The sequence below is a fragment of the Enhydra lutris genome, unplaced genomic scaffold (genome assembly GCF_002288905.1).
Source record: "Enhydra lutris kenyoni isolate GAN:26980312 unplaced genomic scaffold, ASM228890v2 scaffoldscaffold10, whole genome shotgun sequence".
Lineage (NCBI taxonomy): Eukaryota > Metazoa > Chordata > Mammalia > Carnivora > Mustelidae > Enhydra > Enhydra lutris.
Window position 1 is genome coordinate 2751789 of NW_019154094.1, and position 121625 is coordinate 2873413.

At 52.1% G+C, this 121625-nt stretch overlaps 6 protein-coding genes and 1 pseudogene across 11 annotated transcripts in view; 3 read left to right on the forward strand and 4 right to left on the reverse strand.

Moving 5' to 3' along the window:
* LOC111143937 (KIAA1683 ortholog) overlaps window positions 1-10304 on the reverse strand; it is a 20013-nt gene extending 9709 nt beyond the window's left edge. The window contains 3 exon segments of the mRNA XM_022497966.1: window positions 3201-6791; window positions 6793-6887; window positions 10283-10304. Coding sequence (XP_022353674.1) covers window positions 3201-6791; window positions 6793-6887; window positions 10283-10304 — 3708 coding nt within the window.
* A 4318-nt stretch (window positions 10305-14622) lies between these two features.
* On the reverse strand, window positions 14623-16471 carry LOC111143797 (JunD proto-oncogene, AP-1 transcription factor subunit). The gene has a single exon (XM_022497679.1). It carries the CDS (start codon window positions 16376-16378, stop codon window positions 15335-15337), a length of 1044 nt encoding a protein of 347 aa, XP_022353387.1. The 5' UTR covers window positions 16379-16471; the 3' UTR covers window positions 14623-15334.
* Window positions 16472-32226: 15755 nt separating this feature from the next.
* On the reverse strand, window positions 32227-44782 carry LOC111143806 (LSM4 homolog, U6 small nuclear RNA and mRNA degradation associated). Of its 2 annotated transcripts, XM_022497702.1 has the most exons (5): window positions 44656-44782; window positions 40126-40167; window positions 37895-37993; window positions 34721-34904; window positions 32227-32885 (listed from the first exon to the last, which is right to left on the reverse strand). In XM_022497702.1, exons 1-5 carry the CDS (start codon window positions 44656-44658, stop codon window positions 32794-32796), a joined length of 420 nt encoding a protein of 139 aa, XP_022353410.1. In that variant the 5' UTR covers window positions 44659-44782; the 3' UTR covers window positions 32227-32793. The 2 variants fall into 2 exon arrangements, with proteins under 2 accessions (XP_022353410.1, XP_022353411.1); XM_022497703.1 differs by lacking the exon at window positions 40126-40167 and having other exon boundaries at window positions 32233-32885.
* An 11547-nt stretch (window positions 44783-56329) lies between these two features.
* On the forward strand, window positions 56330-83378 carry LOC111143802 (pyroglutamyl-peptidase I). Of its 4 annotated transcripts, none has more exons than XM_022497690.1 (5): window positions 56330-56393; window positions 58620-58672; window positions 74437-74553; window positions 78417-78649; window positions 82515-83378. In XM_022497690.1, exons 1-5 carry the CDS (start codon window positions 56360-56362, stop codon window positions 82705-82707), a joined length of 630 nt encoding a protein of 209 aa, XP_022353398.1. In that variant the 5' UTR covers window positions 56330-56359; the 3' UTR covers window positions 82708-83378. The 4 variants fall into 4 exon arrangements, with proteins under 4 accessions (XP_022353398.1, XP_022353399.1, XP_022353400.1 ...); XM_022497691.1 differs by having other exon boundaries at window positions 81904-82582; XM_022497692.1 differs by lacking the exons at window positions 56330-56393; window positions 58620-58672 and adding an exon at window positions 60907-61314.
* A 29835-nt stretch (window positions 83379-113213) lies between these two features.
* On the forward strand, window positions 113214-115592 carry LOC111143807 (growth differentiation factor 15). The gene is made up of 2 exons (XM_022497704.1): window positions 113214-113469; window positions 114943-115592. Exons 1-2 carry the CDS (start codon window positions 113226-113228, stop codon window positions 115590-115592), a joined length of 894 nt encoding a protein of 297 aa, XP_022353412.1. The 5' UTR covers window positions 113214-113225.
* Window positions 115593-116629: 1037 nt separating this feature from the next.
* Window positions 116630-116921, forward strand: LOC111143938 (annotated as a pseudogene).
* Window positions 116922-119437: 2516 nt separating this feature from the next.
* The window catches only part of LOC111143799 (leucine rich repeat containing 25), a 6269-nt gene continuing 4081 nt past the window's right edge, over window positions 119438-121625 (reverse strand). For both annotated transcript variants that reach the window (XM_022497682.1, XM_022497683.1), the window contains one exon: window positions 119438-120111. In XM_022497682.1, the coding sequence (XP_022353390.1) occupies window positions 119973-120111 (139 nt within the window). In that variant the 3' untranslated portion in view covers window positions 119438-119972. The remainder of the gene's footprint in view (window positions 120112-121625) is intronic.

Consider the following 121625-nt stretch of genomic DNA (forward strand, 5'->3'; position numbering starts at 1 on the left):
CTGAGGGACACTCCACCAGTCACAGATGCCTGGGCTAGGCTGGGAACCACCCCACCGGTCATAGATATCTGGGCTTGGCTGGGGGCCACCGCACTGGTCACAGATCCCCGGGCTAAGTTAGGGGCCACCCCACCAGTCATAGATGCCTGGGCTAGGCTGGAGGACACCCCACCGGTCATAGATGCCTGGGCTAAGCTGGGGGACACCCCACCGGTCATAGATGCCTGGGCTAGGCTGGGGACCACCCCACCTGTCACAGATGGCCAGGCTAGGCTAGGGGCTACTCCACTGGTCACAGATGGCCGGGCTAAGCTGGGGGCCACCCCACCGGTCATAGATGCTTGGGCTAGGCTGGATGCCACCCCACTGGGCACAGATAACCGTGCTAGGCTGGGGACCACCCCACTGGTCATAGATGCCTGAGCTAGGCTGGGGGCCACCACACTGGTCACAGTTGGCTGGGCTGGGCTAGGGGCCACCCCACTGGTAATAGATGCCTGGGCTAGGCTGGGGGCTACCCCAGCAGTCAGAGATGGCTGGGCTAGGCTAGGGGCCACCCCACTGGTCATGGATGCCTGGGCTAGGCTGGGGGCCACCCCACTGGTCACAGATAGCCGGGCTAGGCTAGGGGCCACCCCACCGGTCACAGATGCCTGGGCCAGGTTGGAGGCCACCCCACTGGTCACAGATAGCCGGGCTAGGCTAGGGGCCACCGCACCAGTCATAGATGCCTGGGGTAGGCTGGGGGCCACCCCACTGGTCCCTGATGGCCGGGCTAGGCTAGGGACCACCCCACTGGTCATAGAGAGCCGGCTTCGGCTGGGAGCCACCCCATCTGTCACAGATGGCCGGGCTAGGCTGGGGGCCACCCCACTGGTCATTGATGCCTGGGCCAGGCTGGGGGCCACCCCACCTGTCACAGATGGTCGGGATAGGCTGGAGACAACTGCACCGGTCACAGATGTCCGTGTTAGGCTGGGGGCCACCCCACTGGTCACCGATGCTCGTGCTAGGCTGGGGGCCACACCAGTCAGAGATGCCTGGGCTAGGCTGGAGGCCACCCCACTGATCACAGATGGCCGGGCTAGGCTAAGGGCCACCCCACCAGTCATAGATGACTTGTCTAGGCTGGGGGCCACCCCACCAGTCATAGATCCCCATGCTAGGCTGGGAGCCACCCCACTGGTCACAGATGCCTGGGCTAGACTGGGAGCTACCCTACCAGTCACAGGTGGCTGGGTTAGGCTGGGGGCTAACGCACCGGTCATAGATGTCTGGGCTAGGTTGGGGGCTAACCCATGGGTCCCTGATGGTTGGGCTAGGCTGGGAGCTACCTCACCGGTCACAGATGGCTGGACTAGGTTTGTGGCTACCCCACCGGTTATATATGGCTGGGCGAGGCTGGGGTTCATCTGACTAGTCCAAGATTTCCTGTCCAGGCCAAGATTCACCATACTACACACAGATGGCTCAGTTAGGCTAGGGATGACCTTACTAGCCATCGATAATTCAGATGGGCTGGTGGTGACCTTACTGACCACAGATGGCTGGCCTGGGTTTGGGGCCACCTTACTGACTACCAATGGCTGGGATAGGCTTGAGGTCAGCCTGGAGGCCGCAGATGGCTGCTGATACATGGTGGGGACCACATTATCCAAGGACAAACTTCTGGTCAGTCCCGTCCTGTAGGATTTCTGGGGCAATGTTTCCGTCAGACCCATGGAGCTTTGGCCTGAGGACGCATCCCTCTCCTCCTGATCATCTGAGCCCCAGTGGACACTCAAGGTCATGCGGCCAGACACTGAACTATGGTGCAGAATGGGTATCAGCTCTGAGCCTGCAGAGGGCTGGGGGTAGAGGTTTGGAGACGTATGTCCCCGGCCTCCCCTCTTGGTTTTTTCCCTGTCTCTAGGCCCCTGGGGACTCCCCACAGCCTCGCCAGAGAGGAGGGTGTCGAAGCTGGCCTCCCAGGACTCCTCCTCCACCAGGTCCACGGCCGTCAGACTGGCCGCAGACATAGTGGAGGGGCTGGGTGAGCTGCCGCTAGGCAACGAGCTCTGGGAATTACTCACAGTTGGGCCATAGTCTGTGGAGCCCTGGGAGAGGCTTCCAGCGATGTCATTGTCTGGGCTCTGGGCCAAACTGGCCGCTTCATTGAGTATGTGGCCAGTCCCTTGCTCCGGAGCGCAGCGCACCCTGGCACTGGCACCCAGGGTTCGAGTCCTCTCCTGCCTGGGGATGCCTGTGCGGGAAAGGGTTCGTGCCGACCTGCTCCCTGGGGAGGCTGGGAACATGCCGGCCTCCACCTGAGTCTTGAGTGCCCAGCGATGACCAGGAGCCATGGAGTTAGGCAAGAGACCCAGGGTTGTGTCACCGGTCTTGGGGGTCTGGGGTTGGCCTAGGAATACTTTGCTCCCACTGGCACCCCTCAGTGCACCCGGGGTGGCCTTGTTGATCCTCTCCCTAGTGTCTACGGAGGCCCGTTTATGATTTGGGGACTGAGTTTTCTGCATGGTCTCCTCTTGGAGCATGGATGACTGTCGTCGAGCTTTGGTAGAAGCTCGGTACATGCTGGAGGGCACCTTGTTGACCCCGGGGTACTGACACCAACAAACAGAGCCCCCATAGGCAGCGGCGCACTGATGGGAGTGTGTGGCGCTCCCCCTACCCGCCGCCCCAACACGCGCACCCGAGGCCGCCCGGCCCTCCCCTGACGACGCCCACGGACGTGGGGCCACCCTGCTGACCGCATGTGGACTATGGGAGCTCGGGGCTGTGCCACCAGCCACCACCGACTGCTGGCTGGTACTTGGGCCCACACCATTGGCAATAAGTGGCTGCCACAAACTGGGGGGCGGCTGCAGGTGGGGTGGCTTGGGTAAGCTGGGGCCCGTGTCACTCTCCACAGGGTTGAGATCTGATGCTAATTCACTGGCCCCTGGGGGCAGGCGCACGTTTTCCTCACTGACCGCAGGGTTCAGGTGTAGGTCTGAGCCGCCGCCCCTGCCGGGGTCCAGGGCAGCGATCAGGGGATGCTGATGAATGGCAGAGATCACTCTACTGGCCAAGGAGGCACCCACAGAGACCACCGGTGAGCAGGGTGACCCCCCGAGCATGGCCCCATCCCCCATCTCTTCCAAGAAGCCGGCAGGCCAGCCTGTGAAGAAGCCCTCCCAGACCCCATCCTGGGGAACCCTGACCTTGCTGGGCTGTGGTCTCACGGGGCCTACGGCGGACCCCCATGCGGCCGCTGGGATCCCCCTGCAGTCCACCTCCACGGGGGCCGGAATCACAGACATCCTGCTTCCTGCTGTTTTCGAGGCAGCCTTGGGGAGGACGACGCCAGTCCTCAGGGCTGCCTGAGACAAAGACTGGCTGAGGACAGCACCCAGCTCCCCCTGACAGAGGGCCTGGCTCAGAGCGGCCCATTCCTCCTCCGTCAGGGCCTTGCTGAGCACATCCGCCAGCTTACCCTGCTTGGCCTTGGTGAGTTCTGCCCGCAGCTCACCAGGGGAAAGGGTGCGGGACAACGCAAGGCCCAGCTCGCCCCAGGAGAGCACTTTCATTAGCGCCGTTCCCAGCTTGCCCTGGGGCAGGGCCTTGGCCATCGTGGAGCCCAGGGCTTTCTTGGACAGGGCCTGGTTCAGGGCTGCCCTCACTTGCCCCTGGGAGAGGGCTTTGGTCAATAGGGCACGGAGGTCCTCCTGGGATCCCAGCTCAGCGGCCAGCTCGGCGCACAGGGAGGCGAGCTGGGAGGCAGCCAGCTCTTCTGGACAGGGTGTGGCTGGGCCGGGCATCGGTGACTGGGCCCGGGTGGCTCCACTGTCACCCCAGGATTCAATGTTACAGGGGGGGTGTCCAGCAGAGGCCACCAGAGGCACCAGCGTGCTCTGGGTCTCGCAGGGCCCCTGGCTTGGGCCCTGGGTGCCTTTGCCCTGCACAAAGCTGTGGGGCTGGATCTGGGTCAGTCTGTCCTCTGGCTTGGCTTGGGGCAGATTGCCAAGGGCACCAGTATGCTTGCATGGCTGAGTGGAGACCTTGAACCCGGCCAGGAGTGGCTGCGATTGGGTCTTGCCGCTGAGCTCGGCCGAGTGCTGGGCTGCATAGAGGCACTTGGCTGTTTCTGTGACCAGCTGGGCCTGGGACTGCGCCTTGGTCAGCTTGGTGGGCAGATGTGCTTTGGACTGGACCTTTATCACTCTGCTGGCCAGATGCGCCCGGGACTGCGCCTTGGTCAGACACGTGCCCAGATGTGCAAAGGATGAGGTCTTGGTTAGCTTGGCGGGTGGATGGGCCTGGGACAGGGTCTTTGACAGACACGTGCCCGGGTGCGCCTGAGCCTGAGTTGGAGTCAGCTTGGTGGGCGGATGGGCCTGGGACAGGGTCTTGGACAGACACGTGCCCGGGTGCACCTGGGGCAGAGCTGCTGTCAGTTCGGCCAGCAGCTGCCCCTGGGACGAGGCTGTGGTCGCACAGGTGGCCAGCTGCTCCTGGGGCAGCCCTTTGGCCAGACAGGTCTCCAGATGTGTCTGGGGTGGGACCTTGGTTGGACACGGGGCCAGCTGTGCCCGGGGCAGGACCACGGCCATTTCCATGGGCACGTACACCTGGGACTGAACCTTCACAACGTCTGTCCTCGGGCATGTCTGTAACGAGGACTTGTTCCTATCCTCGGTCATTTTCACCCAGGGGGATGCCCGGGACATTTCGATGGCCACACTGGAACTGGACACTGTTTCTATTTTCACCTGCTTCTGGGAAAAGGCCTTCATTCTTTCAGCTTCCAAAGGAGGCCTGGCTAGAGCCTTGGGGGCCCCAGCCCCCAGATGTGGTGCATTAAAGTATTTGACCTTTCCCTCAGCCAGGTAGGAGTGAGGAGAGACCCGGACCATCCCGGCGGTCTGCTTGGCGTTCACCATAGCCTTGGCCTTCGGTCCGCTCAGACACGTGCGGGATGAGGCGTTGGGAATCCCAGCTGCCATAGTTGCCGGAGGTGAAGACTTCAGATTTCCAGCTGCTGAAGGTGGCAGGCACAGGGTCTTGAGGATGGCGGCCATGGAGCGAAATTGGGCTGGGGTTTTGGTGACCATGGCTGCTAGACGCGTCTGGGGAGGGGTCTTGGTCATGGAGGTCCCTGGGAGCATCTGAGATGGAGTCTTGGCCATGGCAGCGGCTGGACATGTCTGCAGTGGGGTCTTGGTCATCGGAGCTGCCGGGTGCATCTGGGCCGGAGTCTTGGCCATGGTGGGCACTGGGCACGTCTGGGGTGGAGCCTTGCCCATGGTGGCCACGGGCCGTGTCTGGGTTGGGGGCTTGATCATAGAGGCCAAAAAGCATATCTGTGGTGAGATCTTGGCCATCATGGCTGCTGGTCGTGTCTGGGGTGAAACGTTGGTCATTGAGGCTGTGGGTCGCATCTGGGTGGGGGTCTTGGACATCGGGGCTACTGGGCATGGCTGGGTTGGGGTCTTGTTCGCCATGCCCCCCAGGCCAGACTGAAGTGGGGTCTTGGTCATGGTGGCTGGCTGGGATGTCTGGGGTGAAGCCTTGACAATCGCAGCCACTGGGCATGTCTGGGGTGGGCTCTTGGCCATTGGGGCCACCGGGTAAGTCTGGGGTGGGGTCTTGGTTATCGTTACTGTGGGCGCAGAGCACGGCGGCGGCAGGGTCTTGCTCATCATGGCCGCCAGGCACGACTGGAGTGGGCTTTTGGGCATCGCAACAGCAGGATACGGCTGGGGTGGGGTCTTGGTCATAGCAGCCACGGGGTTCATCTGGGTTGGGGTCTTGGCCATCCGGGCTGCTGGGTATACCTGGGGTGGGGTCTTGGCTATTGTCACCATGGGCGCCACGCATGGCTGGGGTGGGGTCTTGGTCATCGTGGTCGCCGGATACATCTGGGGCGAGGTCTTGTTTATCACAAGGGCTGGGCCTGTCTGGGGTGGGGCTTTGAGGACCTCTGTCTCCACATGGCCCTGGGTCTGGGTCTTGAGGGACCCGTGAACTGCCTGGGCATACCTCCCACATGGGGGCGGCCCCGGGGCTCCTGCCTTGTTGGCTCTGGTGGTTACTTGCTTGGTCTTCACCATGTCCCCTTCTACATGGACAAAGCAAGCATTTCTGATGGTTCTCGTCATCAGGCACGGGTGGCACTTTGCGTCTAGATTCACCGGACATGGCAGTCTGATGGCAATGGTCTGGTGGGGCAGGAAGGTGACGCTGGGTCCCCCAGTGGAGTCAGGCGCCTGCTTGCCAGGCTGGGGACCACCCTGGGCCTGGAGCAGGGCCAGCTGGTGGGTGCAGGTGTCCAGGCTGTCGGAGGAAGGGAACTGGGTCTCCTTGCTCACCATGATGGGCTGGGCCACAGGAGGCTTGACCTCTCCTGGAGGCTGGAACCGCACCTGCTGGGGGACGTGGTAAGGGATGTCACCCTCATCCACACTCACTTTCTTTTCCACGGGCTTGCCAGAACGGAGGAGCCGCCTGGTGTTGAAGCGTCGCCAGGCCTCCTGGATGGCCTTTGCTGCCTTCATCTGGGAGATCAGCTTCTGCCGGAGCTGGTAGCCCCTCCAGTTGGCTTGGATGAGGGTGGCCGCCCGGGACAGCATCATGTCCATCTCGTCCACCAGCACATTCTTAAAGGCCTGGCTCTCAACCACAGCCCGCAGACGTGGGATGTGACGAGGTACCGTCACATCCTTGTCATGCTGTTGCAGAAGGGTCTCCCTGGACGCAACTGGCTCATGCTGAGGCTGCGGACTCAGTGTCCCTGCTTTGTCTTGGAGACTGGAGATGGACTGGGGCTGGTAGAGGCTCTGCCCATCGGGTGACGACGGTAGCTGTGCTGCTTCCTGCATTGTCTTGGTTCCTGGGCGAGTCAGCTCTGTCTGCAGGGGTAGCATAGAGGGGGACAAAAAGGGGGACCGTACAAATGAGAGGGCTCCTGGCTGGAGCAAGTGCTCTGGGGACCTACAGCTCCTCGTTCCTGATGCCTCGAAATCTTCCTCCTCACCTTTACAGGACCCGCCCTCTCCCAGCCACTTGTCCAGGTGGCCTTCGGCACCTATGTCTCCCTCATGATCCTGTGGCCACTTCGACGCTGGCAACAGTGCGCCTTCTCAGCTGAATGGCCAACCACCTTCTTTTTGAATTTCCTTTGTATCTGGAGTGTACCATGAATATAGCACTGATCGCACTATTTGGGAAATTTCCTATTTGTGTGTGTGTGTGTGCGCGCGCGCGTGTGCATGTGTGCCTCTCCCCATTTACTGTGATCTCCTAGAGGGCAGGAACCAGGTCTGAGTCATTTCCTTGTCCCCATCTCAGTCATAGGGCCTGGTTCCGGGCTGGGAACAGGTGCGTGCTGGGTGGGCAGCTAACTTCATAAATGTGTGGCCGAGCTGGGTGGATAGATGGATGAATGACTGGATAGTGAATGAATAAATCTGGATAAAGGAATGCTAGATGGGTTGGAAAGATGGGTCAAGGACTGTGTGGAAGACTAAGTAGGGAGATGGGGTTGATGAATGAATTGATGAGCAGATCATTGAATAAGGAAATGGACACACAGACAGATGGATGGATGGATGGATCAATGAATGAATGAGTGGATGGATGAAGGGGAGGGAGGGGGATGGAGGGAGGAATGGATGGATGGACAAGTGAGTAGAGGACGGACGAGACCTGAGTCGATAAAGGAGTGTGTGAATGGAGAGAGCTGAAGGAATTGGTGTAGAGATCAATGAATGATTGACGTATGCTGGATGATCCATGCATGGATGGTGGAGGACTGACAGACAACAGGTACATCACTGGCAGATGGATGGGTAGATGAATGAGGGAGTGACTCTGGTTTCTAGAAGCACCTTGGTACAGAGGGAACTGGGATACTGCCAAACAGCCCTGATATGTCACCTGGAGCATAACATGCTTGTTGGGCAGAAGACCCACCCCCACCCCCACCCTCTTTCTGGCTGAAACAGCCGATTCCTTTCCCAGACATCTTCATACCTTAGAGGGCCATAGAGTTGGAGGAGGAGCAGGAGGAGAAGGTACAATCTCAGAGGCCAGCTTGCAAGAGGAAGCAGCCTTCATTCAGCTCTTCATCCCATGCAACATGCAGCAAAACTGCCCTTGGCTGGCTCTGTCCTCAAGACCAATGGGAGAAGAGATGTTAAGAGAGAAACAAAAACAAGGACAAAAAACCCCTAACATCTCAAAACAAAAACTAAAAACTTTTAAGTCCACAAAGGTGAATGTACAAAGAAGTTTACACTTGTGTTCTTTTGTACGTAAAAGCAAAACAACTAGAAATTACCGAAAAGGTGATTGCTAGGGGACCAGTTATAAGTGCTTAAAGGAGGATGTTCAAAGATGTTCATCACTGTACTGTTTATGAAGAGTAAAAACTGAAAACAACTAAAATGCACAGTGGCTTAAATTAAACAGAACATTCATACAGTGGTGTGCTATCCAGCCATTAGAAATGGTGTCCAGATCCACAAAAATGGTTAAAATTGAAAAGTGGACACATCATGGTCACCTGGGGAAATTGTCACTATCTTAGCGGCAACTTGTTTATTCCACCCTGATATTTACATTCAAGAGGTACAAGTGTTGGTACTCACCCCAAACCAGAAACCATCCAAATGCCCACTGACGGAAGATCTAAATTCAACCACATCAGTGACTGACGTGCTAATAGACTAAACACTTCAAGACAAAGATGATCAAAATAGATTTGTTTTCAAAGACCCATGTGCTGCCTCCTTTCACGATAAGTGTTCTAGCTTCACCTACGTGATGGCCTGAATGTCCTGCCCTGCCTCGTCTTCACTCCAAACCCCAAATGGGCTTGGCTCATTCAGAACAAGAATCAGTGTGAACTGAATCATAACAACAAATGGGCCAGAGGCTGGTTCTCCTGGAGGTAGGCAATCATTGTCCCCATTTCACAGAGGAAGAACCTGAGGCCCAGAGAAGCCACATATCATATTTCTTACTTTTTTTAAAGATTTTTTTTAAAGATTTTATTTATTTATTTGACAGAGAGAAATCACAAGCAAGCAGAGAGGCAGGCACAGAGAGAGAGGAGGAAGCAGGCTCCCTACTGAGCAGAGATCCCGATGTGGGGCTCGATCCCAGGACCCTGAGATCATGACCTGAGCTGAAGGCAGAGGCTTTAACCCACTGAGCCACTCAGGAGCCCCCTTTTTTAAGATTTTATTTATTTATTTGACAGAGGTCACAAGTAGGCAGAGCAGAAGGCAGAGAGAGAGGGGAAAAGTAGGCTCCTCACTGAGCAGAGAGGCTAATGCAGGACTTGATCCCAGGAGCCTGGGATCATGACCCTGAAGGCAGAGGCTTTAACCCACTGAGCCACCCAGATGCCCCTATTTCTTTAAGTTATTTCTGATTTGTCTCCCCCATTGAACTACGGTAGGACATGGGTAGGGATGTCCGTGTCTTTTGTTTGCTGTTGAATCTCCAGTGCCTAGAACAGTACACACAATAGACGTTCAATAGATGTTTATTGGTAGGTGCAATAAATGGATGAGTGGACAGATGGATGGATGGATGGATAGGTGGATGAGTGGACAGATGGATGGATGGATGGTTGGATGAGTACCATCCAAGCTTCAGATCTTAGAGAGAACAGCTTCAGGATCTGAAGTGGCCTATCCCAGACTCTGCGGTTTCACCAACCACATGATTCAGCCCTTTCAACGAACTCAACCAGAATGAGCGAACAGACAGCAGAGTGAGAGGAATGTGATTACAGGGGACAGGAAAAAGGAATAGGGGCCCCCAGACATGTAAGCCAAGTGGCTGGCTTGGCAATTTTGAGTAAAGCCCTCTGAGTCTCATTTCCTTGTCACAAAAGCTAAGACCACTTTCCCAGCCTCCCAAGGAAACATCCTAGGCTCCCCAGGCTGGGATCCCAGATGGACAAACACACCATCAGGTTTTGGGGAGCCCCAAATGCCCCTGCTCTGAGGGGTTGAGAAGCTGACCCACTCCTTGAAGTGTCCTGGAGGGCCCAAGGGGGCTCTGAGGATGCTGGGGGCCAGAGAAGAACAACCCAGTCTCCGTGTACCCCCCACCAAACCCTCCACCAGCCCCACTCACCTGCCCCTGAAGCTGAACCCACCAGCCCGAATGGTCAGCCTTGGGGCCCTGGTGCCACAATGGCTTTGTGACTCACAGCCAAGTTCCAGCCAATCCCTATCAGCTCCTGGGGGAAGGGGGTTCTAGAAGGCTGACCCAACGTGGGGGGCAGGACCTAGATCAGCGCTGACCGTCATGGCGGTTGCTTCCTACTACCTGCCTGTCCTGAACGGAAAATTAGGGCTCTGAGCAGAGAGGGGGCCCCAAATTCTTCCCCTACATGTGTCTCAAGGTATTTGTTGAACATCTCAATTTTTGTTTTTGTCTTTTTTTAAAGATTTTTCTTTTAAGTAATCTCTACGCTCAACGTGGGGCTTGAACTTACAGCTGCACGATGCAGAGTCATGTGCTCTGCTGACCAAACCTGCCGGGTGCCTCTGAACACCTAACTTGGTAATGGGACCTGATCTGGGCCTGGGGACACACACAACTCAAATAATTTGGGGGTGTGAAATGGCTAGGCAGGAATCAAAGAAGGGGTAGACGGGCTGAGTTCCATAGGAGGAGAAGGAGAGTCATAGGAGAGCTGGGGGAGGGACATCCTGGGTGGAGGACACAGCACCGGCAAAGGGCCCAAGGTGAGAGGAAGTTGGGCACGATCAGGGAATGTGGAGGCTGGTGTGGTTGGAGGCAAGGGACAAGAAGGCCAGGAGGCAGAGTACTGAATAGGTGGGACCTCAGAGAGGTCCCAAGAGCTTGGGTTTTGTGGCTCCTGGGTGGCTCTGTCATTAAGCGCCTGCCTTGGGCTCAGGTCATGATCCCAGCCAGGGTCCTGGGATCGAGCCCAGCATCGGGCCCCCTGCACGGTGAGCCTGCTTCTCCCTCTCCCTCTGCCTGCCACTCCCCCTGCTGTGTTTTCTAAATAAAAATCTAAAAAAAAAAAAAAAGTGTGGGTTTTATCAAGAAGGCACCGGGGGAGCCACAACAGGATCCAGAGCAAAAGACACATAGTTTGTACTCTGATTCGCGTCCTAAAAGTCCAGGCAGGTATCTGTGTCTGGCCCTGAGGATGGGGGCTCCTTAGAGTGGGACTGGGCCCAAAGTCCCTTGGGATCCCCATATGGGCCTGGCAATAGTAGGTATCAACTCTGAGCCACAGTCCTTAAGGGGAAAGTGAGGCCACCATTCCCATCCACCTCCTGGGGCTGGGCTGATGCCTGATGTGAATCACTGCTGACCAGGATGGAGCTGACACACTTCTTGGCCTCAGTTCAGCAGGGTCCTGCCAAAGCCATACCACCTGGCCCAAAGCCTCAGCCTCGCTTCCCTGGGGAGCCACTGGGAGGCACCAGAGCAAGAGGCCAGCAAGCAGAGACACCCAGCCTCACTGGGCAGAGATCCCCTCATCTTCTCCACGCTGTGGCTGTAGCTCTGGGCAAAATCAGAGACATGACAGTTGGACAGGACTTATGTCCTTGGTTTCAGCAACGACCAGGACAGCTTCCATTCATGCCCTTGAGCTAAACACAAATCCAGAGTGGGTCAGGGCAATAATGATGGAACCACAGGGTATTCTGGGTATGCAGTAAGACCCAGCCCAGGGGTTACTGGGGACCAGGAGGGCAAAAGCACCTGAGTTTGAGGGAAGATCAGCTGGGTAGTTGAGAGAAGTGGTGTTATCAGGGTTGTAGCCATGCAAAGGCCCTGAGGCCAAAGGGGAAGGAAGTAGAGTTCGAGTAGGGAGGTGCCTGGAGCGACAATGATCTTTCCAGGGCCAGATGCACCCAAGGACTTTTTTCCATAAAGGTTTCAAGTAGGGAGTCAGATCTGTGGTTTCCAAAAAGCCCCATGTCACATGCTAGTGAAAACATAGGGCCTCCACTTAGACCCAAGTCTCCTGGTCTTTTTTTTTTTTTTTCCTGAAGATTGATTTATTTGAGAGGAAGCACATGTGAGAGTTAGCACAAGTGGGAGGGACAGGGGGAGAGGGAGAGAGACTCCCAAGCAAACTCTGAGTACAGAGCCCAGGGTGGGGTTCCATCTCCCAGCCCTGAGATCATGACCTGAGCCGAAACCCAGCTGGCTGCCTAACCAACTGAGCCACCCAGGCGCCCTGGTAAATATCTTTTCTATACTTATGAGTGGTGGCTGGGGACCAGCAGATAGCTTCAGGATAGGGACTGGTCCCCAGAAAGACAGAGGGATTAGAGGGTTAAAGGTTTCAGCCACACCTCCCAGACCTCCTGAGTGAGAAGAGGGACTGGAGATTGAACCAATCACCAAAGGCCAGTGAGTTAACCAATCACACCTATGGAATGAAACCAGCTAGGGTCGGAGAGCTTCTCAGTTGATGAAAACAAGGACAGACTGGGAGCGTGGCCCACCCAGACAGGGCATGGAAGTCCAATGCCCCTTCCACTTACCTTGCCCTCCCTCTGTGTCTCCTCTACCTAAACTGTACCTGAGTTGTAGCCTTTATAAGCCAGTAATACGGGCGCCTGGGTGGCTCAGTTGGTCAAGCATCTGCCTTCAGCTCAGATCCTCATCAGGCTCTCTGCTCAGCGGGCAGACTGCTTCTCCCTCTCTCTCTGCCCCTTCCCACCACTCACGCTCTCTTTCCCTGTCTCAAATAATTAATTAAATCTTCAAAGTAAATAAATAAACCAATAATAGTAAATAAAACACTTTCCTAGTTTCTGTGAGCGGTTCTAAATTATCAAGACTGGCATGGGGGTTGAGGAAATCCTTGGTTTAGGGCTTACTGTCCCAAAACCCAGGTGGCAACCGGAGACTTCCAAATGGCATTGAAGTGGGGGTGGTGTTGTGGGACTAAGAACCCCCCGCCTGTAGGGTCTGTGCTAACTCCAGGTAGTGTCAGAACTGAATTATAGGACACCTGGGTGATGTCTAGAATTCAGAACCGGTGAGTGTGGGGAAATCGTCCCCCCCACAACACAGTTGGCATCAGGATTATGAATAAAACGGTTTGGGGGGGCTGATGCAGATCTTCCGACCTCCTGGGCCGGAAGTGCACGGATTGGGAGTGCACGGAGAGCCCTTCAGTATCATTATTACTCATTCACCAAACTGATGTGGGAGATGTTGTTACCTGGACATGAACCTACCCATTTCATAGCATAGGAGGTAGAAGGGGGAGAGGGGAGAGAGCTGGGTTGAGGTTACACGGTGGCAATTTGGCACCCAAGCTGAGACTCAGACTTCTGAAGAGTGAAGCTGTGGTCCCAAAGCCTGGTTCATGGTCTCCTGTGTCAAGACACCCTCAACTCGGCTTCGGCCTGGCACTGCTGGGAACCTCCCAAAACGTCAGTGTGAAGGCGGTGCAAGGTGAGGTCATGCTGTCAAAAACCAAACCCCAAAGCAGCTCTCGAAGCCTTGGAAAGTAGGCAGCCAGGGTGATCAGGAGGAAGAGGAAACAGGTAGGTGGTGAGGCCCCACCCTTTCAATGGCAAGAGGGACGGTGGGCATGTGCTGTTCCTTCTTTGCACCTCTGTTCCCCCATCTGTAAAACAGGCACAATTCACCTGCCTTCCTTAACAGGGCTGGGTATACAGCTGGTGCTCAACACATGCGCACCAGCTCGACTTGCCCTGTGTCCTTGACCACCGATGCTTAGGTCCCTCCTGGCACCAAGTAAGACAGAGACCCAAGGCCTGGGGTCTTTTGCCCACAAAACTGCAAGGGTCAGGTTAGGCAGGGGATGAAGGCAGCCCAGAGGTCAAGGCTCTGGAGGTGAACAGCCTAAGGTCCAAATATTCCTGCAAACTCCTAAAAATTTCAGGCTCACTCAACCTCTCTGAACAGGAGTTTCCTCAAAATGGGAGACTAGGATGTTGGGAAGGGAGAGGTCTTCAGGGAGTACTTGGGAAATCCTGATTCTGAGTGAATGCCCAGGGAAGGTCCCACGGTAGCTACACCACCCCTACTGGAGGAAGACTGCTCCAGTCGGACCCCACCTGGGCCCCGTTCCTCTGGTCCTGAGACTCCGCAGCCCCCATCCGCCAGACAATAATAGAAGCTTACACTGAGCACCAACTGTAGGCCAAGCGCGGCTCTGGAACAAACTGTTAATCCTCCAACTTTTCGGGGCAAGCTTACAACTGTTCTGCCCATTTGAGACAGGGTAAGTGATGACCAGAGGTTCAAGTTTCTGCCTTTTCCTACCCGTCTGGGGCTGGGCTGTGCTCTTTCCATCTTGTAGTCTATCTGTCCTAAAGGGGAACACCCGTGGGCTCGCTAGTTCCAAACGCAGGTTGGAGATCCTAGTATCCCTCACCTAACCTGGACATCGGTGGGCCCCAAGCCCGGGAGCGCCTAGATGGCGCTCGTTGAGCGCCAGATGTTCGGGGCCCCTCCCGTACTCCGGCTCTCCTCCTCCCAGCACAGGCAGAGGGAGGAGGGGCAAGGAGGCAAGGGAGGGGGGAGGGGAGCGTGTGAGCCAGGCCCTGCCCAGCCCATCAGGCCCCGGCGGGGGAAGAAGGAGGCAGAGAGCCGAGCTGGCGTAACGAGACTTTACTGAAAACAGAAAACCGGGCGAACCAAGGATTACAAACAGGAATGTGGACTCGTAGCAAAACAAAACAACAGAACAAAAAGGGCGGGAGGAGGGATGTCGGAAGGACGGAAGGGGGGGTGAGCAAGAGCAAGGAAAGGGAAGGGAGGTTTTTTTTTCTTCTTCCCATTTCTTTAAAAAACCAACACAAGAAAAAACACACACACACAACCAACGTTTGTTCCCAAGTAGAAACATAAATAGGGCAGAATCGAACACTCTGTTATTCTCTCTTCCAAAGGCAAAAAAAAAAAAAAAAAAAAGTAAAAGGAAAGGCAGGGTTTGAGGCTGCGCCCCCTCGGAGCCCCCTTCTGCGGTGGTGTGTACAAAGGGGCTGCTGGGGCGCGCGGGTTTGTGCAACACTGGGTGGCCGCGCTCGGGGAACAGAGGCAGCGCGAGGGCGGGGGGGTGGGGGTCATGCGCTTGCCCCCAGGAGCAGGGGGTCCAGCTTGTCGAGTCCGAGGCGCCCTCTTCCAGTCCTGGGCACCCTCGGAGGCTCCTCAGGGACCGCGCCCTCTCGAAATCCTGGCACCCTCGGGGTGTGGGGGGGGTGTCCCGGGGGCCGCGCCCTCTCCGAGTCCGGGGCGCCCACGTCCACCCCCCCACTCGAGCCCGCCTCCCCGGGAGGGGGGCCGCGCATGCGCCCCGCGCGCGGGCTCAGTACGCGGACACCTGGTGCTGGGGCAGCAGCTGGCAGCCGCTGTTGACGTGGCTGAGGACCTTCTGCTTGAGCTGCGCCACCTGCTCCCGCAGCAAACTCGCTGTGGACGCCAGCTCCGTGTTCTGGCTCTTGAGCGTCTTCACTTTCTCCTCGAGGCGCGAGATGCGCTCCAGCTTGCGTTTGCGGCACTTAGAGGCAGCGATGCGGTTGCGCAGCCGCTTGCGCTCCGCCTTAATGCGCTCCTGCGTGTCCATGTCGATGGGCGACAACGGCGGGCTCTCGCCGAAGCTTGGCACGTCGGGCACCGTCTGCGGCTCATCCTTGAGCGCGGTCAGGCGGGGCGGCCCCAGTGCGCCGGGGGGCGGCGGTGGAGGGAAGGGTACAGGCTCGGCGGTGAAGGCGACCGTCGCAGCACCCCCCGAACCCCCGGTGCCGCTCGCGTAGCTGCTCAGGTTCGCGTAGACGGGCGCCTCGGGCGTGGCTGCCGCCGGGGCCAGTTCGCCAGGAGGCGCGGTGCCCGCAGCCGTGCTCGAGGGTCCCCCGGCGGCCGCAGCTGCGGAGGCCGCGCCCGTGCCCAGCTGGTTCTGCTTGTGCAAGTCCTCCAGGGCCTTGACGAAGCCCTCGGCAAACTCCTGCTCCTCGCTGGCCGCCACCTTGGGGTAGAGGAACTGAGTGCTCGTCGGCGTGGTGGTGACCAGCCCGTTGGACTGGATGATGAGGCGCTCGAGCTCGGGCGAGGCGAGCTTGAGCAGCCCCAGGTCGGGCGACGCGAGCAGGCCGTCGGGGGGCGCCGTGCCTGGGGCGCCGTCGGTGCGCAGGGGGGCCGGGGGCGGCGCGGCCGTGGGCTTGAGCGCCGCCGCCACCTGCTCGCTCAGGCTCAGCGTCAACGCGTCTTTCTTCATCATGCTGCCAGTCGCCGCCGTCGGGGGCGCCCCGGGGAACAGGCGACCCGGGGACGCGAAGCTACCACCGCCGCCACTGCTACTGACGCCGCCGCCCAGGCCGCTCAGCGCCTCATCGCCGTAGAAGGGTGTTTCCATCCTCCGCCTCCCCCGCCGCGCCGGCCCGGGGTGGGGGGGGAGGGGGGAGTGGCAGCGGCCGCCCGGGGGGCCTGCGCCCCCCCGTCCGCTCGGCCCTGCGCCCGCCCCGGCCGAGGCCGCTGCGCCCGGCCCTCCACTGGCGGCGGCTCCTGCGCCGCGCACTTCGCGCGCCCTCTTATAGCCTCGGCCCAGCGCGATGAGCTCACTGCCCCCGCTCGCCATTGGGCGTAGGTGACGTCGCTCATTTGCATGGTGGGGCGGGGCTACACCGCGACCGCCCTCCCCTGGCTGCCGTTGCCCCGGTGACGCGCGGTAAACCGCACAACAGCGCGCTGCCTTGTGGGTTGACGTCATGGGGGCGGGTCCGCCAACCGGACCCGGTTACCCCGCCCCGGGAGCGCAGTGTACGACCAATGCCCCCAGTGCTGCCTCCCGCCAAGGCACGTCCCGGGTGGCGTGATGAGCCCGGCCACCAGCCGCCTGCCCGTCCCCAAGCCCCGCCCCGTATCCGCGCGTGGGGCCCCGGCTGGGCGGGGGCGGGGGCGGTGCCGGCCTCCGGGGACCGGCGGGGGATGGGCCTGGATGGATAAATAACTCCAAGGCACCTCCCGCTTCACTACGCCTACAAGTGCCTTCCTTAAGAGTTCCTCCAACCTGGCTCTGTACGGGCTGGCGGCAGAAGGCCTTAGGGGCTGATCTCGGTGGCTCCCTGGGCGTTTTGGCCAGATCTGCCTCTGTCTCACCCTCACCTTTAAATCTGCGGTGATGTGTTTGCCCCAGAAAGACGAGGGAGGGAAAAGGAGAGCTGCCAGAAGTTGCTGGAAACGCTTTGAGCCTGATACTTCTCACTGAGGAGTCTAAAAGTACGGAGTCCGACTTCCTGACTTTACAGACAGGAAACCGAGGTTCAGCAAGGTGCGACCCCGCCAGATCTCTTATTCACCTGGCCTCCTGCTCCTGGGCGGCCGCCTGTATTTTTTACTCTGCATCTGACAGGGCCTGCTGTGGGTCTTGAGGTGAGGGTGGTTGACTACTGCCCCCCCCCCCCCAGTTTCCTCTTAGCGTCCCTCCCCTTCCCTGTTGTTAAGGCCAGAATCCCAGCTGGTAATTGTTAACTATTTAATACTGTTTGGTTATTGTCAGCGCTCAGTGGGCCTCCCTAAAGGCTGGCTGGAGGTGGAATATGAGGGAGGAGGGAGGTAACAACCTATCCAACACTCCCTAGGAATTCTTGGGACACCTGGGTCTGGCTGACAGCTCCCTCACACAGCTCCTCCCTGCCTCCCACCACACTCAGGTTAGAGACAATTTCTCAGGCAGATGGTGGAGGCTAAGGACCCTTCTTCCACAGACCTCCCTCTAACCTTTCACCTTCTCTGAGCCTTGGCCTCTCAACCCATTGATGCCTCAGGCCCTTTGCATATGCTATACCCTCTGTGTGATGCTCCCTTCCCCAGGGCAAACTTATATCCCTCCCACTCACCTTATTTCCATTAGAGCCTTGGAAGCGTTCAGAATGACAGGGTGACCAAAAGTTCCCGGAGGGCAAGGACCTTGTCTATCCTGAACCTGCTGGGTCTCCCAACATCTGGTAGAGCACCTGGCTCAGTGTTAAAGGAGAACGCTGCCTGGTCTGGTTGCTGTAGTCTCTGTGTCCTCCAGACCTGACCTCTCAGGTCCCAGCCTGAGCAAAGGGACCCCTGATGAGAGGGGATCCAGCCTCCAGCCTGTTGCTAACTCTGCTCTGAGACCCCCCCTCTCTAGGCCTATGCAATGGGGCTAGATTGGAGGAAATGGGGCCATGCTTCTCCCCAAGGCAGGACGTGAGTGGGTGGCCTAGGGAGCCTCCACCCTGACCTTGGGCCTTAACCTTGACAAGTGGGTGAATGGTCTGGTAAACTATGGGCAGAACCTGCCTGAGCTGAAAGACTGACCAGCAAACAAGCCTTGGGAAATGGAGGCACCAGGAGTCCAAGGTCTCTCTGACTCAAGTTTTCCACCTCATGAAAATGGGAGTGAATAATCTCACCCACCTCATGGAGTCTTGTGATTTTTTTTTTTTTTTCATTAAGTAAACTCTACCCCCATCCTGGGGCTGGACCTCTGGAACCTGAGATTTGAGAGTCTGCATGCTCTACGGATGAACCCAGTCAGGTGCCTTGAGTATTGTGATTTGCATTGGATTTGAAAAAATAGTAAGAACTCCATGTTTTCTATAAGTATTTTCCATTATTATTATTTTTTTAAAGACTTTATTTGACAGACAGAGATCACAAGTAGGCAGAGAGGCAGGTAGAGAGAGAGGGGAAACAGGCTGCCTGCTGAGCAGAGAGCCTGATTCGGGACTTGATCCTAGGACCCTGGGATCATAACCTGAGCCAAAGGCAGAGGCTTAACCCACTGAGCCACCCAGGTGCCATTATTATTATTATTATTATTATTATTATTATTATTATTATTATTTAGCCAACCTTAATTGTGTATGGTTGTTTGGTCTGGAGTTCCATTAGCTGGAGTGCCCTTCCTTACCCTCCAGGCAAATTCCTACTCATGCTTCAAAACCCAATGTCTCCTCCTCCAAGAAGCCTTCCCTAACCTGATGCCCAAAGAATCCCCTAAGTGACCCCCCACCATCTGGTTAAGCCTGCCCACCATCTTTGTGGGGCTCTGTCTACCCCAGATGGGGGAGGGGAAGGTTCTTGAGGCTAGTTAGAGAAGACCTGCCTTGGCCCCTAGGTATGGGGAGTGACCCTGGACAGACTCTGCCAGCGCTACTTTTCAAGGCCTGGCTTCTTCAGTCTCTACTGCTATGTACTTGCTGTTCCCTCTGACCCAATAATTTTCCCTACCTTCTCCTTCCTCCTAGCCAGGAAGCACTCTGGGACACCTTAGACCTGCTCTTCCATTTGGGCCAACCCTGTCCCTACCTAGTCAGGCAGGTTGAGGGGAGCCTAGCTAAATCCACCAACCAATCATACACAGTGAATTAGGGATAACTCCCATTCTCTCATTCATTCATTCTTTCCATATACACTATCTGAGCTCCTACTGTGAGCCAAGTGATGGGGACACACGGGAATGACACAAAGACCCTCACCTTCCCAGCACAGGCTCTGAAGGAGGAACCTTCAAACACAATTTCAAGGAGAATGGTGCCCCCTCTGTGGATTTTGGGGTATGTTTTAGAGTTGGGTAATTGGGGTGGGGTGCACCAGAGGTGATGCTGAATGAAGAAGGAGCTGGAGATAATTTGAAGGCCAAGCATCCCAGACAGTGGGAACCACCAATGCAAAAGCCCTGGGGCAGCTGGCCACTTTGATGGAGACAGCCTGTGGGGCTGGATTGTGGGAGCCTCCTGAAGCCACACAGAGAGAAGGAAAGCGGGCTTCCATGGGAGCCTTGGGTAGATATGTCCAGTGCAGTGGCAGTGGCCCTGGAAGATGGGATTGAGGGAGAAATCGGTCACAGGGCTCAGCCTAGACCCTGATTTTTCCACCCTTACTCTCCCAGCGGCTCCACGACATTATCTCACTTTCCAGAGCAGTCCGGGGAGGGTGCGGGACCTGCCCCCAGGGGGTCGCACAGTACCGGCCCAAGGAAAACTCAGCCCGGTCCCCAGCCCCTATCCTAAGTAGGGAAGGAAAGCTGAAACTACCCCACGCCCCAGGCGAGGTTTGAATCTCCTTCGCTCCTCTCTGGGGCCTGCCTCCCTCCCTCTCTCTCTCTCTCTCTCTCTCTCTGGGGCCTGCCCGCCCCCCTCTCTCTCTCTGTCTTTCGATCGAGCGTTGAGGTTATGCTTATTTAAAGCAAACTGCAACTCGGTTTAATGTTTAGTCTTTATTTGAAGACCCAGGGACCTCAAATCTACTTGATAAAACGCAAAGCGCCGAAGAAAGAGAAAAAAAAAAAAGAGTTAAGCAGGAAGCAGAAAGGGGTGAGGCGGAGGAACCTCTCAAGGGGGAGGTTTGCGGGGGATCGCTCGGGACCCCGCGGGTCTGGGTAGGGCTCATGGGGAACGTTCTCTGGCGCTTAGGACCCATGGGCTGGTGGGGGTGGGGCTTGCGGGGACCATCCGCGGGTGGCGGGACCCCGCGAGGGGGCCGGGGAAGGGGTGCCGTCTTGGGGTCGGGGGCGCGTCTGGCCTCCGCGCATTCCTAAGGATCGGGTTACCGGCCAAAGCGGTGGCCCCTCCCCTCCGCTCCTGCCCCGCTTCCGCCCTCGCCGGGAGCAGGAACCACAGTCACCTCCCCCGTCCTGTGCAGGTGCTTGGCCGGCCGCGGGGAGGGGACCCACACCCAGTCCTCCGGGCCGGCGTTGGCGCTTTCCAGTCTCACGAGACCATTTTACGACGAGAAAACTGACGCTTCGTCAGGTCCTTTCAGCCCGGATGGAACCAGACTGACAGCCTGCTTTACGACCGGTGACCCTGTTGACTGCACCGGGAGGCTGCAGTGTTCCCAGCCTCCCGCAGGCCCGGATGAGCGGCCCAGCCCAGCCCCGTGTTCGTTGATCGACGGGCCACAGTGAGCCCGGAAGGGCGCCCGGGCAAAGGAGAAAACAACTTTTCACACCACCACCTTCTTCCCCCACCCCCAGGATGGGCAAGATTCCTGCGCTCATCCAGCGAACATTTAATGTGCATCTGCTGTATACCCAGGCCCGCGTTAGGCTCTTTCCCAGACAGAGGGGGGAAACCTGAAGTTTGGGGATCGGAGGGTGGTGAGCTCGACTTTGCTAAACCAGCTTGAGAAGCTGATTTGCTTTGGTTTTGTTTATCTTTCAGCCAACCTCCAGCACCATCATTGAGCTGTTCACCACCCTCTACGGAGCACCTACTGTGTGCCCTATCCTGTGTGCTGGGCCAGGGTTTTCCACCATCCCTCATCAACCCCTGAGCTGATACTCCAGTAGGAGACAGGAAATACCCACCATAAATGAAGAAGTATGCTTTATGCTGATGTCACTATTTCTCCTTTAGGTCGACCCCCTTTTCTGTTTTTACTTCAGCACATATATTTCAAAAGGGAAACTTCCATGTCACCACCAAGAATGGAAAACCAGTTTCTCTTGCCATAAATAGAAAGAAACTGAAAAACGATGAAATGAAAGCAAAACCCAGGAATTCCTTCCTCAGGGATGCTCTGGGATGTCCAAATATCCAGAAAGCATTGAAGGCAGGGAAGCCCCAAGCCAAGCCAAGAAGGGGCCATAGGGATCTACTTGGTGTTTTTGTCCCTAAGGGCCTCAGCACACAGCAGGTGCTCAGTAATGTGCCAAGCCTTGGCAGTGAGCACCTACAACACATGGGGTTTGCCTGCATCCCATAGCATGCTTCCGGGGCCTTTAAGTTTACTGACCCATTTTCTGGGACAAATGATGGTGGTGGCGCCAGGTAGCAGCTCCTTGGGCAGGGGAACCCCCACAGGGCCTCTCTGGGGAGACTTCGGGGTTGGTTCAGTTAAGTAGAAGCTCCTGCTTCCTCCTCAAGACCTTGGGGATGTCCCCACCCACGGTCCTGTGTCCCCTGACAGCCTTCTGCAATGAGCTGTGGGCCCTTGACGTCCTGCCCAGGCTGCCCAGGGATTGGGGAGGAGAAAATGTGTGAATCAGTAAGTATGAATTAAATAAGTAAAGGAATTAATGCGTGAATGGTGTTAATGGATGATTGGGTGAAGTAATGAATGGATGAGCTAATTAATGGATGAGAGGATGCATCCATGCCCCCAAGATGGGAAACCCACTCCCCACATTTTTTTCTTAATAGCCCCACGCCAGCACTGCTAAGAGGGACATCTGTCCACGGTTTTCAGAGGGACACACAGGCTCTGAGCAAGCATGGCTCCATGCCCATTTTCAGAGGGCAGACTGGAATACAGGTGGCCTCGCTCGCTCACCGTGAGCTGCAGGACAGAGGGCCGAGTAGAGGAGCCGGGGCCCCAGTGGGGGAGTAGATTGAACCGGGGCGAAGCAGGCAGCAGACGAGGGCAGGGAAGCGGTGGAGGCGGGGCCTCCGGAGCGGGGAGGAGCGGGCATACTCCCAGTTGATTAGGAAGGGGCTCCAAGTTAAGAGCAAGTTTGGGGGGCCTCCCGGCACGCGAGACACAGAAACACCAGCCTTGTGTCTCCTGGGCGTGGGGAGGCAAAGACACTCCCTCCGCCCCACAACACTCGCAAACTGAGGCCGCCACCGTGAACTCCTTCGCCCGCCAGCTTCCCCCCTTCCTTCGCCACCGCCTCTCCCCGGGAGGAAGTGGTGAGGGTGCGGGGGAGGGCCCCCCATTCTCACTTCCCCTGGGGCAGGGCGGGGCCTGCAGGGTCCCCTCCCCCGCCGCAAGGATGGGGGTGCCGACAGGAGTGGGGGCTGGGAGCCCCAAGAGCTGGGGCTCGGCAGGGCGGTGCGGACCCTCGTTGGGTGAGCTCTCTAAGTTCTCTGGGTTTCGATGGTTCTCATCTGAAAAGTGGGGGGAAGAAACTCGACCCTGAAACAATGGGTTGCTGGGTGAGAGGACTCCGCCCCAGGCCCAAGGAGACCAAACCCGATAAGGACACTCCCAGGCCCGGAGGGGTCAGCGCCCGGCCGGAGGGAGAGACTTCGCTGTAAACATGGACTTGGACCGGGGCGGGAGGCGCATTCCACGCGGAGGGAACGGCGCAGGCCAAAGCCTGGAGGCTGGTCGAGACCTCCCGCCTCACCAGGCGGCTGGGCCTGCCCAGGACCTGCCCCTCGTCTTTCCCCCCAGCCTGGCCCCTCCTCCGGCGGGGGTGGGGAAAGGATCTGGAGGGCCTCGGCGCCGCCAGCCGCAGCCGCGAAGTTAACCCCGCGCTGCGGCCAGACCCGGTGGCGAGGGAGGCGGGTGGCGTCAGCGCCGACGTCAAGGCGAGGCGGGGCCACGTAGATTCGGGCATCCGACTGGTGCCCCAAGCAGCACTGGAAGTCGTGGGTGTGGTGGTGGGCAGAGTCCGCCCTCCAGCTGTCCTGACGCTGCGCAGAGGGTAAACTGAGGCACGGAGAGGCGAGTGGCCTAGCCGAGACCGAAGCTGGGCCCCAGGGCTCCAGGTCCCCGGCCCTCAGCCTCAGGCCGCTTCTGTCCCACACCGTCGCCCTCTCCCTTTCTTTCGCTTGCGTTGGCCTACGTCGCCGTGATAGCCCCAGGGTCAGACGAACGGGTGTCTCGTGTTTTGTTTTGTTTTGTTTTCCCGGCACATAGACAAATCCCTGCAAAACCTACCAGTTAAGCGCTGGGCGTCCCAGAGCTGTGCCCTGGCAAGTCACTCCATCTTTGTGGGCCTCAGTTTCCTCAAACGGACCAATGAAGGAAAGCTGACATTTCACTGCCGGCTCACTGCTCGGCCTTCGGGAAGCGGTGGGGAGTGGGTGGAGGGGATTCCTATGCCGAGGGGCGGGGGAGACAGACTAGAGGAGAGAGGTACGAGTCGGGGGACACTAGTGAGACGGGATTCGAATCCACAGCTGGCTCCGGATCTTCCTTTTGTCCTCCCTACCTCCGCCCTCTCTCGTCCCTCTCCCTCCGTGTCTAACCCCTCCACTTTCCCCGATTCCCTAGTCCCCCTTCTCTCTCCCATCCCCCCACCCCACTGGCCCAGCTCTGCGCCCCTGCAGGGCCGCTAATTAAATGCAGAGCTGGGGGAGGGGGCGGCTCGCAGTTAACCCCTTCCCGTCGGGCCCTGGAGGGCTTCCCGGAGCTGAGGAAGGGAAGCGCCAACGCCGCTCAACTCCTCTCCGCCCCTGACTCGGGGCCCTGGGCCAACCCATTTGATGGACGGGTAATTCGTGGCCCAGGAGCCAGCTGTAGGTCACCCCAAGTCCCCATTCCGTGCCTATCTATAGCTCTGGGTCAGGTGGAGTCAGGTGGAGAGGCCCCAGACACAGCCCTTACCCCTGCCTGGCTCCCCCTTCCCTCCACACACCGACCACTGCCTTGGTGGGGCTGGGCCAACTGAACATCTGAGAGGCACCCAAAATTCTTGGGTGGGAACCACTGGAAAAATAGGTATTCTAGCGTCAAGCCCTGGCAGGAGCTATGAAGGAATCTGGGGGGAGGGGGGATGAGCAGAGGGCGATCGACACCCGCAGATAAAGTGGGCACCAGGAAGGGTAGATTCCTGAGAGCCAGAATAGCACGAGCTAAGGCCCCAAGCTAGGAACAAACGGTGTGCTGCGGGAGAATCAAGGAGGAGGCCCGGAGTGGGGTGAGGTGAAGGGGCATGGGGGGAAGGTAAGAGCAGGAGGAGCCCAGGGGCACCCAGGCCAACAGCAGCTGGGGTGGGGGCGGGAGTTGGACTCCTTGCCAGCCCAGGAGGACCCTGTGACCCTGTCACAGGTGACTCCCTGCCTCAGTTTCCCCACCAGTGCCCATGTTCCAGAGGGCACAGCAGAGTCTCAGGAGCCTCGGGGCTGCCCAGAGTCACAGGGACCTGTCTTCTGCCCTCTGTGGGTGCCTCGCTGGCCTGCCCTCTCCCTCTGTGGCTCCCCATTACCCCCTAGCTCTGCCTGTCCTATTGTCCAGACTCCCTTGACATTGGCCTGTGATGTTCCTTCACCAGCAGTACCCACTTCCTGAGACATTCGGCGGCGGGGGGGGACCCCTTCCAGACAGCACCCAGAGCTCCTCCCTCAGGTAGCTCTCCAATCCCACTGGGCCCCTCACTCAGCCCCGGGATCCTCTGCAAGGAGGGGGCTGGCTTAAGAGACAGGGCTGGGGGAATGGGGGAAGGAGGGCAGCACGGTCCTTGAGCCTGGGGGGAAATCACAGTCCCCTCTGCCCCTCTGCACCTGCCTCCTTGGAGGAAGCCTGACGGTGGCTGCGGTGACGGGGGATGTGCCGGGAGGAGCATCCGGCAGGGCCTGCGTTGTCATGGCAACACTGACTCAGAGGCAGAGGCAGGTAGCAGCATCTAGCCCCCGCCAGCCCGCCCCTGTGCTCCTGGCACCCCACCCAACACCCACCCTGCAGCCTCCACTCTGGGGGACCTCTTCTGAAACTGGAGAGGGGTGGGTGAGACCGCAGGGCGGCTGGATGAATTCCTTCACCCACCCCCACCCACCTAATCACCTGTTGGAAGGGGGGAGATGCTCTTTTATCACACTTACCTGGGTGCTGGGTGCCATGTCTCCCACCCACCTTCAGGACACCCATCTTCCCATTCATCTGTTTATAGGTTCATCCATCCATCCATCCATCCACCCACCCACTAATCTGTCCATTCCTCCCTTTACCCATTCATCCATTATTCATGGAGTACCCACTGTGCGCCCACCTTGCTCTCAGCACAGGACAGTTGTCCCTTGCTCCAGCAGTCAGGGTATCCATGAAGGATCTGGACTGTAGGGATACAGAGGAGGACAAGGCCTCTGAGTCCCCTTGAGTCCCAACCTTGAGAACTTGAGGTCCCTTCTCTCCCTCCTGCTCCCAGTATCTATTTCAGTGTCTGTCTCCATCTCTGAGTACAGCCCAGACCCTTCCCCACTCTACCCCCGGCCCCAAAGCCACTGTGTAGCCTCCTTCCTCTCTTCCCCTCATTTGTCTCTTCCAGGCACATGAGCCTCTGTGTTTTTCCACTAACACATCAGCTCATTTCCACCTCAGGGCCTTTGCACATGTTGCTCTCCCTATCTGGAAAACCCTTAAGGTTTTCACCTCCATTTATCTTGTTTATTTCTTGGGCGCCTGGGTGGTTCAGTGGGTTAAAGCCTCTGCCTTCGGCTCAGGTCATGAGCCCAGGGTCCTGGGATCGAGCACCGCATCGGGCTCTCTGCGAAACAGGGAGCCTGCTTCCCCCCTCTCTCTCTGCCTGCCTCTCTGCCTACTTGTGATCTCTGTCTGTCAAATAAATAAATAAAATCTTTAAAAAAAATTTTTTTTATCTTGTTTATTTCTTGGTTTCCTTATTATCTGTCTCTAGCCCCATCTCCAGAGTGTAAAGACCTGAGATGGCCTGCAGTTCCTTTAGTGTCCTGTCTTAGCCTATCTCTGCCTTCATTTCGCCCACTGTGAAATGGGCAGATGGGAATGGTGTTCACAATAAGGCTTTTACAGAGGGGGTTGGGGGGAGGAATTAAGCCCTCAGAAATGTACCTGACACAGAGTAAGTGCTCAACAAACACATTCTTAGAAATAGTCCAGGGGCGCCCAGCTGGCTCAGTCATTAAGCCTCTGACTTTGACTCAGGTCATGATCCCAGGGTCCTGGGATCGAGCCTGCATCCTGGCTCCCTGCTCAGCAGGAAGCCTGCTTCTCCCTCTCCCTCTGCCCCAGTTGTGTTCCGTCTCTCGCTGTGTATCTCTCTGTCAAATAAATAAATAAAATCTCTTTAAAAAGAAAGAAAGAGAAGGAGGGAGGGAGAGAGGAAGGGTAGGAGGGAGGGTGGGAGGGAAGGAAGGAGTCCAAATGTCCACGAGTTGATGAAGGATAAAATGTGGTCTGGCTGTACAGTGGAATAGTACTCAGCCATAATAGTACAGAGCCATACAAAACTCTGACACAGTCTACTACGGGGATGAACCTTGAAAATATCACGCCAAGCGAAAGAAGCCAGACCCAAGAGGCCACCTGTTGTAGGATCCCATGAATGTGAAATGTCCAGAGCAGGCAAACTCACAGAGACAGAAAGCCAATTCATGGTTGCTCAGCATCTCAGGGAGAGGGTGGAGGGTGACTGGTCATGGGGAACAGGGTTTCTTTCTGGGGCGCTGAAAATGTTCTGGAACTAAACAGAAATGCTGGTTTCACAACACTGTAAGGTATCAAACGTCACTGGAGTATTCGCTTTAAAATGGTGAATTTTGGGGCACCTGGATGGTTCAGTGGTTAAGCATCTGCCTTCGGCTCCGGTCATGATCCGTCCTAGGATCGAGCCCCGTGTTGGGCTCCCTGTTCAGTGGGAAGCCTGCTTCCCTCTCTCTCACTCCGCCTGCTTGTGTTACCTCTCTTGTTGTCTCTCTCTCTGTGTCAAATAAATAAATAAAATCTTTTTAAAATAAAAATAAATAAAATGGTGAATTTTGTGTCAGTGGATCTTACGACAATAATAATTTTATAAAAAGCACGTTGCAGGGGTGCCTGGTTGGCTCAGTGGTTAAGCCTCTGCCTTCAGCTCAGGTCATGATCTGGGGGTCTGGGATCAAGCCCCGCATCAGGCTCTCTGCTCAGCAGGGAGCCTGCTTCCCCCATCTCTCTGCCTGCCTCTCTGCCTGCTTGTGATCCCTCTCTCGCTATCAAATAAATAAATAAAATCGTAAAAAAAAAAAAAAAAAGAAAGTACGGTGGGTACAACCTGAGGATAATCTGAATAAAATGTGCTCTTTAGTCAAAAACGATCAGCTTACTGCATCTTCAAGATGCCAGCATGCACCTGCCCCTGGGCATTTGCACCTGCTGCTCCATCCAGCTGAAGGCTTCAGGTAACTGAAAAGCTGGATCAGACCCTGGGTAGGCTGAGCAGCAGTCTGATTCCATTTGCTCCCCCCCACCCCACCCCCTCCAATTGCAGGAAAGGTCAAGGTGTTTGGTGCTTAGAGATGATGTTGAGGACATTTGAGTGCCTTGGAGGGTCAGTCTGCACTCCCTCAGGGAGGGAAAAAGCCCTACAAGCTAGTGGGGTTTGGCAGCAAGTGGGCAGGAGAGGCAATGGATTCTGTCCAGCTGGGGGCCCTGTTCTGTTTCCAGCCGCCTCATGAACACAAACAGCAAGAGGCATTTTTTAAAAAAATTTTAAGGAAAATTGCTGAGTAATGAAGATCTCCCTGGACAGCATCACTGTGCCCCAGGAACTGAGTCTTCTGGGGTTTTTTGGAAAAGAGCCTTTCCAGAAGGTTCTGGGGGAAACCGTGTCTAAGTCTCTCCATGGTGACAGGGAGGGTGGTGAGGGAGGGAGGAGGGAGGCCACCTCACCATTCATCCACACGCACTTGGGCATTTGGGGACAGCCCCAAGCCCTGCTTGCCAGGGACACTCAACATGCTAGAGGGACACAGGGTGGAAGGCCCTAGGGGTGCTTACAGGGACAGTTTTCAAAGGAACAGAGAAGGGAATGAGGGAGGGGAAGACGCAGGAGGACACGCCGAGTATTTTTAGGCGCTGAATGCAGCCCTAAAATATTTCCACGGCCACTCCCGAGGGTGAGCAGGGTGACTATTTCGGTGCCTGGTTCCAGTGGAGGCGGGGCGGGCAAGGGTGAGTCACTGCTGGGTGGCTGGACCCAGACTGGCAGGGGGCTCTTAGGGCAGCACCAGGGGCCTGCAAGGGGACCGCTCACCAGCTGGAGCTAGGCATCCAGGGCTGGCCTCTGGGGCATGGAGGACAGTGGCCCAGCCACTGACCACAGGGCAGGCCAAGCCTGTGGCACCGTCGCCCGGAGCCTCCCAGACAATGAGCAAGTGGCTCAGGCTGAGCTCAAGAGTGATAGAGATGGAGAGATTCCCGGGAGAGTTTTTGGCCCCTCTACAGGTGATCATCGAAGAATGAAGCAGTGCTCTTAGGGGTGCGCAAGTATGTATGAAGCACTTGCTGTATACCCAGCCTCCCCTACCCCAAGTAATCCTCCCAACAACCCCTGTGAAGTGGAGGCTGCTACTGCCCCCTCTGACCAGCAAGAAAACTGAGGCACAATGGGGTAAAACTTGCCAGGCACTTTGTGTGTCTCGAACCTTGTCCCTCAACAGGGGAATAAACTTTCAAACCAACAGAGGAAGGAGCTCTGAGGAGACCTCTGAAGCTGTGTGACCCTGGGCAGGTGGCTCACCCACTCTGTGCCCGAGTGTAGGAGCTGCCAGGCACACATGAGGCTGTTGTTCGGATCATGTTGGGTCTGATGACTCCTGACCTCATCTCTGCCCGACCTGAGCAGGCCACAGAAGCTCGGGGGCTTTTCACTTGCTCTCTTCCCACGGACCATGACTTCTTGACCTTGGGAGCTGGTCTGAACATGCCCTGCTCGGCGAGGCCTCCCCTTCCACTCTGGAAAGCTCCCATCCGTAGCATCCTGGGCTTCTTGCCCAGGCCCTCAAGGCACCCCTGCCTCTTCTTTCACCACCTCTTTGACCTCTACCCTGGGCTGAGCCCCCAGCCCCACCTCCTCCTGATCTTGCAGCTTCCACCCTTGTCTTAATCTGTTCCAGAACCTTCTGTGCTTCCCATCTTGCTCAGGGCCTGCACCTGCCTCATTTCCTTTGTTCCTGTCACCACTCTGTGTAGGGCCTTGGCACTTGCACAGGCTGTTCCCTTCATCTGAAATGCTCTACTCCTAGATGGCTGCCTCCCTTGCTTTCCTCAAGCCCTTTCCTCAAATGTCAGTCACCCTCTGGCCTGCCCTGACCCCCCCCTTTCTGCCACTCTTGCTTTCTTTTTCTCCACATTGATGCACTGGGCTTGTTTGTTGCTAGCTCACCTGGTGGAAGGTAAGAGCCACTGGGCTGGGGCTCTTTGCCTAATTGATGCTGAGTCTCCAGCCCCTGGAATGGGGTTGTGGCCCCGGGTCCTCCGCCTCGAGGCCAGCCCTCTGCTCCACTGAGGTGGGCGGCTTCTCCCATAGGGGTGGTCTGAGTGGACATCAAGCCATCTCCTATACCCCTCCCTGGCCAAGTGGCCCTTTGTCTTCCGAGGGACCGCAGAGGACACCAGGTCATGCACTGAGCCACTGAAGATACACATGTTGCTGATACCGGGAGAGGCTGGGCCCTGGGGTCCAGATGGATGGGTGGGGAGGACACCTGCCATCATGCCCACATGGACGAGGTGGGTACAGGGCTTCCTGGCAGAGCTGCTCCGGGAGCAGCAGGTGAGGCCCAGCAGAGGAGGAATCCGAGGACATGTTCACAGGAAGGGATGACACAGGATGGCAAACCAGAGGCCCTCCCACTGCCGCCAAGTGGGGCTGCTGCTCCTGCCTGCCAGCTACATCCGGGTCTCCAAAAAGGGCTCTTGGTCCCAGGTCAGGCAAGAGTGGGCCGGGGCTGTCCTGGCTGCCCCACAGAGCTTGGGCCCCAGGCTAAGTCACACCTCTCTGCTCAGAGGGGAACTGGAGCAAACTCCGGTGGTAGGAGGTCTCTGGTTGCTGGTTCCAGGGAACCACCTACGTTTAAGCAGTCGTGCACCCCCGAGTCATGCACCAGTCAGCTGATGAGGGCTCAGACCCCAGTCCACAACCATCAGAAGGGTGGAAAGATCGAGGCCCAGTGTCTAGGAACTAGACAGGTGATTTTGGTTTCTTTTCCTCTTGAGGGGGCTGGGGCTCCTTTCTCGAAACTAACCAGGAAGAAGACTGAAAAACGGGGCTGTCCTGACAGCCCACTCAGAGGGACAGAACCTTCCAGAAGCCCACCGCACCTGGGAGCCAGGGGCCAGCGAGGCGGCTCACGTCACCGGCAGGCGAGGAGGGGGCTGGGCCGCCAGCCCGGGCTGCCTGGCTGAAAGGTCAGGGCCGGCTGGCGTGTCTGGCGACACACGCGGGAAGCCGCGATTACGCACGCAGCCTCACGCAGGCTCCGGGGGCCGGAGCTGAGCCCTAGCGCAGATTGGTGGCTAGGGAGGGAGGGAGGGCGGGCGCCGCGGGGGCCCAAGGCCCTGACTGAGAAAGGCAGGAGGACGCGGGCGATCTCCCAGCAGAGCGGAGCCGGGAGGAAAACCCGAACCACCCGAAGCAGGAAGGGGCAGGGCCTCCCCAGGGCTGGCCGTTCGCCGCCGCCAGGCTGGACACCTGACCCCGGCTTTTATCAGAGCCTCGTCAGACCAGGGCCCCAGAGGCTTCTACGGGCCGTCGAGTCCAGGGCCTTGGGGGAGGGGCGCTGAGGACCCGGTTAGCTCCCTCCCCGCCGCCGCCGCCGGCCCCTCCCTTCTAGCTCCTGCCCGTCCTGTCGCCCCCAGGCCCTCAACCCATACCCGCCCGCACCCCGCATCTCTGAGAGGGGGTTTCTCCAGGCCTGGGGCTTCTCAGACGCTCCCAGGTCCCACTCAAACCCCATGCCCTGTCTCCAGCCTGTGCCAGGGAGCTGCTCTGACGCTAGGCAAGCCTTCTGGCTGCAGCAGGTCCCCTGAGAGGTGCCCAGGGGCAGAGCGCATTCTTGAGGCAGGCTGAGTCTTAAATGTGGGTATCTGTGAGGCGGCCCGGCTGGCGCTTAGCAGCTCCAACAATGGAGTTCTCGGGCAACACCTTTTATTCTGATCACCCCTCAGAACAGGTCTCGACACAGTGACAACTAGAATCCGCTCCCACGGGAACCAGCTGGCACCCCATCTCGCCTCCCCGCACCCGGCCATCCTGCAGTGCCCCTCACTTATAATAAAAGAGGAAAATCAGCCTCTGAACAATGTCACAGAAACATTTTGCAAAAGTGCTGGCTCAACATCCCACGCAAATCATCCTGGTGTGGACAGGCGGTACCCCAACTCGGAGAGGAGGCGGCAAGAGCCTTCCCAGCACATTCCTTGAGGCAGATGCTTGTCACAGCTTCTCCGTGAACTCTGGTGTGAATGGTGCTTACAAAGCAGGGATGGCGGGCAGGACATTGGTCACAAGGAGGGGCTGCATGGGTATTGCACTGGCTCCTGCCTGGGCCTTCTCTCCCCTGCCCCCCATCAACTCTCTCTACAAAGGGGCAGGGATTACGGGCAAACCTGGCGCAGGAAGGCCACTCCCACTGCCCAGACAAAAGCCTCATAGTTCTTAAAAGGACATCAAGGGACACGGAACCAGTGTCCTGTTGAAATACTTCCCCTTGGCGAGACAGACAGCAACCCTCGAAAGGAAACTTCCCTTACTGGGCTGTGATTTCCTGAGGATACCACACTTTAGATGTGCCCAGTGACTCAAAAGGAATTAGGAATTTGCAGTTTGTAGTTGTATGTGTTTTTATTTTTGTAACACAAACAGGGAGAGAGGAGACAAAGGGGCAGGGTCCAGCAATGTCCCCAGAACAGCTTCTGTGGCATACGGTTCGTATGTGTTTGTTTTCAAAAGGCAATCCTGAGGTCCGTGTTTCAGGGAACTCCCAAGGCTGTCAATCTCAGTGCAAAGAGCTTAAAATAAAAACCTCCGGTCTGCTCACCACACGAGGATCCAACTCAAAATGCAAAACAAGCCTGCTTGGAAAGTGCCCGCCCTTAAAACAAGAGCGAGGGCTTTAAAGACACATTAAACACGGAATCTTCCAGGAATCAAGTCAGCTGCGGCTTCAGAAAAACCAAACACACCAAACATATCCAACTGCAGAACTGCTGGCTTAAAAAAAAAGGTGGGGGATACTCTACGTAAAAAGGATCACAGAATGACAGGCGGAGAGGGGGGCTCTTCCCCAACACCTGCTTCTTTTTGTTCTGAACACACTTGTGAACCAGAGAGTGGAAACACAGCCTTGGCGAGCAGTGTGGCAGCTCAGTCTCTGGAGAATGGAGGGTGGCTCACTGTTTGCCCGCCTGTCTGCCCGGCTTCTTTTCCGGCTGACCTCTGCCTGTGCCTGGGATCCCACCGCGGCCCCGGCCACCAAACACACCTGTGAGACAGAGGAGGGGGCTGCAACAGAGCTGGGTTTGGAAGCTCAGCTAAAAACGTGGGGGTGGTGCTCCAGAAAGTTCTCAGTGTCGACAAGGGACAAGACCAGCTCCGAAGGGCTATGAGGGACGCCAGGGAGGACAGAGGTCAGCTCTAAATCACACTAGGGCTTGGGGCAGGCTTCCTGGGACAGGGAGTGGGGCCAGGGTAGGGGGCAGTCATCAGAAGGACAAAGCCAGATGGGTTCCCAGAAAAGGAGAGCACGAGGCAGAATAGGGGCAGGACTGAGCCCAGGGGGCCAGCCACAGGCCCCCAGCTCTAAGGACCCAGGTTTCCCTCTTTCTCCAGCACTGTCCACATCCACAGAGAAACAACTGGGAGATTGTGTGTGTCCGGCCGAGGAGTGGGGACAGGGGAGCTCCCTGCCTTCTAACCTCGGCCAGCCAGTGATGGAGCTGTGCTTCTAAGATACGTGGAGTCCAAGGTAGGAGCTGTGTGGGAGGCTGAGTAATCAGGGACAGAACACACCCCAGCCCAGGAGGTCCTAGGAGGACCAGGGTGGCATGGGGACACAGAAAGGCGCACACAGTCGCCCTTCCACCACAAACATGATGTGGGTCCCACAGGGAGGGAGGCCCATCCCTGCCTGCCCTCACCATCCCCAGGGCAAGCCCAGCTTTGCCAAGGGCAGCTCTGCCGCACAGGGTGAGATTTCCACCTGCTGGCGAGGGCCCCAGGGCCTCCCTTCCGAGCGGCCCAAACCATCACTCCTCCCTCCCTCCCTGCTCCTCTGGGCAGCTCACTCAACAGTGGTGGCCCCCAGCATGAAGAGCCTGGCCCTTAGATATGGAAAGGGTCCTGCTCACCCCTAGTTCTTGGCAACCTCCCCACGTGCAGTGCCCTCCTGACCCCTCCCTGTCTCACTCCTGGCTGTCACGTGAGCCTCAGCTCAGGGCCGGCTCTTGTATCCTTCCTGGCCCTGCCTGTGAGCCCCCAGGGGGGAGCCTGGGCCTGACACACGGAAGGCCCCTCCAGATGGAAGAGACAAAGCCGGGGCCCTCCAAGAGGAGGGGGGTGAGGGGGGAGGGAGGGTCTGCAGATGGCCTCTAGGTTCAATCCCCAGCTGACTGCACAACAAACTCAAGTTTATGCCAGATTTATAGTCTCAGTGGCGCGGGGTGGGGGCGGGTAGGGTGAGGAGAGTTTATCAAAAAGGTATGAACTTGGCCTTGTGAAAAGGAGTGACAGCAGAGAAGGGGCTCGCGCCAGGCCCTGAGCCAGAATCCCTGCCAGCAGCCTTGGTGAGGCGGGGACCACCGGACTCTCCCTGCAGAGGGGCAACGAGCCAGGGAGGTGGCACACCATGCTCAGAGCACCTGCCAGGAGACACAGGCGGCCATCGGGTGAGGGCTCAAGCCCCAAGTCTGCACGGGCACTGTGTCTGTCTGCTGGGCCAGAGCCAGGCTTCAGGAGCATGGAGGGCTGCTGCTGGGCACCAGGGCCCAGGGGTGTTGGGGAGTCAGCACTGCCAGCCGGGACTACACGAGGCTTCCCGGGCTGGGGCTGCGGGGCCCGGGGCAGGCAGCGAACAGCAGCACGGGCCGCCCCGCACCAGGGGAGGCCTGTGAGTCATAACCCCCAGCTCTGTGGAGGGGGCTCAGAGCCAGGCCTGTGGCACCATGACGGCACCACCCAGGAATGTCAACACTGGGACGGGATGGCTGCCACGTGCTGCAGTCACCCTTCAGCGGCAAGGCCTGGGCAGACTCTTTGGCCTAGACTGCTGGGCAGGGGGTGGGGTAGGAGGGAGGGAGAGGAGGGGAGAGAAGGACCTACCTCGCCCAGCGCCCCCCATGCCTCGGCCCTTCTGCTGCTTCTGCTGCTGCAGGCCACCGCGACCGCGGCCCTTGGCCACCACCTCCTCCTTGACCATGTCAATGATCTCGTCGGGGATGCGCAGGTACTTGATGGTGCTGCCGCGGATATAGCACTCTGGCATCCGCCAAAACTTGTCCCCGTCCTGTGTGAGAGGGGGTGAGTCTTGGATCGGGGGTGGGGGGAGGTCCCCGCAGAGTGGGTGCCAAGAACCAGGGCGCATCTGTCCCCTCGTGCCCCCGTTCCCACCTGGGTCATCGTCCTAGCCTGCCTGCGGCTGGCATCCCCCCTGCACAGTTCTCAGTCCCGGACTTGATGAGGGCGTGGGGGAGCTGTCTTCCAGGGGACTCTCTCCAGACTCGTGGTCCCCTGTTACCCAGGAAGGGGCAAAGAATCCCATCAGCTAGCTTCCTCATCCTCAGCCTATCCTCCAGTGTGGGATGAGGTTTGTTACCTACAGCCCAAAGCCGAGAAAAGGCTGGGGACCTTCGCACCAGGCACTGCCACAGCCCAGCCACAGCCCAGCCACAGCCCAGCTCCTCCACCCTCCTGCCCCCGGCCTTTGGAACCTACCTTCTGGAACCCTCTCTATGTGTCCTGACTCATTCATTCATCCACTTATCTCCTGATGGACTCTGAGGTAGGTGTGGGACACAGGTAAGTGGGATAGAGACTGTGTGTGACCAGTGAGGAGGGCGGGAGGCAGGTGGGGAGGTGAGCCCATGGCTGGCCAGGGGCAGTGACCAATGATGCCAGTTTTCAGGGGAGCTAATTAAGACCAGAGAGATTAGGAGGCTTGCAAAGTCACAGATTCTGGAGCAATGCCAACCCTGAAGGTCCTAGGCCGTCAATCGCGTTCCCCCCAGCCCCCACCGCCACGGACCCTGTGACCAGCACAAGGCCTTCCTTCACAGCCCCTCCTGCTGCCCTTGGGCAGGAGCCCGGGGCTGCTTCGTTCAGATTAGCTCTCCAGCCCCACCCCTGGTGCCCTGAGCCAGAAGTCTTGGCAGCCCTCTCCGCTCCCCACATCCCTAGAAATCAGACCAAGACATTTCCCTGCTTAGGACCCACTCAGGGCCCCTTTGGCCCAAGGACAAAGTCCGAACTCTTCAGTGTGGCTCCCGAGGACCTAAGATCCAGCCCCACCCTGGCTGCCCTTGCTCAGCTCTCGATGACGCGCTTTCCAGATGGAAATTTCTGGAACACATACAATGGGCGTCTTGCCCCCAGCACTTTGCACATGCTGTTCCCGCTTTTCTGTGTGTGGCTAACTCTGACCCCCAACAGGTCTTGTTCCTAGCCACCCTGAAAGGGCCAGAGTCCTCAAGCATGACACTCATCAGCAGTGCCTGGCTCAGGCTGCTCTGCTCTAGCACAGCAGAGACACTCAATAGGACAAAGGGAAAGCTCAAAGGCCAACTCTGCCCAGGAATGTGCATAAGCCCCCAACCTACACTGGAACCCCATGAGGTCTCGAGCACTCCTTTCCCAGGAAGGGTAGGCAAGGGCCCAAGTCCTCAGGGATGCAAACTTACAGCCCAACAGAAACAGAATGATTCCATGCAAGCTCAGGGCTTGGCGCTCCCTTAGCCGAGGACGAGCTGGGCCCAGCACACTCCCTGAAGGAACCAGAGCTTACTCTGTGTTCCATGGCAAGAGCCAAGCAACCTGAGCTAACCACTCTCCAACCAACCCTGGCTCTCCAGGGCTTTCTCAGCCCTGTGTGTCTGCGTCCTGCCCAGGCTGCTGCCCCGGGGACAGGCTGCTACCCCGTTTACGGGGGAGGACGCCGGACAGCCCAAGTGACACTGAATCTCACACCAGCCTCTCCTTGCAACCAGCAGGTCAGAGGGTGGACTTCCCAGGAGGAGCCACATGTCCAGTCTCTGCTGGCTATGGAGGTCGGCCGACCTTGCTCTGCGAACCCATGGTTGCTTCCAGGTCCCAGAGGGGGACACAGACCTACTGGCCCCAAGCTCAGCTACGCACTGCAACAATGGCTGCTACAGTCACACTGGAGCTGCCCAGACCCCTGCTGCCACAAGTGCAGCAGGTAAACCAGGAGGAAGTTTCTAGTGGAAGACCTCGCATAATATACATCACAAGATGCAGGGCACAGAGCCTCACAGGTGAGGGGAGACGGTCACACTTACCAGTCTGCCTGCTGGATGTGGGCCATCCAGGAGGACGGACCAGGGGCAAGATGGGCCGCCCAGGGCTCTGCTGTACTCTCGTATGGCAAGCCTCAGGGGCACCTGCCCATGAGCTCAAGACAGCCCCATCTTGGCTGGGCCCGAGTGCACTTTCCTCCCTTGTAATATAGGGGGCTGTCGCCAACCAGTGGTTGGAGACTGGAATCAAGGCAGGAGGCAAGCCCCAGTCCACCCCAGCACAGGTTCACAGGGGGGCACCATGCCTTCGCCACGATCTTCGTCCTCATTGCTCTGAGGGTTTGGAAGGTCTGTGACCCTAGAGAACTGTTCCCCAGCCCTGGCCCACCAGGAGGTGTTCCTGGCCCTGCACTTCCTGGTTTCAGGCCTCCGGAGGTAAACAAGTCTCCTGGTCCACAGGGCCACAGGGCTGCCCTCGCCCCCTGGTGGCCTGGATATCCCATGGCCACACCGCCCTGGCCTGGTTGGCTGGTGATGTCCACAGCCAGGACCAAAGGCAGCAGGGGCTGACAAGGAAGGTCAGGCCTGTCTTGGAGGCCACCCCTACCTGTACAGTAGGGATTTGTAGCCAGAAGTGCCCCCCAGGCCTAAGTCCTTCTTGTTTAGGACTGGCAGCAGCAGTGGGGCATGGGGCAGCATCCCCATAGGTACAAAGTCAAGGGCACTAGAGGGACTTGGAAGCCTGCATTCTGCCGGCCCCCCCCACCCAGTCCCTCAGGCCCTGCCCCTCCTAAGCCCCACCCATTCCATCAAGCCTCACCAAGGTAGGAAGACCTGGCTGAGCTATGCCCCTCCCCACTCCTCCCACAAGGGCAGGGAGCGGCCTTCACTCCAGAGGATGCTGAGGATCCTGAGGGTCCGGGTTGCACTTGGCGGCCACACCACCCGCAGTCCCTATGCCAGCCTGGCCCTGCCTGACCTGGTGGGTCAGAGGGCCCTCAGGCAGTGGGCACAGGGCACTTACCCTGGATGTGCAGATCACCTCTCGAAGGTTAATGTTCATCCAGTTATCACAGCTCACCAGGTGCCCGTTGTATGTCTCCCCATTTTTTAGTTCCACCAGCTGCAAGAGAAATGAACCCCAAGTCAGCCATGGGCCCCAAGGGAAGGGCAGCCCTACCCCTAAGTGCTGGGTGACTACCACCTGGGCCTCATCCAGACACGAGACCTCAGGGGACCAGGTGGCCACAGCACATGGTGCCTAGTACTGTCCCCTCCTCCTCTACTGCCCCTAGTGGCCCATCTTACGGGCGACATGTTTGGCATCCTCTGTACATTTTGCTGGGCACTGTAGTCGTCTATGATGAAACCAGATTTTTTTGTGCAAACAAAAAAGCAAAAAGCCCACAAAAAAAAATCCTCTATAAAACTTGAAAGAGCGAGTTTAGAGGAACAGTGGCCGCTGACTCAGAACAGCCAGGGGGACACGTCTTAGTCGGTCCAGACAGGGGCCTGGGGGCAGGTGTTCTCTGACAGCACGTGTACAAGCCTTGGTGGTCCGGAAACACCTTTTCAGTCCAAGAGTTACTCATCTATTCTAATGTGTTCTGGGAAAATACAAAGGTAGCCCATCATCTGAAGCTCCGCTGAGACATGAGAATGAATCAACTCAGGTATCTCCCCAAGAGAAATAAAGGCAAACATCCATGCAAAAATGTGTGCACAAAGGGCGCTTGGGGGGCTCAGTTGGTTAAGCATCTGCCTTGGGCTCAGGTCATGATCCCAGGGTCCAGGGATTGAGCCCCATGTTGGGCTCCTGGCTTAGCAGGGAGTCTGCTTCTCCCTCTGCCCCTCCTCCCGCTTGTGTGCTCTTTTTCTCTCTCAAATAAATGAAAAATAAAATTTAAAAAGAAAAGTGTGCACAAATGTTCATGGCGACCAAAATATTCAGACAGGAAGTAAACACCATCCAAATGTCCATCACCAGCAGACAAGTGGAGACACAAAATGTAGTATGTCCACACAGTATGGTACCACATGGCCAAGGCCATCAGGAAGGAAGCCCTGACACATGGTACGATGTGGCTGAATCTCGAAAAACATGCAGAGTTGAAGAAGCCACATACAAAAGGCCACACACTGTATGATCCCATTTACAGGCAATGTTTAGGACAAGCAAATCCACGGACAAAAAGCAGATTAGTGGTTGCCAGGGACTGGGGAGAGGGGATGGGGACTGCTACTGGGGATGGGGTTTCCTTCTGGGGTGATGGAATGTTCTAGAACTACATAGAGGTGGTGGTTTATGACGCTGTGAATATACTAAATACCCCTGAGTTGTATATGTTAAAAGGCTGAACTGTAAAGGCGCCTGGTGGGCTTGGTGGGAAGAGCAGATATCTCTTGATCTCGGGATCATGAATTTAAGCCCTATGTTGGGTGCAGAGATGCCTTAAATAAAAGAATAAATAAGAACTTCAGAAGAAAAAACTGTTATCATTAATGGCAAAAGTCATTTAGGGAATAACGTGTGTTACGTGATCCCATTTGTGTTTTTAAAAAGTCACATTCATGTCTCTTTTTTTTTTTAAATTTTATTTATTTTTTAAAGATCTTATTTATTTATTTGACAAAGAGAGAAACAGCGAGAGAGGAAACACAAGCAGGGGCAGAGGCAGAGGGAGAAGCAGGCTTCCTGCTGAGCAGGGAGCCTGACATGGAGTTTGATCCCAGGACCCTGGGACCATGACCTGAGCTGAAGGCAGACGCTTAACAACGGAGGCACCCAGGCGCCCTCTCAGGTTCCTGTTTCTACATGTATGTTAAGCCTGGATGTGCAAGGCACCTGGCTGGCTAAGTTGGTGAAGCATGCAACTCTTGATCTTGGCTCTGTGAGTTCAAGCCCCCTGTTGGGCACCGAGCTTACTTTTAAAAAAAAAAAAAAAAAAAAAAAAAAAAGCCTGAACGAGTATATAACAAAGATATGGTTAATTTGCTGGCAAGAGTAATGACGAGCTTCTAGTTTCTACGCACCTCCAGTGTTTGACATTTTTAATAAGTACGTATTACTTTTATAAGCAGAACTAAAAGCAGGTCCTGACACGCGTAGGAGGGAGAAGAGGATAAGCGGCTGTTTTGTGAGCAGGCAGGATGCAGGTATGGCTGGAGGCCCTTCACCTTTGGCCCAGTGTCCCCGTCCCTGTGCTGAGGCTGGTCCCTGCTGAAACTCACTGCCTTCGACAGGCATGTACTCACCATGGGATGATTCTGAGCTGTCTTCAGCAGCGACAAGGGAAGCTATAAAGCAAACAGAGGCCTGTAACTTGTCTGATTAGCACTGAGGGGCGCTGGCCCCCCGGGTGGGGCTGGGATTCCAATCTCACCGATCTGCCAGCTTATCACTGTGCGGGGATACAGGGGCACATGGCCCTAACCCCCTGACAGAAAACACACGCTCCTAACTCGGCCCAGCCCCAGGACACACACCTGCCTCCCAGTTTCAGACATAAAGCCTGGAACACTCCCCCATGCCCAATCTCAGAGGCAGCAGTCATCTGGTTTTGGTGCTGCCTGTTCTGGGCATTTCCTTATAACTCGTGTTACCTATATCCACACCCTTGACAGGAGAGGGCCTAGCCTTCCATGCTGGTCGTTAGTGCCAGAGCACACGGGTCCTTCTCCTGTCTGCCTTTTTTGTTCGACTGATGTCCCTGAGATGCACCCACATTAACACATGCAGCTCTTTTGGAATGCCTGGGTGGCTCAGTCGGATAAGCATCTGACTCCAGCTCAGGTGGTAATCTTGGGGTACTGGGATTGAGCCCCGTGTCAGGCTCTGTGCTCAGTGGGGAGTCTGCATATCCCTTGCCCCCCTACCCCAATGCACAGGCCCTCTCTCTCTCATATAAATAAATCTTTTTTTTTTTTTTTTTTTTTTTTTTTAAGATGCAGCTTTCATTTTCATCCTCATATACGGTTACTGTCACACCTACTTTACAGATGGGGATACCGAGGCTGAAGAGACTGAGGAACTCGCCCGGCACTACAGAGTCAGTAAAGAAAACCCCACTGGCTGGAAGTCAGCTCATTCCAAGCCCACGCTCCAAAGGGCAGCCCCGACTGGACCAAGAGTGATTCTGCCAGGCAGTGGAGTATCAATCCATGGTGGCTACATCTGAGCTGGGTTTTCAGAGAGAATTCTTCAGAAAAGGAGAAAAAACATTCCAGGGGGGAAAAAAAAAATCTGTCATTACCACAAATGTGATGGCATATAAAAGATGCAATTTTTTAAAACTCACCCACATAAAGTCAGCTTTCAAGATACTAAAAAATCTTCTCTTTTCATTTTGGGAACACAGATCACTATCTATACAACACCGGGGCCTGCCTCTCAGCCTCCAGGAGGATGACTCGGGCGGCAGTGCTTAGGTCCGGGATCCAAGGACAGACCATCCAGCAAGGTCAAATGAAGGTTCTGGTCTGAGGGTCCCACAGATGAGACACTCACTGCCTCGGGGAGGACGGGAGCTTCACACCTTGCCCCAGCTTTGGAATTCTCAGTCAGCCTTCCCCCCAGAAGCTCGCCACAGGGGAGTCTCAGCCTGCCCCTTACACTCCCAGTGCAGGGCGGCTGCTTCTCTAAGTGGGGGGAACTGGAGGCCAGAAACAGCCCTCAACCCCCACAGGGCAGCTGCCACGTAAAGGCTCGAGGGGGATTCCCACATCCCACCGCCTTTCCTGAGAAGAGCTGCCTAGGGGAGGTCCAGTGGCTGCAGGAAGCCAGGCCCATGCCCACTTCCTGCACTGGCTTCCTGGTAAAAAGGAAGAAGGGGCACATGGAGAAGGGGTGGCTGCTCAAAGGACCACCAGCAAGCAGGCTGGCGCCCGCGGCCTAACCAACCTGAGGCTGCAGCCCTCTCATTTGGAGTTCATCTGTGCGATGGTACCTGGGTGCCTGCGAGCAGAGAGCCATGGAAAACCAGGAGGCTCCCACTCACGCACTGGGGCCGTGAGCCTCAGCCACCTTTTACTGTGGTGAAGCCTCAGGCTTTCCTGAGTAAGCCTGTTTTCTTGTGTCCAAGAGAGGAATGTGGACCAGGGCGATGACACACACAGGTCGTCCTTCCAGATCACCTGAGAGGGGACAGGACAAGGCCTGGAAGGCGAGAATGAGGATGGGTTCAGCACTGAGCGGCAGAGAAGTATAGCCAAGGCCCCTCTAGACAAGGGACCAATGGCCAGAGTGGGAGGGACCTTCCCAGGGACACCACAGCAAGATCCTGAGAAAGCCCACGAAATTAAGCTGAAGCCTGTCAGCAGGGGCCCCACAGGAGTCCTCTTATGGTGTGTGCCGCTCCTGTGCCCGTGCTGGCCTCTCCCTTGTCCCAGCTACTGGCAGCACAGCCCTGGAGAACCCATGGCTTCCCTGATTGTCACTGGCAGGGCCCTATTCACAAAACAGCTGAAAGGACGTCTAAGACACAGAAGTGACCAACACCTGCTCCCAACACTCCCCCAAGAGAGTCACAAGGCCAAGCCAGCTCCAGGAAGTAGCCCCTTGTTTCTCACTAGCCACACCCAATCCTGCCTTCTGACCTTTGTTCCTGCAGTCCCCTCACCCTGGGCTGTCCTTCCCCAGGCCAGTGGCGGCTCACGTGTCACCTCTTAACTCACTTGGCCAGGCCCTCATAATAACCTCATCTAGGGGTTGAGATTTCCACCTGGGCCACCCCCTGCTGCTTCCATTATAGGACACTGCCAGTCTCTAATTATCTTGTTTATTAAGTCTCCCCCGCCAGACTGGAAAACTCAAGAGGGTGTGGACTCTGTCCAGTGCCGAGCTCGGGGGGGGGGGGGGGGGGGGGGGGGGGGGGGGGGGGGGGGGGGGGGGGGGGGGGGGGGGGCAGGCACTCGAGAGGGACTCACTAAATATTTGCTGAACAAATACACAAGAAAATGCACACAACATCCAGGGAGGCGCATGGCGTGGGTGGGAAACCTGCCCCAACCCACAGATAAGAAAAGGAGAGGCTCAGGGGCGCGTAGAAGGCTCAGTCAGTTGAGCATCTGCCTTCAGCCCATGATCCCAGGGCCTTGGGATTGAGCCTCAAGTGTGTGGGGTGGGGGTGGGGGTGGGGTCCTTGCTCAGCAGGGAGCCTGCTTCTCCCTCTGCCTTTGCCTGCCACTCTCCGTGCTTGTGCTGGCTATCAAATCAAATAAAAAAGGAGAGGCTCAGGTGGGGAGGAGAGAGGAAAGGGAAGATCTCCAAGAACTTAAAAAAACTTGGTGGGGAAGTTCTTGAAGGTGCTGAGATGGTGGGACTGGCTAGAACACCGTTCAGGAGAAGACAGGGCCATCTGGAGGTGGGAAAATCAAAAGCTTCAGGAAAGAGCAGCCTTTCCTCTGGGCTTTTTCAGAATGTCTGGGGTCTGGTTCTTAGATCTAGACCAATCTAAGACTAGACCATGTGGCTTCCTGAGGCTCCCAATTCAAGAAGACGTTAGGGAGACCCATCTCCTCTCCACACACACACACCCTCAGACCCCTATTTCCGACACCATCATGACTTTGGGGAACTGGGAATGTACCATGCCTTGTCCCTTCCTGGCTATTCTTCAGGCTGACAGAGTCTGTTCTTTGCACAAGCACTGTTCTAGGCTCCAGAAATGTATGAGAGATAAAATAACAGGTCCAGTCTCCAAGGAGCTTAAGGAGGAAGGAACTTTCCAGTTCCGCCCATCCCCTCAGGCCAACTCCCCTCCAGCACAGAGGAACCCACTCCCTCTCTCATTTCCTGCGCCAGCCAGCAGTATTTAGGAAGAATCTCCACTAATCTTCAGCTCTGAAAAACATGTTAGTGACCTTCAGAGTGACTCTGGAGCTGATGGGCCAGGCACTCTCCTGCACCTCTCCTACGAGGCCGGGCTCTGAATTTGTGTGGTCTTGTTTCCCTTCCATACATTTTTTTTTTCCCTTACGTAAGCTCCAGGCCCAACGTGGGGCTTGAACTCACTACGTTGAGATCAAGAGTTCCAGGCTCTACCAGTCAGCCAGACGCAACTCCCTGTCTAAACGCTGAAGGCAGAGGCACTCTCTGACCTAAACCTAGAACTTTCAAGATTGGAGAGCAGCATGGTCCTGGAAAGGGTTCCCGTCAGGGCCTCAATTTCTCTTTCACTGAACTGGAAGGATGCAGTTAGTCGACTCCTGGCTCAAAATGCTACCCCTTCTCCTGAAACTCCATCCAGTGTGATCCGGGGAGAAGCCAAACCCCCTTCTCTAGGTCTGCTTTTTCAGCCTCAGAATGAGAGGCAGAGAAGATTGTGCTAACATTCTAAAGTGCCTTGCAAGGCTTGAAATTCTCAAACTGGTTTAATTTGAGAACTCAGATGGCCCCTTTCCAATAATATGAAGTTAGACTGCTACGGATACACTCGGAGCCACTCTCCTGTCCGAACTCACTCTGCGGCATTTACCGGACGCTTTGGCAGGTCCCCTCTCTCAGGCCTCAGTTCCCCATCTGCAAAGTGGAAAGACAGCAGCTAGGCTAACACATGATTACACGTTCGTCCAATTCTAAGTCTTCCGGGACTGACAGGCTGGATGCTCTGGGAGACCTCCAAGCCCTCTCCGGCCTCAATACGCCCGTCTCATGCCAGGGGGCAGAACCGAGGCCCTGACTGCATGCTAGCTCCGCGTCGCCCCTGCCTCAGCGCCCGCCGCGAGGGTCCCCGGCGGCCGCGTTCCCCGCCTCCCGGAGAGACCTCGCCGCCTCCCTGCCCTCACCATGTTGTCGGCGGGGAGCGGGCTCACCGACCACTTCCGCCGCCGCCGCTCACGCGTCCGCCGGTAGCCGCCCTGCCGCGCGCCACTTAGGCTGAAATGAAGTGGCAGCGACACGAGCCAGTCAGAGCAGGGCTCGAGGGAAGAGCAACCAATCCACGCGGAGTAGGGAGGGATCAACTAGACACTACGGGCAGGGTTGGCTGTGTTCTCGCTGGAGGGATAAGAGAAAGGGCCGTAAAGTGTCGACGTGAATGCTGAAAAGCGGGGGCGGAGCCAGTGGGCCTGCCCTAGAGGCCTTGTGGGTAAAGACGCATGCGCAGTTGAAAATCTCGCAGATTTCCTGGGCTCCACGCTGTGGGCAAAGCCGGATATTGCTACAATTTGCAAACGAAGGAATTGAGGCTCCGTGGTTATTGCGTTGTGTCTAATGCCTCCCTTAGGGCTCCTGCACTTCTGATTTTCATTATTGTAGTTGATCCTTATCCAGGGCATGCCTTTTGGTAGGTTGAAATCCTGACTGTGCCCCTCTGAGCCTCGGTTTGCCCCTCTGTAAAATTGGTTTAATGATAGTGTCTGCCCTAGGGTGTAGTGAGGATGAAATGAGTTAAGCCAGGTAAAATCATTTAGAATAGCGTCTAGCACAAACGGAGCACTTAGAACCCAGGCGTGCAGTAGTTATTGAGGACCTGGTATGTGCCTGTTCCTGGAAACTGAGTAAACCAGACAAAACGGGCCCTCCTGGGATTTAGGAGCGCAGTGGGGAGACAGATGGTAAGCAAACTAAATAGGCAAATGTATTGATTTCTCTGGGCTGCCATAACAAATTACCACAAACTGGGTGGCTTAAAACAATATAACTTGATTCATGAGTCTGAAATCAAGGTATCACCAGGGTTGGTTCCTTCTGAGGGTTCTGAGGGACAATGTGTCCCCTACATCTCTCCTAGCTTCTGGTGGCTGTCAGCAGTCCTCACAGTTCTTTGGCTCCCAGAAACGTAAGTCTTTGCCACTGTCTTCACATGGTTTTCTTTGTGTGTCTCCCTATCTCAAGTCTTTGTTTCACTTTGTTATAAGGACAGTATCTTATTATGTCCACCCTAAATCCAGGATAGAATCATCTTGAGATCCTTAATTACATTTGCAAAGATTTTATTTCAAAAAAGGTCCTATTCACAGATATGGGGGTTAGAGCTTACCTATGTTATGTTAGAACATATCTTTTTAGGGGACACTACTCAACCCATTACATCAAGTAATTAACAACTGGATGACCATCAAGGGTTCCTTCTTTTGCCTTGACCTTCAAGCCCCTAAATAAGCAATAGGTGCCCTCCACCACTGGCTATCCTCCGGGTCTCCCAAGTGTCAGCATTGGCTTGAGAGCCTTTCTTTCTTTCCCTCCCTCTTTCTTCCTCCTTCCTTTTTTTTTTTTTTTTTAATATTTTATTTATTTAAGAGAGAGAGAGAGAGAGAGCGTGCACAAGCAGGGAAGGCAGAGAAGAAGACTCTCTACTGCTTAGGGAGCCTGTTGTGAGGCTCGATTCCAGGATCCTGGGATCGTGACCTGAACCAACGGCAGATGGTTAACTGACTGAGCCATCCAGGCGCCCAGAGAGCCTTCCTTACCAAGACCAGGGCCAAGTTCTTCCAGCTGAAAAAACCCTGTGCTTCTTGGAGCCGGCTTGGGGAGGCCCTCATGCTCACCTTCTCAGTAAAAGATTGCCCTGCATCAGGCCTCAGAGACCTGAGCAGAAGAAGATGGGAATCCACAGGCCACAGCTGCCTCCCACCAGAAAGGTTTTCAGCACTGATATTTCCCCTCCAGGATCTAGTGAAGAGAGGGAGGTCTGGATGCCCAGCTCTGCTGTAAATGAGCTGAGTGACTCAGGCATGTTTCTCCCTTTCCTCCTCCCTAAAAACAGGAAGAATCATCTCTACCAACCAGGGTTACTGAGTGAATTGATCAAATGTGGAACCCACATTAAAAAAAAAAAAGTGGAACCCACATAAAGTGCCAAGCACCCAGTAGCCCTGAACGGGCCGTTGTCCTTCATATCTTAGTTTGGGGTCTTCCTGCCCCCAGAAACCAACCCTGAAATGAAGACTCAAGGGCACAGAGTATTCAGAGGGTGACCTCAAGAAGCCCCCACTGGAGATGGAGACCTGATAAAGGGAGGGAAGGATTCCTGCAGGAGGAACCAATGAGTAGGCAACACAGTAGGCAACTGGAGACCTCACGGAGACAGCCTAAAAGCTGGTCAGGGCAGCTGGCATATTTATTCAAGTTCCATCTATCATTGGCTCCTGGTTGCTCTTTACGGGTGCTGGTGAGATCTGGGATGTGTGCAGGACCCTGGTAGATGGCTAAATAGTGATGCCAGCTGGGTTAGAAGGATTGGAAGGACCAGCGAAGCTTAATTTATAAACAACAGAAACTGGGGTACAGCGAACTGTCTCAGCATCCACATGGTGGTGGAAGTAGGAAGAACATCATGTGCTGGTACACTCCTTTCTGACTTTTCTTGACTTCTCTAGGTGCCGTCTTTCTCCTTTCTCTGAGCTAGCAAACTCCTATTCATCCTTGAAAACTCTGCTTGGGTGACCCCATGTGGCAGACTGCGGTCACTGCAGTTTTTGTCAGTCCTTTCAACATAGGGGTGGCCAATCAGAGTTCTCCATCCCCCTGGCCATAGTGATTGGTTAAAGGGGAAGCCTGTGACTAACCAAGGGCAGTTAGGTCTCCCTTGGGAGGGACACTGAGGCAGTAGAAGAGGGTTCTCTGAGGAGGTTGTTAGAACTGAAGCAGTGAAAGCCTCCGATTGATTTTCTGGATGAAGCTTTCTGCGGGGTGAATCCAGCGTACATTACAGCTGCTTTGTGGAAAGGAGGCATGGTGTGAGCCCCCGGATCCAGCTATACCTGAAGCTGTAGGCGTGCCTTTCCACTTACATGAGCCCAGGAAGTTGTCCTTGATTAATTCTTTTGGAGTCTGGACTCTGTCCCTGGCAATCGGCATAATGTGCACTAATGCGTAGCTGCTCTGACAACTCTTCAATGACTGCCCCCAAAATCTAATCATTCCTTCTCTTATCCGTCGAACCTGAGTAGCTTGCACTAATTTTCATCACTACCTGGTTTATGCCACATTGTCATTGCTTGCTTGCACGCTTAAACCTTCTCAACTCTGACTTGTAGCAACAGTGCTACAAATATGAGAGTTTGCATGGGCCAGTTTGTGGCTGTCAGCCTAGTTCCTTCCCCTCTCTCATTATGGACACACGACCCAGACTCAACCAGTCAGAGAGGTTCCCTGGGCCGGTTCTGAAACTGCAGAGCTGGAGTAATGTGAGTCAGATACAGATACTGTCTCTTCAGAATCTTGGCCCTGTTTAATCCTGGATCCAGCCGTACCTGATGTTTCATAAATCCACATCTAACCTTATCCCTTGAACCAGTAGTGCTATTTTTTTTAATCCACTTTAAAATGTATTTCTGACAGCAGAAACCTCAAGAGTGAAGGTCAATGTACCTATCAAATTAACAAAAACACCCTACCCTCCACTAAAAAGGGTGTGTGTGTGTGTGTGTGTGTGTGTGTGTGTGTGAGACCCAATGTTGTCAAATTGTGGCGAAACTGGTAGATGTATATATCTCTTTTTAAGTGGGGCAAAACATTGGCATGATCTGCCAATTACACCCCAAAGTCCATAAAAGTGTCATGCCCTTCAACTCAGTAAGCCATTTCTGAAATTTTATACTAAGGAGGTCTTGGAAATGAAGGAAAACATTCTATGCCAAGGCCTTGCAGCAATGTTGCCAATTGTAAAAGAACAGAAGGAACAGCAATGGACTTGTTGAGTAAGCTATGGTTCACCCACTAGACAGAATATTTTCCATTCATTAAAAATTATATGTAACCTCACCACCATCACCAAGGGTGGGCTGGGCTCAGTGACTCATTTTCAAAGAATAGAGTAGAGAAAGGGGGTAAATAGTGACTTGATAGTGGAGACTTGTGATAGTTACCACACGCAGTGGGCTGAGTGGCAGGTCCTTAAAGACATGCCCACGTCCTAGCTCCAGAACCTGTGAATGGGACCTTATTTGGAGAAAGAGTCTTTTCAGATTTAAGTTAAGGATCCTGCGATGAGGTTGTCTGGGGTTTAGGCTGGAAATAAAACTAAATGACTGATGTCCTTCTAAGAGAAACACAGAAGGAGATTTGAGACCCAGAGAAAACAGAGGCAAGGGGTTGGAGCCATGCAAACATAAGCTAAGGAACCCGCAGAACCTGGAAGATATAAAGAAGGTTCCTCCCTGGAGCCTCCAGAGGGAATATGGCCCTGATGACATGTTGATGTTGTACTTCTGGCCTCTTGAATTCTGAGAGAATGAATTTGTGTTGTTTTAAGCCACCAAGTCTGTGGTCATTTGTTACAGAAGCCACAGGAAACTCATACACCACCTGCACCAAGGGATCCAGATTACGCCACTATGATAAATTGGGAGGATGTCAGGAACCCCTCATACGGTGAGATAAAAGGGGCATCTCACCTCTATGGTCTTCCCCAAGCACCCACAGCCCCATTCCAATCACAACAAGAACATCAAACAGACCCAGATCGGGGGCATCCCACAGGACACCTGGCCAGGCTTCCTCAAGATTGCTAAAGTCATGGGGTTCCTGGGTGGTTCACTCAGTTAAGCAGCTGACTCTTGATCTTAGCTCAGGCTTGATCTTGGGGTTTTGAGTTCAAGCCTCCAAGCCCAGCATGGAGTCTAGTTAAAAAAAGCAGGGGACACCTGTGTGGCTCAGTCAGTTAAACGTCTGCCTTTGGCTTAGGTCATGAACTCAGGGTCCTGGTTTCGAGCCCTGTGTTAGGCTCCCTGCTCTGTTGGGAGTCTCCCCCCCCCCCATTTGGGACCTCTTTCTCTCTCTCCCAAATAAATAAAATCTTAAAAAAAAAAACCAACTGCTAAGGTTATGAACAGCAAGGAAAGATACAAATTTCATTCTATTAAAAAAAATGCTCTAGGGCGCCTGGGTGGCTCAGTGGGTTAAAGCCTCTGCCTTCGGCTCAGGTCATGATCCCAAGGGTCTTGGGATCGAGTCCCACATCGGGCTCTCTGCTCGTCAGGGAGCCTGCTTCCTCCTCTCTCTCTCTGCCTGCCTCTCTGCCTACTTGTGATCTCTGTCAAATAAATAAATAAAATCTTTAAAAAAAATGCTCTATTCTGTATGACCACATTGCTATCCATGCTAATATTCCTATTTTAGATTTTACCTTCCCTCCCAGTACTCTCTGGGTAACCCCCACCCCCGCAATCTGTAATCCCCATTTTACAGAAGAGGAAACTGAGGCTTGGAATGGGAAAGTAGCTCATCTGAGGGCATGCATTTGAACTCAAGCCAACTGGCTCTAACCACCACACTTGCTGTCTTCCATTTTCTCCCTAAGAAAATCACATAAACATTTTATTTATTTATTTATTTATTTATTTATTTATTTTAAAGATTTTATTTACTTATTTGTCAGAGAGAGAGAGAGAGCACAGCAGGGGGAGTGGCAGGCAGAGAGAGAAGCAGGTTCCCTGCCAAGCAAGGAGCTCAGTGTGGGATGCGATCCCAGGAGCCTAGAATCATGACCTTAGCTGAAGGCAGTCCCTTAACCAACTGAGCCACTCAAGCGTCCCTTATTTATTTATTTGACAGAGAGAGAGACATCGAGAGAGGTAATACAAGCAGGGGAATGGGACAGGGAGAAGCAGGCTCCCTGCCAAGCAGGGAGCCCAGTGTGGGGCTTGATCCCAGAGCCAAAGGCAGATGGTTATGGACTGAGCCACCCAGGCGCCCCTTCTATATAATTTTTAGAATATTTTATTTATTTATTCAAGAGAGGGCATTAGTGGGGGAGGGGGAGAGGGAGAAGCAGTTTCCCTGCTAAGCAGGGAGCCTGACATGGCGCTCAACCCCAGTACCCTGCCATCACCACCTGAGCTAAAGGCCATGTTTAACTAACTGACTGAGCCACCCAGGCACCCTTGCATAAACTTTTTTTTTTTTTAGTTTTTTTAAAGATTTAATTTATTTATTTGACAGAGAGATCACAAGTAGGCAGAGAGGCAGGCAGAGAGAGAGGGGGAAGCAGGTTCCCTGCTGAGCAGAGGGCCAGATGCAGGGCTCGATCCCAGCACCCGGAGACCATGACCTGAGCCAAAGGCAGAGGCTTAAACCACTGAGCCACCCAGGCACCCCCTTGCATAAACATTTTAAAAGAAACAATTATTTACAAATGAAATTGTTTTAATCTTCCAGCAACTCTGGGAAATTAGGTGTGGTTCCTGAGCCAGTTACATTGTACCAAGGTCAATTTCTGGTTTGACAAAAGTTTAGTAAGATAGACCAGTTCACTGGGGGAAGCTGAGTTAAGGGTTCATTGAAATGCTATTTTTCCAACTTTGTATTAGTCTTATTAAGCTATTTCATAATAAGAAGTTATAAAAGCTAGGTGACCAAAAGAATTGAAAGCAGGGTCTTGAAGAGATATTTGTACACCCATGTTCTTAGAAGCTCTGTTCATAATGGACAAAAGGGGGAAGCTACCCAAGTGTCCAAGAGTGGATGAGTGGGTAAACTAAATGTGGTATATTTGTGCAAGGGTTTATTATCAGCCTTAAATAGGAAGGAAATTCTGACTCATGCAAAAACGTGGATGAACCTTAACGCGTCCTTAAGCTGCTAACTGAAATAAGGCAGTCACAAAAAGACAAAGACTGCATGATTCTACTTACATGAGGTCCCTAAGGTAGTCAGGTAGAATGGTGGGTGCCTGGGCTGGGGGAGAGGGAATGGGGAATTGCTGTTTAACGGGGACAGAGTTTTCATTTTACAAGATGAAAAGAGTTCTGAAGATTAGTTGCATGACAACGTGAATGTACTTTTCACACTACTAAATGGCACACTTAAAAATGACAAATTTTATGTGTATTTTACCACAATTAAAGAAAAAACACAGGGGCACCTGGGTGTCTCAGTCAGTTAAGCTTCTGACTCTTGATTTTTGGCTCAGATCATGATCTCAGGGTTGTGAGATCGAGCCTGGCATCAGGGTCTGCGCTGGGCACGGAATCTGCTTAAGTTTCTCTTTCTCCCTTTGCCCCTAAAAATAACAATATCACTAAAAGTCTACTGGCATTTTTTTTAAAAAAGATTTTATTTATTTATTTGACAGAGAGAGCGAGAGAGCACAACCAAGGGAAGAAGCAGAGGGAGAGGGAGAAGCAGGCTCTCCGTGGAGCAGGGAGCCTGACGCAGGGTTGGATCCCAGGACCCTGGGATCATGACCTGAGCTGAAGGCAGAGGCTTAACCTACTGAGCCACCCAGGCTTCCCTAGTGGCATTTTTTTTTTAAGATTTTATTTATTTATTTGACAGAGAGAGAGATCACAAGTAGACAGAGAGGCAGGCAGAGAGAAAGAGAGAGAGAGGGAAGCAGGCTCCCTGCTGATCAGAGAGCCCGATGCGGGACTCGATTCCAGGACCCTGAGATCATGACCTGAGCCGAAGGCAGCGGCTTAACCCACTGAGCCACTCAGGCGCCCCCTAGTGGCATTTTTTAAAAGCAAAAGTTTCTGAATTGTATTTATTTCTGAGCACATGTGTACCCAAATTTTTGAAAGTTCACGTTAAGCCACTTGCTTTTACAAAATACCTACACATTAGTACCTGTTTTCCCTAACTGGAAAACATCGGAAGGGACTTTGGCTCTAAGGAAAAGGGTGAAGGGCGAAGATAGCCTTCAGAGCTCATTCTTCAGCAAGTCCTGATAGAGGCAGCCTAGGTCCTTTTCTGAGAACTGTACTCAACATCCCGGCATCATGCCACCAGAGCACTGAACTGTGGCTGTGAGCGTCTGCGTTTTAACTGATTTTGTGTATCTGTTAACAGGATGTGTTTTCAGGTACCAGAAAAGCCTGAGAAAGGTTATTTTGGCGGGGGGTGTCTGGGAATGTTCAAAATGTTTCCCATATAAACGAGTGGCGATTGCTTCCTCGCCATCTCTGCTTACTATAAGGGTTCACAGAAACGCTCTACTTTCAGACAGCAGCGGACACCTGTCGTGGGTGTATGTACCACATGCAAGAAGCGTTGGCAGGGCTCCTCTGCTGCCCCACTGTCACACCTCCCCCATCCTGGTTCTCTCTGGGAAAGTCTTATCAAATTTCTTGCTTTTCCTTCCTGAGATATTTTCTGCCTTCACAAACAAATTTGTGTGTGTCTTTCTAACTTTACATTTGCTTTTCATTCCGTAAATGCTTCCACGCTGGCTTTCCTTTTTCTTTTTAAATATTTTATTTATTTATTTATTTATTTATTTATTTATTTATTTATTTATTTATTTATTTATTTTAAAGTAAAACTACACCAAACTTGGGGCTTGAGCTTAGGACCCCAAGATCAAGAGTTCCACACTCTACCCACTGAGCCAGCCAGGAGCCCATCCTTCCCTTTCCTTCTGTTTCCTTCCCTTCTCTTCCCTCCCCTCTCCTCCCCTCCCCTTCCCTTTCCTTTCTATTCTTTTCCTTTCCTTTCTTTCTCTGTCTCTCTCTCTTTCTTTCCCTTTCTTTCCTTCCTTCCTTTCCTCTTTCTTTCTATAAAATTTACATAACATAAAACTTAACACTTAACCAATTTTCTTTTTTTTAATTTATTTTTATTTATTTATTTTTAAAGATTTTATTTATTTATTTGACAGACAGAGATCACAAGTAGGCAGAGAGGCAGGCAGAGAGGAGGAAGCAGGCTCCCTGCCAAGCAGAGAGCCCGATGCGGGGTTCGATCCCAGGACTCTGGGATCATGATCTGAGCCGAAGGCAGGGGCTTTAACCCACTGAGCCACCCAGGTGCCCCATCCAATTTTCTTTTTTAAAGATTTTATTTATTTATTTGACAAGGAGAGAGATCACAAGTAGGCAGAGAGAGAGGAGGAAGCAGGCCCCCTGCCAAGCAGAGAGCCCAATGCGTGGCTTGATCCAGGACCCTGAGATCATGACCGGAGCCGAAGGCAGAGGCTTAACCCACTGAGCCACCCAGACACCCCACACTGAAACCATTTTAAAGTGTACAATTCATTGGCATTAAATACGTCCACCACGTTGTGCAACCATCACCTCTATCTAGTTCTGGAACATTTTCATCACCTAAAAGCAAACACCATCCCCGTGAACGGTCACTCCCTGCCCTCCTCCCCCAGCCCCTGGTGACCATTAAGCTCCCTTCTATGTCTACGGACTTCCCTGTTCTGGAGGATTCATGTAAGTGGAATCTTACACCCCGTGGCCTTTTGTAACTGGCTTCCTTCACTAGGCATGATGTTTTCAAGGTTCATCCATGCGTGTATCAAAAAAAAACTCCCTTTGTATAACTGAGTAATATTCCATTCCTGGATAGACCAATTTTTTCCCCATTCACCTGTTGATGGACGTTTGTTTGTTTGTACTGACCTTTTTTTTTTTTAAGATTTTATTTATTTATTTATTGGACAGAGAGAGAGATCACAGGTAGGCAGAGAGGCAGGCAGAGAGAGAGGGAGAAGCAGGCTCCCCGCTGAGCAAAGAGCCTGATGCGGGGCTCCATCCCAGGACTCTGGGATCATGACCTGAGCCGAAGGCAAAGGCTTAACCTACTGAGCCATCCAGGTGCCCCCCCTACCCCCACCTTGCTTTTTTTTTTTTAATTTTTTAAGGTGCTCTCTATCTCTCCCGTCCCTTCCTCTATCCTGCCTCTGTTGCAAAGCAGATCCTGGAGTGCAGACCTCAGAAGCACCAGCCAGGATATTTTGGGGGCTGCTTGTCCTCCCTAAGGACAGGCCTATTTACTCCTGCTCCAAATCCCTGTCCCTCCCATATGTGTTCCTGGGACAAATGACTGAGCTGCTCTGGGCCTCAGTTTCCATACTTGAAAAATGGGGTCAGAACAGTCCTCCCTTGAAGGGGTTTGTGAGATGAAGAAAGAAAACCCGAGTGATGTGCTCAGACAGAGCCCGAGTGTGGTGTGGGCTACCCCTGTATCTGAGCCTTTCTCCCATCCAGTCTCAGCGGTAGTGTACGACTCAGTTTCTCCCCATCAGCACTCACTCTGGATGTTATATAGGTTTCCTCCCTTTTGTATGGTGGGATGAGGGAAAATGATGTGGCTTCCCTCCCTCCACAACCCTGGCTTCAGGAACATGTGCAGACACTTATTACATGTTGGAGTTATGAAACCTGATCCTTGCTGAGATTTTTGTTCTGTTCTCTTCTCCCACTTGGCTTGGGTCTTGCTCTCACAGCTGGTTCAGGCCGGCTCTCAGATTTTCTGAATTCTACCTGAAGCTGCCAGAGACCAAAATAGCCACTGAGTATGTGAGCTCTGTTCTGTGCTCGCAGACCAGGGCTCCAGGCCAGCCCAGTGAACTCTGCCCTGGGTATTCCGAGACCAGGGCCAGAGGCAGATGGTTCTTGAGTTGGCATCCTAGCTAATCCGGGGCCAAGGCTGCTTAAAATGAGATGTCAGTGACCCAAGTCCAAGGTCTAGCCCTGTTTTCTGATGATGTGGCCAGAAACTCAGCCTTATTTTTCTGGCTGTTTTGGAGAAATCTGATCAAAGTTAGTGGGTGACTTACTGTATGCCAGGCACATATTGGGTGCACTGATATGGCTGTAATGGAGACACATCCTTGCTCTGGAAGTCCTAATCTCTATGTCAGAAGAAATGGGAAACAAATCAGAAAAGCAGTGTCTATAATGGAATGTGATCACTGCGAGAAACGGGATGAAATAAGGAAAGGAGATGATCTGTTCACAGAGGATGAGAAGTATGGTGGGAGATCTCAGCCAGGTAGGGTAAGTAGAACCCCTAGGAAGAAGTGAAGTTCCGCTGACCTTTGAAGGAAGAGAAGCAGCTAGATAACCGGCAGGGCAAGCTCCGGGCATAAGCAACAGGAAGTGCAAAGGCCCTGGTGTGGGACCCCGCTAGGCCTTTGAAGTACTGTTGGGGCTAGAAGTGAATTGAGTGCTGGGGAGATGGAGAGAGGGGAGGCCGAGGTCTGTGGAGCCACATCAGCCTCCTTCTTTACAATATGGGAGCCTGCAGAGGACCTCTGGCAACATCTTACTGTGGTGTTGGGTTTTCACTTTATTCCGTTCCCCTCTAAACCTCCAGGTCCACATGCATGCCACTTCTCTGACTCTAGGAGGCTCTAGTCGAGCAGCCCTTAGAACCATGCTTCAAAACTGCAAAACGAAGTGAATAACCGAGTCTTACGGGAGGTGGCGGAGGAGGGAGCCAGATAATCCCCAGGAGTGGGCGGACAGAGGCGCTCAGTGAACACGCGGAATAAAATGACGCGCTCGTCGCAGCGCCTGACTCAAGTGAGTTCAAGCGGTCACATCTTACAAAACGAACTGTCCCCATCTTACAAGGGGGAAACCGAACTTGGGGAAGGTTCGGGGTCCGGCGCCCCTAAGGCGCGTGTCGGAGTCGGGGCGCGCACGCTGCGCCTCGGGCTGCGGGGCGCGCACGCCGAGCGGCCCGGCCGGGGGCGGGGCCAGTGCCGGGGCTGGGGGCGGGCCCGGGGGCGGGGCGGCGCGGGGTCCCGGCGGCTGCGGCGGCCGACTTGCCAGTCCCGGCAGGAGCGGGTCAGAGGCGGCGCTCGAGCCCGCTATGGAGCAGCCCAGGAAGGCGGTGGTGGTGACGGGTACGCTGATGGCGGCCGCGGCGACAGCGACCGCGGGCAGGGGCGGGTTGGGCGGCTCCAGAGCCGGCGGGGTTGGTAGGGGAGCGGTGGCCCGGGAGGGGCAGGTGCTAGAAGTCGTTCCAGGTTTGGAAGGTGTCATCGCCCAGCTCGGTCCGCGCAACACGTAGGAAGTGGAGAAGGGGCGCCCCTCTGGCCCCACTGTCAGGGGTCGGGGCAAGCAGGGGTGTGAGGGTCCAGCCAAGTGCCCCGCGCAGAACAGGCCCCTCTGGCGTCCTTCCTTCCCCGGGTGAGGACAGTGGTCCTCTGCGCACCTGTCTGTTCCGTCTGACCAGCGGGTGGGCAGGACTGGACTTCACCCTGCCCCTCCCGAGGTCGGTTCTGTCCCCACCCACTGCCCCAGGGGACAAAGGCCGATTTGCGGGCAGGAAGTGCCCCAGTGACAAATGAACCTCCTGCCAGCCACTGCTCCCCCAGCCCTGTGCTAATGGGGGGGGCTGTTCTCCCGAGGCAAGAACAGGTGGAGGTCGGGGAACCTCAGGTGGCCAGCTGCTCTCCCTGTTGTCCCCAGGACCGTGTGGGTCAAAGATCTCCACCCCCCCAACACCCCGCCCCGAGCTGTTTATGGGTGAGCCCGTGCCTGCTGTCACTAACTCCCCGAAACTAACTGTTCCTCCTGGGGAAGACTCCGCCTCAGGGCCACGTGAACGTCAACTTCCGCTGCCCTCTGGCTGGAGGGGGGGGGGTCATTTTGACCTGCTGTCTAGAGGGGTCAGAGTGGGAGATCCAGCTAAGCTTCCCACAAGTGTTTTCTGGCCTGGGGAGGGTGAGGCTGATCCTGGAATTCCCAGGAAGGTGGAAGAAGGCACTCACTTAACAGGTGTGTGTAATTGCAGGGAGAGTTGCTGCCACCCCCCACCCCCCCAGCCCTCCTGTATCTGGTTATCTGTTCCTCTAGTGCTGGGCTCTGTAGGTAGCCGCCGGACTGGGCATTTTCCTTGCATGAATTCATTACATCGGTACCATCTCCATTTTGCACAGAGGAAACTGAGGCTTACAGAGGTTACCCTGTTTGTAGGTGGCCGAGCTGGGACTCATACTTAGTCTATGCAGGAGAAGATAAGGGGTGGAGAGGTCCTGCCCCCACTGCGGGGGAGGCTCTGCTGTTCCAAGGCACAGCATCCCTCCCAAGGCCATGACACCACCTGGGACCCTCAGGAGTGACCCCCAGTTCCAGGGCATCCTCTCTTGGAGATGTTCCTTTCTAGGCAGGGGGACAGGGTGATTAGAAGAGAAGAGCTGTGAACTCTCATGGGCTTGGTTTCGAATCCCAGCTCTTCTGCCTTCTTGGTTGTGACCCTGGGCAGTGGTTTTCACCTATCTGTGCCTTAGTCCTGCTCCTGTAAAAGGGGTCCAGGAAACAGCCTTGCCTGAAAGGGAACTCAGGGAGGTTGAAGGCCACAGTGCAGGCAGAACCCTTAGCGCATCCTCTGACCACTCCCTCAGTTTGTAAGTGGGACTTGGAGTTCGAGCAAGCAGGGAAGAGGGTGGCAGGACGTTGTCTGGACAGCCTGGCCTGGGAGACACCCACATGTATCCCTTAAGGGCCATTCCTCACTTGGTGGTGATTCACGGAGCACAGAGGCCCTGCACAAAGACGGTGGTAAAATAATTATAGATGGGGATCAGGGATAGTGGAAAAAATCGAGAGGGGGGAAAAAGGCCAGCCCTTTTGGGGGCAACAGGAGGCCACTGGCGCCTTGGAAGGCACGAGGGTTGGGCAAAGGGGAAGATAAGAAAGGACAGTTAAAAGCAGCTAAGAGGGGCGCCTGGGTGGCTCAGTGGGTTAAGCCTCTGTCTTCGGCTCAGGTCATGATCTCAGGGTTCTGACATCAAGCCCCGCATCGGGCTCTCTGCTTGGCAGGGAGCCTGCTTTTCCCTCTCTGCCTGCTGCTCCGCCTACTTGTGATCTCTCCCTCTCTGTCAAATAAATAAATAAAATCTTAAAAAAAAATAAAAGCAGTTAAGAGCGAGAAATGGGAGGACTCTTTGAAGAGCCCTGGGTGTGCCCCAGATAGCAGGACCAGGCCCCCGACATTGGCCCTGGTGGCAGCTGCTGCCCAAGTTCCCCATTCCTTTCCACCGGGTAGAGGCAGCAATGCATCCCTGGGCAGGCTACAAGAGGTCACTGGGGTGGTGATACGTGGCTTCTCCTGTTTGCTCTTCCAGGATTTGGCCCTTTTGGAGAACACACCGTGAACGCCAGCTGGATTGCAGTCCAGGTAACTCGGATCTGGAGTGTAGGAATCAGACTCAGGGCTGGGCTCCCCGTGGAAATATATGGCACCAAAGAGAGGAAGGAGCCTACAAAGGAGAACTGGTCCCTTGAAGCTTCCTTCAAAACATTTAAGTCTGATATCCACACCTTTCCAGATGGTGACCAGTATAACCACATTTGTTGGCTTGCTGTGTACGAAGCACTCTGAATTTCCCTCACAACCTTTGCATGGTTGGGTGTACTCATTCTTGTGTCCACGTTCCTGACTGGGCAACCGGGGCCCCCCGGGGAGTTATCTGAGGTCACACAGTCAGGAAACTGGAGTGGCGGTGACTCAAAAGTGTCCCCTGCCCCAGCCAGGTTTGCGGGGGACCAGGCAGGGATGTTGGGGGGTTGTATTAGCCTTGTAGAGAAGGTATAGTGACCCTCACTGTTGCCTCCCAGCAGTTGTGGGAGGAGAAGGCTGCTGATTGGGGGGTAGGGGTATCTTTCCCACTGTCCCGAGCAGGTTGTCAGCCTGTAAGCCTTCCACTTTCTTTGTCAGATGGGGCATTTGGAGAGACAGACGGGAACAATGGGGAGAGAGAAAGAGAGAACCGTTTTCTTCTTATATAAATCAGGTCTGCAGAGACCGGAGCCAAACTCATGTTAATCCTAGCCCATTAGCTGCTTGATTTAAAGCATCCCCTGCTTTTCACGCCAGAGCCCTGAATTTGGAGAAAAATCCAAGTTGAAACCTCCATGTGTCCACCCCTAGTTTTGCTCCCCCCCACTTTTTTACATCACCCCAAGTAGAGACCTCAAAATCTTGGCTGCTTTTCTTTTTTTTTTTATTAAAAAACATTTCACCCCACTTTGTGAGCAGGACAGAGGGACAGGGTCCCCAGGACCCTGCAGATGGGAGCGTGTCCCAGGCTCTGCTCGTCGTACCCTCTCCCTGGAGCCCCAGACAAAAAGGAAACAGCGTGTTTCTGAAGACGTTGTGTGTCTGGCTTTGTGCGAGTTTCAGACAGGAGCCTTCATGGGGCTGAGTGGACACAAAGCCGTGTGTCTGAATTCCTGGGCCCCAGACACTATGATCTGCATCTAAATAGGAGAAAAATCAATTAAACAATCTTTGGAAATCCCTCTGAGCTTTGGGATGCGGATGGTGGAGGATGGCAGCTTTTTCATTCTGCTGCTGGAGGGGAAATGCCCCTGATATTTTGGTTGCCCATCTTGCCAGACCTTGCCTCTGGAAGACTTTCCATTTTCTACCTCAAGCCTGTGAGACAATAAGAGAGGATTCTCTACCATTCCATGGATTAAAAAAAAAAAAAAAGACACCAACTTTCCCAAGATGTGATTGTTCCCCTTAAAACCAAAACCAAAACCAAAAGCTAGAGTTGCGCATACATACGCTGAGTGATTGCCTCATGTAACTCCATGAAATTTCACGCATGTGCACCTCCGTGCTACTGGCATCTGGATCAAGATCTAGAACATTCCTAGCCCCTTTCTCATCACAGAAGCGCCTTGTGGCCCTTCTTAGCTATTTCCCCCCGGGTGTAAACATCTCTGCTGACTTTCTCTCTTTTTTTTTTCTGCCACGTGGGTGTCACCTGTTCTAGAACTTGATGTCAACGGAGTTGTGCTTGGGTCCGTCGCCTTCCGCAAAGCACAGTGTGTGCGGGATCTGTCTGTGGGGTTGCTGGGAGCTGCCCTTGGTGTGTTTTAGTTGACCTGGATGAAACAGACTTGCGCATGAAAAGGCATCCAGTTGGATGGGTCCAATCTGTCCCTCAGGAAAATATAGCTTGGAGTGTTCTTGGTGAGATCCAGACGTGAGATCAGGTGGCAGTTCACGGTGATCACCTCAAGCTGAAGATGGGAGTTTTGTTTCCCAGAGTGAGCAGCAGTTAACTTCCTGTCCCCATGGATTTTTCAGAAGCCCAAGCTGTCCCCTGTAGAAGGAACGCCTCCTCTCTCAGGGACCCACTAATTTCTCTTTTTTCTCCCCTTCTCTATCTGTCTTTCTGTCTCTGTCTCTCTGAGCCTCCCTCCGGTCTCTCCCTCTCCCCTTATGTCTCCGTAGCACTCTCCATCTCTCTGTCTCTCTCCCCTTGTGTCCCCCTCTTTCAGTTTCGTTTGGTCTTTCTGTGGGTCTCAGTTTCTCTCTTTTCGTGTCTCTCTCCCCTTATGTCTCCATCTCTCTCTCCTTCCATCTCTCTGTGTCTCTGTCTGTCACTGTCCCCTCTCTCCCCTGGCCCTCCCGCCTCCTTGGTCCCTCACTCATCTAACCTTCCTTTTTCACACCTTGCGTGAACTTGTGCTCTAGTGCAGGATGAACTGTCTCCCACCAGCTACATTGGGGAGGTGGGAGTGTGGAGACAGAGGGCACCCCCTTTTCCTCGTTCCCCAGCATGGCACTGCCCCTAAGCACCTCGCACAGGACGGACTTCGTTTTTGGAGCGTCCTGTCTTTCTCTAGGTCTAGGGTGGTGGATATGGGACGCTGGCTGCAGGTCTCTCTTTTCCTAGGAGGCTCAGGTGGGTGTCAAGGGCCGGGACCCCCTTGTTTGGCCGTCCGGAGTGTTCCCTGCCCAAGCACAGCGAGGAGGAGCTGGGTCACAGGTCCTGGTGACATCACGGGACAATTACTGCCACAGTGAGTCTAGACAGACCTGCTAAGGATATTAACCAGGGAACAAAGGGGGTCTTTGTTGTGGGGTCAAGGGAATCGGTCAGATGCGGCCTTGCGGCGGGGTCTTGTCAGGTAGACTGGGGTGTAGACAATGGGCCGTCTGGGGGCGTGTGAGCCCTGTTCCTTTCATGGTGTGTGTGCCGGGCGGCTGTGCTTGCTGTGGTGCGCTCGCTGCGGTGTCGTGGGGGATGCTGCCACCCGCCTCCTCCCGCAGGAGAACCGCCCAGCTCTCTTGGATCAGAAAGTGTCCAGAGGCAAGAGTTCAGCTAGATTACAGACCACCCATTTCTGATAACTCCCCCTGAACTTTTATAGCTTGCTCCTTCCCCTCCGTTGCCTGGTTTAAAATTGGGAAGCAACTTGCATAAAGTGATACTGACAGGTCTCCGTACCCCTGTCATTGCGGGGAAGAGTATTTCTATCCACGTCCCTTCTGCTTCTATGAAGATAGTGAACGATTCCATCAACCTGGAATGTTCCCTCCCACCCCCGCTTCCCCAGCATTCCCCACCCTGCCTGGGAGGCAGCTGCTCTCCTGACCTCGGTCATCTTAGAGGAGTTTGACTGGTCTCAAGCCGCCAGTGAACAGACGGGCATGGAGTCTGTGTCCCCCCAGGTGCCGGATGCTACTTGCTTAGCCTGAATTGGGGTGGGAGGGGCAGCTGGCTCTTTTCCCTTCTAACCCCCTACTCCTGCTCCCATTGGCACTGGGTGGCGGGGGGGGGGGGGGCTTCCATAATGAACAGAGACGCTCCTCTCCGGGTGTTTGATGAACAGGTGGTTTGCCTCACTGTGGGGATGCTGTGGGCGGGAGGTAGCGCAGGGTGGGTGGTGCTGGTGTATATTTTTGGAGGCTGTTTCATTTTGTTTTTTTCCTTAAGATTTTAATTTATTTATTTGAGAGAGAGAGAGAGAGTAACAGAGAAAGCGAGAAAGAGAGGGGGAAACACGCTCCCCGATGAGCAGGGAGCCCCTGGGATCATGACCTGAGCGGAAGGCAGATGCTTAACTCATGGAACCACCCAGGCACCCCTATGGTGGCAGTTTTCTTAGTTTAGATTTTTTTCTCCTGGTGAGGGGAGCATAGCTGAGGGCCCAGAGGATGTGAGGAGCAAAGTTTAGGATGAGAAGGTGACTCACAGGGCACCTGGCTGGCCTTGTCAGTAGGACACGTGACTCTTGATCTCAGAGTCGGGAATTCAAGCCCCAAATGAAGCGTGGAGCCTACGTAAAAAAAAAAAAAAAAAGTTGGAAAAAGAAGATGACTCAGTCTGTGATCTCCTGGTGATGTCAGCTCATTTCCTACTACTGAGAACTGATGTGGGCGTGTGGCCATCCCATTAATGCTCAAAGAAATATCACCCAGTGGGGACAGCCATTAAGTCACTCCGGGCAAGTGAGGTGGCTCTACGCCATTGGACTGCCCATCCTGCCAGGCAGAGAGGATCCGTGGGAGGGTTTGCCTTTCCAAGCCAGTCATCCAGCCTTGGCATATCACATGTCTTTTTTTGTTGTTGTTGTTTTTTTAAGATTTTATTTATTTATTGACAGAGAGAGAGAGTGAGCACAAGCAGGGGGAGCAGCAGACAAAGGGGGAAGCAGGCTCCCCGCTGAGCAGAGAGCCCGATGTGGGGCTCCATCCCAGGACCCTGGGATCATGACCTGAGCCGAAGGCAGACGCTTAACAACTGAGCCACCCAGGGACCCCAGCACATCACGTGTCATAGTGACCTGGGTTGGGGGCATGTGTGGTTACCGTGCCCCAGAGGTGTCTTGGGTTGGTCACTGATTGAGTTGGCATCCTGAGTCCCCCTGTGCACAGAGGTGGTTTCACGAAGTACAGTGCCTGGGCTTGTGGGTGGCCTGGTCTGTGGCTTAACTGGGGACAGCTCCCCAGCTGGACCCAAACAAGTAAAGGTGATCCGTTGAAGTCCTCAGTGTAAGTCCAGGAGATGGATTCTTTTAATTCCTGGCTTTTTAACATATTTTCACTTGCCAGAAAGGTCTGCCAGGGCCACAGTAAAATAAAAGGGTGGTAGGGGGAGAGACAGAAAGAGTGGAATCGTGGTGAGAGCAGGTCAAGATAGACAGATTATCAGCCTCATACCAAGATAAAAGTCTTTGCTGGAGGCTCTCCCAGCCCTGGGGGCAGAAGAAGCAACTGTCTTTCTTCTCATTCCACTGAAAGAACAATTTTGACCAGTTATAAGAAGAGAGCAGAGAAGTAGTCCTTCCGTAACCAGATTTCCTCAAATATTAGCATTGTATTACATTTGCTCTTTCTCTAGGGATAAATAAGGTAAATAGATAAGTATAATGTAAAAAAAAAATTTTTTTTTACTTCCAAGTCATCTTATTTTATTGTGGTAAAATATATATAACATAACATTTACCATCTTAATCATCTTTAAGTGTACAGTCCGGCAGCATTAAACACATTCACACTGGTGTGCCACTGTCACCATGATCCCTCTCCAGAACTTTCGCGTCTTCCCACACTGAAGCTCGGTCCCCATTAAACGCTGACTTCCCCGTTGCCCTCCCTCAGCCCCAGCCCCTCCCTTCTATGTTCTGTCGGTAATGAATTTGGCAACTCTCAGGACTCCTATCAGTGGAACCATACAGTGTTTGTCCTCTTGGGACTGGCTGATTTCAGGCAGCATACTGTCCTCAAGGTTCATCCATGATGTAGCCTCAGTCAGAATTTTTTTCCTTTTTTAAGACTGAATAATATGCCACCGCATGGCTATACCACCTTTTGCTTATCCCCGTGCATCCCCTGATAGACAGCTGCGTGGCTTCCATATCGTAGCTATAGTGATGAGCACTGCTGCGAACATGGGCATACAAATATTTCGTTAAGAGGCTGCTTTCTTTGTTTTTTTTTTTTTGAAGATTTTATTTATTTATTTGACAGAGATCACAAGTAGGCAGAGAGGCAGGCAGAGAGAGAGGAGGAAGCAGGCTCCCTGCTGAGCAGAGAGCCCCATACGATATGGGGCTCCATCCCAGGACCTTGAGATCATGACCTGAGCCAAAGGCAGAGGCTTTAATCCCCTGAGCCACCCAGGCGCCCCAAGAGGCTGCTTTCAATTCTTGGGAATATACACACAGAAATGGAATTGCTGGATCATATTATAATAATGTTTAATTGTTTGAGGAATTGCCCTGTTCTGAGTTATTTATTCATTTATTCATTAATTTATCTATCTGTTTAGGTTTATTTATTTATGCAGTCTCTACACCCAGTGTGGGGCTCGAACTCATGACCCTAAGATCAAGACCCACGTGCTCCACCCACCAAGCTAGTCAGGCACCCCTGTTCTGAGTCATTTATTTCTTTTTTCTTTAAAAAAAAAAGTTTTTATATTTGACAGTGAGAGAGAGAAAGAGAGAGCACAAGCAAGCGGAGCTGCAGGCAGAGAGTGAGGAAGAAGCAGGCTTCCTGCTGAGCAAAGAGCCAGATGTGGGGCTCGATCCTAGAACCCTGGGATCATGACCTGAGCTGAAGGAAGGCAGAGGCTTAACCATCTGAGCCAGCCAGGTGCCCCTGTTCTGAATCACTTAAAGGTCAATTGCAGACATGATACCCTCCCTTTTTTTTAATTAAAGATTTTATTTATTTATTTATTTATTTATTTATTTATTTATTTATTTATTTGACAGAGATACAGTGAGAGAGGGAACACAGGCAGGGGCAGAGGGAGAGGGAGAAGCAGGCTCCCCACTGAGCAGGCAGTCCATGGGGCTCAATCCCAGGACGCTGGGATCAGGACCTGAGTCGAAGGCAGACCCCCAACAACTGAGCCAACCAGACGCCCCACAGACATGATACCCCTTGTCTCCCTAAATAATTCATTGTGTTTTTCCTAAAACACAGGCTCAGCACAGTGATTAAAATCAGACTCATTTAACATAGATACAATTCTAGAATCTACAGGTCTTCTTCAGATTTTACCAACACCTATTTAATATTTATTACTAAATCATTAATACTTAATTATTAATAAATGATTAATTACTAATGCATCATTTGATCATTAATTTATTAATGATAAAGAAAATTCTATCATATGTTGTGTTCAGTTGTTTATCTCTTTAATCCACTGTAATCTGGAAGTTTCCTCAGTCTGTCTTTGTGTCAAACATGATGAGGTTTGCTGGGAACTGCTCACTCCTTGGTCGTGTCTTTCAGGATGGATGGTTTGATGTTTCCTTGTGATTACACTGAGGCTGTTGGTTTTGGCAGGAATCCCACAGAAGTGTTGTGTCTTTCTTGGTGCATTGTATCAGGAGGCATCAGAGTTTGAAGTATTGCAGTGTTGTTGCCCTTGATCACTTGCTACAAAAGATGAGATCTGGTAGTTTTCTCTTCTTGTGCTTTGTAATTGAAAAGTATCCTGTCGTGTGATACTTTGTACCATACAAATACTTCTTTAGACTTCCCCACACTCCTTTTAGCATCTCTTGCTGAGTCTTGCCTGAATCTGTTATATTTTATTTTTTTTTAAGATTTTATTTATTTATTTGACAGAGATCACAAGTAGGCAGAGAAGCAGGCAGAGAGAGAGGAGGAAGCAGGCTCCCTGCTGAGCAGAGAGCCCAATGTGGGGCTCAATTCCAAGACCCTGAGATCATGACCTGAGCCGAAGGCAGAGGCTTTAACCCACTGAGCCACCCAGGCACCCCTGAATCTGTTATATTTTAGTTGATGATTACCAAATGGTGGTTTTCTAATCCCATCTTTTTCTTTTCTTTTCTTTCCTTTTCTTTTCTTTATTTATTTGACAGATCACAAGTAGGCAGAGAGGCAGGCAGAGAGAGAGAGAGGGGGAAGCAGGCTCCCTGCTGAGCAGAGAGCCCGATGAGAGGCTTGATCCCAGGACCCTGAGATCATGACCTGAGCCAAAGGCAGAGGCTTTAACCCATTGAGCCACCCAGGCGCCTCTAATTCCATCTTTCCTTTGACACTTTTTAATGGCCTTTGCTGTAGGAGTCTATTTGTATCCATGTAGACTCATGGACACTTACTATCCTCAATATGTGACAATCGCTTACTGTCCTTATTTTGATGTTCAAATTGTCCCAGACTTGGCTCATGACAGCCCCTTCCAGCTGGCTCCCGTGTCCTTTTGCTGTGTTCCCATCTTCTTCTGTGCACATCTTTCTTTCTTTGGTCCTAGGCTCACTTTTTGTAAATCAGCTTTACTTCAGAATAATTTTAGAGGTGAATTTAAGAATTTAGAAAGATTACAAAGAGAATACAAAGAGTTCTTGTCTGTGCCTCACTTGATCTCTCCTAGTGTTAGCATCTCTTATAACTACTACATTTCGCAAAATGAAGAACCCGATGCTGCTCCATTACTAAAACTAAAGTCTAGACTTTATTCAGGTTTCATGGATTTTTCCCCTCAATGTCCTTCTTCTGTTCCATGATCCCATCCAGGCTCTTCACTCCATTTACCAGGCATCCCTTTCTTTTTTTCTTTCTGGTTTCTACCTAACTGTTGGATATCAGGTGCTTCATGTCATTAAAAAAAAAAAAAAAAGATAGAGGGGGTGCCTGCGTGGCTCAGTGGATTAAGCCATTGACCCTTGGTTTCAGCTCAGGACGTGATCTCAAGGTTGTGACATCAAGCCCCACACCAGGCTCGCTGCTCAGCATGGAGTCTGCTTGAGAATCTTTCTGTCTCATCTTCTCTCTTGAATGAATAAAATCTTTAAAAAATTAAATAAAAACAAAAATATAATCTAATTGAAATATAATCACATACTATAAAATTCACCATTTTGGAATAAATAATTTTGTGGGTTTTTTTAAAAGTATATTCACAGAATTGTACAACCATCACCACTAATCTAATTCTAGAACATTTTCATCACTCCAGAAAGAAACCCCATGCCATTAACTGTCACTCCCCATTCCTCCTTTCCACCCCGTGCCTGGTAATGACTAATTTACGATCTGTCTCTATGGATTTGCCGGTTCTGGACATTTTCTGTGGAATCATACGACATGCAGCCTTTTATGTCTGGCTTCTTTCACTCAGTGTCATGTTTTCAAGCCTTGTCCATGCTGTAGTGTGTATGTGTCCAAGCTTCATTCCTTTTTATGGCCGAGTAATATTCCATTGTATGGACATACCGCATTTTGACTAGCCATTCATTCCCTGATGGATATTTGGGCTCTTTCCACCTTCCAGTTGTTGTGAATGGTGCTGCTGTGGAGATTCACATACACGTTTTTGTGTGGATGTAGGCTTTCATTTCTCTTAGGTATACATATGCCTTGGAAGGGAACAGATAGGTCCTATGGGAACTCCAGGTTCACCCATGTTCTTTCCCAGCTGTGGCCTTGAAATTAGCAATTTTAACATAAAGCCTTCATTTTTGTCTTCGGTAATAACTTTTAAAAACCAGGAGCTGGGAGCTGGGTGTGCTCACTGGGTGTACTACTAGGGTGTCATTACCTCTTGAGTTCTGTCAGGAGGCAGAGGTGGAAAACACTCACACTCACACTCTCTCTCTCTCACACACACACACACACACACACACACACACCCTTACCTGTACCCATTTCTGTGTCAAAACCCTGGAGTTTACACACATAACCTCCAATTTTTTTTTTTTACCCCAAAGATTTTTTATTTATTTATTTAAGAGAGACAGAGAGAGAGAGGGAGGGAGAGGGGCAGAAGCAGAGGGAGAAGCAGGCCCCATAGAGCAGGGAGCCTAAGATGGGATTCGATCCCAGGACGCTGGGATCATGATGTGAGCCAAAGGCAGACGCTTAACCGACTGAGCCACCCAGGCATCCCCAGGCCACTTCTTATTAGCATTGATGCCTCACACACAGATGCAAGAAATGTACACAGGATGTTCGCGGTGGCATGGCTTGTAATTGCGTAAACTTGGAAGCCACTTAAATATTCCAGTGTAGCAAAATACTTAAATCCACGGCAGCTCATGTCTGAGATGGAGTACTGGACTCCAGGGAAAAGGGAAGGAAAGAGATCTACATGTAACAATCTAGCTAGACCTCTTCAACGGATGACTGAGTAGAGAAAACAAGCTGAAGGATACAGTTGATGTACAAAGAATACTGTGTTTTCTCAGGTCTGACAGGTGTGTATGCTGTTTACAGTGCTTACCGATGAAGTCTGGGGGTGAGATCTAGACTGGGGGGGCTTCAGACTTGATCTGTATGGATTTTTAAAATATGCTGCGTTTTTTTTTTTAAGATTTTATTTATTTATTTAACAGACAGAGATCACAAGGAGGCAGAGAGGCAGGCAGAGAGAGAAGAGGAAGCAGGCTCCCTGCTGAGCAGAGAGCCCGATGTGGGGCTCGATCCCAGGACCCTGAGATCATGACCTGAGGGGAAGGCAGAGGCTTTAACCCACTGAGCCACCCAGGTGCCCCTGCTTTAATGTCTTTAAATATTAATTAATTCTAGCATCTCTGTTGTTTCTGGGCGTGTTTCTAGTAATTGATTTTTCTCCTCATTATGGGTCATAATTTTCTGCTTCTTTGCTTGTCTGGTGAGTTTCGGTTTAATGCCAGACCTAGTGGATTTTACCTTGTGGCCCGCCGGATACTTTTTAATTTCCTCTGCGTGTTCTTGAGCTTTGTTCTGGGATACAATTAAGTTGCTGGAAATAGTTTGATCCTTTCCAGTCTTGCTGTTAAGTTTTGCAAGGCAGGACCAGAATAGTCCTTTATTCTGGGGCTAAATTCGCCCCCCCCCTTCCTTAGGAAGTTTTTCCACTCTGGCTGGGAGGAACATGAAGTATTTACACCCTGTGTGAACTTGAGGGTTTTTCCCTCTGCTGCTTTCAAGTGGCTCTGTCCCTGGTCTCTCACCTATATATGCCCATTAGTTCTCAGACCCTCAACAGATCTCCGTATTACTGAGCTCTTCCCTCCCCTTCCCCTCAGCTGTCTTCTTTCCAGAACTCCACTCTGCAAACTGTAGCCTTCTTACCCTTTCTAGAACCCCAGCTTTAACTCCTCAAGGTCAGAAAAGTGTTATTTTACACACTTTGTCTATTTTTTTTTCCCAGTTGTTCCAGATCGGGGGCGAGGGGCATGAAAATCTGATTCCTGAGGTTCCATTTTAGCCAGAAGAAATTTCTTTGATTTTTTTCTTTTTAAAGGAAGCACATGCATGTTTTAAAATATAGTTTAAGTTAACATCTTTGGAGCCATTTTTAGGCACTATGCCTTTTATGTATATTGTTTTATTTTTCCTCCCTGTGACATGGGTATTGCTGTTAATCCCATTTACAGATGAGAAAACTGAGGCACAGAGTAGGTGAATGACTTGCCCAAGGTCACCCAGCCAGTGAGTGGTAGGAAGAAAAAACAAACGTGGTCACCTGGCTCTGGAGGCTATGACTCCTACCTTCCACCATCCGTGCAGTTAAGAGCTACTTTTTTCTCTCTTTTCTTTGTATACTGAGATGAAATTTACATACCATAAAAGTAACCATTTTAAAATGAACAATTCAGTGGCATTTAGTACGTTCACAATGTTGTCCAACCACCACCTCTATCCAGTTCCAGAACATTTCTGTCACCCCAAAGGAAATCCCATCTCCATCAGCAGCCACTCCCTATCCTGCCTTCTCCAGCCCCTGACAGCCACTAGTTTACTTTCTGTGTCTGTGGATTTGGCTGTTCTGGACATTTCATGTACATGAAATCATACACTGCGTGGCCTTTTGTATTCTTTCACTCAGTACACTGTTTTCATGGTTCGTCCACATCATAGCATGAATCAGGGCTCCATTCCTTTGCATGGCTGAATAATATTCAATCATGTGGCTAGATTGCATTTTATTTATTTATGCTTTTATCCACTGATGGGCGCTTGGGCTGTCTCTGTCTCTTCGTTATTGTGCATAGTGAGAAGTTACTTTTTAAATTTATTTTAAAAGGTTGTTCAAGTAATATCTACACCCAGCGTGGGGGGGCTCAAACTCATGACCTTGAGATTGAGAGTCACATGCCCTTCTGACTGAGCCAGGCTGGCAACCCAGGATCTACTTTTGAATGTAAGAATGGATGAAAAGAAAAGAGAGGGTCCAATGTAGCAGCTAGTCTAAAACCCACATTTATAATTGAGGAAAGTGGGCACTTAGGTCTACATTTTGCCTAGTCTATGCTTGAGCTGGTCAATTGTTCAGCCAATATTCACGAGCACCTGCTGTGTGCATGTCCTGTCCTGGGGCAAGGACACCACCTTGTGGGGCTAGAAGTGCTTCTCAGGAGGCTGAGACATGAAGGCTAAGGAGAGAGTCCACTGACCAGAAAGTGAGGGGAAGAGTGTCCCACGCAGCGAGAACAGCCAGTGCAAAGGTCCTGAGGCAGGTGTGAGTCTGGTGTGTGGGAGGCTATGTGGGGAGGCTGGAGGAGGTGAACCAGGGAGTGGGGATGAAGGGAGAGGAGGGCAAGGAAGTTGGCAATGTCCTGCTCCCACAGGGCCTCATGGACCATGGTGGGGAGTTAGGATTTTTATTCTGAATGTGGCAGGAGGCAAAAACAGAGTGGGAGCTGGGGAAGGGTGGAATGTGATTTTTGATTCTGCCTTGGGAGGCAAGAGGTTGGGGCAGTGTGGGGTGGGAGACCATGGGGCTTGGGTCTCCAAAACAATTTGCCAAACAAAACTTAGGGTACCCCAAACCCTCCTACACTGTTGGTGGGAATGCAAGCTGGTGCAGCCACTCTGGAAAACAGTATGGAGGTTCCTCAAAAAGTTGAAAATAGAGCTACCCTACAACCCAGCAATTGCACTACTGGGTATTTACCCTAAAGATACAAACGTAGTGATCCGAAGGGGCTCGTGCACCCGAATGTTTATAGCAGCAATGTCCACACTAGCCAAACTATGGAAAGAACCTAGATGTCCATCAACAGATGAACGGATAAAGAAGATTGGAGATATATATAAATATATATACATACACACAGTGGAATACTATGCAGCCATCAAAAACAAAATCTTGCCATTTGCAACAACGTGGATGGAACTAGAGGGTATTACGCTGAGCAAAATAAGTCAATCAGAGAAAGACAATTATCATATGATCTCTCTGATATGACGAATTTGAGAGGCAGAGCAGGGGACTGTGGGGGGCAGGGAAGGACAAACTGAAACAAGATGGGATCAGGAGGGAGACAAACCATAAGAGACTCTTAATCTCATGAAACAAACTCAGGGTTGCTGGGGGGTCATGGGGGGAGGGACAGGGTGGCTGGCTGATGGACATTGGGGAGGGTATGTGCTATGGTGAGTGCTGTGAAATGTGTAAGCCTGATGATTCACAGACCTGTACCCCTGGGGCAAATAATACATTATATGTTCATTAAAAAAAAACTTGGGGTACCCCATAAATCCCACCCGAGGATCTCTCTGATAGCCACCGGGGTAGCATTTTCAAATTACTGAGTGAGATCTGGGAGTTCTATGAAACAGCCCTACTGATAATTATTACTCGGAGTATTCACTTTACTATGAAGAATGCTCGAGCAAAAGAGGGTCTTTCCCTGCTTGTGTGGTCATTTGAAACCATCACTCCAGGCCCATGGCACACAGCAAGCCAGTGAGCGTTTATGAATCGGTGGAAATGGAAACAGGGATCCCAGATGTAAAGCCTTCTCGGGGGTTTCACTGACAAGCCCCCTTGCCCGCTTCATCTCCAGGTGCCCACACCCTTTAAAGAATGTCCACCCTGATCCCACTGCACAGTCCAGGAAGGTGAGGCTTAGATGAGAAGGGAACATGAAGAGTAAAAATACTGATGACAGAGAAGTCATTATAAGAGAAATGAAACCATTTACAAAGTTTCTCTTAACGTGTGTTTTAAATGTCTTGAAATTGACCTCACAGAAAATGTCACCCCCCTCGCCTCCCAGCCATGTGCCTCAGCAGCGGTCTGCAGCCCACCCGGGCACCAGTGTTTGGGGGCGGGCAGGTCTGCCTCCGCCCTCATCTGTCTGGCCATGAGATTTCCTGGGGGGCTGGGCTCTTTCCGATCATGCACATCATTGGGCTTTGTGACAAGAATGGGGTCCCAGTTCCCTGTGTTGGCGTTTGAGACTCCCCCCACACATACACCTCATCCCACCTACCCTCCAGGTGTCTTTGTCTCCAAATGACCCTGACGCACTGTCTTGGGGGAGCAATTTGGAATGATCTGTCCATAAGGAGGTGCCTGCCTTGCCAAGTGTTGGCTACTCTCCAGCCACTGCGGTCAAATGAGCATAGCGTTGGGACAGCATGGATAGCAAGGTCAAGGCAACCAGATAAAGAAATCCTGAAGCCACTTAAGGAGATGCGGGAACTCACCTGCAGTGAATTAATTCAGTGAGGCCAAGTGCATGCAAAAAAGCCTTTGCCTGGGACCCATCCATAGAACCTTCCCGTGACATCCACCAGCAGTAGCATTTTCAAGCCAGTACATGAGACTGGAGAATGAAAGGAGACAATCCTGCCAATAATCGTTATTCAGAGTATTAATTTTACTGTGAAAAATACTCAGCGTTTCATGTTGAGCCAAAACCTTCATCGCCAAAAACCTTCATCTCCCTGCCCCTGGGACCTGGGAGTGGAGGGATCACTGTTCCTACTGTGCCTTGGGCTGTCTGGGGAAAGAGACCTGGTCCTAGGCTCTACCCGCAGGGAGTTAAGAGGAGGACACTTGCTGGACAACATGGAGAATCCAAGGAAAGAAAGCATCAGTATTTCCCCCAGAAAGGGGCACATGTAACCCAGTTTTGTGCACAATTTGTGATGTTTCTAAGTCACCTCATGCTCAAGGTCCTTAGGGTCCCTAAGGAGGTGGATCCCTCTGTAAACACATCCTGAGACCCTGCTATGTAGCAAGTATCAGATCTATAAATAATTCTTTTTTTTAAAGAATAATTTAATAATCCTATTAAATATAAGGAGGTTCTTTTTCTTTTTTTTTAATAAAGATTTTATTTATTTATTTGACACAGAGAGAGAGAGATCACGAGTAGGCAGAGAGGCAGGCAGAGAGAGAGAGAGAGAGGGGGAAGCAGGCTCCCTGCCAAGCAGAGAGCCCGATGCAGGGCTCGATCCCAGGACCCTGGGATCAGGACCTGAGCCGATGGCAGAGGCTTAACCCACTGAGCCACCCAGGGGCCCCAATAATTCTCTTTTAAAAAAAAGATTTTTATTTATTTATTTGACAGAGATCACAAGTAGGCAGAGAAGCAGGCAGAGAGAGAGGAGGAAGCAAGCTCCCCGCTGAGCAGAGAGCTCGATGCGGGGCTCCATCCCAGGACCCTGAGATCATGACCTGAGCCGAAGACAGAGGATTTAACCCACTGAGCCACCCAGGCACCCCTATAAATCTTTTTTTTAAAAGATTTTATTTATTTATTTGACAGAGCTCACAAGTAGGCAGAGGCAGGCAGAGAGAGGAAGGGAAGCAGGCTCCTGCTGAGCAGAGAGCCCGATGCGGGGCTCCATCCCATGACCCCGGGATCATGACCTGAGCCGAAGGCAGAGGCTTTAACCCACTGAGCCACCCAGGCACCCCTATAAATAATTCTTAACACGTGTAACAAAGAGGAAAGTATAATGACAACAGCAAAAACAAATGTGGTAATGGTAGCCAATATTAGTTGAGCACTTGCTGTGTGCCAGGCATGGCTTAGAATTCTTCATGTGAACTTGTTCATTTAATTCTTACAGCTACCTTGTGAATTAAGTACTTTTTTGTCCTGATTTTATGGATGAGGAAGCTGAGGCTCAGAGAGGTTAAGTAACTTGCCCAAGGCCACACAGCGTTCAAACTGGGCTGCTTAACTCTGAAGACTGCAGAGTTATGCTGCTGCCCGTAGAGATGTGGAGAGAGTTTGAGATTGGGGGGAGGGGAAGTGGGGGGAGGGAGGAGCTTTGGGGCAGACCAGTGCTTGCACCTTCCCTTCTACTCTGCCCCCTGAGTCAGGAGCCCCACCTGGTTTCTGTGGATGGGTCAGTGTATCCCCTGGGAGCTCATTCACCTTGCAGCCCTTGTCTAATGCCACAACACTCTTAACTCCTCTCCCTTCCAGGAGCTGGAGAAGCTCGGGCTTGGTGACAGTGTGGACCTGCACGTGTATGAGATTCCCGTCGAGTACCAGACGGTCCAGAGGCTCATCCCTGCCCTGTGGGAGAAGCACAGCCCACAGGTGAGTGGGGCAAAGGCAGGTGCTCCCTCATCAGGACCCGCAGGTGGGCACCCCACACATGGATGATTTGTTAGTGGCTTTGTTCCTGCTTCATTCACGTGCCTGATGACATGGCCTTGTCCCCCAAAAGGGCCATACTTTCCTGGGTTACCTGTGGATGTCAGGGAGGAGAGCAAACATTTGGGACCTCCCAGAGCCTAGCTCTGTCCCACTGGACAGTCAGTTTCAGTCATGACATGTTTGGTTATATGTGACAGTCAGAACACACCTTAGCCCAGCTTAAACGCCAGCATTTGTATGCTTCAGGTATAGCTTGATCCAGGCACTCTCCCAGTGCTATCACCATTCCCTCCTGGCCATTCAGCTTTGCTTTGCTCTTCATTTTTGCTTTGGCAAAGACAGATGGCTGCTGGGTGATACCCTCCCAACTGAGCCCCTCAGCTGAAGGAGAACAACCTTCCTTTTGGTAATTTCCCAGAGTCCATGGTTGATTCTCACTGGTGCACCTGGGTCCCACACTCAGTCCCTGAGCCAAGCACTACGGCTGGGGGGTTGGAGGAAGGAAGAAATGCTCTCATTTGTGAGGCCTGGTCACATGCCTACTTCGGTGGCCAGGAAGTGGCATCACCTCCCTCCAAACCTCGTGGAAGGAGAAGGGGGATTAGGGGGTTCCTCAAAGAGAGCATGAGAATGGCAGGGAACTGGCTATTGCCAGATGTGGTGGAATGGAAACAAGACAGGAGCTACATCCTCCCACCACAGATACATGTGGCCCCGCCCAGACAATGGACTTGGAGAGCCCCAGGGGGTCAGGAGTGAAAGCTGCCAGGGAAGTTGGGGGGGTGCTGGCCTCTCTGATGGGTGAGGTACTGGTGGCCTGTGGGGGCCCTGCCCAGCTTCCCAGCTAGCCTGCCCTTGCGGATTTTCCAGGGTCAACCCCTGGAAACCTCCTTCCTCAGGAGCTCTTCTGTTGGGTCTCAAATGGAATCCGTCCCTTTGTAGAAGGCAACCTGGAGGCTTAGTGAGATGTCCCTGAAGCCTCTGTGAGTGGGCATTTTCCTCTCTGTGTGTGCCGTCTGGCCTCTTTCTAGTTAAACAAACAAACAAACAAAATTACCCTAAAGGAAGAACCTGATGTTTCTTTTTAAAGATTTTGTTTATTTATTTGACAGACAGAGATCACAGGTGAGCAGAGAGAGAGGGGGGAAGCAGGCTCCCCGCTGAGCAGAGAGCCCAATGCAGGGCCAGATCCCAGGACCCCGGGACCATGACCTGAGCCAAAGGCAGAGACTTTAACCCACTGAGCCACCCAGGTGCCCCTGAACGTGTTTTTTTTTTTTTTTTTTTTTTTTAATTTCCACGCATAGAGAGTCAGCCCTGGGGAGTCACCGGGCACCACGGTTACGGCTGTCACTCACACGCGCCGGTGCCCATATGCACGCGCCGTTGAAAGCAGTCTGCGTGGACGCGGTTCCTGGGTCTGCTGTAGCAGACGCTGTAGACACTTAGAACAGCAGAAATGGGTTCGTCCATTCCCGGAGGCCAGAAGTCCACTATCCGGGCCTCAGCAGCGGCACCCCTGCTCGCCTGGTCTCCTCCAGCTTCTGGGGGCTCCACGTTCCTTGGCTTGTAGCGGGGTCTCTCGCGTGTCTGCGTCTGCGGTCACACGGACTTCCCCACGTGTCTCTGCCTTTCCTTCCTGCGTCTCTGAAGGACACGTGTCAGTGGATTTGGGGCCCACCCACACAATGCAGGGGGGTCTCCTCCCGTGATCCTTTTCTTTTTTGTGTCTGTGAACAACCCTTTTTCCAAATAAGGTCTCTGTCACGGTTTCCTGGCAGTGGAACAGGGACTTTTTGGGGGGGGGGGGGGGGGTTGGTATGAGGGGAGTATCACCATTCAGCTCATTATACTACAGCTGCTGCTTTGTTTTCACGTTCCCCGATTCTGTTTATGGAGTGCCAGGTGTGGGCCATCCAGTCAGTGAATGAACTTTGTAACTCCAGAGAGTTCCATTCTGCGCCAGCATGGCCCCCTAGACGTTATCACGCCATTCCCTAGGACCCTTTAAATGTCCCACTAGGAACCTTTTTAAAATGTCAGAATAAATGGGTGAAATAAATTTTAATAATATTTTCAGTCGGGGGGCGCCTGGGTGGCTCAGTGGGTTAAGCCGCTGCCTTCGGCTCAGGTCATGATCTCAGAGTCCTGGGATCGAGCCCCGCATCGGGCTCTCTGCTCAGCAGGAAGCCTGCTTCCTCCTCTCTCTCTGCCTGCCTCTCTGCCTACTTGTGATCTCTCTGTCAAATAAATAAATAAAATCTTTAAAAAATAATAATAATAATATTTTCAGTCGGGACGCCTGGGTGGCTCAGTTGTTAAGTGACTGCCTTTGGCTCAGGTCATGTTCTCAGGGTCCTAAGATCGAGACCCGCATCGGGCTCTCTGCTCAGTGGGGAGCCTGCTTCCCCGCTCTCTCTGCCTCTCTCTCTGCCTACTTGTGATCTCTGTCTGTCAAATAAATAAATAAAATCTTTTTTTAAAAATATAAATAAAAAAAATTATCTCGACCATAATCAACTTTAAAAGAGTTATTATGGAGATATCTTACATTCCCTTGTGTATGTAGGTGCCCAGCCTCCAAAATCTGGTGTGTGTTCCACACTGATGTCACATCTCAGTTCATACCAGCCGCATTTTCAGTGCCCACTAGCCATGTGCCCCCCCAACCACGGCCACCTGGAATGTTCCTCAGCCCCTACTTTAAATGTCTACATATATAAATGTTTACGCTTGTATTGCCCTTTCTGTGTGTAAGCATATACACAATTAATAGTTGAAATTCAACTGTATTCTTTGAGGTCTTCTGCCTTTTATAAATATTTTATCATGAGCATCTTATTACCTAGGTCATGAAAAAGTCTCCCTTAGGTTATTTCTTTTTGTTTTGTTTTGGTTTTTTTTCCAAATTAAATTCAATTAACCAACGTACAGTACTTCATTAGTTTCAGATGTAGTGCTCAATAACTTATCTCCCTGACGTCATTGTAACAGCTGGGCAACTTTTAGTAATGAATATAACTGTTTTTCCATTATTGAGCCTGCCAGTGTTTTCGTGTTTTTTTTTTCTCATTTTTAGAAAAAACACTGAAGTGACAACTGACAGATTATTACCTCTTTGCAGTCAAATGCTCTGCCACTTAGCTATATCCCCAGATTATGACCTCTTGGAACATAGGTTAGATTCCTGGAGGTTACACCTTGTCTCTGGTATTTGGCAATATGTCTTGAAGATCCTTCCTTACAGAACTGCTTTTGGGGGGCACCTGGGAGGCTCAGTCGGTTAAGCATCTGCCTTCAGCACAGGTCATAATCTCAGGGTCTTGGGTTCGAGCCCCACATTGGGCTCCCTGCTCAGTGGGGAGTCTGCTTCTCCTTCTCCTTCTCCCCCTCCCACCACTCATGCTCTCTCTCTCTCTCTCTCTCCCTCTCTGTCTCAAATAAATAAATAAAATCTTAAAAAGAAAAAAAAAGAACTGCTTTTGGCACATTAACAGCTACCTGGTAGCTCCTAATTTATTAGCCAGCTCCCTGGTAATGGCCAATGAGGTGGTTTCTGGTAACAGCTCGGGTAACACAGCTGCAGTGAACATCCTGGTATGTTGCACATCCGGGCATGTTTCCTGGGCAGACCTTTCAGTGAGATGACCGTATGGTCTCTTCCTGCAGCCGGGGGCCAGAAACAATGTGACCCTGGGCAGAGCCCCGGGGAGGATGCTGTCATCATCTTGGTCCGGGGTAGGGGGGATGGGACCCACAGTCTCATGGCCAAACCCGGTTAAGCCCTGCCCGTCTGTCTGCAGCTCGTGGTGCATGTGGGGGTGTCGGGCATGGCGACCACGGTCACACTGGAGAAGTGCGGGCATAACAAGGGCTACAAGGGGCTGGACAACTGTCGCTTCTGCCCCGGCTCCCAGTGCTGCGTGGAGGATGGCCCGGAAAGCATTGACTCCATCATCGACATGGACGCTGTCTGTAAGAGGGTCACTACGCTGGGCCTGGACGTGTCCGTGACCATCTCACAGGATGCCGGAAGGTAGGGCTCCTGGGGGTGAGTGTGAGTGGTGGTGGTTTCCCTCGTCTACTGGCCCAGGCTAGCAACGGGCAAGCCAAGTGTGTTGACTTTGGCCTCTGTGGGCTGAGCACTCACCAGTCATGAGCCTCAGAGCTAAGTATATGCTCCCAGAGGTCCCACTCATTCTGCTTCCAAGACTCATGATGTGTGGGTCTGCCCATGTGTCCTCACCCAAGCCCTGGCGTCTGCTGCGTGGGCACTACCCCAGCCACCTCTCTGGTGGTCCTCCTGCCCTTCTGCCCGGGCCCAGACAGTCCTCCCCCTCTAAGCATTTGTTTTTTGTGGTAGTTTTCTGTGGCTATCATGACAAAGCCCATCAACTTGGTCGCTTAGGACAACCAAGATTCATGCTCTTCTAGTTCTGGAGGCTAGAAGTCCAAAGCCAAGTCCAAAGTCCAGATCCTTCTGTTGGCAACATTCACTCCTTCTGGAGGCTCTGAGGGAGACTGTTCCCAGCTTTTGGTGGCTGTTGGTAACACTGGGGGTTCCTTGGCTTGGGGCTGTGTCACCCCAATCTCTGCCTCCATCTCCCCATGGTGTTCTTCCCTGCGTGCATGTGTTTGCAGGCCTGCTTACGAGGACCCCCGTTGCTGGATTTAGGACCCACCCAAGTCCGGCAGGATGTCATCTTAACTAGTTATATCTGCAAGACCCCTGTATCCAAATAAGGTCGCATCTTGAGGTTCAGGGTAAACATCAGTTTGAGGAAGAAATAGCCTCTTACAAGTCTTTTACACATTTAAATCAGATGGTGTCCTAGAATAAAATCCCAACCTATCTCCAACATCCACAGGGCATGTGTGGTTTGGCCCTTGCCACCTCTCCCCCCTCATCTACCTTTGCTCTCCCTGCCCCTACTGCATGCCAGTCCCACCAACCAGCCTCCTCTGGTTGCTCCAACACAGCAGCTCATTCGAGCCTCAGGGCCTTTGCTCATGCTGTGGCCATGAGCAAATGGAGGATGAGGGAACTCATCCTCCCTTTGATAAGGCATCTTTCAGGCCTTAGCTCCAACAGGTGGCCTTCTTGGTGGCGGGGGGGGGGTCTCCTCAACCCCCTAGACCAAGTTGAGTCCTCTCTGTTCTGTGTCCTGTCAGCACCAGTGTCTCTGTTTCTCAGCACTCTGTATACTTCTCCAGCCCAAAGGCAGCAGGTGGCAGATTCAGTAGACTGAATGGAATAACCGAATTTGCCACCATTCTGTTTTTAAAACTAATTCTGAATTGCACAGATAATTCTAGAATATCTTCTCATATGTTCCCATCGTGAAAAATTCTCTCGCCTTCTCTCCTTCTCCCTAGCAATCCCTCTATTAGATCTGAGATTTAATTGTAAAACCTCCTATACCTTTCCATAGACAACCAACCCTTGGACAATGTGGGGGGGAGGGGTGCTGACCATCCCCCTATGTAATTGAAAATTGTGTAACATTTGACTCCCCACCCCCCAAATTTAGCTACTAATAGCCCGCTGTTGACCAGAAACTTACCGCTCACATAAACAGTGGATTGATACACATTGTGTTGGTTGTATGTGTTCTGTACTGTATTCTTACAATAAAGTCAGCCTGAGAAAAGAAAATGTTATTAAGAAAATCATGAGGAGGGGCACCTGGCCGGCTTAGTCAGTAGAGTGTGCAACTCTTTTTTTTTTTTTTAAGATTTTATTTATTTATTTGACAGACAGAGATTACAAGTAGGCAGAGAGGCAGACAGAGAGAGAGGAGGAAGCAGGCTCCCTGCTGAGCAGAGAGCCCGATGTGGGGCTCGATCCCAGGACCCTGGGATCATGACCTGAGCGGAAGGCAGAGGCTTAACCCACTGAGCCACCCAGGCGCCCCGAGTGTGCAACTCTTGATCTCTGTGAGTTTGAGCCCAGTGCTGGGCATAGTGCTTACGTTAAAAAACAAAAATCATAAGGAGATGAAAGCAGCCCACGTATGCATTGGCTGATGAATGGATAAGATGTGAGATATATCTGTATAGAGATACAGATACAGACACACACATAGGAATATTACTCAGCAACCAAAAAGAATGAAATCCAGCTGTTTGCAACAACACGGACAGAGCTAGAGACTATTGTGCTAAGTGAAATAAACCAGAGAAAGATAAAGACCATGTGATTTAGTCATGCGTGGAATTTAAGAAACAGAATAAACAAGCAAAGGAGAAAAGAGAGAGAGAAACCAAAAAACATTTTCTTTCTTTATTTGACACACAGAGCACAAGTAGACAGAGTGGCAGGCAGAGGGAAAGGGAGAAGAGGACTCCCCGCGGAGCAGGGATTCCCCAGGACCCTGGGATCATGACCTGAGCGCCCCGTCAAGAAATAGATTGTTAGCTGTAGAGAACAATCTGCGGTTTACCAGCGGGGAGTGAGGGAAATAGGTGGTGGCCGTGAAGGAGGGGACTTCTCATGCTGAGAGGCCGGTGACGGATGGACGTGTTGAATCACTATATCACACACTGAAACTAATAGAACACTGTAGGGGCGCCTGGGCGGCTCAGTGGGTTAAGTGTCTGCCTTCGGTTCAGGTCATGATCCCGGAGTCCTGGGATCGAGTCCCACATCGGACTCCCAGCTCAGCGGGGAGTTTGCTTCTCCCTCTCCCCCCTGCTCATGCTCTCTCTCTCAAATAAATAAATAAAATCTTTTAAAAAATAATAGAACACTATATATGAACTGGAATTAAAAACTTAAAGGAGAAAACCACGAGAAGATATATTTACAGTACTGTCTTCTATTTCTTGAAAACAGTCCTTGAAGACGTGGGTCTTTGCAGTTCCAACCCATGTTAAGGGTCAGCTGCCTAGGGAACACTTGGAGTGCTTCTTTAGGATTCTGTCCTAGTTTGCTCTGCTTTTCTGTGGATAAAGTGACAGGAAGTGCCTTTTCCTGAGAGTCCCCTTCCTCGGTTTCACTCGCGGGCACCCAACACGGGTCTTGGCGGAATCTCCGCTCCCCTCCGGGGCCTAGTGCATGCTTTGCAAATGGCTACAGGGTACTCATTCCTCGGTGTGGCTATGTGTGAAGCCACACTTCTCTCCGTAGACAGTCATGTTGTGCCCCAGCCCCTTTATTATGCTCTAACAAACCACCACCGACCGGGCAGCTTATAAGCACCCAAGAGTGATGGCTTACAGTTTCGGAGTCTGGGAAGTTGAAGATCATGGTGCCAGCCTGGTCACGTTCTGATGAAGGCCTCCTTCCAGGTTGCAGACTGCTGACTTCTTGTTGCATCCGCACATGGTAAGAGGAGGAGGAGAGCCCTCAGGGATGTCCTTTATAAGGGCACTCGTGCCGTTCGTGAGGGCTCTCCATTCCCAAAGGCCTTGCCTCTTAATTCCATCCCATGGGGAGCTGGGATTTCAACACTGAATTTGAGGAGGGACATGCAGACCCCAGCGGGTTGCTTCTTATTCTGCCTTTATACTTAGCCATGCAGCGAACACCTTCTTCATCTGTCTTGTGCCCTCCTGCAGACGGCTTCTTAAGGTAGATTCTCCAAAACCAGCAAGAACCTGTCATCCAGCTCAGGCCTTTGCCATATTCCTAGCCTGCCCAATCCCCCCCGTGGGGCAACTAGCTGTATCCCACTCCCTCCTTCGTCCCATACACACCAGCACTCCGAGTTACCAGATTTGTCCATTTTTGCCAACCTGGGGAGCCAGGGTGGGGAGGGTAGGGGGGACAAGCATATTCCATCTTGTAGATTTCTGGCGAGGTTGGGGGTCTTACAGCCGATCTGGATGGAGGCTGTCCGATTACTGACTCTCTGACCCCGTTTTGGTCTTCCTCCTGCCCCCGATGCCCTGAAACTTAGGTACCTCTGTGACTTCACCTACTACACCTCGCTGTACCAGAGTCATGGCCGCTCAGCCTTTGTTCACGTGCCTCCCCTGGGCAAGCCCTACAACGCAGACCAGCTGGGCAGGGCGCTTCGGGCCATCATCGAGGAGATGCTGGATGTCCTGGAGCAGTCAGAAGGCAAAATCAGCTGTCGCCACAAACACTGAGAGCCTCTTGGGCCTCCCAAGATCTCGTCCTACTAGAGACCCCAGGAGGGATGTCCGCCCTCCCAGGACCTGGCCAATGAGGATCAGCGCATCAGCTGGGGATCTGATTTGGATCAATATTCTGACTTACACACTTCCTCTCCCTTCTTCCTCTGAGAAAGGGCTGGTCGCCTGGAAGGAGGTGGCTGAAAATTTTTTTCTCTATTTCCCTTTGCATCTGGGACACAGCCCCAGTGACTGGGAAGCTGGTGGCTTCTGATCTCCGCAGGGAATCCCGGTCAGGTGGGTCTTTGCTCTTGAGCCCTCAGCTGGGGCCACCTGCTCACCTGCTTTTCTAAGTCTCTGATGAAGGGATTCTGGAGTTCCCTCCGTCCATGACTGGTTTTTCCCAAACTTAAAACCTCCTTGAAGAGTCTTTGCCCTGAACCACGTCGCAACAGTCGGGATGGCCCCAGAAAGGGCTGCCCTGGGATATGGCTGGAGCTTTTTTTTCTTCTCTTTCTTATTCTCTTTTTTAAAAACAATAGTGCTAGTTTGGGCACAGAGGAATTTATATTCCCTTTGGTTAAAAGGCAGGATTTCGTGGACAGCAACATGTCTTTTCTTTTTCCTGGGATGCAGCCCTGTCTTGCCTCTTTCTCTGAAAACAGGACCCACGTCTTTGTATTGGAGCTGACATCGAGTTCCCTTTCCTCAGGGCCAGCGGGGCCTTTAGCCAGGCCGTGGGAGGGAGGTGGGGGAGAAGGGGGGTGGAAGCTGTTGCCCCAGGTGGTTAAAAAGGTGAGCTGACCCTTTTGACGCCAGAGCCGTGAGCTGTACCCTTGGGGACTCTGGAGCAGGGGTGGGAAAACAGCCCTTGTCATTTTGACCTTGCACATGACTTTTTTTTTTCTTATATGTAAAAATCTGTAGCAGCTGCAAACCCACCCCACATGTGACCCAGAGTTTTACAGGCTTGGTGCTGGGGACCAGCTTCTTGTTCTCCTTAAGTGGGGGTGGGGGGGTGGGGAGGCACAGAATGGGGCCCGGGGGCTGGAGTTTGCTGGTCTCCATGTGTGCTGGCGTGTTTGAGCAGGAAGGGGATGGAGCGGCCAGTGGGATTCTGTATAGATGGTTCTGGAGACGGGCCCAGGACTCAGGAGTAAATTTTGATCTCACTCCCTGGCAACTTTGAACTTAGCAACCAGGGATGAGAGGAACGTCCCCGGGAGGCCACTGAACTCAGCAGGACCTTGATATCCATCAGAGGAAAAGAATGACAACAGCAGCGGGGACGCCAACTGAGGAAAACACACATTTTGGAAGTGTTCTCCTATCTGGGGGGTGGGGTGGGAGGAAGACGGCGTTTTTATAATTTCCCGAAGTGCAAGGTGTGCTGGAGTCTGATGCGGGTTGGATCATGTCAGTGTTACCCAGCATGCAGTTCTTCCTAAAACAGATGAGATGCTTGTTTTGTTTCGTTTTCTTAAACACTCACCTTCTTGGCCTCTTGTTCTCATGGCCAGGGGAGTTCCTGCCTCGGCTGAGCGGCTCTGCCGCTTGGGAACCAGGTGGACGGGTTTCTGAGTTAAATGCATTTTCTGGATCCTGGGTTTTCTCTGGAGGGGAAAGTGGCTCCAGGTGGGTGACTCGGGGCCTGCACTTGGCAGTGAGTGTGGCCTATGGCTGGCAGGTTGAACTGGGACTCTGCCCTTCCCTCCATGCCAGCCTGCCGTCTGCCAGAAATGTCCTGTTTACATCCCCCGTCTGAGATTGTCATCTCCTGAGAAATCTGCTGTGTAGGGTTCTGTGAGCAGAAATTGTGGCTGTTCTGGATGTGGGGAGCTCGGGAGGATATCCCCAGAGGTCTTATGGAGAACATTAGGCTTCCTCTAGCTCTGTTCCCCAAAGGTCTGATCTGCAGGGGTGTGAAGGAGGAAACGAATTCAGGCAAGATGAGGAGGAAAAAGAGGGGGAACCTGGAGATGAGCCAGGCCTCAGCTTAGCTGGGTACCCACTAGAACCTGGACATACCATCCCCAAACTCCACATTTTCGTCTTTCCTTTGTCTTCATTTTGCCTCTCTGTTTAAAGCACCATGTGATTCAGAAATTTAGAAGTATAACTTATTGTCTGATCGTTGTTGAGTGTATGTGTGTCATTTTTGTGTTTCTGCAACGGTTTTAGGTTTTCTCATCAAGTCAAGCTGGAATCCTGTCCTCGTCCACGACGCAGAGCATTTTGCTCATTCTCATTTAATCAGACAGCCATTAAACACTTCACTCACTTACTGCCAGCTTTTTTTTACTTTGATTTTCCACCTTAAAAATTGGAAAAATGTTTCTTCTTTTGGGCAAACTCATCTGTTTTCTCCATGGTGTGTCTGTCTGCATTCGTTGGGTCTCGGACTGAAATGTCCCCCCGTGAGAAGGGAGAACGTAGGCCCATTCTTGCTCCCTTGTTCTTTGCAGAGTCTCAGGCGGAGGTGGGCACACAGAACGGGGCGGAGGGATGGGTCTGTGAAGTGGGTGTGGCTTGGCAGGGTGTGGAGGGGAGAGATGCGAATGGTTGGGCGGCAGGTGTTCCAGGTAGAAGAATGGGCAGAGGGATGTGGTGGGAAGGCTGCTGGGGAATTTCTTGTAAGAAAGCAGAGTGGGGGCTTCTCTCTGGCCCCCCGTGGGGGTTGCTGAGGCTGGGGGAGAGGGGCAGCAATGGTCATCTGGGTGTCTGGTGGTAACGTCTCCTTTATGATATCAGACCCTCTACACCTGACACCTTTCTTCCTCTCTCGGCCCCTTCGGCTCCCCCTTGCTCACCGAAAAAAGAAGGCCAGTGTTATGGACGTGATCTTGTAGCTTGAAAAAGAAGTAAGGAGACGTTAGTAAGAAGGAAAAAAGGGAAGAAGCAGAAATTGGAGTTGGTGGACTGGGTTTGTGCCACCTGGGCCACGTGGTCCAATCAAGGAACAGCCAAGGTCCCTTGGCCATGGGGAGAGACAAGAGCAGGTGGGGGACAGAAATCATGGCTTCCCAAGAGGCGCCAGGCCTTTGCGGAATTGTCCAATTGCAGTGGTTTTGGCAAGGAAAGTCGTTTTCAGCTGCCTTGCTCTTGGCTGGCATGGTGACTTCTAGAACAGAAAAGGCCTGACCAGGGGGATGGCTGGAAAAGGAAATTCAGGATGCCTTTTTTTGTCTTGGAAGTTTCTGTCAGGAAGCCAGGCCAGCTGGTGTGTGTGTGTGTGTGTGTGTGTGTGTCCGCTCCCATGCCTGTGTGCCCTGGGGTGGGGGTGGAGGGGCGACGGGGCCAGGGAGGGGAGCTGCTCCTGGAAATCCACCCACTGCCCTGGCCTCTTTTCTGCTGCCACTGTCTAGACTGTTGACCTTTGACCTCTCCACCCCTTGGAGTGTTTAAACCCAAAAGTCCCCTTTGCAGGGACAAAGCCCCATTCTTCTCCTTGGGCTCCAGCCTCCGTGGCAGCCTGCAGCCGGTGTGGGGCGCTGGTGGTCCCTGTGGGCAGAGCCTGGACACTCATTCCCAGGTCGCTCCCCGAGGCCACAAATCCCACCATATCCAGCAGACCGAAGAGGGCTTTTGGTTTATATCCCAGATGAAATTTCCCTTCCCCAGGCACAAGTGCCTCATAAGGGCCTGGGGCTGCTGGCCAGGAGGGAGAGCATCTCTATTTTTGCAGCAGGGAAGTGAGGTCCAGCCCTGAGCTCCCCTGGCCATTTTTCTCTCTTCCCACTCCCCTGCCCCGCCCCAGGCCTTATTTTCAGCTGCCCTGAGACCCACAGAAGTGCCTGCCTCTCCAGTAAGCATGGGGCACAGAGAAAGGGGATGAGCTGGGAAAGAGAGAAGAAACCCCAGGCTCTGCGGCGGTGGGGGGGGGGTCCTGGTTCCCCCAGGGCCCAGCCCAGGGTCACCAGAGCCATTTACAGAGCTGGGGGTCTTGGGTGAGCAACTTCTGAGGCTGGCACAGTTTGTTTCTAGCGAATCCCAGAGAAAGCCAGTTTGGAATTGGGCTCTCTGCTCCCAAGGCCTGTGGCATCCCCAGGGACCAGGGAAGCCACATCTGGGTCTTGGGAAGCAGAGCTGGCTTTCTGCCCACCCTGGGGGGACCTGGCGCGTTTCTGGGGCTCCCTTAACATCTCAGGTTTCTAGCTCATCCTAAATGTCTCTTTAGGAAAAGCCTTTCCTACCTAAGGTAACTGGGTTTTCTGTCCCCCCAGGTGGGCCTGTCCCCCGAGCCTCGGGGTGGCCTCTCCCTGACCCCCAGAGTTCCCTATGAGTGCCTTGTCTGAAACTCTCCTGTCTGGGAGCCCAGGCTGGGGAAGGGTCTGCCATGACTTTGCTGGGGACTGGGCTCTGGAAGGTCCCAAACTTGACACCCCAGGAAGCAAATAAAACAGTTGAAATATGTGATTTCTTGTGTCTCTTTGTGAGAGGTTAGTGTCCACTGGGGTCCCCCTCCGCCCGAGGGCCTGAGTGGGCGGAATGGGGGCCCTGATTCACTGAGATTTCTGTCGCTGGTATATGACCTGGGGCTCAGTCTGTGGCCGATGTTATGATTGCACTGAGTTAAGAATGATAAGATTTCTGTATGAATGAGGAGAGGATTTCTGTACTGAACAGTCTCCCTTCCACAACCCAGTGCCTTTGTTCTGAAGCACAGAGAGGCTGAGTAACTTGCCTGCAGTCACACAACAAGCTGGTGGGGTGCTGGGATTTAAATCACAATTGTTTAGACGTCCAGCTTGTGCCAAGTTCCCACTCACAACCCTGGGGTGGCGGGGGCAGGTTCCGTTACCCCCTTTTACAGACAGGGAAACTGAGGCTCTGCCAGGTGAAGACTCTTGTCCCACGTGTCATGGCCAGGTTGCGGAGAGGCAGGGAACCCGCCAGCTTCTCTGGAGCTAAGTAGTTTGAACCAGAAACAGGATTTGGTCATTCACCTATGTATGTCCGCAGGATGAAGACATTTTAAGAGTCAGTGGCTTTCAAAGAATAGATCTCTGAAACCAAAAGGACTTGTCTTGGAGAACGTGGGTTCCAAGGGAGGGGAGACACAGGGTCTTTTCACCCTCAGAGCAAGTGTCCTTTGCACCCCGCGCAGCCCCGGGCATGTAACTGGTGTGTAATAAACCATGGAAGGACGTAGGAAAAGGGGTGAGTGCCCGGTGTTCCGTCCTGAGGCCAGCAGGGGGCGCAGAGAGGCGGTGGAGCCTCCCGAGAGCGGAAGACCTGCCCCAGAAGGCCAGCTTCCTTCTCCAGTCGACCTGCCTACGCTGCGTTTTCCTTGCCTTATCCTGTGGCTGCCTTGGTCATTTATGAAGTGCCTACTGGGCATTGGTTCCTGGGGCTGGGGACACATCAGGGATCCAGCAGTTTCCAGCCTGGGAGTACAGCGCAGGGGACCCAGTAATAATGAGGGTCGCACAGGCAGCTGAACAGTCCAAGGCAGATAGGGGCAGGTTCATTTGAGGGTAAGACTTAGAAAGGCCTTGCTTGACCCCATTTTAGAGAGGCCTCGCTTGGCCCCATTCACCAGTTTCCCTCAGCTCTTGCCTGGACATTCTTAGTCTTACTTGGGGATGAGGGTCTTGGACACCAGTCTCACCTATTGGTCCACCCCATCCTGGGGATCTAATGGGGGTCCCTCCCCACCTCTCATACCCTCCATGGCTCCCTTTTGCTTACAGGAGAAAGCTAAACTCCTGGGCATTTGAACCTTCGCTTTCTTCTTACCGCTGACCCCAATCAGGCCCCTCTGCCTGGAAGACCCCCTGCCCCCATTTATACCTGGAGAACTCTTATGCATACCTCAAAACCCAACATCTTGGAACACGTTGAATGTGAAGTCCTGGGTAGGTATGGGGGGAGGGGTGAAGTATTGAACCGGAAATCCCAAAGTCCTTCCCCCATACCCTCTTTCACTATCCCCTCCTTTCTGCACTGGCAATTTGCCACCAGGTATTCAGCAGTTTCTACAAGGAGTGTCTCAGACCTGCCCCGACGTGTCCAGGTCCCCTGGAAAGGGTGAGGGGCGGGCTCAGGTGGCACTCCCCCCCCACACACACACTGTGTGGTGCTGATGGGAGAGGAGGGGAGGCTAAGACAAAGAGACTATGAAAGACTGAAAAGCAGAAATGCAGAGAGAGCAAGGGAGAGACTGAAAAAGGGGCAGAGAGACAATGTGGAAACTCCCTAGATATTTTCTCTTCCCAAGTCCCGTGTTTAGAGTGAGAACAATGAGAGGGCCCTAGCCAGCCAAGGAAAAGGATTTGAGACCTTGGGTGAGACGGGGGTGGGGGGTGCCCTGCTGCGGGCCTCAGTTCTCCCTGTGAGAAGGCGAGAAGGCGATGAGAAGACGATGACACCCACCTCCACCCCCACTCCCACTCCGGGCAGGCTTGTACGTCCCCGCTCCCCCCCCACCCCGCGTCCTTTCCGCACCCTCCCCACCCCCCACCGGGCCGGCCACCAAACAGGTGCTTCATAAACGCACACTGCAGTTGGCAGGGCCAATAGAGGAGCGCACGTGTGCAAACCTCACGCGTGCAAACCGGGGTGCTGGAGCCCGGTGGGGGAGGGAGCGCAGGCTCTCGGGGTTACCCCTGCCTAACATTCCGGTCAGAGAACACGTGGGGTCCAGAAGCCTGCTGCCTCAGCTGACCCACTTCCTGCCCCGCTCATTCTGCCCATAGCCCCCCTCGGCCGGGAACCCACACAGCCGGTCCCAGGGGCTGAGCCAACCACTTCCGCTCCAGGCAGCTTGGCCCCGGGTGACTCACACTCCGCTCTCCGCACCCCTCCCCCACGGAGCCTCAGTCGGGGGCAAGCGGGGGTTGGGGGAGCTAGCGGTGGCCCAAGCTCGGAATGTGGAGAGGTCAGGCTGGAAGCATCAGGGAGGAGAGCCATGCACCGGTCTTACTGGCACGTGAAAACCCACCCTTGCCAAGGGGGTAAAAAATAATAATAATTGGGCGGTTTGGGATACACTAAACTCGATCACAGATGTCCTACTTTTGGACACCAAAAAAAAAAAAAAAAAAAAAAATCCATAAAGAAATTAAGAGGACAAGCCAGGGACTGAGAGATGTCTGTCCTGCATTTAACTGATCGAGGAGTAGCTTCCAGAACATATGAAGACACACTAGACCGGAGAAAAAAAACCCACCAGATATTAAGATAGGCGGATGACATTGTTTCATGGGGCGGCCGTAAGAGTTACCCGGAACTGGTGGCTTAAAGGAGCAGAAATGTATTCTTTTACGGTGTGGAGGCCATAAGTCCCAGATCTAAGTGTGGTCAGGGCTGGAGGCTGAGCCGGAGAATTGGTCCCAGCCCCCTCTTGTGGCTTCTGCGGGCTTCCGGCACTCCTGGATGGCTTCTGGCTTCTGGATCCATCATTCGCATCTCTGCCGTTTTCTCACAGCCTTCTTGGAAGGAGCCCAGTCACTGGACTGAGAGCCTGGGCTCCTCCAGGGTGACCTCATTTTAATGTAAGTAATTATATCTCAAAGACCCTAAAAGTCATCATATGAGGTTCCAGGTGGACGAGAATCTGGGGACACAGTAGTCAATGAAGTACTGGCAGGAACAGGTGATTCAGGGAAGGTGAATCAGGACAACGCAAACCAGAAGATCAGGGAACGAAAATCACCCTGAGGCCTCTCCTCCGCCCTAGGGAGGCTCCCAGGCAGGTCCTAGAGACAACGGGCAGGCGTCGGTGGGAGTGCACCCGTGACGGGCGAGGGAATCCGTCTGACCGTGTTAAAGAGTAATTTGCCCACACTAGTGCTGCTGAGGATGGTGGGACCCTCACCTGGCCCTTTTGCTGCCAGAGTGAATCCCAGAAAAACTCAACGTGTCTGTCTTCCCCACCGCCTGGTTTACAATAATGAGGAATTGGAGCCCAGAAAACCACCAGGGGATGCTTAAACCGTGGAATACTATACAGCCCAGAAAAAGAATGAGGCAGACTTCCAGGCCATAATTTCCAAACCAGAACGTTGGGTGAAAATAGAAGCAGGTTGCAAAAAGGAACAAACAGTGTGATACCAATGTTATAAAGGTGTTCTTTTTAATTTGCATTTTTGTATTGTGGTAAAATATACAGAAATCAACATTTGTGGTTTTAACTATTTCTAAGTGTACTGTTTGTTGGCATCAGTACCTTTACAAGGTTGAATACGCACAATACCAGACCTCTATTTAGTTCCAAAACTTTTCCATCACCTCCAGATGGAAACTCTTTAACTGTTAAGCAATAATTCCTCATTCCTGCCCCTCCTCCTCCAGCCCCAGGTAACCTCTAATCCACTTTCTTCTGTCTCTATGAATTTGCATATGCGAGATATTTCATATTAGTGTAGCCATATAATGCTTGCCTGTCTCTGACTTATTTCACTCAGCATATTTTTAATTTTTATCTATTTTATTTTATTTTATTTTATATATCTCTCTCAGCAAGAGAGGGAACACAAGCAGAGAGAGGGAGAAGCAGAGAGAGAAGCAGGCTTCCCACAGAGCAGAGAGCCCAATGCAGGGCTCCATCCGAGAGCCCTGGGATCATGACCTGAGCTGAAGGCAGATGCTTAACAATTGAGCCACCCAGATACCCCTAACGCAGATGAACGCATCGGGCTCCCTGCTCAGCGGGAAGTCTGCTTCTCCCTCTCCCACTGCCCCTCCCCCTGCTTGTGTGCGTGCTCTCTCTCTCTCTCTCTCTCAAATAAACAAATAAAATCTTTAAAAAATTTCATCATTGTATCATGGATCCATACTTCATTCTTTTTTATGGCTAAGTAATTCTCCATTACCTAGACATACCACATTTTGTTTATACATTCAGCCTGTGATGGATCCTTCAGCGATCTCCACCTTTGGGCTGTAGTGAATAGTGCTACAATGAACATCGGTGTACACGCTCAGTTCCAGTCCCTGCTTTCAGTTCTTTTGGATATACACACAGAAGTAGAATTGCTGGATCATATGATAATTCTATGTTTATGGTTTTGAAGAACCACCAAAATGCACAGTAGCTGTGCCATTTCACATTCCCACCAGTGGTATAAGAAGGTTCCAATTTCTCAACATCAACACATTATTATTATTTTTAAAGATTTTATTTATTTATTTGATAGATCACAAGCAGACAGAGAGGCAGGCAGAGAGAGGAGGAAGCAGGTTCCCTGCTGAGCAGAGAGCCCAATGGGGGGCTCGATCCCAGGATCCTGGGATCATGACCTGAGCTGAAGACAGAGGCTTAACCCACTGAGCCATCCAGGTGCCCCCAACACATTATTTTTTATAATAACCACGTTACTGAGTGTGAAGTGGTATCTCATTGTGGTTTCTGTTTGCATTTTCCTAATGTCCGGTGTTGTTGAGTGTCTTGTTATGTGTTAATTGCCCATTTATATAGTTTTCTTGGGGAAATATGTATTCAAGACCTTTGCCCATTTTTAAATTGGGTTGTTTGTCTTTTTGTTGTTGAGTTGTAAGAGTTCTTTGTATATTCTGGATATTAAACCTTCACGAGATGCGTGATTTGCAAATATGTTCTAGCTCTCTCATGGATTCCTTAGGATTTTCTATAAATAGGGCCATGTCATCTGTGAATAGTAGTTTTACCTTTTCCTTTCAAATTTAGATGCTTTTGATTTTTTAAAAGATTTTATTTATTTATTTGACAGAGAGAGAGAGAGAGAGCACGCAAAAGCAGGGAGAGCGGCAGGCAGAGGGAGAGGGAGAAGCAGTTTCCCCAAGGAGCAGGGAGCCCAACATGGGGCTTGATCCCATGATCTCTGGGATCATGACCTGATTGGAAAGCAGACGCTTAACTGACAAAGCCACCCAGGCACCTCTAGATGACTTATTTATTTTTCTTGTCTAATTGCTTTGGTTAGAACTTCCAGTGTGATGCTGAGGGGCAATGGTGATGGTAGACAGTCTTGTCTTGCTCCTTATCTTAGGGGGAAGGTTTTCAGTCTCTCACCATTAAATATAAAGTTGGCTGTGGGTTTTTCATAAATGTCCTTTATGATGTGCAAGAAGTTCTTTCTGTCCCTAGTTTTTGGAGAGTTTTTATCATAAAAGGATATTAGATTTTGCCAAATGTCTTTAATGCAACAATTAAGATAATGATGTGATTTTTTTCTGTTTGTGCCATTAACATGGGTATTTCATTGATCAATTTTCTTATGTTGAACCATCCTTGCATTCCTGAGCTCCTGTTTGGTTATGGTGTGTAATCCTTTTGATACAGTTTTGGATTTAGTTTGCCAGCTTTTGGTTTAGAAATTTTGCAACTGTATCCTTAAGGGCTATTGATCTGTGTTTAAGGAAAAACCTCAGTGCTCCGTATGTTTTTCCTTCACTCGTACCCAACTACCACAATCACAACCCTTCTGTACCACCACCACAAAAAATTCTCTGCAACACCAGTTGGGGGTCTGACAACTTAACTCAGTTCTGACACTATATATCTGGAGATAGTGTCAGATCCTTCAGGTTAAGGGTTTGGTCCTACAATACTGCCCAGGCACGTCCTGATGCCCAGGCACGTCCAGATGCCCAGGCACGTCTGGGTTGTTAGCTGTCGTCCTGACGGACTGGCTATAAATCAGAGGTTTCCATGACTCCTTCTTTGGATTCAGCTGATTTCCTAGAGTGGCCCACAGAACTCAGGGCAACAGTTTCCTTATTGTTTACCTGTTTATTAAGAAAGGACACGATAGGGCGCCTGGGTGTCTCAGTGGGTTAGGCCGCTGCCTTTGGCTCGGGTCGTGATCTCGGGGTCTTGGGATCGAGTCCCGCGTCAGGTTCTCTGCTTGGCGGAGATCCTGCTTCCCTCTCTCTCTCTCTCTGCCTGCCTCTCCATCTACTTGTGATCTCTCTCTGTCAAATAAATAAATAAAATCTTTAAAAAAAAAAAAAAAAGAAAGGACACGATAAAGGTACAGATGAACATCCAGATAGAGGAGATCTGTAGGGCAGGGTGTGTGGGAAGAGGCCTGGAGCTTCCATCCTCTGCATGCACGATTCTCCCAGCACCTCCACATGCTCACTGACCCGGAAGCTCTCTGAACCCCGTACTTTTGGGATTTTTATGGAGGCTTCATCACGTAGGCATAATAAATCATTAACTCCATTTATAGCCCCTCTCCCCTCTCTGAAGAGTGGGGGGTGTGGCTGAAAATTCCCAACTTCTAATCATGCCTTGGCCTTTCTGGTGACCAGCCCCCCTCCAGGAGCCCACCCAGAGTTGCCTCATTACAACAAAAGACACTCCTATCAGGAAATTCCAAGGGTTTTAGGAGCCCTGTGCCAGGAACTGGGGTCAAAGACCAAATAGTATAACAAAAGATGCTCCTCATGCTTTTATCACTTAGGAAATTACAAAGGCTTCAGGAGTTCTATGCCAGAAATCAGGGGCATGCAAATATATATATATATATTTTTTTTTCTTTTCTCACTGGCTGTAATTTTCATTTCTCTTTATTTTTAAAATATTTTATTTATTAATTTGATAGAAAGAGAGATCACAAGCAGGGGAAGCGGCAGGCAGAGGGAAAGAGAGAAGCAGGCTCTAGGGACCCTGATGTGAGATTCCGTCCCAGGACCCTGGCATCATGATCCGAGCCCAAGGCAGACAGTCAACCAACTGAGCCACCCACGTGCCCCTATAATTTTCCTTTCTTATATTTATCTGTCTTTATTATCAGGGTAGTGCTGGGTTCATTGTAGGTGCTGCTTCCTCTTCTATTTATTGGAAGAATTAGAAAGAGTTGGTATTATGGTTGAGCTAGAACAAGATGGACTTGAACTGCAAGGGGCTGTACATGGATTTTTTTTCCAATAAATATGGTACAGGCCTGTAAATATATTTTCTCCTCCTTATGATTTTCTTCTCTTTCTTTTTCTTTCTCTCTCTTTTTTCTTTCTTTCTCTCTTTCTTTCTTTCTTTCTTCCTTTCTAAGAGAGAGACACAGAGAGAGAGAGAGAGCATGAGCCAGGGGAGGGGCAGAGAAGCAGGCTCCCTGCTGAGCAGAGAGCCTGATGCAGGGCTCGATCCCAGGACCCTGAGACCATGACCTGAGCCCAAGGCAGAGGCTTTAACCCACTGAGCCACCCAGGCACGCCTGATCTTTTTTATTTCTATAGATCCAGTAGTAATGCCCCCACTTTTATTTCTTATTTTAAAGATTTTTATCTTCTTTTTTTCTTTGTTAGTCTAGCTAAACATGTCTTGATTCTGTTGATCTTTTCAAAAATGCAACGTTTGGTTTTATTGATTCCAGTGATTCCATTTTTCTCTATTCTCTGTTTAACTTTGATCTCATCCTTACTATCTCCTTCCTGGTGTTAGCTTTGATTTACATTTACTCTTCTTTTTCTACTTCCACCAAGTGTAAAGATAGATCATTCATTTGTGGGGCGCCTGGGTGACTGAGTGGGTTAAGCCTCTGCCTTCAGCTCAGGTCATGATCCCGGGGTCCTGGGATCGAACTCCGCATCGGGCTCTCTGCTCCGCAGGGAGCATGCTTCCCGCCCCCCTCTCTCTGCCTGCTGCCCTGCCTACTTGTAATCTCTGTCAAATAAATAAATAAAATCTTTTTTTTTTAAATTTATTTGTCAGAGAGAGAGAGGGAGAGAGAGCGAGCGCAGACAGACAGAATGGCAGGCAGAGGCAGAGGGAGAAGCAGGCTCCCTGCTGAGCAAGGAGCCCAATGCGGGACTCGATCCCAGGACGCTGGGATCATGACCTGAGCCGAAGGCAGCGCTTAAACAACTGAGCCACCCAGGCGTCCCTAAAATCTTTTTTTTTTTAAGGTTATTCATTTGAGATCTTTCTTCTTTCTCAATATAGTCAGTCACTCATAGCTGTGAATTGAATATGTACACGGCCTTGGCTGCATCCCATGACCTTGAATATGTCGTGTTTTGTTTTCACTTATCTCCAGATATTTCCCAACTTCCTTTGTGATTTCTTTGACCCACAGTTTCTTCAAAAATGTGTTGTTTAATATCTACATATCTGCAAACTTTTCATTTTCCCTTCTGTTATTAATGTCTAGTTTCATTCATTCCATCATAGTTGGAGATGACACTGTATGACTTCTTTTTTTTTTTTAAGATTTTATTTATTTGACAGAAAGAGATCACAAGTAGGCAGAGAGGTAGGCAGAGAGAGGGGGGGGGAAGCAGGCTCCCCGCTGAGCAGAGAGCCCAATGCAGGGCTCGATCCCAGGACCCTGGAATCATGACCTGAGCTGAAGGCAGAGGCTCAACCCACTGAGCCACCCAGGTACCCCAACTTCATTTTTTTCAGATCTATTGAGACTTTTCTTTTTCGTAACATATGGCTGATCCTGGAGGATAGTTCACGTGCACTTGCTAGGAATGTCTGTTCTGCTCCTCTTTCATGGAATGTTCTAGAGATGTCCCCTCAGTCTAGTTGGTTTATAGTGTTGTTCAACCCTGTATGTCCTTAATCTTCTGTTCAGATGTTCTATTCACTATTAAAAGTGGGGTACTGGAGTCTCCAACTGCTTTTTTTTTTTTTCAAGATTTTATTTATTGAGAGAGATAGAGAGAGAGAGAGCATGAGATGGGGGAGGGTCAGAGGGAGAAGCCAACTCCCCTCCGAACAGGGAGCCCGACTCGGGACTCGATCCCGGGACTCCAGGATCATGACCTGAGCCAAAGACAGTCGTTCAACCAACTGAGCCACTGGTGACCTCTCCAACTGCTTTTGTAGAACTATTTGTTTTTCCTTTCGGTCCTGTCAATGTTTGTTTGTTTCTTTTTTTTTCTAAAGATTTTATTTATTTATTTGACGGAGATCACAAATAGGCAGAGAGGCAGGCAGAGAGAGAGAAGGGAAGCAGGCTCCCCCCTGAGCAGAGAGCCCGATGCGGGGCTCGATCCCAGGACCCCAAGATCATGTCCTGAGCCGAAGGCAGAGGCTTAACCCACTGAGCCACCCAGGCGCCCCTGTCAATGTTTGTTTCTTATACCGTTTGTTATAAACTCTGTTGTTTGATGCATATATTTTTGGATACGGTTGGAGTTAGTATCTAGTGCCCTTTTATTTCAACCTGTAGGACTCCTTTAGCTTTTCTTGAAGGGCAGACATAATGCCAAAAACTCCCACAGCTTTTGCTTATCTGAGAACGTCTTGATTTCTTCCTCATGTTTGAAGAACAATTTTACTGGATATAGAATTCTTGGTCGGACTGTTAATTTTATTGAGGAAAGGGGCGCCTGGGTGGCTCAGTTGGTTAAGCATCTGCCTTTAGCTCAGGTTATGATCCTGGGGTCCTGGGATCAAGCCTCATTTCAGGCCCCCTGCTCAGTTCTTTTTCTGCCCCTCCCCCCATATTTGCTCTCTCTTTCACTCACTCTCTCTCTCTCAAATAAATAAATAAAATCTTTTCTTATTTTTATTTTTTTTAAGATTTTATTTATTTGACAGACAGAGACCACAAGTAGGCAGAGGAGTAGGCAGAGAGAGAGAGGGGTAAGCAGGCTCCCCGCTGAGCAGAGAGTCCAATGTGGAGCTCAATCCCAGGACCCCGGAATCATGACCTGAGCCGAAGGCAGAGGCCTTAACCCAGTGAGCCACCCAGGCACCCCTAAAATCTTTTTTTTTTTTAATCTTATTGAGGATAGCTTATACATGATGGGTAGTTTTTGGTTTTTTTGTTTGTTTGTTTTGGAGAGAGAGAGAAATAGAGAGCACAAGGTTGTAGGGACAGGCAGTGGAGAGGGAGAGAGACTCTTAAGCAGGCTCCATGCCAGTGCAGAGCCCCAGGTGGCGCTTGATCTCATGACCATGAGATCATGACTTGAGCTGAAGTCAAGAGTCAGCTGCTTAACTGACTAAGCCACCCGGGTGCCCCCTTCTATTCCTTTGAATGGGCCATAATTTTACGTTTCCTTTTATGCCTTGTGATTTTTTTTGTTGAAAACTAGGCGCTTGAACATTCTAATGTGGTAACTGTAGAAGTCACATTCTCCTCTTGCTTGCTGGTTTTTTAAAATTTTTTATTTTTTTAATTAACATATAATGTATTATTTGTCCCGGGGGTACAGGTCTGTGAATTGCCAGGTTTACACACTTCACAGCACTCACCATAGCACATACCTTCCCCAATGTCCATAACCCAACCACCCTCTCCCTACCCCATCTCCCACTGGCAACCCTCAGTTTGTTTTGTGAGATTAAGAGTCTCTTATGGTTTGTCTCCCTCCTGATCCCATTTTGTTTCATTTATTCCTTTCCTACCCCCAAAATCCCACATGCTGCCTCTCAACTTCCTCATATTAGGGAGCTCATGTGATAATTGTCTTTCTCTGATTGACTTATTTCGCTCAGCATGATACCCTCTAGTTCTAGTTCCATCCACGTCATCACAAATGGCAAGATTTCATTTCTTTTGAGGGCTGCATAGTATTCCATTGTGTATATATATATATATATATATATATATATATATATATATATACATACCACTTCTTCTTTATCCATTCATCGGTTGATAGACATCTAGGTTCTTTCCATAGTTTGGCTATTGTGGACATTGCTGCTATAAACATTGGGGTGCCCCTTCGGGTCACTACGTTTGTATCTTTAGGATAAATACCCAGTAGTGCGATTGCTGGGTCGTAGGGTAGCTCTATTTTTAACTTTCTGGGGAACCTCCATGCTGTTTTCCAGAGTGGCTGTACCAGCTTGCATTCCCACCAACAGTGTAGGAGGGTTCCCCTTTCTCCACATCCTCACCAGCAACTGTCATTTCCTGACTTGTTAATTTTAGCCATTCTGACTGGTGTGAGGTGGTATCTCATTGAGGTTTTGATTTGTATTTCCCTGATGCCGAGTGATGTGGAGCACTTTTTCATGTCTCTGTCGACCATCTGGATGTCTTCTTTGCAGAAATATCTGTTCATGTTCTCTGCGCATTTCTTGACTGGATTATTTGTTCTTTGAGTGTTGAGTTTGGTAAATTATTTATAGATTTTGGATAGTAGCCTTTTATCTGATATGTCATTTGCAAATATCTTCTCCCATTCTGTCGGTTTTCTTTTGGTCTTGTTGACTGTTTCCTTTGCTGTGCAAAAGCTTCTGATCTTGACGAAGTCCCAATAGTTCATTTTTGCCCTTGCTTCCCTTGCCTTTGGCGATGTTTCTAGGAAGAAGTTGCTGCGGCTAAGGTCGAAGAGGTTGCTGCCTGTGTTCTCCTCAAGGATTTTGATGGATTCCTTTCTCGCATTGAGGTCTTTCATCCATTTGGAGTCTATTTTCGTGCGTGGTGTAAGGAAATGGTCCAGTTTCATTTTTCTGCATGTGGCTGTCCAATTTTCCCAACACCATTTGTTGAAAAGACTTTTTTCCATTGGACATTCTTTCCTGCTTTGTCAAAGATGAGTTGACCATAGACTTGAGGGTCTATTTCTGGGCTTTCTATTCTGTTCCATTGATCTGTGTGTCTGTTTTTGTGCCAGTACCGTACTGTCTTAATGATGACAGCTTTGTAATAGAGCTTGAAGTCCAGAATTGTGATGCCACCGACTTTGGCTTTCTTTGCTTGCTGTTTTTGTTTTTGTCTTTAAATTGTTGAAGGCTGTATTATTTAATTTGTGAATACCCAAGTATTCACTGGGTATTATATAAGCCTGAAGAATCACAGACCTGTACCCCTGAAACAAATAATACATTATATGTTAATTAATTGAATTTCATTGAAAAAATACATTGTGTAGGTACTTGATTTTGACCATGATCTTTCATCCTACATGTTTGCAAGTTATGAGTTCATCTTGCAGTGTTTTTGAGCAGTCCACACCACTTTTCTGGCCTGAGCTCTGAGTTAATTCAGAGAGGAGCGCTCTGTGTCAGTCCTTCAAGAAGCCCTGAGTAGGTTAGAACAGACCTACAAAATAATTTGTGAATAAGATCTGCTCTCCCTTCTCCAGAATCAGGGATCAGGATCAGGGTTTAGCACCAGAAACACAGGTTGCTTTTGTTAAACCACTACTGAGCTGGGGAGGGCAAGAACATCTTTGGCAAGGGCGTCATCTCTTGGCAAGGGCAAGTAAAAATGCCACAAAGCTTTCTTAACCTTTTCAGGGGAGCCTGGGTGGCTCAGTCAGCTGAGCGGCTGCTTGTGGCTTGGGTCATGATCTCAGGTTCCTGGGATCCAGCCCCACGTCAGGCTCCCTACTTGGCAGGAAGTCTGCTTCTTCCTCTCCCTCTGACCTCCTCCCTGCTTGTATTGTCTCTCTCTGTCTCAGATAAATAAAATCTTTTTTAAAAAGATTTTATTGGGGCGCCTGGGTGGCTCAGTGGGTTAAAGCCTCTGCATTCGGCTCAGGTCACGATCCCAGCATCCTGGGATCGAGCCCCGCGTCGGGCTCTCTGCTCAGCGGAGAGCCTGCATTCCTCTCTCTCTCTGCCTGCCTCTCTATCTACTTGTGATCTCTCTGTCAAATAAATAAATAAAATATTTTTTATTTTTTAAAAGATTTTATTTATTTATTTGACAGAGAGAGAGATCGCAAGTAGGCAGAGAGGCAGGCGGTGGGCTGGGGTGGGGGGAAGCAGGCTCCCCGCTGAGCAGAGAGCGCGATGTGGGGCTCTATCCCAGGACCCTGAGATCATGATTGAACCGAAGGCAGAGGCTTAACCCACTGAGCCACCCAGGCGCCCCAAAATCTTTTTTAAATTTTTTAAAAAAGCTTTCCTACCATTTTCTTTTCGTTTTTAAAGATTTTACTTATTTATTTATTTGACAGAGAGAGAGAGAGAGAGACAGCGAGAGAGGAAACACAAGCAAGAGGAGTGGGAGAGGGAGAAGCAGACCCCTGCTGAGCAGGGAGCCCAACATGGGGCTTGATCCCAAGACCACGGGATCACAACCTGAGCGCAAGGCAGACACCCAACCACTGAGTCACCCTGGGTCCCCTCCTACCATTTTCAAATTTTTGAAATTTTCTTCCTTCTTTCCCTCCTTTCTTTTTGCTTCAATATTTGCTTAGTTGCTGCAAACTTTTGACTGTTTTCCAGATTCTGACAAAGTGAATTCTGTTAGTTTTTGTTTGATGTTCCTGTGGGAGGAGGAGAAGTTGGGAGCTGTCCACTCTACCATTTTGCTGATAAAAGGCTTTTGGGTTTTTGTTTTTGTTTTTGTTTTTGTTTTAAGATTTTATTTTTAAGTAATCTCCATACACAACATGGGGCTCGAACCCACAACCCTGAGATCAAGAGTCACACGCTCCACTGAGCCAGCCAGGTCCCCCTTGCTGGTAAAGTTTTAAATAAGCCTACCCCTTGGGGTGCCTGGGTGGCTCAGTGGGTTAAAGCCTCTGCCTTCGGCTCAGGTCATGATCCCAGGGTCCTGGGATCGAGCCCCGCGTCGGGCTCTCTGCTTGGCGGGGAGCCTGCTTTCCTTTCTCTCTCTCTGCCTGCCTCTCTGCCTACTTGTGATCTGTCTGTCAAATAAATAAATAAATAATCTTTTAAAAAAAATAATAATAAACCTACCCCTTAAAAAAATATATATATAATAGTATATAAATAGGCCTGGGGATGATCAAATCCCATTTTCAGAGAGAGAGTTCCCTGAGACTGGAGAGGAGGACATGGTGGATGGATAATGGGGGGTGTACAGGGGCTGCAACTCTTAGGGGGACCGTTTCTTTAGCTGGGTATGAGGTAGGTGAGTGTTTGTTATTTTAGGATTGATACTTTTGTGTATATCTGAAATCTTTCATAACGAAGATAAAACTGACAAGAGAAGGTTTGGCAGTTTCTCAACAAGTTAGACATAAAACCATCACATGACCCAGGAATTCCACTCCTCAGTATGGGCTCGAGAGAACTGGACACAGGGGGTCAAACTAACCTTGTACAGGCATGTTCCCAGCAGCACTGGTCACGATTGCCAAAATATAATATAAAGATTATATGATTCCACTTGCATGAGATGTTCAGAAGAGGCAAAATTATAGGGACAGAAAGTATATTGGTTGTTGGCAGGGGCAGGGGGTGGGAAGGTAACAGTGAATGGGATGGGGTTTCCTTTTGGGGTGATGAAACATTCTGGAACTAGACAGATGTGGTGGTTACACCACCCTGTGAATGTGCTATAATGCACAGAATTGCACGTTTTGAAATGGTTAAAATGATATATTTTATGTTGTATGTTTTTTACACAGTAAAAAAATTTTTTGTCTTTTTTTTTTAAGATTTTATTTATTTATTTGACAGACAGAGACCACAAGTAGGCAGAGAGGCAGGCAGAGAGAGAGAGGGAAGAAGGCTCCCCACTGAGCAGAGAGCCTGACTTGGGGCTTGATCCCAGGACCCTGAGATCATGATTGAATCAAAGGCAGAGGCTTTAACCCACTGAGCCACCCAGGCGCCCCTGTGTTTTTTTTTAAATAATGAAACTGACTTCGCTCAAGAAGTAGCCCTTGCCATCAGTTGGGTAGTTTTCAGGGTGCCTCTACATGCTCACAGATTTTTCATCTTACTTTGATCCCAAAGAGTCACAAATAAAGCTCTCCAGGTGAGGAAAATTGCCCTTGACAGGAAAAAGAATCTAGGATGTGAAGAACTCACCTGCTCACAGAGCTGAGGAAAAGCCAAACCAGGGTTTCAAACAGTCTCGTCTGCACTGAACAGCCTCTCAGGCCTGGGTCTGCTTTCAAGTTCCTGAGCCAGGCTGTCACCTCCAGGTTGTCTGTGTGAGAGTTTCCAACCTCAGGGCCTTTGCATAGGCCATGTCCCCTGGCAGGAGTTCCCTTTTCTCTACTCCTTCCATACCCAGAGCCTTCTCTTGCCACTTGAAAAGAGCCCCCTGGTTGTGATAGATGTTAAAGCAGTCTTTGTCAAGACACCTGCCCAAGATCACACAGCCAGGAACTGCCAAAAATCAGGATTTGAACTTGAGTCTCCTTTCCCTGAGCATGGGTTTGTCCCACAATGCCCAAGTATTGCAAGCCCATCATACGCCGCACAGTACATGTGTATCATTCCCATCTGGAGGTAGCAGAAGATGCCACGGCAGAAAATGCCTCTTTGGCATAAGGATTGTTTTGAGAAACTGCAGACACAGGAAAAGCTCTGGAAAAGCAGAGTAGAAGTGACCCTTTTGTAAGGAAAATTTACATTTATAAGGAGGGTCTCCATTTGTAAGAGTGCGTCCCTCTCTGTAGCAGGACAAGAAGGCTGGCTCCAAATCACAAGAGAATCTTATCAATGGAGAAGCTCATAACCAGCCTGAAGCCTCACCCCCAACATCTTTCTTTTGTCTTTAGCTAGAGATGGTATTTAAGGTGATGGCTTGGGTCATCTCTGGAGTTTCCTGTTTTCCTGGGTCGCTTCAGCAGCACATATACTAAAATTGGTGTTTCCTGTATTCCTGGGTCTCTTTTGTGTATATTTGAGGTATACATGTTAAACTTCGGTTTTTCTCTTCTTAACCTGTCTTTTATTATAGGAGGTCTCCGCCGAGAACTCGGAAGGGTGGGGTGAGAATCTTCTTCCCCACTGCATCTCAAGCTCAACCTCAGGGCAGCCATACTGCCTCATGTTGGGGAGGGAATAGGCCATATTCCCTCATGCTGAGGGAGATAGAGCCGATTTGGGGCTGGCTGTAGGGACTCCAGCCCCCACCCCGCTGGCTGCCAGCCCTGTGACCTTGGCAAGCCCACCTCTCCAGCCTCAGGGTCTCATTTGTGAAATGGAGACACACATCGAATGCCTTGGGTTTTATAGAGATGTGTCTTAAGCACTTGACATGCGATAGGGGCTCAGAAATGTCCCCCTTGGTATTTATTTCTTTCCTCCACACTCCGCGGAAGTAGGCATCCCCCTCCCAAGCCCTTGCCACCCCCATTCGCTGCTGTGGATGTCTCTCAGTGGCTTTTAGGGCCCTTTTCTGGACCATACCTGATCTGGATATCCACCCCTCAGTCCCTGTGAATGCGACCTTAGCCGGTAAAAGTGCGTTTGCGGATGAGTTAAAATCGGGAATGACGTCACTCTGGATCTACAGTGGGCCTTAAATATGACAGGTGTCCTTAGCGAGGGAAGAGGAGAGACATGGAAGAGGAGAAAGCCGTGTAAAGACGGAAACAGAGTTTGGAGGGACGTGGCCACAAGCCAAGTATTGGGGAGGAAGAATTCTGTCTTTCACGATCCCTCTAGTGGGACTAAGAATCCAATTGACATGAGACAGATTAACAGGAGAAAATAAAAATTTTTTAAAGATTTTATTTATTTATTTGACAGAGATCACAAGTAGGCAGAGAGGCAGGCAGAGAGAGAGGGGAAGGGAAGCAGGCTCTGGGCTGAGCAGAGAGCCCGATGAGGGGCTGGATCCCAGGACCCTGGGATCATGACCTGGGGCAAAGGCGGAGGCTTTAACCCACTGAGCCACCCAGGCACCCCGAGAAAATCAAATTTAATAGCGTGCATATGTCTGGGGAATCCACACAGACATGGGAGTGCCAGAGACAGCGAGGCAACGCAATGATGACATGAACTCAGGGGAGGGGGAGGGGCCTGAGGAGGAAACGGGAGAAAGACCACTAGCAGGAAGGTGGGAGGACATGTTTGTAAAACAAAGATCGCCCTATTATGTAGGCAAGTTTCTTAGGTAGAGAGGAATCTCTGTTAATAGTTCTCTTCCTTAGGTGGGTCTGGGGATGGGGAAACTGGGTGATGGGCATTAAGGAGGCCACTGGATGGAACGAGCCCCGGGTTTTATATGCAACTGATGAATCACTAAGTTCTACCCCTGAAACTAATAATACAGTGTATGTTAACTAAATTGAATTAAAAGAATTTTTCCCCCTAATTTTATTTATTTATTTGAGAGAGAGAGCATGAGAGAGGAGACGGTCAGAGGGAGAAGCAGACTTCCCGTAGAGCTGGGAGCCCAATTCGGGCCTCGATCTCAGGATTCAGTGATCATGACCCGAGCTGAAGGCAGCTGCCTAACCAACTGAGCCACCCAGGTGCCCAAATTAAAAGAAGTTTTTAAAATGGCCCTCTTCCAGGCAAGGGCACCTGGGTGGCTCAGCGGTTAAGCGTCTGCCTTCGGCTTGGGTTGCGATCCGGGGGTCCTGGGATTGGGCACCGTGTCGGGCTCCCTGCTGGGCGGGGGGCCTGTGTCTCCCTCTCACACTCCCCTTGGTTGTGTTCTCTCTCTCGCTGTCTCTCTCTCTGTCAAATAAATAAACAAAATCTTTAAAAAAAAAAAAAAAAAGAATAGCCCTCTTCCTGGTACAAGCAAGCAGTTGAGGGAGAGGAAGAGAGCTTTGCCAGAATCCGCTGGGTTTTGATTGCTTTGAACTCAAAATACTGTTCATGCCAAAGTGGAGTTCCGGCAGGATAGTGTCAGAGAGAGGCCCCTCAGCTTGAGGGAACCCGGGGAGAGAAGGGGGAATGCTTGTTGGAAGATAGGACATCAAAGCTGGGGTTTAAGGATAAATAGTTTGTTGGAAGGAGACATTCTTTCTGAGCAAGCTTGCCCGGGCCTCACTCAACCCAACTCCGGCTAAAGCAGACATTGCCGCCCAACCACCCATCCTCATGAGAGTTATTAATTCTAAAATATTGGATTACAACTCCTCTCAAGCCTCATCTACTCAGTGCTACTCTCTAAGCGGGTACTACGGAGAAACCGACCTTGGAAAGAGGTTAGCAATACTTCCAGATCTGCTGGGCATCTGGAGTGCTGAGCCAGGATTTGACCCCAGGGCTGGCTGTGGAACCCTCCAGATGGCACAGGTGCTTGGTGGCCCAGAGGGGCGTTCACAGAATGGGATATCAATTCTCCCTTGTCCTGTGAGCTCAGAGGAAATTTTCAAATAACCTGCTTTTTTTTTTTTTTTTTGCCTCTTCCGGACCTCCCACCGTGACTGTTTGCCTCCTGTTACAAGAAACAAACAATAAAAGTGGGTGTGTGTTCTGTCGTGTGTTGTGTGTGTTTGACCAGGGTGACTATGGCCAAGAGTAGGTGATGAGGGAAAATTCTGGGCGGCTTGGGGCCAAGCCTGGTGGCTGGGACGGCCTGACCCCTGGCCTACATGCTGTTTACGCCCACCTTGGACTGGCCCCTGGGGACCCACAGAAGCTGCCATCGAGGAATGCAGGGTACCGGGCTGTGAGCTCATTGATGGCCGGCTGCCCACAGTCCGTCCCACTGCCCCTCCCGGCTTGGCCACGGGGCTGGCTATGAGGTCATCTGCTAATGATGTTGTAACAGGGAGCCAGATGGGTCTGGCTGTCAGCATTCCAGAGTCTGGTGAACCGGAAACACCGCAGAGCTTATGTCCCCCTTTCCCTGTCCCTGGGGATCCCCCAGGCCCTCCATGGCGCTGTGTTCCATCGGGAAATTCCAGAAATACATTAATTACTGGTCCTGCTTGTAAAGTGAAGCTCCTCTCCTGGATGGGCATAGCAAGGGAAAAGGATAGACCACAGGGGAGAGAAAGAACGAGTGTGTCAGACATGGCGTTGGGTGAAAGACAACGGGCCGTGAGGAGAACACTCGGGCTGGTTGTATTATAAGAGGCTGGAAATCGGGCAAACTCGTCCCCAGTCACAGAAATGGGCCTGGCTGTTATTCCAGGGATAGGAAGAGTGATGGGAGGGGGCCTAGAGGGTTCCTGGGGCCTGGAATGTTCTGGAACCTCATCTGGGAAGTGGTCTCCCAGGCCTACTGTGTGTGAAATGCCACCAAGCCAAACACCAAGATGGCTTTCTTTTGCTTTTATGGAAATCGTAGCTCAATAAAAGTTTAAAAGGAAAAAGGCAGGGGTGCCTGGATGGCTCAGTGGGTTGAACCTCTGCCTTTGGCTCAGGTCATGGTCTCAGGGTCCTGGGATCAAACCCCACGTCGGGCTCTCTGCTCAGTGGGGAGCCTGCTTTCCCCTCTCTCTGCCTGCCTCTCTGCCTACTTGTGATCTCTCTCTCTCTGTCAAATAAGTAAATGAAATCTTAAAAAAAAAAAAAAAAAGGAAAAAGGCAGAGGCTGTAGAAAATATTCAGGCCACTCCTTGAAACGTTAAACCATTTGACCCAGGAATTCCACTTCTGGGCCTTTCCCCAACATGGCCTCATATCTTTGCATATGAACATTCCCAGCAGCCCTGTTCATAGTCACCAAAAGGTGAAAACAATCCACATGACCATCAATGGATGAAGAGACCAACACAACATGGTCTGTCCGTCTGGTGGAATATTACTCAGCCATAAAAAGGAATGAAACCCTGACACACCCTAGACCACATATGAACAGTGAAAACGTCCTGCTCAGTGAAGGAAGCTGGGCATGAAAGGCCACCTGTTGTATGATTCCACATATATGTGTTACACTGTCACTCATAATAAGAAATATGCATTTGGTTTTTGACTCTTGGAATTCCTATGATCAGAGTGTAATTGTATCCTTTTTTAAGTAGTCTCCATGCCCATCCCCTCCCCCCATAGGGCTTGAACTCACCACCCTGAGATTAAGAGTTCAATGCTCTACCAAAGGAGCCAACCAGGTGCCCCAAGGGCTGCAAAGAGGTCTTTTATTTTCCTCCTGTGGTTGACTTCTGGAAGACACCTAACCCTGTGATTGGAGAGTTGAACTTTCAGTCCCAACCCCCACCCCGACCTCAGGGGAGGAGAGAGGGGCTGGAGGCCTAAGCCACCAATGACTTAATCAGCCATGCCTATGTGAGGAAGCTTCCATAAAAACCCAAAGGGTGGGGGCGCCTGGGTGTCTCAGTGGGTTAAGCCTCTGCCTTCCGCTCAGGTCATGATCTCAGGGTCCTGGGATCGAGCCCCAAGTCGGGCTCTCTGCTCAGCGGGGAGTCTGCTTCCCCCCATCTCTCTGCCTGCCTCTCTGCCTAGTTGTGATCTGTCTCTCTCTCTGTCAAATAAATTAAATCTTTTTTAAAAAGGGGGGTGGGGCTCCCCCAAAAGCTTCCAGGTTGATCAAAATGGGGATTTGGGGAGAGAGTACCCCTTGCACATACCTTGCCCTATGCATCTCTTCCTCTGGCTACTGATTCGTATCCTTTAACATCCTTTGCATAAATCAGTAAGTGCGTGAACAGGTTTCCTGAGCTCTGTGAGATGCTCTGGAAAAGAAACCGAACCCAAGGACAGGGGGTCCTGGAAACCTCTGGTTAAAGCCAGTCTATCGGGACCACATCCAGGACTCCTGGATGAGCTCTGGGCATCTGAAGTGGAGACAGTCTTTTAGGATGGAACCCCAAATCTGTGGGATCTGACCCAGGTAGGTGGTGTCAGGATTAAGTGGCATAGTAGGACACCCATTGTTGGAGAATTGTTGGCGTGCGGAACCCTACCCCTCGCCCCACCACATTGGAAACTGCAGCACGCTTAATATGAAATGTCCAGACTGGAAAGATCCAGAGAGACAGAAAGCTGATTGGTGTTTGCCAGGGGCTGGGGGAGGTGGAGGGAAAGTGGCTGCTCAGAGGGATGAGGTCTCCTTGGGCGGTGGTCAGAATGTTCTTGAAAAAACAGAGGTGACAGCAGCACAACTGCCACGTGTCACTCCACCATTCACTTGAAAATGTTGAGCCATCTGTTACTTTTCCACGGAGCCTCACACCTAACAGCCTCCCAGGAGAGCTAGGGGGCGAGTAGAGATGTCTTCTGAGAAACCCTTCCAGGCCTCCAACCTCTGTGTCCCTGGGGACCTAGGCCTTCCGACAAGATGCAGAGAAGGGTGTGCATGGCCAGAGGAGACCTAGTGGGATCGCCCTCTACAATTCTTGCTACCTCACTTGCCCCCCCCCCCTTGGGGCCCTGGCTTTCTTAGCTCTAGAAAGCCACTGGGTCTGAATGGAAAGAGGCTAGGTCTGACCTCCCAACCAGCTGCAATCAGGCTGGAAGAGGCCGTGGCAGGAGCCGGTTTAAGCACTTTCTGCTTGCTGGGGTATCCCTCAGGACACTTTGGGACCCTTCTGAAGCTGGGTGATAATCTCACTATACAGAAGTTGAGACTGAGACTTGGGGGGCCTGAGTCTCCCCAGTGGGTGCATTCTGGGGTTGGGGGAGGCCTGACCCTCTTTGTCCAGGGGGGACTTGCTGTGTGCCCCACCCCCCACATGCCCTTGTGCCTCTCACCTGCACACACTCCATCACACTTCACACACCCCCTCCATCTGTCTCACACAGCTTTCCATCTTCTCTCTGGCTAGGAAGCCAGATACAGGCACACGGGGTGGGGCCAGGGGGCCTGAACCTTGGAGAAGGCTCTGAGGGGAAGACCTGGGTCTTTCTGGGACACCCCTTGGCCGTCCACCATCTGGGGTCTGGATCTGACACACCAGCCCTCCCTGACCTAAACCCCAGCACACCCTGCCAGCTCTGCTCTGGGCCCAGAGCCAAGAGACTGGGTCCCAAAGTAGCTTCAGCTCTGGCTAAGGGCCTCCCTCCAGTCTGGGGCAGACAAAGCCAAGCACAGACATGCCCAGGGCTGTGAGGTCAAGGCTGGGCTGGGGGAAAGGATAGGGGTTGGGAACACCCAGCTGAGCCTGGGAAGGTAGTGTCAGAGAAGGGGCTTTTTGAGTAGGGTTTTGAGGAGCAAGTAGGAGTTCCCCTAAGTTAAGTTCTAACTTAACTTAGCTGGAGTTCCAGCTAAGGATGAGTGACTGCAAACACACCCAGTTATCTACATACCTCCTATGTACCTGACCCTGTCCCTTCTCCCTCGTTTGAACTTCTCTGCGGTGAAAGTCTCAGTTCTCATTTCCAGATGAAGAAATGGAGACAGGATGGAGAGGACTGACTTGGCTAAGGTTGTATTTTCTGGCTCTTCCTGTCCCTTTCTCCTCTGCTTCCTTAGTTTTTCAACATCTCCAGCCTTTGGTCTTAACCAGGAAAGGAAGGGAGAGCAAGGATCCCACGAGGGAGAAGGCCTGCTCTTAAGCTCCTGCCATGGAACTTAGCACACAGTTAGTGACATTGTACTAAGTCTTCTTTGACAAAAGCATTCTTTCCACCAGTCCACCAGGCCGAGACGATGTTCTCATTTTATGGAGGAGGATACTAAGGTTCCAAGTGGTTCCCCAGCTTCATCGGGAACACACCCTTGGAACCAGGCCCCGCTGTGACCTCTTGACTAAGTTTAGTCTGTACACAGGGGCAGGCAGGAGATGGGCGGGCTGGGATGGGTAAGTTCAGACTATAAAGTTTGGTCCTACAGTGTCAGTCCCAGCTCAGAGAGCAAGGAGCACAGCCATGCCTGGGCGGGAACCAACACCATCCCGTTGATCCCCGATGTTGCCAACGCCCAGGGGGCTACCACGGGAGCCATGCCCTATCCCCGGCCCAGGAGCACCTCCCAACCTTCCCAGGACCCTCCGAGATGCGATCCAAGCTGGATGTCCCCAGAATCCAGAAGTTGCCGAAACACTTCCAGGACACCCCGACCATGCTGCTGTTGACCAAGAACTTGAAAGACTCACTCCCAGGCTCTGGGAGGTGGCTGTGGCTCCCCACTGCTTGGGCTGGAGTCACCTAAGTGTCTGAGGGGTGCGGTCCGGAGCAAGTGGCTTTCGTGGCCCACATACTTTGTCTTGAGGAAATCCCTGGGAAAGCTGGTTTGGAATTGGGCTCTTTGCTCTCAAGGCAGGTGGTATCCCTGGGCTTTATAGGAGATTTTGGGGAACAGAGTTGGCTTTTGGCCTGCCCTGGAGGTACCTGGTTTGTTTCTGGGGCTCCCTTAACATCTCGGGTTTCTAGCTGCTCCTAAATCTCTCTTTCAGAGAAAACTTTCCTGCTGCAGGTGACTGCGTCTTCTGTCCCCAAGGGAGGACTTGGCCCCTGGCCCCTCTGGTTGCCTTCTCCCTGATGCCCAGAGTTCCTGTGAGTGCCTTGTCCGAAACCCCCATGACTGGGACCCCAGGGTCCAGTGGACATTGTCCAAATGACACCCCAGAAAGCAAATAAGACAGCTGAAATATGTGATTTCTTATGCGTCTTTGTGAGAGGTTAGTGTCCACCAAGGGGCATCTGCCTGGGGGGGGGGGTGTCTGCCTAGGGGGAGTGGCAGCGGACAGAGGGGGCCCAGAAACCCTGGGATTCCTGTCCTTGGTATGTGACCTGGTGCCCAGTCTGTGGTGGCTCTTATGAGTGCGCTGAGTTAAGAATGGTAATAGATCTGTACTGAACGTTCTCCTTCCTCACAACACACAGCCTTTGTTCTGATGCACAGAGAGTTTGAGTAATTTGCCTATGGTCACACAGCAAAGTGGGTGGCACTGGGATCTGAATCACGATCAGGGTGACACACAGCTTGTACAGACACTCTCACTCCCTGTGTGTTCTCCCTCCAACCCTGACACAGAGTGCCGTTACCACGTTTTACAGATGGGGAAACTGCCATCTGCCAGTTGATGCCCCTTGTCCCACGTGTCACGGCCAGGGAGAAGTGGGCCATAACATCAACCCAGGCCAGCTTCTTTGGAGCTGACAAATGTCCAATCTGTTGGGACCTGATCAGGGAAAACTCTTCACAAGGCTTTGAAATTTGGGGGGGGGGGGGGGAACAGTTGTAGATGGAGGGAACTTCAGAATCCTATCCCAGGCTTAGAAACGCCAGGGAAACAGATGACCAGCCAGGAGCTGGATATATATGAGGTCTCCAGCATGGACTCGCCCCTACGACCTTACGCACCTCCTTGTCTCCTCTTGGTTTGGTTCCCTTATTCAGTAATGGAAAAGTGTGTTAACAGTGTCTGAGGGCAGAGGCTAGAGAAAGTTGACGTCTCACCGCCATCGATCTTGCAAGGATGCCTATTAGGACAGCGCCCCCTTTGGCCCACCTAACCCCCAGGTTAGGTCAGGTCTAGCCACTGGTGCCCCTTGCTGACCTGTCCCTACCAGTTCGGATTACTCAGCACTCTGGCTCGCCTTCAGGGCCTGGCCTCTGCAGAGGGCATGGCAGTGTGGCTGTGAAGTGGCCCCGGGCCTTGTCTGGTCGGTCCAACCCCCGTTACGAAGCACTCACTGTGTGTGCCAAGCTGGTGAGGCAAGAGGCTGTCCTTCCCAACAGCCCCTGTCATGATCGAAGTGACAGGGGTGGGAACCAGTGTGTTTACAAAGTACCTAAAGGCCCGGAGCATCACGGAGCCAGGAGTGGGGGGACATTGGAATCCATAGCTGGGTGATGATGCCACTTCACAGAGGCTGAGACTGAGACTCAGGGGGGACTGAGTCTCCCCAGTGGGTGCATTCTGGGGTTGGGGGAGGCCTGGCCCTCTTCGTCCAGGGGGGACTTGCTATGTGGCCCCCCAGCACATCCTAGTGCCTCTTGCCTACACACAGTCCATCACACTTCACACACCCCCTCCATCTGTCTCACACAGCTTTCCGTCTTCTCTCTGGCCAGGAAGCTAGATGCAGGCACAGGGGGGTGGGGCCAGGGGGCCTGAACCTTGGAGAAGGCTCTGAGGGGAAGACCTGGGTCTTTCTGGGACACCCCTTGGCCGTCCACCATCTGGGGTCTGGATCTGACACACCAGCCCTCCCTGACCTAAACCCCAGCACTCCAATTCCCCGCCAACTTGCTCTGGGCCCAGAGCCAAGAGACTGGGTCCCAGAGTAGCTTCAGCTCTGGCTAAGGGCCTCCCTCCAGTCTGGGGCAGACAGAGCCAAGCACAGACATGCCCAGGGCTGTGAGGTCAAGGCTGGGCTGGGGGGAAGGATAGGGGTTGGGAGCACCCAGCTGAGCCTGGGAAGGTAGTGTCAGAGAAGGGGCTTTTTGAGTAGGGTTTTGAGGAGCAAATAGGAGTTCCCCGACAGCTAAGGATGAGTGACTGCAAACACACCCAGTTAACTACATACCTCCTATGTACCTACCCTGTCCCTTCTATCTCGTTTGAACTTGAAAGTCTCAGTTCTCATTTCCAGATGAAGAAACGGAGACAGGATGGAGAGGACTGACTTGACTTAGGTTGTATTTTCTGGCTCTTCCTGTCCCTTTCTCCTCTGCTTCCTTTGTTTTTCAACATCTTCAGCCTTTGGTCCTAACCAAGGAGGGAGAACAAGAATCCCGTGAGGGAGAAGGCCACCACTTAGGGTGCTGCTGTGGAATTTAGCACATAGTTGGTAGCTTATTAGTCTTTTTTTTTTTTTTTTTTTTTTTTTTTTTTTTGACAAAAGCATTCTTTCCACCAGCCCACCAAGCTGGAAGTCCCTATCTCATAGAAGAGGATACTGAGGTTCAGAGAGGCTTCTAGGGGGAGGGTACCCCTGCTTCTCCAGGAGAACCCCCCCCCCCAGAAGGGCCTCCCTCTGAAAAGCAGCCCAAGACTCAGCCAACTATGGTCCCCGGAGTGTTTACTCTGCACCCAGGGCGGAAGGGACCAGGCAGGCGGGGGCGGACAAAGTCCGGGGGTTATAAAGGCCAGTCCAGCAGCGTCCGGTGTCTCAGTTCAGAGCTCAGCTAGCTCGGCACAGCTGGACAAGGGCACCGCACTCCTCACCCATGCTGTCAGTGCTGCTGATGTTCTCGTGGCTGCCTTCGGGAGGTGCCCTGTCTCTGGCCCAGGAGCGCCTCCCAGCCTTTCCGGGACCCTCAGATGCACACTCCAGCATGGACATCTCCAGAGCCCAGGAGTTTCGGAAACACTACGAACACCTGCAGACCAGGCTGCGGTTGAACCAAAGTTGGGGCGATTCAAACTCTGACCTCGTCCTTGCAGCTCCAGTCCGGATACTCACTCCAAAGCGTGAGTGAAATCTAAGAGACCTCTGTCCCCTAGGCAGCTACCATCATCTAACCAGTGGTTCTGAGTCATAGGGGCCCAGGCCTGCCACCGAGCCTCAGTTTCCCCATCTGTGAAACGGACAAGAACAGCTCTCGTTGGGGCTGACGGGATGCTCGTGGCCTGGTTTATGCCAAGACGGGTGAGGCTTGGCCAAAGTGAGATGTTACAGATTGCAGATGGGGAAACTGAGGCGCAGAGAAGCCAGGGATGCTTCTGAAATCTCACAGAGCCTGGAATGCCCTGAGACAAAGTCTGGCGGCAGGGTGTGTGTGTGGCGGGGGGTACTTATCCTTGGATGTGAGGGTTGGGGGGGCGCACAATCCAGGAGAGAGGGTGCAGGGGAACCAGCAGAGTGGACAAGAGGGGTGAGGGGAGCAGAGGAGAGCAGCGCAGCTCAGCGGTAGGTGGAATGTGCCCCTACTTGTTCCAGATCTGACGCAATCCCTTGACACAGCACCGCTAAAGTCGCACGTGGCATGTGCCTTAGGGAGGGAGATATTCTCTCGCCATCCACAGAGGATCTAGGGGGGAGAGGGCAGAAGGATACCTGGGTTATGCTAGAAAGTGGGAGGGGTTAGGGGAGGAGTGTTAGGGAGCGTTACTATTCGCGCCCTAATCCTACCAGAGCTATGAGACTCTGGGTAATCTTCTTGTCCTTTCTGAGCCTAGTGAGTCCAGGGCCCTCAAACCCTAGTCCCCGCAGTATCTCCAACACCTGCACCAGCCTAGGGCCCTGAGAATCCTGGGGATCCAGATATCCTTCATTTTCAGATATGGAAACCAAGACTCACAGCGTTGAAAACAAAGTAGCTAGCCCCAGCACTTAGTAGGCCTTCAGTGAAATGTTTTTGACTGCCACAAGAGGCAAAACCAGTGTTTGGATTTTAGTCCCTCTAAATATCATGTAGACATTAATCCTGCAAGTTTTGTTTTTTTTTAATTTTTATTTATTTGAGAGAGAGAGCACAAGCAGGGGTAGGGAGGGGCAGAGGGAGATGGAGAAGCAGTCTCCCAGCTGAGCAGGGAGCCCGACATGGGGCTCCATCCGAGAACCCTGGGATCACGATGGGAGCTGAAGGCAGAGGCTTAGCCGACTGAGCCACCTAGGTGCCCTAATTTCATCAAGTATTTACTAAATACCTACTGTATGCCAGACATGATGGTGACCAGGCAAACAGAAATCCCTGAGGGGATTCAGGAGGGGAGATGAAATGATACACAATGAAATAAAAGAAAATAAGGCAGTGCCTATTTTAGGCAGGCTCGAGGGATATGTAGCCTGCCATGCTGAGTCAGGGGAATAGTGTGCTTGGAAGAGGAAGCAGCTTGTGCAAAGGCCCTGAGGTGGGATGCAACCTGGCGCGTGGGAGGAAATGGGCACTCCGCGCCTGGCGCACAGTAGGACCGTGGTTGACTCTTTCCTCTCTTCCTCAGTGAGACTGGGGCCGGGCGGCCACCTGCACCTGCGCATCGCCCGGGCCGACCTGACTGAGGGGCTCCCCGCAGCCTCCCGCCTGCATCGGGCGCTGCTCAGGCTGTCCTCGACGGAGCCCATCTCGTGGGACGTGACTCGGCTGCTGCAACGTCAGCTCAGCCTTGGAGGTTCCCCGGCCTCGGCACTACGCCTGCGACTGCTGCCTCCACTGGACTTGGACCGGTTGAGAGCAACGTTACCTTCCGCACATCCCCAGCTTGAGCTGCATTGGGGGCCAAGCGCGGCCAGGGGGCGCCGAGACGCGCATGCGCACGCCGGGGACGGTTGCCCCCTCGGGGAGGGACGCTGTTGCCGCCTGCAAAGCCTGCGTGCGTCGCTCGAGGACTTGGGTTGGGCCAGCTGGGTGGTGGCGCCTCGCGAGCTAGACGTGCGCATGTGTATTGGCGCGTGCCCAAGCCAGTTCCGGTCGGCTAACACGCACGCGCAGATGCAAGCGCGCCTGCACGGCCTGAATCCCGACGCCGCGCCTGCGCCATGCTGCGTGCCCGCCAGCTATGAGCCGGTGGTGCTCATGCACCGAGACAGCGACGGTCGCGTGTCGCTTACGCCCTTCGACGATCTCATAGCCAAGGATTGCCACTGCGTATGAGCGGTGCTGGTCTTTCACTTACAGCTCGTGAGCAATGGAAGCGACCTCAGAGATCCTTGCCTGTCGAATGGGCTTGTGGGACCTGAGATACCCGATTTCCCACCTCTGCTGTCTACTCCCCTTCCCACACCTCTGTATTTATGTTTGTATTTATTATTAATTTATTGGGATGCTCTCCGTGGGGACTGGAGGGCTGGGAAGGTGCGCACTTATTTAAAACTGTGGTAATAAAAGTGAAGGTGTTTAACCTGAGCCCCGTGGTGTCCAGGATGGAGCTGGTGACCTTGGGAAGAATCTTCCCCTCCTTGGCCTCGGTTCTTTTTTTTCCTTTTTTTTTTTTTTTTTTTAGATTTTATTTATTTGACAGAGAGCACAAGTAGACAGGGGGCGGTGGGGTGGGGAAGAGCCCTACTGGGGGCTCAATCCCAGAACCCTGAGACTATGACCCAAGCTGAAGGCAGAGCTTAATCCACTGAGCCACCTAGGGGCTCTTCCCTGGCCTCAGTTCTTACAGGGCACCTGGTCTCGGGGTGAGTGGAACCGTTCAGGAAATGCACTGCCGGAGCATTCTGGGATGTCAGTTACACGGTGCTCATGACACGGATGCTCATCTCAAGGACACCCTTCTCTCAGTCTCTGCTTCTCTGTCTCCTTGTTCCTCTGTTCCTGTTTCTGAGACCCTTCTGGGTGTCAGTCTCCCTCCATGTCTCATCTCTCAGTATTCCGGCTTCTGTAGTTATATGGCCCTGCCTCTCACTGTCATTCTGTCTCTGTCTGCATTGGAGTCACCTTTCCAAATACAGGCAACCCAGAGTCATGTCCATCTGCAGCCAAGTGTATCGTGTGTGATGTTGCCTCCAAGCCAGAAGAGTCCCATCACTTCTATTTGGGGCACCTCCCTCCATATTAATGGTACCTCTATTCTTTCATTTAAAAAGAGCAAGGGTGGTGTGGGGGGCACCACCTGTGCAGCTAGGACAGCTGGGAGTTATGGGGCTCTGCCTGTGCTTGGTTTGCACCAGTCCACAAGCAACAGCATGGCAGCCATCCCCTCTAGCTGCTCGCTGGTCACCACCCATGGCCATTTCCAGGGCTATCTGTGATCCATTTTCAGCAACAGCTCACACGGAAGTGTGGAGTACCCTGGGGAAGCCATCCCTCAGCACCCTGGTCTCCCCAGAGCTGACCCGGGTCACTGGTGGGCGAGCTTCTTTTTCAGGAAGTCCACTCTCCCATACATGGCTTCAGCGTTAGAGTCCCAAGAACCCTCAAGATCTCTCCAGGCCTCCAGAAACAGAATCACCTATGACTTGGTTCTGGAAGCCATGAGGAAGCAGCTCCATGGCCAGCCTGGCAAAGCGAACTCCCCACCCCAGTCCTGTGGCCACCCTGAGCCACCAGGCCTCAGGAGGCGCTGGGCTCATCAGAGCCCTTCCCTCCCCTCCCCCTAGACAAGGCTGGCTGCAGCGAGCAGAAGCAGTTGGGTTGTTTTTTTTAAATATCAAAACAGCAAAATACCAAAAAAGAAGTTGAGAGAACCCCACTCTTCACTATCCAAGCCACATGCATGCTCTCCTGACACCTCATAATTGGGTGCCCTCCACCAAATGGAAAAGAAACTCCAAGCGGTCAGTTAAAAAAGAAAAAAAAAAGGGGGGCACCTGGGTGGCTCAGTGGGTTGGGGCCTCTGCCTTCGGCTCGGGTCATGATCTCAGGGTCCTGGGATCGAGCCCCGCGTCAGGCTCTCTGCTCGGCAGGGGAGCCTGCTTCCCTCCTCTCTCTCTCTGCCTACTTGTGATCTCTGTCTGTCAAATAAATAAATAAAAATCTTAAAAAAAAAAAAAAAGAGGAAATAGATACATTGTGAAGAACATTTTCATGCACATGGCATCTCCCATTTTATCTAGTCTTCCTACTTAGGATCTTGGAATCCCCGAGATGTGCCAGGTCCTCCCCCTCCCCACACCCACCTGCCTGTCCACCCTGAGAATCTCGGAAGGGAAAGGTTATGGGGCCTGGGAGACGTGCTTGCAGCCATGAGAGGTGTGTAGCCTGTGAATGCTGCCACCCAGAGGCAGACCTGAATGATTGTAAGTACCCCTGAATGTATTCAGCGAATGACAGCTTTGTGCCAGACCTTGACTGGGCACTCAGGACACAGGAGGAACAAGACAGGCAAAAGCATTCCATCTGAGCCAGTTGAGTGAGGAAGACAAGTGAGTACAAAGAGAAATACTAAGAAGGTGGTGGATTGCGGTAGGATTTGTGCTGAGGAGTCAACCCAGGGAATGCATTAATGTGTGGAGAAGAGGTGATGTAGATGCTGGGGGGGGGGTGACATCTGAACTGAGACCTGGAGGAAGAATAGGACTTGGGGGACAGGTGGGGAATGGGCCTTTGTGGAAGTCAGAACAGCAGGTGCAAAGGCCCTGGGGTGAAAATGAGCTCAGTGTTCAGAGACAAAACTGTTGAAGATGGGGCCAGTGGGGTGGGTGGGAGCCAGAATCCACCAGTGGTGGTGAGGGGTGTGGGTGTGTTTGAAGAGCCAAGGGTAGATGTGAAGAGTTGGGAGCTGGGGAGGGCTGGGATCTGATTTACCCTGGAGGTGAAGAAGGCAAATGATCAGGGACAGTAGCGGGCATTAGAACAGTGTCTAGGGTGGGGATGCAGGGGTTCAAGGAAGCTAAAGACCCTTACAGGTTCCCTCTCCCACCTCAGATCATTCCCAAGTGCTGGGGAACCCAAGAAAGCCTCAAAATTAAGCTCAATCCCAGGGTCCCCCAAAGCTAACAGAGGCCCTGTAAGCATCTCCCCAAATATCGGCTGTTGCCTTTGCCGAACATTGTTATACCCATGTGCTTTTTGTATCTCTAGTTGCAACTTACCCAGCTGGTCCCCCTGCCCAGTATTCGTGTCCTCTCCACTTCTCAAACACACATCCTTCAAAACCCACTCCATGTTTCCTTCTTATGCACAGCCTTTTCCAAACTCTTTCGTTTGTCTCCCTCTGGAGCCCTTGGCCCCATCCCTCCCTCCAGCCCAGGCTTAACCTTTCAGGACCAAGAGTGTCTGTGTCCAGCTGTCTCGCCTAGACTGGAGGATTGGCAGGAGCCAGGCTGGGAGCCCCTGACAGGAAACCCAGCTGAGGCATGAGTTTGGAAAAAAGTCTTGAAATACACAGAGCTCTGGGAGTGATTAACTCTGCCTGAGGAGGAACTGAGAAAGGCCTCAGTAGAGTGGCATTGAATCTGGCCTTGAAGGATGAGTTAAGACATCTCAGCTTATTAAGCTAAAACAGCTACAGCGACTAATTGCCTTGTTGTACAGATGGGGAAACTAAGGGCCTGTTAATGGCAGAGTCCAGACTTGGATGGACCCATGCTTCCTGACACTCAGACCAGCGTTCTGCTTCTGTATTAAGATGTTTAACAGGGGCGCCTGGGTGGCTCAGTGGGTTAAAGCCTCTGCCTTCGGCTCAGGTCATGATCCCAGGGTCCTGGGATTGAGCCCCACATCGGGCTCTCTGCTCAGCAGGGAGCCTGCTTCCCTTCCTCTCTCTCTCTGCCTGCCTCTCTGACTACTTGTAATCTCTATCAAATAAATTAAAAAAAAATCTTAAAAAAAAAAAAGATGTTTAACAGTGAGAAAAAATGGAAGGGGATGGCATTCTGGGCAAAAGGAATGGCATGGGCAAATGGAAATTTCAGAAGTGAGGTGGGCTGGGTGTTGAGGAGGCCTAGACCAGAAGGACAGAAGGATGGAAGAGCGTAGTGATAGTGAGGTGAGTAGGGCAGAATTGCGCAGGCCTCAACCACCAGGCTGAAGTCCTGGGGGGTAATGGGGAGCCACGGAGGGTGTGTGAGCAGGGAAGGGGCACAGTCCCATTCATAAGTTATAATGATCCCTTGGGGCTGGTGTGGGCTGCCCTGGGAGCTGAGCCGGGGTACCAAGTGGCAGGGAACAGGGCCTGAAAGGGACAGAGGGGACGGACCAAGAGTGGGGAACAATTCGGGAATCTCTCAGAGAACCTGGTTTGGGGAGCTTAGGGAATCCCCACCTCAAAGAACCCATTTGCCCTGAGCCAGCAGCTTTGTGAGCCCTACAGCATTTATTAAGCTTGGTCTGCACACCAAGGGTGATGACAGAGTTCATGAACTGACCCTCCTGTCGCCATACCGGAGCCTCTCCTCTTCCCCTTCCAGCAGCTTAGGGAGCTGAGAAGCAGAGCAGGGGCTAGAGAGGGAGCTGAAGAACCTCCCTGGGGCCTCAGCGACGGTCCTTCCCTGTCCCCATTCCTCAGGTGGGAAGACTGAGGCCAGGGAAGAGTCAGAATGCCTGAAGTCACATAGAAGGCAGCAGGCTGGAGTTCAGGGCATCAGCTCAGCGCCCAGGGATCACATACTCCTCCTCATCCAGCGGAGTCTTGCGCAATGACTGAAGGTTGCAGTAGACAGGCTGGGAGGCATGGTCGGGGCCCTCGTAGTTCATGTAGAAGTCGCTGTCCTCTGATGGGTGAGCCCTGGGGAGATGGATAGACAGGAGGAGAGGGGGCTCTCAGGGGGTAGGCACGTCAGCTTTGAGAGGCAAAGAAAGCTCTGGGCGCCTGAGTCCCCTCCTAGTATTTACATAGGAGGAAACTGAGGCACATGGCAGTATTCTCCCGGCCTCCCAACTTTGTCTGAGGAAAAGAGGTGGGGTCCAGGGATTCAGGGAAGATTCCATGGATTTAGCATTGTAATGCTCTGGTCCGAGGACCTCAGGCCCATGGTCGAATTGTTTCCATCCTTAAAGTTGAGATAGTTGCTCACTTTTTACATTAAAGTCTAGATTTTTTTTTTTTTAATCTTAACTCTAATTTTTCAGTTTCTTTTTCAAAAATCAGAAGCTCTGGTCACACCAGACACATGGACACAGTGGCTAGGGCCAAACCAGTGCCCTTTCAGCTGGGAGTTGTTTTCATTAGATTCTCTAAAACAAGAGTCTTTGTGACCTCAATACAAAAACAAATTGGAGGGCGCCTGGGTGGCTCAGTGGGTTATGCCGCTGCCTTCGGCTCAGGTCATGATCTCAGGGTCCTGGCAGGGATCCTGCTTCTCTCTCTCTCTCTGCCTACTTGTAATCTCTCTGTCAAATAAATAAAATCTTAAAAAAAAAAAAAAAAAAAGAACAAATTGGAGTCTTAGTTTCTGAACCCATAGAATTGGTCTAAGAGGAGATAGCTTCTTAGTGATGTCTCATTGTGTATGGTAGAGAAAAGCAGCCTTTTAACTCCTCTCCCCTCACCCCAAAAAATCCCCTACTTCTAGAACATTCTAACTCTACTCTCTATTGGGCAAGTGGTATCCATCAGCTACTCAAGTTTAAAGGAAAAAAAAAAACAACCTCAAACACATAAAACCTTATTCACAGATAATCACACTTGTCTCACATTTACTATGAATTTGGGCCAGTCACTCCCCTGCCTCCCAGAGCCTCCATTGGTACAAGTAGGGTGAGAATGACAGATCCTGTTCTAAACAATGCCTTTGGTGGAGACTGATCCTGAGGCTTTGGTGACATTGAGGCAGAAGTGAGCATCATAGCCCAAGACCCCTTAGGGAGATGAGTGTATTCACCCTCCTACAGGCCACTTCTGCCTTTGAGCCCTATTTGCATCTGCTTTGCATATTCTCTCATTTCTTACCCACAGCTTCCCACCAGCCTCCCCACTTTGTAAATTCCCCTACCCACACCCATCCATGACTCTGTTCCATTCCTGCCTGGATTCTCCCAGGCCCCTCTAGCCTCAGCTCTCAGGTCTTGCCTTCTCAAACTGATTCACAGAAGAGTCTCCATTCTCTCCCACCTCCAGGCCTTCACCCCTGTGGGGGCTGCCTCCTGCAGCAATCCCTTTCATTCCCTCACCCAACCTGGAAAAGCTGAAGCCATCCATCTAAGTCCAGCCAAGTCTAGAGGTATCAGGGCTTTGTGGGGGAGAGGACACAGCTTTCTGAGCCTCTCAAGTGTCAAAGGGATATGTGGAAAGGGGAGCTG

Excerpts from the sequence above, each read along its gene's own strand:
- LOC111143797 (XM_022497679.1), bottom strand. The coding sequence starts at position 16,378 with ATGGAAACACCCTTCTACGGCGATGAGGCGCTGAGCGGCCTGGGCGGC.
- LOC111143806 (XM_022497702.1), bottom strand. Across the intron at positions 34,905-37,894 it reads AGGTGATCTGCACATCCAGG|GACGGGGACAAGTTTTGGCG; the intron begins GTAAGTGCCCTG and ends CCTCTCACACAG. Across the intron at positions 32,886-34,720 it reads CATGGGGGGCGCTGGGCGAG|GTGTGTTTGGTGGCCGGGGC; the intron begins GTAGGTCCTTCT and ends TCTGTCTCACAG.
- LOC111143802 (XM_022497690.1), top strand. The coding sequence starts at position 56,360 with ATGGAGCAGCCCAGGAAGGCGGTGGTGGTGACGG. Across the intron at positions 58,673-74,436 it reads CCAGCTGGATTGCAGTCCAG|GAGCTGGAGAAGCTCGGGCT; the intron begins GTAACTCGGATC and ends TCTCCCTTCCAG. Across the intron at positions 74,554-78,416 it reads GGGAGAAGCACAGCCCACAG|CTCGTGGTGCATGTGGGGGT; the intron begins GTGAGTGGGGCA and ends GTCTGTCTGCAG.
- LOC111143807 (XM_022497704.1), top strand. The coding sequence starts at position 113,226 with ATGCTGTCAGTGCTGCTGATGTTCTCGTGGCTGCCTTCGGGAGGTGCC. Across the intron at positions 113,470-114,942 it reads CCGGATACTCACTCCAAAGC|TGAGACTGGGGCCGGGCGGC; the intron begins GTGAGTGAAATC and ends TCTCTTCCTCAG.